General features: G+C 40.3%; 2 protein-coding genes across 6 annotated transcripts; one reads left to right on the top strand and one right to left on the bottom strand.

The window, feature by feature from the left end:
• Positions 1 to 10,563: 10,563 nt before the first annotated feature.
• zfand6 (zinc finger, AN1-type domain 6) lies at positions 10,564 to 78,767 on the bottom strand. 5 transcript variants are annotated; one of them, XM_073032961.1, is made up of 9 exons: positions 78,659 to 78,767; positions 54,067 to 54,228; positions 48,363 to 48,398; positions 47,201 to 47,363; positions 41,107 to 41,215; positions 27,901 to 27,996; positions 17,741 to 17,850; positions 15,772 to 15,888; positions 10,564 to 11,442 (listed from the first exon to the last, which is right to left on the bottom strand). In XM_073032961.1, the coding sequence occupies exons 4-9, from the start codon at positions 47,346 to 47,348 to the stop codon at positions 11,294 to 11,296; spliced, it is 729 nt and encodes a 242-aa protein (XP_072889062.1). In that variant the 5' UTR covers positions 47,349 to 47,363; positions 48,363 to 48,398; positions 54,067 to 54,228; positions 78,659 to 78,767; the 3' UTR covers positions 10,564 to 11,293. The 5 variants fall into 5 exon arrangements, with proteins under 5 accessions (XP_072889062.1, XP_072889060.1, XP_072889059.1 ...); XM_073032959.1 differs by lacking the exon at positions 48,363 to 48,398 and adding an exon at positions 53,335 to 53,886; XM_073032958.1 differs by lacking the exon at positions 48,363 to 48,398.
• A 29,764-nt stretch (positions 78,768 to 108,531) lies between these two features.
• LOC140718726 (bcl-2-related protein A1-like) lies at positions 108,532 to 110,505 on the top strand. Its single transcript, XM_073032823.1, has 2 exons — positions 108,532 to 109,067; positions 110,223 to 110,505. Exons 1-2 carry the CDS (start codon positions 108,645 to 108,647, stop codon positions 110,334 to 110,336), a joined length of 537 nt encoding a protein of 178 aa, XP_072888924.1. The 5' UTR covers positions 108,532 to 108,644; the 3' UTR covers positions 110,337 to 110,505.
• The last annotated feature ends 10,141 nt before the right edge of the window (positions 110,506 to 120,646 follow it).

Genomic DNA, 120,646 nt, shown 5'->3' on the forward strand with positions numbered 1-120,646 from the left:
ACACCTCTATCAGGTCATCTTTCACCTTCTATCACTCCAAGGAGAAACGACCAAGTTCAGTCAACCTATTCTCATAAGGCATGTTCTCCAATCTAGGCAACATCCTTGCAAATCTCCTCTGCACTCTCTCTATAGTATCCACATCCTTCCTGTAGTGAGGTGACCAGAAATGAACACAGTACTGCAAGTGGGGTCTAACTAAGGCCTTATAGTTTTAACATTACCTCGCAACTCTTCAACACAACCCCATAGTTGATGAAGACCATCAGACCATGCCCCTTCTTAACAGCACTGTCAATCTATGAAGCGGCTTTGAGTGTCCTATGGACAAGGACCCCAAAATCTCACTGATTCTCCACACTGCCAAGAGTCTAACCAACAAATTTGATCTACTGAAATGAACTACAAACGTACTTCACACTCATCTGGGTTGAACTCCATATGCCACTTCTACATCCTATCAATGTCCCACTGTTAACTTCCGACAACCCTCCAGACTAATCATAACATTGCAACTTTTGTGTCATCAGCAAACTTACTAACTTACCCTTCTACTTCCTCATCCAGGTCATTTATAACAATCACAAAGAGGACAGGTCCCAAAACAAATCCCTGTGGAACACCATTGGTCACCGTCCTCCATGCAGAATATAAACCATCCACAACCACTCTTTGTCTTCTATGGACAAGCTAATTCTGGATCCAGAAAGCAAGGTCTCCTTGGATCCCATGCTTCCTTACTTTCTAAATGAGCCTTGCATGGGGAATCTTATCAAGTGCCTTACTGTAATCCACATACACTGCAACCACTGCTCTATCTTCATCAATGTGTTTTGTTAATGTATCACAGAAGGCTGCAGAGGGTTGAAAACTCAGTAACCTCCATCACAGGCACAAGCGTCCCCACCATAGAGGACATTTTCAAGAGGTGGCACCTCAAGAATGCGGCATCCTGAACATTCCCTCTTCTCATTACTACCATCAGGGAGGAAGTACTGGAGCCTGAAGATGTGGACTCAATAATTCAGAAACAGTTTCGGCCCATCAGCCATCACATTTCTGAATGTTCACTCACCCTAGAACACTACCTTGTTATTCTTTTTCTTTAAACTATTTATTTATTTTTTGTAATTTACAGTAAGTTTATGTCTTTGCACTGTATTGCTGCCACAAGATAACAGATTTCATGTTATATAAGTCAGTAATAATAATCCTGATACTGATTCTGAAATATTCAACAAGTTCGACGATACCTATGGAGAGAGAAGCTGGGTTAACATTTGAGGTGCCGCCTGAGCTCCTCCCGAAGGGTCTCGGCCCAAAACATTGACTGTACTTTTTTCCATAGATGCTGCTTGGCCTGTTGAGTTCCTCCAGCATTTTGTGTGTGTGTGTTACGTGAGTATTTCTAGCAGTTTTTGGTTTTGTTTCAGATTTCCAGCAGTTTGCTTTTCAAGTACTTTAGCCGATAAAATCTTTTGCATGATCTTTTAAATGGGTTCTTGACCACCTTCTCAATTAAATGTCTTCTTCCCTTAATTAAAATAAACTAACAGAGTAGCACATCAGTTACATCCACTGATGTTTTTGGAATTTATGGTCACAGTTAGGCTGAATATCTAATTACACAAAGTATTCATTGGACAGTTTGTGAAAGCCTGACGTTAATGCACTACTTAACAGGAAGTGCTAGAGACACACAACAGATTGGGCAGCAGGAGAAATCTTTAAAATTTCAAGTGACAACCTCAGCGACTACAATTTCTTCAATTCCCAAGGTCCTTTCTTTACCTTTATTTGGTGGCATCCGTTAGTCTCGAGAGACCATGGATCTGCATCTGGAATGGTTTCCAGGGCAGGGTTGTATGGAAGACCAGCAGTTGCCCATGCAGCAAGTCTCCCCTCTCCAAGACACCGATGTTGTCCAAGGGAGGGGCAAAGGCTGATACAGCTTGGCACCGGTGTCATCGCAGGAGTTGCCAGAATGAGGTTGAAGGCAACGTCGGACTGCCTTAGGGACTCCAGCTCCGGATTTGTCCTCAGGGTTTACTCCCGAAGCCTTTCCCATTATTTATTTAGTTTATTTAGTTATTTGTTAGTGGTACTTCCGGTAAGATGGCGACTGCTTAGCTGCTTCGAACTTTTGCTCCGTCATTCTTTCTATCTTTGCACTACATGTCTCCATTCTTAAACCTTAGTTAGGTATTTTATTGGGTTTCCTTTACTTGCCTGCGAACACATCTATCTTATAATGTCTAGCAAAAGTGCTAAAACCGGGAAAAAAGAAATTTCTTCGACTTTGCCGGTTGACATTCTCGCTGCGTTGGAACAGCATCGACAAGATATTTTAAAGGAATTTAGAACTTATTTTAACCAGCTGGATGCCAAATTGGATCGGATCAACGCTAGAGTGGACGAACATGCTGAACATTTATCTCGCATCGACTCAACTTCTGAAGATTTAAAACACCGTGTTCTTTATCTCGAGACTCTATGCTCCAGCCTAGAGGAGAAGAATTGTAAACTTTTTTCCAAAATGGTGGATCTTGAAAACCGTAGCAGACGTTGTAATCTACTAATTCTTGGTTTGCCAGAGGCCACCGAGCAGGGCTCTCCCGTGGAATTTTTTCCCGATTTTCTCTGTGAGATTTTTGGGAAAGAATTTCTTCCGACTCCACCTGAGCTTGAAAGGGCACACAGGATCTACGTTCCCCGTGCAAATCTGGGTTCCCACCCACGGCCGGTAATTTTGTGTTTTCATCAATACCAGGTGAAAAACCGTTTGATTATGGAGGCACGCCACAGAGGTACTTTTGCCTTTCAAAATACGGTCATTCGTTTTGTGGAGGATTTTGCCCCCCAGGTTCTGAAGATGCGTGCTGAGTTTAAAGGTGTAATGAAAGTGCTTTTTGATCGTGGTTTCAGACCCTCCCTTCGTAATCCAGCCGACCTGCGAATTACGCTTACTACTGGAGAATATAAGTGGTTTAAATCAGTGAAGGATGTTGAGGCATTTGTTGGTAGTCTTCTGGCCAGCCCGTCTCATTAGGAACCCGGTCTGACCTTCTAAAATGGTGGATAAGTACTTCTCGTAGTAAAGCTATTTTTTCCGGACTCAGACTTTTCTTGTTATTTATTGAAATTCTAAGGGCTGTAGACAATCTCTCCCTGGACTTGGTGCGTTTTTTCTAAATAGATAATCCGAGTTTAATGTTCCCCTGCGGACGTTTAGATTGTACTTGTGTAATCCATTTTATTCTTGTATAACTTTATCTATAGAGATCTACAAGCGACTTTAACTTGTTTTGGAGGTTTGGAGTTTTTATTGAAGGCCTCCCTGTTGGTTGATTCATAGTTTAAGTTTTGCTCCCTTTTTTTTTCTGTAAATGGTTGATAAGTTATTTGTTAGTTCCCCACATGGGGAGGAAGTGTTGCATCAAGTCCTGGTAAAACTGACACCATTGGTAACCAGAGAAAACCCCTGCAGTTGATGGATTCACACATGGATTAGTAGAGGATGCCTTTGATTGTTGGAGATCAATCACTTCAAGCCCAAGAGAACAGTGCAGGAAATACAAGAGAAAATAGCTTCAGTAAATGAGACTTAATGAAGAATGGAAAAACATTAACAAGTGTAAAGTGTCCATCAACAAAAGATTTAAAATGTTAATAAACCCCTTACAAGCTGAGGTAGGAGAAGTTATATCTGGGAGTACGATAATGGCTAAGCAACAAATAATTCAATCACAAACCAGAGAAAATCTGCAGATACTGGAAGTCCCAGCAGCACACTCAAAATGCTGGAGGAGCACCAGAGGGAGGTGATGGGCAAGTAAGGAGATAAGGTGAGAGAGGGAAAAGGAAATGGGGAATGGTGAACGGTGGTGGGGAGGCATTATCGGAAATTCCAGAAATCGATGTTCATGCCATCAGGTTGGAGGCTACCCAAACAGAAAGGCGTTGCTTTCCAACCTGAGTGTGGCCTCAACATGACAATGGAGGAGACCATGGACTAACATGTCGGAATGGGAAGTGGAACTAAAGTGGGTGGCCACTGGGAGATCCCGCTTCCTCTGGTAGATGGAGCGTAAGTGCTCGGTGAACTGGTCTCCCAATATATGTTGCATCTCACTGATGTACAGAAGGCCACACCGGGAGCACGGGATACAGCAACAATTAGTTTATGCCCAACTTTAAAAATGTTTAGGAGAAATTATGGGACTGAAAGTCAATAGATTTTTAGGGAAGATGGAGGCACTGAATGCATTGGTTATCATCTTCCAACGTTCCATAAATCTTACGACAGTTCTCACTGATTTGAAGATGGCTTGAGAGAAGGGAGAAGAAAATGACGAACCACAGATTTGTTAGGCTGACATCAGTAGTTTGGAAAATGTTGGAATCTATTATTAGTAAAGGAAAGGTAACAGGGCATTGCCAGAAGACAGAATGAGCAACAGGTCAGCATTCCATTAGTAATGCACTGGAGTATTGCCTAGATCAAGGCTGCTGTAGATGTGCATTGTGGTGAAGTTTTGGAGATGAACTTGAAGACGAATAAGATAATTTAAAATGTACTGACTTGGGTGTAACTGCCAGTGTGAATCAGTAATGACAGAGTGATGGCAAATGTAATTTCTAATGGGACCAAACACTCAGGTTCAAGCTAATTGTACCTTATGGAAGATGAGATTCTGGTATGATGACATGATCATTTTGCTCCACTACAATTGAACTGCTGTGATGCCCTGGTTCATATTTTTACTGTTATGCAGTTTGGTTTAGTAGGAAGAGTTCTGCTTTCAGCCTGTCTGGGTTTTTGTTGAAGATAAGGGATGATGAGGAAAGTGTGCCATCCAATTAGAATGGTAGAATTAGGGAGAAGTTTTCATGGCAAGGGACTTGGTCTTGGGTTTTTTTTTGGTTCAGCAGGAGATGAAGAGATAAGACGCTGGGGAGAACCGGTTGTAGGATACAACCCGGTGGGAGACCCACATCTCCGAGATGGATTGCAGAAGGTGGTGTGTGCTTTCACGCTGACCGTGGACCCAGCGTGTGAGTACAGAGAAGTTCAAGATGAGCTCCAACTTGTGCACATTCGACTGTTTTAGTTAAAATGGGCCCTTTTCTTTTTGTTTTTCTTTTCTTACCCTTTAGTTAAGATTCATAAATATAATTCCTTTAATCCTATGCAGCGTACTGTCTGTTATTTTGTGGCACTGAGTTGTAACAGGGTAGCAAATTACACAGCATCCACACAAACCGGGGTTTGGGGTGGGACAAGCTGTCTCAATCTCACGAGTTTGGCAGGACTTCTCTAGACTTGCACAGCCAAGGAAACGAAGGGGTTTCACTGTAAAAGAGCAGAATTCCTCAGTTTACAGGATCATGTGGTATACATGCAAAAAGAGAGTTCTATTTGGATATTGTCTTTGCAGAGTAGACGCTCTATCACAAGGAATCGGAAACCAAGAGTAACTGGAATATATAAGGTAAGAGATAGATTTTACAAATTAACTAAAGGCTTGGTTTAATGAGGAGATCAGACAAGTCTCTTGAGAGAGCTTAAATATATGATTAGAAAAACATATATGGTGGTTAATTTTGATAGCTGAAAACATTCCTTTTTACAGACTCGCAGTAAACTCAAACTCCTGGAGGGGGCATACCTATTTATTGAGCAACAGATCATGGCTATTGTTCCCTGTCTTGTTAAGGTAGGCCTCAAGGTCTTTTCCTTTTCTTACAGTCATTTATAGTTACATACAAGTTTTACATCAACACAATCTTCCAGTGCAAGAATATGTTCCAAAACCCAATAGATCTCTTCTGCCTACTTAGACAGACCCTTAGCTTGGTAAATAAATATTATTTAAAGCAGCAGATGAAGGAGCTATTTACATGGGTTAAAACATTCTAACAGGAGGACAGAAAAAACACTGCATTGTGTATTTACAGTACCAGATAATCTTCAAGACTGTTTCATGCATAGATACAATTGTTTGTTTTTAAATCTTTCTAATGAATACAGTGGATTCCAGATAACTGGGACAGATGAGAACAGTACATTTTGGTCCAATTAAGCAGCTGCAAAATTAGCCATAGTTTCATGTTAAAAATATAAATAAAAGATGAACTACTGTTTAACTGAGTAACAATATGTATTTAAGTGAAATACAGAACACAAACTCTATCAATATTACTAAAATACTGTAAAACTGTAGTTCCTAATAGCAATCAACAGAGGAATTTGCCCACAGTGTACACTGCTGTGTTCTTTGGATTGACTGTGAACACGTCAGTGCAACACCTTGTGCAGATAATGGACTGCCTTCATACAATGTGTTCAACGATTGTATCCTCTAAATTGTCATTTTCTTTGTAACATTCAAGATGATTGCTGAAACCCTCAAATTCTTCATAGGTCCTAACTTGTTGAAGTAGTGAAATTGTTTCACTTTCATTTTCATTCCCGGCCTTTTTGGCATCTCCAAGCCTAAATGTTCGAAACCACAGTGAGAAAGACAGTTTGGAATTGTCTTACTGCTTATTTCTTGCCAACTATCAGTGACAAAAATCGCTGTTCTTTTTAATGTAAACAGACGGAAATGACACTACAGTCTCCTGGCTAAATTAAGCAGCATGGTGCCTCAAATAAACAAAGGGAACCCCATCCATTTTTATCAATTCTTTAAGAATTGTCCCAAATGAGCAGCTGGCCCAATTAACCAATGACCCAATTAGCTGAAATCCACTGCATTTAACACTGAGTGAATGACAGATTGCTTGAGATTGCCAAATTCATGGATATAAAATGGGGTAAATTTATTAGGTTGATTGACCTAACTTTGTGATAGGCCCTACTTGTTCTATGTATGTTAGGGGCTTTTAGTCTGCTTGAGCTTCAGGAAAGGACAAAGCATGGATCAATCATGAGCTCTTTCACATAGGCAAAGTGCATACAACCAGTATTAGCAATTTACATACCAAAAATTTTATTTGAGTTAGTCACAGTTTCGGTGGTTTTAACTTCTTTCTAATACTCAGGTATAAAGGCAACATTTAGAGATGTCTTCTGAGTAAAATCTGGATAGTCTATGGCAAAAACATTTTGAATGGGCAATGAAACAAAAAAAGCAAATCTAAACTAAAAACAGGAAATGCTGGGAATACTTAGGGCAGGCTGCATCCGTGGAAACAGAAACAATAGGTTTCGGTCAAAGGCACTGTCAGAGCCGAAAAGAAACTTGTTAAGCTGCAGTAAGGTGGGGGCATAGATAGGTGTCTGATAGGATAAAATTCTGGGTTGATGTTGGAGATAGGCTGTAAACAAGGTTATCTAGTCAGTGAGAATACAGACAAAAGAATGTATGAGCATGAAATGCAGAGCAGGAATTCATGCCCAGCCAGACAACTGATATGGGCAAGAGGTAGCTCAATGTTGTTCTTGGGTACCAAACATTTTGCCAGTTCTTCATCTTGTTCTCTCACACCTCAGTCTGTGGCCTCCAATACGGGTACGACAAGGTCCAATGCAGGCTTGGGGAAACAACAATTCATCTTCCACCTGGGTACACTGCAGCCTTCTGGTCTCAAAACTGAGCTCTCCAGCAATCTTGACTTCTGTCTCTATCATAGTAGTATTAGCTCAGATCAATTTTTGTTTTCTTCCATTCTTTCTAGAGTGGAGTATATGCTGAAGCATGAAGTGTATGGGACATTGGAAAAAAAGTTGAATTTCCCCATGGGGATGAATAAAGTATCTATCTATCTATCCTCCTGCTCTCTACCTCACATTCCTAGACTCTTTTGTCTATGTTCTCACTCTCTAACTGCCCCTATTCATTCATGACCAGTTAAACTTGTTTACAGCTCATCACTATCAGAGACATTCTCCATCTCCTTACATGCTTTTTTTTCCTTCTGAGTTCTAATGATGTGTTCCTCTTCCCACATTATACCAGTCATTGATTGTTCCTCTTCCCGCAGATGCAGCCTCACCTGCTATTTCCTGTTTTTGTTATACAGATTGGCAGTTACTCCCTTGTGAGGACACTAAGGAATGAGTGTTACTGTCTGTTTTGATGGACAGTAGATTCATGTCAGGCCAATAATAAACCTAAAGCCAAGAAACAAATTTATTACATAAAACAAAACAAGGAACTAGTACAATATTTGATGCATACATCAAATGACGAGTATGTGAATTTACCGAATCAGTATATGGTTTAATATCACTGTTTTCAACCAGCAGTACAGTGTAAGTAAAAAAATACACACGCACATATATGTACACATACATTTCATATATTATATTATAAAATTAAATTTTAAATGTGCAAAAAGAGAGCAAAGTAGTGAGGTAGTTTTCATTGGTTGGTTCATTATCCATTCAGAATTCTGCTGGTGGATCATAAGGAGGAAACTAGTCAGCTGTTAACTTATTGGCAAATGGCCACGGTCCTTTATGGCAGCCACCAATTTGAATGGTTCCTCAAGTCAAGCTTCTAGAATTTGTAAATGGCAAGGTTCTGGTCTCCAGTCTGAAATACAAGACTGTGATCTTACTAGTAATTTAAAAAATACAATAACCCTGGCTATCTTCAGTTTACAATAATTCTGGCTACCTACAGGTATAGTAAAATAAAAATCATATCAGAATTACAATACTGGGAAGTGAAATGTTGCAAAATTCTTTCATGTTCAGATTCCAGACAAAATTAAATAAGTTATGACAAATAGTTTCACAAATATAGTTACTTCTGTTAAAACCTAATAATATACTGTATCAGAATGGAAATTTCAAAGAAATGTAATTATTCTTATTCGGAGATGTATGAAATGACACTGCGGGAAAATATATTAAAACAAATGTGCATTGAATTATTATTTAAGGCAGTTATATGTTTTTTAGTTGGCATCACAGAATTCAACATTCTAACAGTGACATTAACTTGAATCTGACTTGACCTTCTGCATCATTATCAGTGCTTCAAATTCAAATGTGAATTTTACGAACTCAATGTTTATGAATATGAATGTACATAAGGCCTACATAGATTAGATGTGGAGAGGATATTTCCAATAGAGGGGGAGGCTAGCATCAAAGGGCACAGCAGAATATAAGGATGTCCCTTATTCTTGCTGTTGTTATTATTATTATTATTGAGGAGGAATTTCTTTAGTTAGAGGGAGGTGAATCTGTGAAATTCATTGCCACTAATGGTTGTGGAGGCCAAATCATTAAGGATATTTAAAATGGAGGTTGATAGGATCTGGATTAGTAACTACATCAAAAATTACAGAAAGACAAGAGAATGGGGTTGAGAGGGAAAATAAATCTGCCATGATGGAATGACAGAGGACTTGATGGGCTGAATGGCCTAATTCTGCTCCACTACTTTAGGCCTTTTAGGGATTTGGAGCTTAGCTTATAACTAAGTACAGGGAACAAAAGAGATTAAATCAGACCTGATAACCTGTGATAATATGTTAGCTTGGTTAAGCAGTTTGGCTAAACAGAATATTTCACCAATAGAAAAGTTACTATGCTAATATACCTGCACTTTTGGTTAGAAGGGTTTTGTTTTGTTCAGAGATGGCACAGATTCAATAGCTATTTGCTTCCATCTCACCCTGTATCTGTTGAGGTGGTAGCATTAGATCAAGTAACTGGAGCTTAGTCAGAGGACTAGAGAATGCTGAGAATCCTGCTCATCAAACTCCAACTGGAGGTGCTCATGGATATGGGAAAGATCAGAACTGACTGTGATTCTGTTATTCCAGGCTTACAAAGGCAAGACCTAAATACCCAATTGTCAATTCTGACTCCTGAATCATGCTTAAATTTAAATGTGAATGAGCGTGTACTGGATCAGAGCCAAGAAAGAACGCACATGTCACTTTCACTTTGCAATCAAGTCTTCAGATTGCATTTCTGTTATGTAATCAATTGAATCACTTCTATAGCTCAAAACTACCCAAGAAAAAATTACACATTCACCATTTCTTCCTTACAACACTTGAGGCATATGGTTCATAATTAATTTTCACTTTTCTGTATATAAATACAGAGCCAGTGGGTCTCTTGCCCAATTTCAGATTTCAGTGAAGAATAAAAAAGGTGACACCAAACCTTTTACAGATTTTTTTTTCTGATCGGTTGAAGAATCAGTAGCACAAGTTAGTCTTAAGAGAGAAAAAAAAAGCACTTTGGTATATTACTTTATGAAAACAAAAAATATTGTTTTAAAGAAACATATGTTATGATTTTAAAATACACTTTAAATAACTATTCACATGAATCTCACAGTAACGCTAGTAGTGTTATTCAGTGGTTCAGATTTGAAGTCGTGACAAAATTGTGACCTGTGTCTGTATTTCCTATTGTGTATACAACTGACCTGTTCTACTATCAAGTAAGCAAACATGCAGAAATAATCAAAAATACACTGCTAAATCTAGAGGGTAGGGAGGGGTGTATGTAATCATAAAATAATTTAACCAAAATCTCATATTTAAGGCACATATAGTTTCCATGACAGATTAAAATAAACAACTCAGTAGTTTTCCTTTATAATTTTATTTAATCAAAGTTAAGACAGTGAATAAACTAACATAAATACAGCACAATTACCATCCTTGTTTCATGTATGCTCAGAGTTAAGCATCACTGGCATTTTTCTGATTATACTTGTAGTCAGCACTGAAGTGTGTATGAAGTCTTTTCAATCAGGATACATACTGTAAAATCAAACCACATACATTTGCTTGAAGTACATAAATAATGAAATGGAGCAGCAAACAAGCTAGGATGCCAATGCATGAGGGCCTTCTCATAAACAGAACAAAGCAGAGATTAGCATACATTCAGTTACTGGTAGGCCCATTTGTGCCCTGCTATGTTAGAAAATCGTGCTGCAGAGAAAGGCCACGTACACAAAAGAAGAAATGCAAACCTGAACCATGCATGTGATATTGGAAAAGCACAGCCCTCCAATACTTCTACTTTGCTTTAAAAATAAGATCAACACTTAACTAAGATTAATATGGCTGTAAAATGGATGCTTCTAAGTATGCAGTAATTTTCCAACCACAGAATATTCAAAGAAAAGTGAAAGAACTCTTCAGTCATTTCTCAGATTCTATTGTCCGTGCATGCATGATTTAAAGATCTATGCAAGTACAATGCTCCAAATTCCCAGAATGAACTACAAAGCTCAGCTTATCCTCTCCGCTGTTTAATTAGGTTCACGTGGTTTAAAAGAAAAAGAAATTTAATCTAAGTAGCAGTTCAAATCTTCTGGATCTTCTCTCCAACTACAACAGGATTTTCTTTCCTTATTTTTTCAGCAGCATCAGCTTTGTAATCATAAGGACAACTGTGTTTATCAGAATAACGATGTAATCCACAGAATAAATTTCCACATCTGCAATCAAATCCTGGAAACAGAAATACAAAGAAAGTAAGTATTCCCAACACGAGACACAGATAGAAATCACTCTACTCTAACTCACTGTTTTAATATCCCAGTTCTGATGCATCTGCACTTTGCCTCTTACCACATCTACATTCTTACTCAAAAGCATTAAAAAATTACAAACTAATTAGAAAATGCCCTCATGTTTTGTTATCCCAAATACTCCACAAGATCTGAAAGACTTTAAAGATTAGCTCTATTTGTCAAATGTACATTGAAACATACACTGAAATGCATTGTTTTGCGTCAAGAGCCAACACAGTCCGAGGTGCGCTGGGGGCAGCCCGCAAGTGTCACCATGCTTCCAGTGCCAACATTGCATGGTCATAACTTACTAACCCTAGCTCGTACGTTTTTGGAATGTAGGAGGAAACCCATGCGATGGACAAGGAAAATGTACAAACTTCTTACAGAGCACTGGGTGTTGAACCCCAATCTTCCAGTCTCTGGTGCTGTAAAGCCACTGCAGTAACCTCTACACTACCATGCTGCTTCTGCCGGAAGCTATTAGCACCTGTGATACCAAAGTTGTCCAATGAAATCATACGAAAAGGCAATGTTGGTCTAACTCAGCAGATCAGGCAGCATCTATAGAAGTAAAAGGACTTTCAATATTTTGGGACAAGACTTTTAATTTAACCAGATGAAGGGTCTCGACCCAAAACACTGACTGCCCACTTGCCTCTACAGATGCTGCATGACGTGCTGAATTCCTCCAGGAGTTTTTCCCCCTCCACCTACAGTCTCGCCTTTTCAACAAGTTGATTTGTTTGCTAATGGAGTTGAGGGAGGATTCAGTAGCTCGAGCTACTGAAAGTGTTTTTTTAATCTTAAGCAGCTAATAAATTGACATACTGTACAAGAAATTGCAACAAAGTGCAAACTCTCATTATCACATCGCTGATGGTTTCCAAGAAAAGATGTCTCCATCTGCCACAATTATGAATTCTGGAAATCCTGTCCTCTTTGGCAGCTCCTCAGGGCTCTGTTTCAGCATAAACATGAGAGATTCTGCAGATGCTGGATATCCAGAGAAATGCACAGAAAGAGGCTGTTTTGAATTCAACAAGTCAGGCAGCTTCTATTGAAATTAATAAGCAGTAGACATTGCAACCCAAGATCTCTGGCCTGATGAAGGTTCGTGGCCTGAAATATCATGTGTACTCATTTCTATGGATGCTGCCTGACCTGCTGATATCCTCCAGTATCTCGTGTGGGTTTCAAGGTGATTACTGAAGCCAATGTGGGATGAGCAGGAGCCACTATTGTAAACTAGCATTTTGGGAGGTGAAGGGTTCCCTCTGTTGTTTTGATGAGATTCCAGATGATGTTGTAGGGACGCGAAAATTCTCAACGTCATTTGGAAGGCTCCTTCTCCATTTCGAGAGGACTTGGGTCAGGGGTGCACTTATGTCAGTGAGCATGTTACATCACCTAAACCAAGCTTTGTTAATAACCTTTGTCCACCTGGTAATCCTCTCTTCCTCCTGTCACAACAAGAGTCTCCATTTCAGAAGTGAGTGTGAGGCCTAAATACAAGTAGTTTGCCAGCTAAGGGCAGTTAGAGTTGCAATGCTGCGAACATTGACCTGGAAAAACGCTGACACTGGTTAACATCCAGCAAGCTGGTTTGAATGATTTTCTAAAAACTGTTTCCAGTGCTCCAAGATGCCTCCAAGTTTCAAATGCATACAGGAGGTCAGTGGTACTATTACCTAGACCATCAGCTTTGTGCTAGAACTGAGGTTTTGATCTTCAAGCTCTTTCTCAGATCGCTAAAAGCTGAGCTGGCACACTGAAGTCAGTGGGGAATTTCATCACTAATATCTACTTCTGTTCAGAAATAGCTCCCAAGATAATGGGGAAAAAATGTTCTACAGTGTATTCATTGTCAGATTACTATGGATGTTGGTGTTGTCCAGCAGGGGCTTGTCAATAGAGAACCTTTGTATGTGGATGCTGACTCTAATGACGTCCCCCTTACAGATGACCATGACTGGAGCTCTGCATCAGCAGCAAATTGCAGCTGAGTGACCAGAGCTGGAGTGACCTTGGTTCTGACGTGGAGATGTAAAGTAAATTATCAAAGTACATACATGAAACCACAAACAACCCCGAGATCAATTTTCTTGTGGATATTTACAATAAATACACGAAACACAATAGAATCAATGAAAGAACCACCCCCTACACAACAAACAATATGCATTTTAGATTAAGCAACTTCCATTTGCCCTACAGCTGAGCTTCATTCAAGTAGGCAGCTTGTTGGAGGTGGGGTGTAGATATTGTGGCAAGGAAGATTAAGGGTTGGAATCATGACAGATTTTCCTGTCGCCCATCTGCACAAGGATTAAGTCAGCAGTTGATCAGTTAGTTATAAGGATAGCTACTTTGCCATCACATAGCAGAGAATGGAGATTTGAAGATTTTGAAGTTGAAGATACTCTAGTTTCTGACAAGAGAATCTCCAGACAGAACCAAAGGTTCTGTATATAGAGAAGGAACCTTGATATACCCAAACAATGATTACTATAATAATGGAAATAACCAGAACAAATTTAAGGTGACTGTTTCACACAGACCATTCTCTGTAAAGAACATACCTCTGACATTTCCCCTATACTTTCCTCCAATCACCTTAAAGTATACCCTCCTCATATCAGACATTTCTACCCTGAGGAAAAAGTCTCTAGCTGTCCACTCGATCTATGCCTCTTATCTTTTACACCTCTATCAAGTTACATCTCATCCTTATTTACCCCAAAGAGAAAAGCTTGCTTGCCCAACCTATCTACATAAGACATGTTCTCTAATCAAAGTACCATCCTGGCAAGTTTCCTCTGCACCCTCCCTAAAGCTACCATATCCTTCCTATAATGAGCAGGACTAAGCATAATATTCCAAGCGTGGTATAACCAGGGCTTTATAAGCAATATCCTTGTGGCTCCTAAACTTAATCCCCTGACTAATGAAGGTCAATACATCATATGACTTCTTAACAACCTAATCAACCTGCACAGCAACTTTGAGTGATCTATGGATGTGGACCCCAAGATCCCTCTGATCCTCCACTGTTAGGAATTCTGCCACTAATCCTGTATTCTGCCTTCAGGTTTGACATTCCAAAGTGAACCACTTCACACTTTTCTAGGCTGAACTCCATCTGCTACTTCTCAGCCCAGCTCAGCATCCTATCAATGACCTGTTGTAACCCTCAACAACCTACTAAACTACCCACACCACCACCAGCCTTTGTGTCACCTGCAAACTTATTAACCCACCATTCTACTTCCTTAACCAAGAACATTTTTTTTTCCCAACTTGTGAAGTAATATTCACCATTTTGGACTGTTTTTGTTATGAACTAAGTGACTGAAACAATGATAGGGTGGTGAAGCAGTGTATTAAAATTTCAACGTCCAAGATGGAAAAGCAGGAATCTATGAAATAACTAGCATATAAAAGGGCATCTGTTGTCAGAGCAAATGTTCACTGCAGTACAAAACATCACATTTGTAGCAGTAATACAAAAGAGGGTGCAGATGCTAGAAATTTGGAACACCACAGACAAAATGCTCATTCCTTACACCTTCCCTTTATTCCATGGTCTATCGCTTCTTACTTTTCCTAGCTTCTCACATCATTCCCTTTTTAATCCCGAACACTCAACTACCTTCCTCTGTCACCTGGATTCACCTAGCTTGTGTTCCTCCCCTTTTATTCAATAGGATTCAATAGGTACATTTAATGTCAGAGGAATGTATACAATATACATCCTGAAATGCTTTTTCTTCGCAAACATCCTTCTACCCTCTTACTTTCCAGTCCAGATGAAGGGTCTTAGCCAAAAATGTTAACCATTCATTTCCCTCCAGAGATGCTGCCTGACCTGCTGAGCTCCTCCAGCAATGTGTGTATTACACCACAGTTGTAAATCTGCCCTTTTTTATTTGTGTATTTTTTGGGATGCGAGCCATACTGGGAAAGCTCATATTCAATGCCCATCCTTGAGAAGATAGTGATGAAGCACGTTTACAAAGCACACCATCTTTCAGCTTTTGGGTCTAGTAATAATGAAAGTACACTGGAGCTACAGCAAGAGCTGGAGGAAATCAGTGCATCAGGTAGCATCTAGGGAGGGAAACGGACAATTGGCATTTCAGGTCGAGACCATGCATCTGTATTGGACAGATAGAAGACAGATTCCTACTTTTTCTCCCCCCAGTACAGAGAGCTAATCATTCAACACATTTGCCTAGTGTGTATTCTTTCCGTGGATCATACTGACCTGTAAGTCCCACTTTCTTGCGGCAGGTAAAACAACGATTCTTCTTCTGTTTGGGTTTTTCAGGGGACTTGTCCTGTCCATCAGAAGAAGTCTGTGCAATTTCTTTTGATGTAGAGGCTGTAACAGATAAATAGAAATTCAATAAAGACAGAATTGCACATTAATCTCACAATGACATCTCTACGGGAACGAGAGGCAAGAGACAGGGAAAGCAAGAACTGGTAAGCTTTATCACACAAAAGTACATGCCCCAAGGAGAAATTGTTTTACCTAGATCTGTGAATGACTCTTCTAATTTTCTCTTAGTCCTCCGTGAAACCTCTTCCAGCGGTATGTAGTCGTCTGCCTCACTCTCTGTGCTAGCATCATAGCTGTACCCTGTGTCTGTGTTCTTGGATGAACTGGAGTAATCTGAACTATCCATGGAAAAGTTTTCACCATTATTGTCCACTAATGATTTGTCACAACTGTCCAGCGTTGCTTTCTCTAACTGTTGCTTCCCACCCAAATCTGCCACAAGAATCAGACCATTTTCAATTTCAGGCACTTTTTTAAAAAAAATGAAAATCAGTTCCACTATACTACTTTAATCTTTGCTACAACCATTTCCACAAATGAATTTCTTGTTATCTGCAAAATATTTATATATTTTAGGTATGTGAATAGCTTAATTTTCAAAAGTTAAACTAAAATTTATTAACAATTTTTTTAAAAAAAGACTTCATTCCCTCTGGAAGTACCACCACTCTAGTTTCAGTTACCAACAGAGATTTATGCTCAAATGGTTACTCTAACTATGTAAGCTAAAACTTGATAGATCCAGGCTACTTCTGGCTTATATACAGGGGACAGGTTTCCACAAGGATAAAGTAAACATGGATTATTTTCCCCTCTAACATTCAACATGGATTCAGGTCAAATACCGTGTTAGCTCAGCTGTTGCAACAGAGAAACACAATGACGCAGAGAACATTCTGAATTAGCTAAAGGGGTAAATTGTTACATTGTTCAATAATGAACCAAAGGGAAATGTGATTTAATTCACAAATTTTGAAGGCTCCAAGTGTGGTCTGAGAAAAATAGCCAGTGAAGTTGCACTATAGGAATGTAAAATTCACTAAAAACAAGCAGGTCTTTGAAGAGATTTTCTGATATGCTGAGTGTTCCCAACGATTCACCATCTGCTCCCCAATTTCTAATGAAAACTAGACAAAATATTTGGTTAGAATCAGGATCAGTTAACGATATGGGCAGTGAATTTTCAAAGGAATTTGAAAAGAGATTCCTTCAAGCATAAAGTTAACCCAGCGAAGACACAAGAGAATGGAGATTTTGGAATCTGGAGAAACATACAAAAAATACTGGAGGAACTGAGTTGAGTTGAAGGATCTCAATCCAAAATGTTCACTGTCCATTTCTCTTTATCAATGATGCCTGACTACTGAGTTTCTTCAGCATTTAACATATAGGAGCAGGCAGGCCATTTGGCCCATCAACTCCACTCTCATTTTGTGCTCTATAAAGCTGAGCCAGGCGTGTCAAACTGCTGTAAACAACCAGAGAGAGCAGGTCTGTGGGGCTAAAGAGCAGAGAGGAATGGGGAATTAAACCATTAGGAGAAGGGAGTGAGCTAGGTAGAGTTGAAAAGCAGGGTGGACGTTAAAGAGAGGAAGAACAGGAGGCAAAAATGGAAGGGAAGTGGTGCAAACCATTAAGTTGAGATTTTGCCTGAATAGAAGTGACTGTACGGTGAGGCTTCACACAATACAACTGAGGAACTATTCTTGACAAAATTAAGGATATTATACAATTGTATTTACCCCTAATCTGCAAGTCTCAGGTTATATCAACTCTTATTTTTTTCATAGGACGGCTTGCTCTAACAAGCATCCTTGTGCATTCAAACTCATTTCAAAATATGCCTTTTGTTTTCAAAGGGTCTTTAAATGATATTTGGAAATAAAATTACCCTGTAATTCTTTTTTGGATATTTCTTGTTTATCTTCTGTACGGTCGCCATCGCTTTGGGGATTTGTTACAGATTCTTGAGATACTAGCAGCAACTGATTGGACACTGATCTGTAAAAGAAAACAGCAAGTTTGAACAAATAATAAATTTAATACAGTAGCTACACAGCATAACTAAATAGAATTTAATTCATAATTGGAAATAGAAGAACACCTTCCAATCCTTTAGATGTAGGAAACCATTAGGCCAGGGGTTCCCAAACTGGGGTCCATGGGCCCTTTGCTTAATGGTATTGATTCATGGCATAAAAAAAGGCTGGGAACCTCTGCATTAGGCTCTTTTTCTCTGTGCTAGATTTCATTTCTTCAACTATTTTAAACGAGCTCTTATTCTGCTTTCTCTTCGTAAATGCAATACTTAATTTCTTCACCACCTATTGAATGAATTATGAATTTGAATACCATCTTGAATTTATCATTAAGTCAGTGCAGTGCATGGGAAAATGTAGCAGAATTTTTCAATATTCACACTGCTCAATAAATTTCCAGGCCCAGCCCACTGGGAAAGTTGCTGAGATGTCTATTTTATCATACATCCTTCCCTAGGGCAACACTATTTCTGCGAGAAACAAAGACTTTTTCTCTGACAACCCCAGCCTCAGATTCTACATCAATAGAGTGCCCCCAGAGAGTTATCTGAATAAATAATTTGCAATCTCTGACAGATGTTTTGTATGTTTAGTGTAAATGGCTTGCAACAAAGGGAATCTATCATGGTGTTCTAATCTCCCATTTACTTTCGTTGACCTTAAGACCACAGCTCATTTAATCACCATAAGTAATTGCCATTTATCAACACCCACAAAATGCTGGTGGAACACAGCAGGCCAGGCAACATCTATAGGGAGAAGCGCTGCCCTGACGAAGGGTCTTGGCCCGAAACGTCGACAGCGCTTCTCCCTATAGATGCTACCTGGCCTGCTGTGTTCCACCAGCATTTTGTGTGCGTTGTGGTTTGAATTTCCAGCATCTGCAGATTTCCTCGTGTTTGCCATTTTTCAAGTTCTTTTATTTTGACGTGCATCTTTCCTCAGTCATTCTTTAGATTTATAAGGCCCCACAGGCTTCCTTTAGCAAACCAAAGACTCTACAATTTAAGAGTAACAGGCTTTGTATCAAATTGTGACTCCAGATGCTGGAATCTAGAACAACACACAAAGGAGCTGGAGGAACTTCAGCAGGTTATGTAGCATTTATGGAGGGAAAAAAGACCATAACAAATGAGGCTGTGATGTGAAACTGTCCTTTTCCCTCTACAGATGCTGCCTGATCCATTAAGTTTCTCCAGCACTTCTGCCTGTTCAATAAAAACAGGTTACTGTTGGAAGGGTCTTACATGGGTAGATTAAAAAAATAATAAAACAAATGTTTGACATGCAATTGTGCAGTTTTACACAAATATGCATTAACGCTCATGTTTATTTTTTGTTTATTTTGTCATGAAATTTCTGTACAATTTATGTTAATTCTAATTCATTCTAATTTATGTCTTTAAGGTTTGTAATATACTATGCTGCTGAAAAAGCTATTTCCCGAATTCAACATAAACCTGAATTTGGAATTATAGCAAAATATCCACAACTTCAGGTCAAACATTTGTTTTAAACCTATCCACATATTTTGTTACATATGCTGAACCCTGTAATACTTCAACCTGCATTCTTGTTCACATAGTTTGATATATTAAACCATATTAAAGTTATTCCTCATCCATAATCAAATTCAGACACTGATTTTAATATCCAATAAATCACAATTAGCCTGTTTACCTTTAAGATTTATACAAACATATGTAAATTATTGCACTTGCTATTCTATCAGGCCATGAAACATAGCCATCCATTCACAAAATCTTATTCACTATTTCTGTTCATCCATATAATTAATGTTGTTTTTCTCAAATCAAACCCTCTTTAAAATACATAATTAAACCATAGCTTCACTAGAAAAGCAAACACATTGATCTGCCACCATCACCTAATCTCATTCCAAATCTAGGGGAATATCTGAGCAGGCCTCAAAGCCAGTAACATTGCAGCTGTGTCACACAAATAATAGTTGAAAAAGGAATTTAGAACTGCTTAAATTTTGAAACACTGCAGCCCCCATTTCACCACAGAATTGAGTACCACATATAAAAATGTCTTCTGCCTTAAGTTCTATAGAAGCACGGTGGAGAGTATCCTGACTGGCTGCATCATGGCCTGGAATGGAAACACTAATGCCCAGCAATGGAAAAGTCTACAGATAATGGTGGATACAGCCTAGTCCAACAGAGGCAAAGCCCTCCTGACCACTGAGCATATTAACTAAGAGCACTGCCACAAGAAAGCAGCATGCATCAAAGATATACCATCATCTAGGCTCTTCTCGCTTCTACCATTGTCAGGAGGTACAGGAACCTTATGTCCCACACTACCAGGTTCAGCAGCAGTTATTACCCCTTGGCCTTCAGGCTCCTAAACTGATGTGAATCACTTCACTCACTTCAATTCGGAACTGATTCCAGAACCTACTGATTCACTTTCAGGGACTCTACAATTCATATTCTCAGTATTTTTTTTAAATATTTGCCCAATTTGTCTTCTTTGTCCATGTATAATTTAACATAAATTCTATAATTTTAAAAATTCTCCTGTCAATGCCTGCAAGAAAATGAATCTCAAGGTAGTATATGGTAACATACATGTACTTTGATAATTAATTTTATTTTGAAGTTCTTGTGTCCAATGGGTACATTTAGTAAAGCCGCTACCTCACTAGACCAGTAAACCCAGGCTCAAACCTCAATCTGTTCTGCCTGGGTAAACATACATGCCACGACTGCTTCTAGGTGTTCTAGTTTCCTCCCACCTCCCAGTACGTAGGTTGATTGGCCAAATAAATATGCCGCTCATGTGAAAGGTAATGGTGGAACCTCTGGGGAGTTGATGGGAAGATTAGGAAAGGTTTAGTGTCAAAGGACACAGACTCAATGGCTTGGAGAGTCTGCTTCCATGCTACATAACTTTCTCAAAAAACATCCAGGTTTTTGGCAGTTTTCTTTCCATTTTGGTTTTCAAATAAGATTTAAGCTTGAGATTTATTTATCACATGTCCATTGAAACTTAGTGAAATATATAGTTTTTGCTAACAACCAACACACCCAAAGAGGTTTATTGATTTTTTGAGATACAGTGCAGAGAACTTTCCAGCTATTCGAGCCGTGCTGACCAGCAATCCCCCATATTAATTCTGGCCTAATAATGGACAATTTACAATGTCCAACTAACCTACCAACCAGTACGTCTTTGAACTGCGGGAGGAAACCCTCGCGGTCATGAGGATAACGTACAAACTCCTTACAGGCAGCGGGAAATGAATCTGGGCTGCCTGTACTGTAAGCATTGCACTAACCATTATGCTACTGTGGCACCCACGTACTGGAGGCAGCATACACATGGCGCCACACATTCTGGCGCCAACACTGCATACCCACAATGTTCAGCAGAACACAAGCAGTAACAACAAAATCAGCAAAATGAGTCTCTTTCCCACCCTCTTCCCCCTACCTGTACATTTATACACACAGTCAGACCTCAAACCACAGGACAAGCTACCTCTGGGCTGACAGTCCTTGACCTTGGACTCAGACTTACTGACATCAGGCCTCCAACCTCCAGTCCCTGGCCTGGACTCACAACCTGAGCCAACCCAGGGGTTTTGATTTTTGGGCCTCTACCTCCAGACTTGGTAACTTTGTGCTTCTATTTCAGGACTCGATGAGCACTGGACATCACCTTTCAGCTTTGCTCTCCAGATTTTACCAACTTCTTTGCGTTAACCTTGGGACTCCCCGATCATACATTTGACCATTGGTGTCGACCCCAGAACTCTGATCGTGAGTTTGGGTCTCGACTTTCAGACTTGCATGGACCAAATCCGATGACCTGAGGTAGTCACCAGTACTTGAGACTCCTGCCCATACTCTGAAATCCTCCGAGCTAGCACTGAGGATGGCCAATCTGAGGATCGCTCAGAACCTGTGGCTTAACATCTGGGATCACTGACCTTTGACTATGGGCTGTAATGCTGACTCCTGCTGGAACTCTTCATTTACTGCCCTTGACCTCTAGCTCTCCCTCATTCCTGGTCCTAAACTCTAACCTGAATCGGGACTCCCCGCACTGACCCCCAAACCACCGTTACAGACCTAAAAAAACAACCAAGTCTGAGCCATGACATTGACAGTCATCTCAGCTCGACACCATCTTACACCAGCTCCTACATCTAACTCTTCATTTACTGCCCTTGAACTCAAACTCATCCTTGTCCCTAAACTCCAACCTAATCCACTCTCACACTGTCCCCGAAACTATCGCTACAGACCTGTAAAAACAATCAAGTTGGAGACATTGTGACTGGAACTGCAACCCATGTGACTGTTTAATTCACTAACTTTGCCTTTTTTTATACTTTAAGTCCTCATTTTTCATTTATTTCCCTAGAGATGGCCCTTCTCTTTATACATACTGGATTACTTCTAAAATACACACCACCAATTTATAAACTTTGTTTGCTCCTGTTTTCAGAACTTCTGTCTTTACATTAACATCTGTACTGTTAGCTACCATTGTTCTTTCTTCACAACTTCAATACTGAGTTACATCCTGACTCATATTTAGATTTCATTCTCCAAACCACTTTCCATTTACTTCTCAAGAAGTTGCTGTGAAGTTCTGAATTGTTATTTGTCAGTTTCTGGACACTTCCAAAAGCACCGATTGTGATCTATTGCAAATAAGTTTGTATTTATAAAGCCTTCATATTGTAGTAGATCTTACTGAAGTCATTGGTTCAAGCTAGGAACAACTTGGATTTTGCATTCGATATTATTTCTTCCATCTGTTGAAAATATCCTGCATGAAAAACATTGCTGCAATCCAATTCAGTCTGCACTTTGTGTCTATTAAATTGTGTTCCTATTTTGAGATCAGCATTGTTCTGAGGCATCACTTCAAATTGCAATTATTCTATTTTCCTTCTTACAGTCTTCCCACTGCCATTTGGACTGTATTACAAACACACATACAGTACATATACAGTGGATTCAGTTAATTGGCGCACACTGGGACCAATACATTTTGGTCCATTTAACCAGCTGCCCCAATTAGCCAAAGTTTCATAGAAATTATTTAAAAAAGGTATAAAAACAGCAAACTGAGTCACAAATTGTATCTAAAATACAGAACAAATTAAAACACTACCAATAGTATTCCAATGTAAACAATAAACAAAATCAGCGCAAACACCTAGTGCAGATAATGGGCTGCCTTCATACAAAGCTAGCAATGTTTGCATCCTCCAAGTCACCATTTTCATTGTAATATTCAAGATGATTGTCGATACCTTCAAATTCTTCATAATTCCTAACTTGAAGTAGTGAAATCATTTCATTTTCACTCCCAGGTGTTTCTGGCATTGCCACACCTAAATGCTTGAAACCATAGTGAGCAAAACAGTTCAAATTGTCTTACTGTTTATTTCTTGTCAGCTATCAAGTGATAAAAATCACTACTTTTTGAACACAAGCACACACAACTGACCATATTTGAAAAGTGTTTGCTCTAAGCATGGTGTAGTATCTAACAGCCACATTACAGCACACAAATGAAGCTAGTAAAAATGTGTTTGGCAACATTCTCCTGTCCCAATTAAGCAGCATAGTTTCCTAAATAAACAAAGGGAATCCCAGCAGTGGTCTCAATTAGCTTTTGTTCTGCAAGAGTTGTCTCATAAGCAGCTGCCCCAATCAACTGATGGCACAATTAACTGGAATCCATTGCATACACATACACACAGGGCTAGGGGATGGAGGTGAGGGGCTAGAGTGGAGAGGGGGCTGGAGGGTAGGGGTTAGGGTTAGGGGATGGAGCTGAGGGACCAGAGAGGACAAGTGTGTGTGCTGGGTTAGGTTAGGGGATGGAAGTGAGGGGCCCAGCAGAGAGGAGGGAATAGAGGAAAGAGGGATCTAGAGGGTTGGGGATAGGTCATCTCAAAAAACATACCTCAGATCTCAATGCAGTCCACTGTGAAAAATTGGAAAAGAATATGAAACCACAGCCACGCTACCTAGGTCAGGCAGCCCCTCTAAACATAGTCACCAGAAAAGAATGGCTTTTGTAAGAGGCTACTGTGATTGCAACAGTCACTCTGAGTGAGCTGCAGAACTCAGTGGCTGTAACTGAAGATGAAGTTCACGGCTCCAGAATCTCTAAGCCCTTGCACAAAAATGGCATTTATGGAAGAATGGCAAGGAAAAAGCCCTGGCTTTAAAAAAAAAAGCATATCCTTGCCCATAAAGACTTTGCAAAACTTCATTTAGAAGATACTGTAAAGATGTGGAACAAGGTCTTGTGGTTGGATGAGACTAAAGTGGAACTTCTTGGCTTCAACATTAAGCAGTATGTATGGCGCAAATCTAACATGGCACATCAGCCAGATAACATCATCCCTACTGTAAAGTATGGTGGAGGTAGCATCATGCAATGGGGATGGTTTTCAGCAGCAGGGGCTAGAAATATGGTCTGGATTGATGGGAAGATGAATACTGCTAAATACAGAGAGATCCTGGATAAAAACCTGCTTGCCTCTGTTAGAAAGCTCAAATAGGGGAGCATGTTCATCTTTCAGAAGGACAATGACCCAAACACACACTGCTGGAGCGACAATGGAGTGGCTTCAAATGAAGAAAATTGATGTCCTTGTGGCCCAGTCAGAGACCCGACCTTAACCCGATCAAACATCTCTGGCAAGACCTCCAGACTGCTGTGCACTGCCACTCCCTAATAACCTGGCACAGCTTGAGCAATTTTGCAAGGAGGAATGGCAAATCTTGCTCCATCACGTTGTGCAAACAAGAGACTTAATCAGAAAGATTACTGGCTGTAATAACTGGAGAGGTGATTCAACTAAGTACTGAGCAAAAGGGGATGAATAGCCTACAACTGCTGCAATGTTTTAGTTTTTGGTTTTTCCTGGTATACTATTCCTCCCTCCCTCCAGCATTTTGTGAGACTGTTGCTGAACAGTTTCTAACTACTCAATCACACGAACTTGTGTGGCCTTTAGACAGTACACCAAACAAATTTTAAATAGGTGATTTTTGTCACTGATAGTTGGTGAGAAATAAGTAGCATGACAATTTAGAATTGTTTGCTCACTGTGGTTTCAAGCATTCAGGATTGGAAATGCCAGAAGTAACCAGAACTGAAACTGAATTTCAATACTTCAACAAGTTAGGAACTATAAATAATTAAGGTATTGACAATAATCTTGAAAGCATTATATGAGGCAGTCCATTATCTGCTCTAGGCACTTGTGGTAATTTTATTTACAGTCAAAAGAACACAGCTGTGTGTTGGTTGTCCGTCATATCTGACGATGACAGTAAAACGTGTGCTGGAGAGTTTTAAAGTGGAAAAGCTGTTGCCATGGGACAGTTCCAAAGTCTCAACCTCAGAAGTCTGGGTCCAGTGGTACGAGTAGTCGTCACAAATGAGGGTCTACCTTGGTTGCACTGGATACCCATAACTTCTCTGCCTTATCGTGCCCTTCATTCTCTACGAACCATTTCAAAACCATCTGTGTAGTCGTTGGATCTCACCGTCGTCCCACTCAGTCCACCAGAGCTGATTCACACGCTAGGACAGGCACGTCCTCATTTCACTGGGGTACAAGGCCAGCTGGCTACTCTCACTTGGTTTTGCCTGCCTGTCAAAATAATGTACCTGGCCACTGTCACATGCAAACAGCTATTTGGAGCCACAGGCGAAAGCTGAGTGTCTACTGGGTACCAAAGGTCAGTGAGCTGCTCCAGAATGGTCATCACAAGCCCTTTCACTAGAGGTGCTAGACTCCTTGGATACCACATACTCGACAGCGTACGTCACATGAATTCCTTTGTAGACAACCATGGCAATCTAATGCAGTTTTATATCAACGTAGTAGCATTGGCAATGTTCTAATTTGTTCTGTATTTTATTGAAATATATAGTTTGTTACTCAGCTTGTCTTTTAAAAAAACATTTTTTAAAGTATCTTTTTAATTAGGTTCATGAAACTGGGTAAATGGGGCAGCCGCTTAATGGGCCAAAATGTACTAGTCCTGATGTGTCCCACTTAACTGCAACCTAGTGTGTGCATATTGTGTATTATATATAATACACTATACATGATTCTTTGTTCCGCATTGCCCCTTCTCAAGTCAGTTTCTTATATACAATTTCTTCCTCACCACATTCTTACTTGAAACCTCGTTTACAACCTCAGAGATTAAATATCTTTTTGGCCATTGTTGCCTTATATGATTTAGATCTTGCCTCAGGGCCCTAATTAATCTGCATTGATGAAATCTACAGTTTAGGGTCTTGTTCCACAAAGAAAATAAACAATGGACACCTCACTTCAATATGTGTGTGAAAATATTTTATGGTTTTCTCTCTAATGTTCACAAGAACAGCCAAAAGTATCATTTTGAATCAGAGGTAATCTTGGCCTCAATACTGCACTTCAATTCTCCAGGCAAATTCCCCTCTATTTGGCAAAATAGGCTCAGTGGTCAAACAAAATTCACTGTAATGGGTCAGGAGGGTAAAAAAATCAGGATGAATAAAGGAACAAACTTATAACATTAATATTCTAAAATTTACTTGATATTTGGGGAGGACTCAGTGGGCTTTAGGACTTGTCCAATAGCATGGAAACTTGTAAATGCTGCTCAATATTTTTAAAAGGAACCAAACAGCTTGGAAAATTCCATTTCAACTTGGAATTCATACTGTATTTCCCTTCTCCTCATCTTCAAAAATCCCTGATTTCTTGGTCTGAGCAAATTTAAATAAAAGAATCACTATTTTCAAATCAAAATTCACAAAAATAATAGATCACAGTTCTTTATTCTGAGTTCTTGTATTTCCAGAAATTTCCCTGAAGTAATTTTCATTAATGTCTCTTTATTACACGGTAAGGGCATATTACAAACAAAAACAATTCAATCAGACACATCAATTCCATACCCAAAATATTCCTAAACCTGAAGTATCTTTATAGCTGCTTAAGTTAGGAAAATAATCTATTATTTCTAGTTTTGTGGAATAAAATATTGGCCTTTATTCAGAGTTTGAATTCTAATGCCATTTCATACAGGTTACATCTTCAATTTAGTGGATATTGGGAATGCAAGAGGATTGGTAGAAGCTACTCCATACATTAATCACTTAGCGTTTTCAAGAGAAAAGCAAAAGTTTCCTTAATCAGAGATGTTGGAATTTTTCATTTTAGAATTAAATATAATCAAAGGAGACAATAGATATATTTCTTAATGCTAAGTAGATCAAGAGACATGAGGAGAAAGCATAAGGTACTGGAATGGATGTTCACATTGATGACCACGTTAAATGAAAATGCTAGGTCTAAAGAACTGAAAGGCCTACTCCCACTTCGATTTTCTCTGTTTCTTTGATTATAAGCCAAGATTGCATTAACATTGGAATAATTTTTTTTCACCATGCAGGGCTGTTGTGAGGAAACACAAGTAAAAGATTAATGCTAATTTGACCCAAAAAATGTGACACTACTGCAAATATCTTCACAAAAAGTTACATTAGTCTCACTAGCACAGTTCTGTTGAAAGCTAACAAATAACTAGCAACAAAATCAAAAAGAGCTGGAAGTACCGAGGGTCAAGCAGCATTTGCAGAGAGGGAAGCAGAATTAATGTGTCAGATCAACAACCCTTAATTTTTTGGTCTGATTGATCTCTAACTCAGCGCGTCTCTTCACAAGTGTTTCCTGACCTGCTTAGGATCTTCACAATTTTGTTTTCATTTCAGATTTCTAACACTGGCAACTTTTGTGCTTTGTTTCAAATATTTACTGAAGTTCTGTTAGTGGAGAGGATCACCATATACTTTTTTTTTTTTAAAAAGCACCAAAATACTCTTTCACTATACACATTGCCCATTTCATCAAATCATAAAATCTTAGTTTCTAACTTTTCCTACGTTTTCCTTAACCTTCATTTAATTTCACTTCGCTTCTAGCCCCTTTACTTTTTCTTACCTCTTCCTTCCCTTTCTTCCCTCTTTTTTAATAGATCTTCCCTTCTTCTCTTTTTGTTTTCTTCCCCTTTTCCCTCTTCCCATTACAGGTTGTGGACTGAAGGATGAGTAAACATACAACATTTCACACATCCTTTCTCCATTTATTACCTTACTATATGTTAAAATCAAATTAACAAAATTATAAAAGTAAAAAAACATACACCTTAACCTAAAATACAATTTACAATATAGTTATAATGATGAGTAGCTATTAGTTTGCTGAAAGGTGACCACTATTTGAGAATTTCCATGGGTGGGGGAGGTAATCCTTTAATTCGCATTACTTGCTGTATACTGGTTTTGATCAGTTTCTTCTTACAGATGGGTTGGTATGAGGAAGATATCTATATTAATCTTTAACAACTGCATTTGGTTAGATCAGTCTATCAGTGTGGCTGGAATCATGGCTTTTGGGATGCAGCAAAATGTTGATGCCTACAAAATAACACTCAGCTGCAATAACTTTGGACACTTGAGTGGGAAATTCTTTGCCATATCATTCCAAGCATTATCCAATGAAACAGTGAAAAACAGCGAACTCTGGAAAGCTGAAATATAAAATATTCAGCAAAGACTAAGCATTTGTGGAGAAAAAAATTAATATTTTAGGCTGATGAGCTGATAAGTTCTGTTGAAAGGCTGCTGATCTGAAATATTAGCTCTATTGTTCTCTATTGGTTCTGGTTGACCTGCTGACCTTAAAAAAAAACATTTTCATGTAAAATGCAAAGAATTTCCACAAACCCATTAAACATCAGTTTTCCAGTTAACTTATTAACTTTAGTATTATTGAGTCCTAAAGGCTAAGGATATAAATGCAGTAAAGTTAACAATTTAAAAATTCTCCAGCCAAATACCCCCCCCCCCAAATCACTCCTAAAAAAAGTTTGAATTTGAAAGCTGTGCAAGAGAGGAAAATTGAGCAAGTTCCATTAAAGCATTAATTAGCTACTACTTTTGAAATTCCAGCATCTAATGAAGATCGAGAACTTACTTAGGTGGTGCATTAACCCAGTGATGAGTATGTAGAAACTGAAGGTAAATCTCAAACCAAGTGTATTTTTTGTGAAGCAAAAGAAATATCAAAGATATTTAATCCTAACTTAGATGCAGGATGAAGCTGCAAAAAGCTTACAAAGAGGCTGCATAAATTTCAAAAATCAGAAATGTAATGAATTGTCAGTGTCTTGCCAATTTTGGTCATTACCAATCTTGAGAGGCTTAGCAAGAAAAAACATCGCCTACAATTTCATTTGCCATATAATTTCAGGAACCTAATCTTTATGAACTTCGTTGAGAAAAATCACAAAAATAGAGGACTGTTGTCTTAGTATTGTCCTCTGCCCAGTTCTTCCTCATAAAGCAATGTTGAATGTGTTCCTGAATTCTGGTTACATTTTTTTTTTGCTGTTTTTTCCCCCCAGTTTGATCAGGGTAATCGATGCTGACTGGGGTACTTTGGCGAAGATTGGCTCTGTGGCCTGCAGTTGGCTAGTAGCAGTGAACAGAAATAAACTGAATTCTGCTGGATTCCCGGTTTGATGTTGAATGACTGAAATATAGTTTTTGATTTTGTGTTTTACTTTTTGTATTTTTGCTCAATTTTGTTGTTGTTTGCATAATTTGTTATATGTTTTTGTGCCTGTGGGAGTTTGATGTTTTTTTCTTTGAACAGGTACCATGGTTCTTTGTTGCATGTCTGCCTGCAGGAAGAGTTGTATTCTATATACATACTTTTGATAAAAATTGTACTTTGAATCTTTGTTGAATTGGTTGAGAACTTTCTTTGAGACTGAATTGCTCATTTTTAATATTCTTGTATCTTATTCTCAAACCTCTGGCAGGTCTGTTCTGCATTACCTTCTCACATCCAAAGACACTACACCATGCTTTCATATATAAAGCATTTAACCAGTGGTAAATCCTGATAATTAAAAAATACAATTCTGATAGGAATATTGCTAACAAGGTCCGCATTTACTCTCAACCTAGTGGTAATTTTCTTAAGTCACACAGTCATTTAACCCATTAAAAACATTCCCCAAATTTATTTTCCCTGTAACCTATTCTCCCTTTCTCTGTAACCTGTTCTCCCTATATTCCCATCAATCTTACCAGTTACCTTTATAAAGGGGAAATTTTATAGCAGTCAATTAGGCCCACTAAATTAACCCACTCAGCTTTGGCATCTGGGAAGAAACCAAACCAATGGAAATCACAGACAGCATTGGAAGGCGGGATTGGCGTGATGGTAGGGATCACACCTTGTGGTTCTGCCCTAGAAGCACAGGTGAACGGATGACACAAGAGATTGCAGATTCAGGAATCTGGAGCAAAAGCAACACTGTTAGAGGAATTCCTGGAGTCAGGCAGCATTTGCCAAGATAAATTTTTATTGTCCATTTCCTGACCTGCAGAATTCCTCCAGCAGCTTGCTTTTTGTTTTAAATCCAGATGAACTGTATAGCATGCATTATGCAGCTGGTAGAAGCTACAAGAGTACAGTCGATTCTAGTTAATTGTGACACATCAGGCTGACCCAATTAGTCAAAGTTGCATGGAAATAGTTAAAGAGGTATATAAAAGAAACAGAGTAACAAATGATGTAATTAAATGAAATACAGAACAAATTAGAACACTACCAATAGTGCTACAGTACTATAATACCATATTAATTCCTAATAAGATACTGAAGGAATTCATCCAGTGTACACCATGAACAAAATCAGGCAGATACCTACTGCAAGTAATCGACTGCCTTCATACAATGCTACCCGATGACTGCCTCCTCTTAATCTTCATTTTCATTATAACATTTGTTATGTACCCGTGACACGTGACAGTGGTGTACTTGTCACGTGACTGGTGTTGAAGCTATACTGGACTTGAGGTAATGGTCTTGTGATGGTGGAGTGACGTCATTTTCCCGCCAGTAGAGGTCATGTGACAGGTTTTTTTTTAAACAGGGTATAAAAGGAGGACCCCTCCCTGTGAGGAGGGGCAGTTCGTGGCTGGATTTGCCATGTTGACTTCATGCCACTGCGTGATTTAATGTTATGACGCAGTTTAGTTGAAAGATGAAGTTTTATCTAATGCCTAAAGTTTAAAAGGTCATTGCCAGCAGTTTCTTTATAATACGGCTAGTTGAGAATCAGTGGAGAGTGAAGATCGGAGTTCGGGAGTTAAAAGATTGAAGAGAATCGATTTCGACGGTGAAACAGGTTCGACCTTGTTTAATCCTCATTCGGAAGGAATTCGTTGACTGTGCTCGTGTTAATCCCTGTGAATAGCAGAAAGGATTGAGTACAGTGTTGTAAAGGAAAGGTTAGTGCCTTTAAGCCGTTGCATTTCATCTTCGTAAAATTCTTCGTGGGAAAAGTAGTTCGACTGGGAATTGCAACAACACGACGTGAAAGAGAATTTAAATCGTCTTAAAAAGTCTCTCCCTTAAATGGACTGTAAGCATTTTGAACTTTTGCAATACCACTTTGAAGAACTGTTTTTGTAACATCGCTTTAAGAACTGTTTAAGCTTCATTGCTTTAAGAACTGTTTAAGCTGCCACACAGCAGCTGATTTCCAGTTACGTGAGTGGTTTGTTTACTTTTGGGGGTTTGTTTTTCAGTGTTTAATAAACGTGTTATTTGTTATAAAAACCCCTGCCTCACTCATATATTTATTGTTGCTTGAATCCGTAACACATTCATGATGATTGTTGATACCTTCAAATTCTTCATAGTTCCTAACTTATTGAAGCAGTGAAATAGTTTCATTTTCACTCTTGGCCATTTCTGGCATCTCTAAGCTTGAATGCTTGAAATCACAGTTAGCAAAATAGTTCAGAATGGTCTAACTGGTTATTTCTCGCCAACTATCAGTGACAAAAGTCACTGTTTTTTGAACACAAACACAGGCAACAAATCCTGTTTGAAAACCATTTGCTCTAAGCACGGCGCAGCATCTAAAAACCATGCAAATGTGCGTGACTGACGCTACTTAGAACCCATTCCGCAAGTCTTCTGCCCAATTAAGCGGCATAGTGTCCAAAATAAAGGGAATCCTTGCATTTTTCTTGATTAGTTTTTGTTCTGTAAGAGTTGCTCCAAATAAGTGGTTGCTCTGAATAATTGATGGCCAAATTAAATGGAATCCACTGTATTCAATCAGAAGTATCAGTACACCTACAGATCCTCTTGCCATTTAACAAGATCATGGTCGATTTGATTGCAACTTTAACACCTTGTCCCCAACTACTCACATATCCTCTTACCCTTTTCATTATCATGGGAAGTATGAGTAATAACTTTCTACCTCTGTACACAAAGCTCCAGACGTGACCTTTCAAAATCCTAAATAAATGAAGCATAAACTCTTATTTTTGTATTCATTGAAACAAACAGCAAGAATGTTACTTCTCTAGATCACTTGCAACACCTGACACTAGCCTTTAGTAAACCATGTACCAAATTAACCAAATCTCTACTTCACAGCTTTGCAATCTCTCATTTTGATAAGAACTCCTCTTTCCTGATGATTTCACGTCCTCTTATTATATTCCATTTACTAAATTTTTGCCCATGCACTTAACCTATTCTTTCTTTTGTAGCCTTTTATTCACAACTTATTTTCATGCCTATTTTAGCATCATCAGAAAATTTATCAACCATACAATCATTGCTTCCATTCAAATAATTTATACAAATACAAGTTGAGGCCTGGCCCCAATCAGTTCCCATTGTTCACCACTCAATTTTTTTTTAACTGGAAAATGGCCTAAAAAAAGCTATTCACTGTTTAGACAGCCAATCTACCAAAACTATTAAGGAAAATAGATAGGTTAGGTAGCAAGAAGCTTTTCTTCATAGCAGAGGCCTCTAAAACCAGAAGTGACAGGTTTCGGATAAGGGGTATGAGATTTAAGGTTGATCTAAAGAACTTTTTCCACCAGTAAGTTGCTAGAATCTGAAACGCACTGGCTAAATTTTAGTATTACCTAGAAAAGCATATGAATTGTCATGGCAAAGAAGGCCACAGATCAAGACTTGGTAAAAGAGATTAGTACAGAGAGCAGCCTTATGGCTGTGTGACTCTAATTACATGCCATACATTCTCCCTATGCTATGTGGCTTGATTTTCACAATGACATTACTGAATTATTTCAGGAAATCTGAGTATAACACCTTTTTAATCCACAGCATGTTACTTTTCAAAAGAGCTCCAATAATTTGATCCATCGCGATTTCCCTTTTACAGAACCATATTGTCTTTGCTTGAATTATTAAGCTTATAATTATTAAGCTACATTAAGCAAACTCAACCTTGGTTTCCAACTTTCCTCTCGCTTTTTTTGATTCAAGGAATTACATTTACTATTTTCCAATCATTTCCAACAATTTGTTCTGTATCTCTTACCGATTATAATTTTCCTAACATCCTTCTTCTCCAGTTCCCATTTCTAACTAGCTTTACAATGTCACTTGTACTTTGTGTCTCTGGGTGACGCTGACCTGGACAGACACTACTTCTGTATCCCGGCAAACGCTCCTGATGTTATGCTATTATGCTGTTGATGCCTGCCTTATCACTGATGGAGGCAATATGCAGAAGAAAACCGAGAATATTACTTGGTCAGGTAAATGAAAGCCACATAAATGACAAGATTCCAACCAACAGCTACCTCCGGGATGTTGGCGGTAGAGGAGACAACAATGGTAATATGACTGAGTGTCATGGAAAGAAGATAGTTCTCTTTTATTGGTAGTACTGGTAGGATTCCTGTAGGGTCCAACACTCGTGTGCCAATATTACATTAGTCACCGGAGCATGCCTGAATGTTGCACCTATGGATTACTTCACTACCTAAAGAACTCACCACACAATCAAATCACAGCTAAGTTCTATTCTTTACAAGAAAATATATCATTGATGAAACACTGAAAACAATGTAGGATCAGATTACTAATAAGAAAACTCCTGCTGCCCTATCCTGGAGCAGAGAGATGTTATATACTATTCAATATCAGTAACATCATAAATATACAATATTAAGCTCACCTTGAAATTTAACATGACAAGAGATGGAGTCAGAGACGAAAGAGCCAGTCTTATGACAGAGGCCAAGGGCAATAATTTTGATTCCTTCCATCACAAGGTCAGAAGAGTGAGCACTACCAATTATGATGTAAGCACTCAAAGTCTCTTCCTCCAATTTGTTGCTCAATTGCCCAGCAGCATTCATGACAAAACTGGGCACTGATCTGATCACTGATTGAGGGAATTGGCTGTATGTAAGTGGACACCAAAGGTATTTTCATATCTATAAAGAATAAAGGAAGGGCGAGAATGGACATTGGACTGCTGGAAAATAATGAAGAGCTAGCAATGGGGACGTCAAAGAAATGGGGAACAAACTTAAGTATTCTGCATCAGCTTTGTTATGAATATGGTGGGGATGCTTCCTATAGCAGTGGAGTCTAGGACCAGAGGGCACTGCCTCAGGGGATAAAAAAGGGCAGCTCTTTAGAACAGAGATGAGGAGAAATTTCTTTAGCCAAAAGGTGTGGATCTGTGCAGTTCATTGCCACAAAGGGAGAAGGCAGGAGAATGGGGTTGAGAGGGACTATAAAATCAGAGATGATGGAATGGCAGAGCAGACTCAATGAGCCCAAAGGCTTAATTCTACTCTCATGTCTAAGGCATTATGGAATTGATTGAATCTGTTGAATACATGTTGCCACTACTGAAATGACTGTAGAACAGTACAGGTTCAGTGAAGATTCCACATGGTCAAGTAGGCCAAGTGGACCCTCAAGTCTAAAGCTGCAGCCTGCTTGAGAAGTGGTTACCTGAATTTATACTTCATTTGTATTAAAACTCAGTGCTTTGCTGGGACATTTCATAGGGAACTCTGAATCAATCACATTTCTCTTCACGCAACACACAGGGTCTTGGCCCGAAATATCAGCTGTACTTTTCCACAGATGCTGCCTGGCCTGCTGAGTTCCTTCAGCATTTTGTGTATGTTGCTTGGATTTCCAAAATCTGCTGATTTTCTCTTGTTTAACATTTCTCTTCATATTAGTTCTTTGAAGTCAAGGACGACTTATTTCCATTGCAATTTTGAGCACTGGAAGATGCATGTGCATGAACACTTTAAACATGGGTTGACATTTGCATAGGAGTTACAGGTCCAGGGGCCAAAGGGAATGAAATACAGTAAGACAGAAGACAAGGCTCAAGCAGAATTAGCATAGCCATTTACTGACTACACACGCATGCTCAGAGACAACCTTACCCATAGCCTCTTCCTCAAACTCCGCTGCAGCATCATCTGCTGCCCCATTCTGGCCCCTCACCTGTTTGTCTTACTGCCTCTTTTTCACCCTTGGTTCTCCTCAGTGTCATGCTCCTTCATTTCATCCCTTCCCCTCTCAACTTCTCAGCTTTATTCCCTGTTCCTTACAAACTGTCCTTATCCCATACTCCAACTGTTGTCCATCTGCTCTCTCCCAGAGGGCACACTGGACAGCTGTCACTAGCGTTCTTTAGAAACATCCCCTTTTGCTGACAGCGAACACCTCATAGCCCTTAGCCACATTGATTAAAGCCTGATTTCTCACATCTTAACCAGAAAATTTCAGGAGAACTACCTATATAGCACTTCCTCACAACATCACAGACTCCTACTGCTCTGCAGATAGCTTGGCGAGATCCTGTGGGAGTTGAGGCATTGCTACTCAGCATAGAAAATAACATCTAGCACCATATGTACATTAGACTGACCAAGTTCATTAAGCATTAAGAACATTCATTAATAACATTAGCTAGATCACATTTTTCCCCTCCAATTTATTTTTCATTCTTATTCAAGAATTATCACATTAGGATTGGACTCTTATTATTCTAGTTTTCTAGTTTATTAACAATGTAAAGACTGCCCTATTGCAACAGATTTAGGAGAGTTCAAATATCTCAGGATTCATAACAGGGTATTTTGACTGTTCCCTTTCCTACTATTAGTTCAGTGGCAAAAAAACATCTTTGACCAATTAAATAGTAGAGAAATCTACAGAAGTACTATGTATGAAATAATCTAGCTGCTTAGTTATCGTAAAAACACACTACGAAATCTTCAATGCACATGAGTGAACAGCTGTGAATGTAGAACCCTGGTAAGCACTGGCAAACAGAAGGACCTTGGAATACACAAAGGATCTTTGAAGGCAGCAGCATAGGTAGTTAAGGCATTTGGGATATTTGCCTGGCTGGTGCACAGGAAAGGAAGAACAGGACGTTATGATATAACAATACAAAACATTAATTAAGTCACAGCTGGAGTACAGTACAGAAAAAGCATGAGTGCACAGGTGAAGGTGCAGAGGAGATTGACCAGGACATCACATGTGATGGAACTTGGAGACTGGTCAGGCACTGGTGAAGGTGCAGAGGAGATTGACCAGGACATCACATGTGATGGAACTTACACTGGTCAGGCACAGGTGAAGGTGCAGAGGAGATTGACCAGGACATCACATGTGATGGAACTTACACTGGTCAGGCACAGGTGAAGGTGCAGAGGAGATTGATCAGGACATCACATGTGATGGAGACTGGTCAGGCACTGGTGAAGGTGCAGAGGAGATTGACCAGGACATCACATGTGATGGAACTTACACTGGTCAGGCACAGGTGAAGGTGCAGAGGAGATTGACCAGGACATCACATGTGATGGAACTTACACTGGTCAGGCACAGGTGAAGGTGCAGAGGAGATTGATCAGGACATCACATGTGATGGAACTTGGAGACTGGTCAGGCACAGGTGAAGGTGCAGAGGAGATTGACCAGGACATCACATGTGATGGAACTTACACTGGTCAGGCACAGGTGAAGGTGCAGAGGAGATTGACCAGGACATCACATGTGATGGAACTTAAGAGACTGGTCAGGCACAGGTGAAGGCGCAGAGGATATTGACCAGGACATCACATGTGATGGAACTTGGAGACTGGTCAGGCACAGGTGAAGGTGCAGAGGAGATTGATCAGGACATCACATGTGATGGAACTTGGAGACTGGTCAGGCACAGGTGAAGGTGCAGAGGAGATTGACCAGGACATCACATGTGATGGAACTTAAGAGACTGGTCAGGCACAGGTGAAGGTGCAGAGGAGATTGACCAGGACTTCACATGTAATGGAACTTATACTGGTCAGGCACAGGTGAAGGTGCAGAGGAGATTGACCAGGACATCACATGTGATGGAACTTACACTGGTCAGGCACAGGTGAAGGTGCAGAGGAGATTGACCAGGACTTCACATGTAATGGAACTTATACTGGTCAGGCACAGGTGAAGGTGCGCATGCCAAAGGAAGTGGTACAGAGAGGTACAACTAAAACACTTACATTTTTTGATAAGTACGTTTAAAGGTTTAGACTCTAAACCGGTTCCTTTCTTATGCCATTCACCAACACCAGTAAGCAAGGGCTCCATGGACCCCAGGTTGGGAACATCGGGTTTAGTGGGATGCGAGTCAAACATATGCAAATGGGACTGATTTAGATAATCATCTTAGTTGGTATGGGTGAATTGGGCCAAAGAGCTTGTTTCTGCGATGTATCTATACTTACATAATGTATGTGTAGAATCTATAGAACAGTATGGATATTGTGTCGCTTCGTTTTCTACTGAGGGCAACTGTTGCTTTAGAGCAAGTTAGTTAACCAAAAAAAATCATTTATCTCAGTACCCAGCTCAATGACTATAGCCTTGTCCTTCAAATGCTCGTCTATCTACAATGTTATAAAATGTGGCAAGTGTCTTCCACCAGCCTTTCATGTACTGCATTCCAGATTCCCACTATTCTTAGGTTTCCCCACCCAATGTTCCCTAGTCATGAAGATCTTTAACAACAAAATCTGTGTCAACAGCTAAGAGTTTCATAAGTCACAAAGCACAGAAATAGGAACTTCGTCCCACCACATCCAGGACAACCATCAATTATTCATCTACAAAATCACATTTGTCAGCAGCTGAGTTCTGGCAACTCAAGAGCGCATTTATATACTGGTATGTGGCGCTTGATGTCCATGATATGTTCTGTGAAATCGGATGTTATGTGATTTTGACGTTGTGCAAACACCATATTATATACTTTGCCTTTTGCTGCTACTATCACTAGGAGTGGTTTTGCTGCGTTTGGAAGCCATGATGCACTTTATGGTAATATTTTCAAAAGAAAATTAAATAGAGAGAATACACTACTACACTCAAAAGATGCTTGATACACGGGATTGGTTACGTCCGCTACGTCACGTTCTCCGATTGGGACAACGGACGTATATGCAATCGGACATTGTCCACATGGACTTAAATGTTACAAGTGTATCTGCTTCCACTACCAACTCAAGTAGCGCTTTCCAGATTCCAATCAACTTATGGGTAAATAAAGTTATCTGATTGCTTTATAGAATTTATGAGAATTAAGTACAGTGACAAGGGGAGTTGAGACAAAAGATAAACTATGACCATGTCAAGTGCAGATTAGTAGAACAATAAGGCCCACACCGACTCATCTCTTTCAAGTTCAATGTTATTCAACCAAACAGCTAAATGAAACATTGCTCCTCTAGGACCTAGGTATGAAACACAGTACATATAGTCACACACAGCACAGTTATGATCTGGCACATGGAGTCACAAAACAATATCAGCACAAATTCCTGAGTGGCATGGCCTGGCATAAAGTGTGAGGTGTATGCTCATGTTAGACGGTGTAATGTCACTGGCATTATTATAATAGAATAGCTGTAGTACAAATATGTGCAACAGCAGCAATAAAAGGTGAAAAGTGACCAGTGCAGGATGATAGTGTGCTTGTGTAGAGGAGTGGGGGGAGGGGAAGATCAGAGAATTCAGACAGGGTGTTCTGTGTGTGTGTGGGGGGGGGGGGGGGGGCAGCAGGGTGTTAAGTAGTCTAACAGCCTGAGGGAGGTGAACTGTTACCCAGCTTGAGTTTTGGTTCTTATGCTGTGGTGCCTTCTGCCTGCTGGCAGGTCAAAGAGATTGTGAGAAGGATAGGGGTCACTGACAATGCTGGAGGCACTGCATATGCAGCATTTCTGATACACGTCCTGAATTTGGAGTGGCGGGGAGAAAGAGACCCCAGTGATGTTTTCAGCAGTCCTCACAATCCATTGCAGGGTCTCGTGATCTGATGCATTGCGATTTCCATACCAGAGGGTGATGCAGCTGGTGAAGACACTCTTGATGCTGCTCCAGTAGAATGCAGTAAGAATGGGAGGTGTGGAGTTGTACTTGCCTCAGTCTCTCCAGGAAGTGGTGCTTCCTGTAGCCTCTTGGCTAAAAAGGGTGTGTTCAGGGACCGGGTGAGATGGTCAGTAATGTGAACGCCAAGAAATTTGGTGCTCCTGCCTCTGTCCACTTAGAAGCCATTGATGTGCAGTAAGGAGTGGTCAGCCTGCACCTTCCTGAAGTCCACAATCATCTCTTTAGTTTTATCCATAATGAGACTCAGGTAATTGTGTTTACACAAATCCATAAGTTCCTCTACCACCTCCCCCTATACTGTTCCGCTGTTGTTGATGAGGCCAAGCAGTGTTGCATCATCAGCAAACTTAATGATGTAGTTAAAACTGGACTTGGCAGTACAGTAGCGCATTAACAATGTGATCAACAGCAGGCTTGGCATGCAGCTCCATGGGATACCGGTGCTCAACGTATTGAAGCCAAAGACGCTGCTGTGAAGACGGACTGTGGTCTCTTTGTCAGGAAGTCCAAGATCTAGTTACAGAGGGAAATATTGAGACCCAACATGGACAGTTTTCCCACCAGCTTCTTGGGAATGATTGTAATGAGTTCACATGATTTTCACACTCAGATTCTACTGAGCAATTTATCTGGATCTTGTTTTAACATGAAACTTATTTTGAGCTTACTGCAGTATGCCACACAGTTAAAGAAAATTCATTTAAAGAGGCATTAAAGAGGTATGTTGGGATGGAAGAGATAAATTTGAATTTGACTTTCAGATAAACTGCTCCCCCCCAAAGATTTATGAATACTCTTTGAGCCTTATTATGATTAAGGCAATAGCTCTTGAAACAGAAACCCAAAAGCACATAGTGCCAATGTACACTTTAAATAACATCCTTAACTTAATAAAAATGACTGAAGCCACATTAATAAGAGAATAGACACACAGCAGTAATGGAAGAATTGGTATAAATGAGCACTGAGGAGAGGAGAACAAGAATATCTAATCATTAAGTAGAAACCAGTCATCTTGCTTAAAGAACACACCTAAAGTATTGTGCATAGTTTTGATCCTTTTAGCTTAAAGAAATATTGTCACAGAAGGAGCAGAGTGAAGAGACACTAAACTGGCTCCAAGCTGGAACATTTTGTTATTCAAGGAGAAATTAAGTAAACAAATGAGACCTTAAAACTTACTGTCCCCCCATGAGGTAATTCAATAAATGAAGGAGGATTCCCCTGGCAGAGAAGCCTAGGCTTTTTTGGACTAATAAGTTTTACCACACAATGTTTTGTAATTCTCTGCCTTCAGAACAGGCTGGGGAGGCTCTCCAACTTCAATCAAAACACAGCGACAAATAGCTGGATGTTAAGAGAGTGAAGGGATATGGGAAAAGTACTGGAAAATGGTAATAGAGGTGACATTCTGCTTTGATGAATGACTCAAAGGGCTGGCTGGCCTACTCCTATCTGCTCCAATTTCTGAAGTACTTAATTTTTTGTAAAACACAGCTAAAAAGAGTAATAGTTTCAATAATGCAGAAAGTATTTATGCTAAGAGATAAAATATTCTGCCATGTTGAATAAAAGGCATGGAGACATTGCTCTCCATAACTGAATAGAGAACTATTGATGTTTGTTTTGTTCAAGATTACAAGAAATTAACTGAATCATCAGAAACCGAAGTAAACATACCCCACTTTGTGACATGTTGATTATTTCTCTGCTAACATTCAGACAAACTGATTTCATAAAATTGATAAAGCATTTGCTAATTATGAATATTTATTAATTACTAAATAATCAGTTTTTACATTTTTGATTTGCTCTTGACCAAAACAGTGGCTAAAATTACACATTCACTCCCCACTACTAAATTATCTTTATTACCTAGAATGGCCAGATGTAGAAGAAGAGAATGATGATGATAATTCTGAGGGGTTTCCTTCTGTGCATTGAACAGGATACACATCTGTTAAACTGCTCAAGTTGGCAGATCCTATAAGAGAACAGTTGCGAATAAATTATACATGGAATTGTGAAAGATGGTTAATATAGTGTTTCTAGCATCTAATTAGTTATGGTCAAAAGATTTCAATGTCAGTGAGCAGTGAAGTCAGAAGGTGTAAGATCCTCAATACTTTTAGAGAAGCTAAGGCAGACTTCAGGTCAATAACTCTCATTAGATGAAGTGTTAAATTACAATTGTTGGATTTTCACATTGATTCCAAGGCTCTATCCATATTGAGAAGGCAAACACTAATGAAGAGCCTTGGATCTGGAATGGTTACTGGGTTTTTTTCTCTCTCTCTCTCCCCACAGATGCTGCCTGATTTATTGAGCATTTCCAGTATTTTCTGGCTTTACACAAGAATTCTCCTGAGTTTACTGGCAACAATCATTTATCTCTCAGTTAACATCACTAAACAAAGACATCTGGCTAGTGGCAAGATACTGTAAATGCAGAAACCAGAAACTGCTATAAATACTCATGAGTCAGACGGCATCTGCAGAAAAAAGCATTTCTGGTTGATAATCTTTCATCAACCTAACCGCCTTCACCTATAAAGTACCTTTTGAATATGGTGACTAAAACAGTAGTACTCTTGGTGTAGTTTCACTAGTGTGTGGCCAATTGCCACAAGCGTTCTATTATAAATTGCTGCAACTGTACACTAGATGTCTACTTCACGTACTAGTCATCCTAAATTACTTTGTACTGCAGCTATTGGTAGTCTCTCTCCGTTTAAATAACATTTTTTAATCAATCTTCCATCCAAATTGACCATGACATATCCAGCATTTTCCTCCAGTTGCCCATTCATTTAACCTTTCTGTAAGCTTTTTGTATAACCCTCTTGCTGTCCCACCTACTTCTGTACAATCCACACATTTGGCTGTAGCCAGCTGGTGGCGCAGCGGCATCAGCACCAGACTTCAGAAGCGAAGGCTCCCAAGTTCAAGCCCAGCAGGCCCCCCCACGCCCCACAAGACACGCTTTCCATCCGTGCCAGGTTGAGCACCAAGCTAGTTACTCGGCGTCATAAAAAACAAGGGTTGAGTCAGGAACGTTCATACCGTGTCCCGATTAATCTGAAAAGAAGACCAATCCTGACACTATGTGCCAGGCAAGAATGGCTGACTGTCTGGTGCAACAAGCTATGAATGAACACATTTGGCTACGATATTTGTTCACTGCTTTCAATCATTGAGGTTAATTATAATAATACCGATCCCTTTGTAATCTAATGGTCACAGGTTGTCAACCTGAAAACGGCCTTTATATCTCTACTCCTTGTTACCCACTAGTCAACTAATCTTCCATCCATACTATCATTTAGCACTGCGGGCTCATTTCTTGCAAAGTTTGGTGTCTTGTTGAACACTGTATTACATCCAGATGAATTATATCTATTGTTTCCCTTTTATCTGCTCCCTTAAGAGTTTTTTTCCTAGTTGAGATATGTTTTAAGCAATTATTAGCCTAGTTAAAAGGATTTTGTAAGCCAACAAGTGAGGACTAGTCTCTAAAACTATGTATTTTAAAATCAGTTGCTATAAATCTACGATGACTGGATCACACAGATTAAGATTAATCTGCTCCATCTTTTATTCCAGTGAAAGTCAAATGGAACTTGGTGGAATTGGTCACAAATTCTTTCCTTAGAAAGTAAAAGAGGGGGAAATAGGGAACCAAAGTTATTTTCATAAACTAATTCCTCAATAGTGGTTAAATCAATACGTCAAGATTTGCATGTTGGTCAGCTGTTGCTCTGGCAAGAAGCCCAAAATGTTGTATCCAATAAATCTTCAAACTGGATGGATCCCCAGCCAATATAATTTTTACCATTTTAATGTCTTTAAATGATAATATTTTGCCAATTAAAATTAAAAGGGTTATAAATATTAATATGTACAGGGTAGGTTTCAAAATAAATTGACATGCGTGAAAAGCTAGAAATAAGAGTGGAAGGAAGATGGAAATTCAATCATTATCTCAATCATTTTACATACTTGGGATCACATCACTGCCCCATTAATGAGCAGAGTTTCCAAGGTATTCTAACTTGATGAAGACTTTTGCCAATAAAAATGCTGGACATTGATGTTAAAGATAAGTTATCTACAGCGAGTCAAAAGGAAATCGATATTTTGCTGAATTTATTCATTTAACTATTGCATATTTTAGGCACTAGTACACAATATTATCTTTTAATTTCTATGTTAAAGCTTAATCTTCTGGGTGCTCTCCTCTGGGCAATGATGAAACTCAAGCTTCTCTGCTTTTCTGGTGCATGTAATTCAAGTTAGAGGGAGAAGTCGTCTGATTATCCACATCTATTGTAATGTGTGCTATCCTTTCATCTCTACCCTTCTCACCATCCAGGAACCAGAACAGTACTTCCATCTGAAATGTCAATTCATTTTCATTTATTCCAATCTAGTGTATTTTATTTAGTGTTCAGAATGATAGCACTATACTACAGAATCCAAATGCAGATAAGGCGATTGCTTTGAGAGCACCCGAGTTCAGTTGGCAAGACCAAGCCTAAGTCTGAATTTCTGGTCGTCTGCCATCTTAATTCCCCATCCCACTCATACTCAGACATGTCTCTCTGTAGCCTGCAGGACTGCTACAAAAAGACCTAATGAAAGCTTAAGAACAATCTCTCATCTTTTATCTTGGTATGTTGCAACTTTTGCTAGTCAAATTCTTGAAATTTAGGTAGCACACTCTTTCTAAATCAGAACTAGCCCTTCATGCCTATATTATGTTTTTTTCTCTATTGATGTAGTCTGGCCTGTTGGACATGTTCACAGCCTTGTTATTAAGAAACGCATTACAGAGAAAAGAAAGCTTAATGAGTGTGTAGCTGCCATACTAAGTCATCGGGTGTCACCCTATGAGATGTTCCCAGAAGATGAAATGATATGTCATGTCATCAAAAACTGACAAACTTCTACAAATGCACGGCGGGGTGAGTATACTGACTGGTTGCATCGTGGCCTGGTATGGAAACACCAATGCCTTAGAATAGAAAAGCCAACAAAATGTAATGGATACAGCCCAGCCCATCACTAGTAAAGCCCTCCGCACCACTGATAAGCAGCACTGTCGCAGGAAAGCAACATCTGTCAGGGACCCTTCATGTTCTCTTCTTGCTTCTGCCTTCAGGAAGAAGGCAAAGGAGCCTTAAGTGCCACACCACCAGGTTCAGGAACAATTATTACCCCTCAACAATCATGCTCCTGAACCTCTGTGGATTACCTCACTCACCCCAACAATGAACTGATTCTACAACCTATGGACTCACTTTCAAGATTCTATGACTCATGCTCTCAATATTATTTTTTTTGTATCCATTTCCACAATGTCATCTTTTGCACATTAGTCATTTGTCTGTCTTTGATTGTTTCTTTGTTTTGCAATAAAATGAATCTCTGGGTAGTAAATAGTGACACATTTACTTTGAAAATAAATTTACTATCAACTTTGATAATTCTACAAACCCTTTCCATATCTTCCTTGCTATAAAAACTATTTGCACCTTTCCTTTTGCAATTCTGACTATACGTCATGGACTGAAGTGATTATGGGTTTCCTCCCAGATTCTGTCTGAAAGCTGAGCATTTATATCATAGTTTTTCTTTCAGATTTCCAGCAACTGTAGTTTCCGTTTACATTTTCATTAATTGTGCACCATATTGATTTCCTTTTTCAATAAATGTATTTCAAAAGCTTATGACTAGACCGATACTTTGAATGTGTGGGAGATGATTAGTTGAATGTGCTGGGGTTTAAGAATACAGAGAGGTGACTTAATTTGAACATTAAAGATTTGACGGGTATTGAATTGAAGATGTGGAGAATATGCTTCCTGCTCTGGTACAACCGAGGGGTCACCGATTTTGGATAGAAAATAGGAAACTTTTTTTCTTCTTAGAGGATCATGTACACATCTTTGGAACTATTTTACTCAAAAAACAGTAAAAGTAGCCTTTGATTATTTTTATGACAGAGACAGACAGCTTCTTGATAGGCAAAGAATTAGAAGGTTATTTGGGTGTAGGGAACAACACAATCTTGAAGTTATAAGCATCTTAGCTGTAGCCTTATTGAATGGGGGGAAAATATCAGGCTCAAGAGCCAGCTTCTATTTTCAATTTGTGTTCATTCAGATTTGGGGTCCAGAGACAGAATGGGCTCAGGGTATCCAAAAAGATGCTGCAATAAACAAAAATAATAACAACACTGCTTCCGCAACTCAGGAAATGAAGACAACGGAAATGGACAGTGTACCTTATTCTTCAAGGAGAAACAGAAATAAACCACCAGAACAATAGCCACTCTCAGTGGAACCCTGCAGATTAATTTTACTAACTGAAGATTTGTAGAAGATGAGAGTTACTTGCATTCACATTCAATAGTGAAAAAATTGATATGGTAATACTTATCCATTCTTTCTGCCCTTTAGCCAAAATTGAAACATGAAGAACTTGTCATAAATGACATTAAACAATCATTTGAAGGCAGTGCAGTCACTAGCTATTTACATTACTATGTGCTGATGAAATCCTTTCCCATTTCTGCGAATAATACCTTATTTTCATGGAGGCAACTATAGAGTGTTACCCCACTAACAGTTGAGCTAGGGTAATACTGTTCACATCAGGAACCTTAGCTGAATTCCTTAAGAAATGGGGTTACTCAATTTCCTGAGGATGTAATTTCCTGCACTGTTAACTGTTATCCTGACTGCTGCCAGTGAACTTCAGTTACAAAGCTTTGGAATAAACTTAATCTGATATTCAAAGATTAAGCAGCAGCTACAATATACAAGCAACACACACAAAATGCTGGTGGAATGCAGGAGGCCTGGCAGCATCTATAGGAAGAAGTACAGTCGACATTTCCGGCCGAGACCCTTCATCAGGACTAACTGAAAGAAGAGACGGTCTCTCTTACTATCTCTTCTTTCAGTTAGTCCTGATGAAGGGTCTCGGCCCGAAACATCGACTGTACTTCTTCCTATAGATGCTGCCTGGCCTGCTGTGTTCCACCAGCATTTTGTGTTTGTTGCTTGAATTTCCAGCATCTGCAGATTTCCTCGTGACTGCAATATACAAGTATAGTTTTACAATGTATCTGCAATCTTTGTGTTTAAAATATCTCAAAAGTAGGTATACAATTAAATAGAGTTAGTGCAAAAGTCTGATTCACAATCTACCACCTCTTTGAGTGACTAAATGCTCTATGATGGACAGTTCTTTTCCATGCCCAACTCTGACCTTCCCAGAACTTATATTCAGCAACATGGAACAAAACTACAAGAATGATTAAGATTAACATCAAAACATTATAGGACTTTATATTAAAAGAGAGTGCCTTAATGCTAATGCGAACTCATAACTATGATAGCTGGTAGCTATCACAATATCTTGTGGAAAATGATATTTGGTGATTTGGGATAATGTAGCATTGGAATAACTGCACATAGACGAATCTATGTTAAAGCACTGCAAACTATATGGATATACAAAAGTTTTGGCAAGGTTTGTACTGAACTTATATTCTATAAAAGCAAAACTAAATGCTTATCAGCAGAATCCAGTTATAGCGAGAAAACAGTAATTTCTTTAAAGATGCAAATAAAAATATGCAAAATTAAAATACTTGATTTAAAAAACCAAATTGAAAAAATACTAAGTAGAGGAAAAAAAATCAGATAAAAGCACATTGGGAGATATCTTGTGATTCAAATTTTAGGCAAACCTCTTGGTATTTGGAAATCAGAGCACCCATATGCCCGTTGATTTGTGGCAACACCTTAGGAGGTACTTTGTTCTATAAGATGAGAGGTACTTTTGAATCTTGAATGTACAGTAATGAAAATGATAACAGAAAACAACAAAGTAAAATAATTGGTGTAGATTGATTAGAAAATAGAATGAATTGTTTTTTTTAAAATAGCAAGGTATTTACCAGGACTGATTCTGCCATTATTATTTTGCCTCTGAAGAAAATCCTTATAGCAAACAGAACACATGCCATTCGTTCGTGGGTTCCCGTAAAATCCACAGCCAGTGGTGCACAGCATAGGCACTTGAGTCTGGTTGGTTTCTTGAGCCATGTTCCTCCAAAACACCTTTTAAAAAAAAGTTTTAAAAAATGTTAAGAATCATTGTCACTAAGATACAACAGTGAAAAAACTCACTGCTGTTGTAGGTTGTACTGACATCACAAATAGAAAAGTTTAAAAAAGAAAATTAAAAACAAGTTACAGAGCTCGTTGAATGTACCTTAGCAATATACAGGTACTATTTTCCACCCTTTCCCAAAGTCTTGACTGTACCAGAATAACATGCTGTCTACTGCGATCCTCTACAGCATATGGCTGCAAAGAATTCTTTGTGGAAAAACACTAGGGGCTAAAAGAAAGGGGAGGGGACATTGGAAGATATTAAAAGCAAACTATTCTGCACTTGACTACCTCAGGGAGTACCTGATGCCAGAGACAGCAATATTGATTTTATACATTAACTTACGACACAAAAGTCAACTGTAAAATTGGAAGCCATCAGCCAATTCAATGTTGCACACAAGCAGCTAATTGATGGGCTTTAGCAATTTATAATCAGCAAACTGAACAAAACTTCCAAATGCATCTGCAGAGTAATTTGACAGTGTCTTGTCTCAACTTCTACCGATTTTTAATCAATGCTCCATAGAGAGCAACCTATCTGGATGCATCACAACTTGGTATGATGACTGCAACATCCGCGACCACAAGAAACTACAGAGAACTGTGCTAATAGCACTTCACAGGAACCAGCCTTTCATCCATGGACTCTCTATACTTTTTGCTGCCTCTGTAAGGCCGCCAGCAATAATCAAAGACCTTACCTACCCCGAACATTCTCTCTTCTCCCTTCTTACATCAGGAAGTAGATAAAAACGTGAAAAGCAAATACCACCATACTTAAGGACCATTTCTACCTTGCTGTTATACAACTGTTGAATGGTTCACTAGGATGATAAGAGGGGCTCTTGATCTCATAACCCACCTTGTTATGGTCCTGCATCTTATTGTTTACCACTTTCTCCATAGCTGTTACACTTTATTCTGCATCTGTATTTGCCTTACCTTGCACTACTTCAATTCACTGTGTGATGAACTGATCTATAGAAACAATATGCAAGACAAGCCTCAGCACATATTACAATAAAAAAAATCAAATCAACATAACAGAACAAGCAAAGTGAAGCCTAGGGGTACATAACAATTGACTGCTTTACTTCCTTCACAATTACCGTACTTAATTTTTTGTAAATGTATATGCAACATACATTTAGCTGTATTGAAAGAATGTAGGCAAGACATCTCTCCTAAGATTATAGAAACAATATTTTGACTTGACCATAGGTATACAAATGGATAGTTAATTATTTCTGTTAATTCTAGTAAACAGACCCGCTCCATCAGAGATAGAGAACCATTGACCTTTTCTTGCCATCAGCTTAAGATATTCTAAGCAAATGGGCTCAAATAAAATGACACTGAAATTGAATTCTTGCATTTTAAACTTTTACTACTTCTTTAAAACATACACTTACTAGTACTTTGCAATATAACACAATGCAAGATTGTACAGAAAACAAACTTCAAGAGAGTTCGCTGGGAATGTTATTTACAAAGCTCAGATATCCAGAAGTATGAAAGCTTCGTGGAGCCAAAGACCTTGTGGAATGATATACACTGTCAGATAGTTTACTCTACCTGCATTTCAAGTTTTGGTTTGCCCTCATTTGCTGAACTGCAAGTTATTAATAGTGCCATGAGAGCACAGAACTTGTTTATTACTAGACAGACTACTGAACCCAGCATTTCAATGTTCACTCTTAGCAGAATAATTCCAGTGTGATGTCTCTCCCTACTCATCTCCCTTGTAGTTTTAAAATATTCTTAGTCGCCCATCAAGCTTCCCTTACTGTTTTGATACTCCATTACATTAAAAGGCAACTTATAGCAGCCAATACACCCAACTTTGAGAGGTGAAAGAAAATTAGAAAATATTGAAAACGTAGAAAACCTACAGCACAATACAGGCCCTTCGGCCCACAAAGCTGTGCCGAACATGTCTTTACCTTAGAACTACCTTGGCTCACCCATAGCCCTCTATTTTTGAAGGTGAATTACTGAGGTGCAAAAGTGAAAGAAAGACCAAGCAGAAGAATGACCAGATTTAAACGGTTTGCTTTCTGGCTTAGGGAGTTTGAATAGTATTACATTAACAATTACTAACATTGTATTAACAATTACATTAGCTCATGGTTTTGAATTAAATGTGTAAATTCAAAGTTTAGGCTGACCTACTGATCCCATGAAATTAACAATGCAGTGATGTTAATTAACCATCTTCAAATGAGTTGCTATTTACTGGGAATTCTTTCCTTGTCATAGCATACTGGCCGATTTATACATTAATTTAAAAAAGCCATCATTAAAATTTGTTATCATTTTGCTAGCAACATGTGACACTATTGATAAGTCATTACAGATAAAAAAATTTAAACAAAAAACTGATCAGCTTAAATATTAAATTTATCTGAATTTTGGGAATTTCAACCCAAAGTTGTTCAACAGTGAAATCAATTAAAATGTAACTACTTAGCTACTCATGGGAGAAATAGAGTCTACAGACACTATTTCATTTGTGAAACTCAAACTACTAAAATGGAGGTCTACAGCAATAAATAAATGCAACCAGTTTTATAGCCATTCTTATATTCAAACAGAATCATAAGGCAACTACGGGTTAATGTCTGAAGTCTTAACTGAAAGCATCAAATTAAAGCTATGTGTTTCTGGAACATTTATAGAATTTAAAAATTTCCTATTATATAGTTTAAAAGTCCAACATAAAACTAACAAAATTAAAAGTAGACATTTGGCCCAACTGTTCTGTTGTATACGAGGCAATTTTCCCAATTTGTTGACCATTACTCCTACTGATTAAGATATTTTTTCAGTTCCTTTCTCCTACATGTGCTTATTCTCTCGGTAAAGAAATTCTCCTGTGACCTGTATCAGTGAACCATTATATTTTTGGCCCCAGGTTTCCTCTACAGGTTTGTTTTATGCAGATTCCTCAACATACATTTCACTAAAGGGCATTCCCCAGATCATAGTGAATGCAGGATGAGTGCTGTTATCGTGGATGGTTTGGTACAACTGGACCTGTAATTTTAATTAAGTGATTTGCATATTGAAGCAGCACAGGAATCTGAAAGCTACATTTCTATTACAATTATTGCATTTTCAATTTTCTAATTATTGTTCACTGCTTTTTAAAATCTCAACAAATTGCCTAGTAAAAGATCAATGTCTGTATAATACAAAATGCTTATTATTTTCATGATCTGAAATCTAGCCCAATCAAACAATTAGATGGACAGCTGAGAAATCAGAAGCAAGTTTAATACCACTGGTATGTTGTAAATATGTTGTTTAGCAGTACACTGTAATATATAATAAAAGCTATAAATTAAAATATTATATAATTAAATTAAATCACTGCAAAGAGAGAACAAAAAAATTTGAGGTAGTGTACATGGGCTCATTGTCCATTTAGCAATCAGATGGTGGTGGGGGAAAAGCTGTTCCTAGAACGTTCAGTGTGTGTCTTCGGGCTCCTGTACCTCCTCTTGATTGCAACAGTGAGAAGAGGATGTGTCCTGGGTGATGGGGTTCCTTAATGATGGATGCCGCTTTTTTGAGGCATTGCCTTTTGAAGATGTCATCGATGCTGGGGAGGCAAATGCCCATGATGGAGCTGAGTTTGCAATTATCGGTAGCTTTTTCTGATCCTGTGCAGTGGCCCCTTCCATACCAGTTAGAATCTGCTCCATGGTACATCTGCAGAAATCTGTGAATCTTTGGTGGCATATAAAGTCTCCTCAATCTCCTAATGAAATATAGCCATTGTTGTGTCTTTTTTGTAATTACATCACTATGTCAGGCCCAAGATAGATCTTCAGAGATGTTGACACCCAGTAACATGAAACTGCTCATCTTTTCCACTGCTGATCCCTCAATGAGGACTGGTGTGTTCCTGAACTCCCCCTTCCTGAAGTCCACACTACTGATGTTGAGTGCAAGGTCACTGTTGTGTCACCACTCAAACAGCTGATCTATCTCTCTCCTGTTCACCTCCTCATTACCATCTGAAATTCTGCCGACAATGGTGTGTCACTGGCAACTTTACAGATGTCATTTGAGGTGTGCTTGGCCAGAGTCAGATTGTAAAGAGAGTAGAGCAGTGGGCTGAGCATGCATCCTTGAGGTACACCAGTATTGATAATCAGCAAGGAGATGTTATATCTCATCTGAACTGACTGTGATCTCCCAATGTGGAAGTCAAGGATCCTGTTGCAGACGGAGGTACAGAGGCTCAGGTTTCAGAGCTTGTTGATTCGTACAAGCTCAGGTTTCAGAGCTTGTTGAGGGTATGATGGTGTTGAACGCTGATCTGTAATCAATAAACAGCAGTCTTATGTAGGTCAGTTAGTTATTACTACAATGTTAAGTGCATTCGCATCACATGAACTGAGAAAAATAGCTGAATCTCTTGTACTTATTTCAGCATAAGGAACATCCTTGGCAAAACTCATCCAATGTATCAGTGAATAAAAGGGTGAACTTGTGTTGAGTTGCAAACATTCTATTATTCAAAACACAAGCAAATTTCACTCAAACCACCAAGTACATTCAATCAGAGTGGTAGCCGTGGAATCTGGAGGGATGGGAGAGTGTAGGTGGCTTGCAGGGAAGGGAAGTCACATTTACACTAATTAGCTGTACTTCAAATTTGCCCTGCTTTTCTATTGTTAAAACAAAATTAAAAAATACTTTGCTCACCACTCTTAACTATGCAGAGAAATTTAAATTTTTTTTTAGACAGCTGAGTAGCCCGGTCACATTAGCTAGTCTGGTCGTTTTGATAGATTTAGTTTCAAACTAAGAATAGCTGATGTGAAGGCCTTTCTTAACTCTCATGCTGCCATCTAGGTTGCCAGAAAAGCATCTCATTCAAAAGGAACAAAGATAAAGTTTACAGTTAAAATTCCTTAGATCAAATATATACTCAGTAGCTACTTTATTATGTACACTTGTTCGCTAATGCAAATATCTAATCTATCAATCATGTGGCAGAAACTCAATGCATAAAAGCATGCAAACATGGTCAAGAGATTCAGTTGTTGCACAGACCAAACTTCAGAACGGGGAAGAAATGTGATCCAAGTGCCTTTGACCAATTACAAGTGCCAGATGGGGTGACCTGAGTATCTCAGAAACTGCTTATCTCCTGGGATCAGAGGAGAATGGCCAGGCTGAATCAAGTTGACAGGAAGGTGACAGTAACTTATTTAACCATGCAATACTACAGTGGCATGCAGAAGAGCATCTCTGAATGCACAACACCTTGATCCTTGAAGTGAATGGGCTACAGCAGCAGAAGACCATACTGGGTTTCACTCCTGTACCTTATAAAGTAGCCAATGAGTGTATATACTGCAGTTATTTGCAAAATATTAATTTTTCCTTCGAATCCAGTTTAACTATAACATTACAAAATTACCTTTAGTTTAAAATAGCTTAAAAGAACATCAGTGCATCTTATTTCATGTAAAAATAAGCCTGGATAAGTTACTGAGAACAATTCAGCAATGCCACAAATTTCAAACTCAAGATTATTACCTCTTAAAAATACATTGTTCCCTAATTAAAGATGATAGTAAAAGAGACTTCAAACAAAATAGTTGGATATAATGCCCATGGAAAAAAGTTAATGTGCCTCGATTGCCATTTTAAACTTCCAGTTTAAGATGACACTTCTGAAGAAGTGTGACAGCTTACCGGTAATTTGAAAGCTAAGGAATTTGATTTAAAACATTATGAATAAATTCTTAAGGTGAATTGCAGGTGTATTTGAGAGATGTGGCCTTCTGGTGTGCTGCGAATTGGACACACAATGTGTTGAAGCTGTGCTGTTTGGAGTGTACGATTCGGAGGGGAGCAGACGGGACAGAGGAGTTCTGATGCTTGTCCAACTAACCCAGGTGAGAAGTAAATCGCTTTGAATGACGAGCCCATTCGGAGAGGTCGAAAACTGCTTCTTTAATAGCAAAAATCCAGGTCCAAAGTGAATTGCTGGCCGGCGTTTTCTAGACCTGGAGCAATTTGCCACAAGGTACAGGTCCTAATGCGAAGTATGATCTGCTGTTTCGGCAATCTAAATGCTGGTCCATACAGACTGGAAGGGCAGGGTGAGATTGCGACACTTTGGGTGCCGAACCAATTTGGACAGGTTGAGAACAATTTCTTCTGCAGTGAAATCTAGGCCCAGATTGATTCGCCACAGTGAGACTTGGGTCCTAGTGCGAGGTACAATCTGCTGTTTGAATAATTTAAATGCTGGCCCAGATACACTGGAGGCTCCTCTCTCCACGAAGCTAAGGCTCAATTTGGCTCAGAATGCTGTTGCTGGCGTTTGCTTCTGTTGTTTGCATGATTTGTTTGTTTTTCTTCTCCACTTCTCTGTGTGCATTGGGGATGGGTCTTTATTTTTTTTAATTGAGTTCTTTTGGGTTCCTTGCTTTGTGACTGCCTGTAAGCAAACAAATCTCAAGGTTGTATAATTTATATATTTTTGATAATATATGCACATTGAATACTTCATACCTTCCAAGCTACAATATACAAACTGATCTTAAAATGATAATTTACAAATAAAAAATAGGCCTATCCAAATTACCTACATTAAAGATAAGGTGCTATTTGAACTTACTGTGGGCAGCTCTGGAGTAAGGTAGGAGGCTGAAGACAGATTGGGAGTAGATCTTGGGACTAAAGTGGCAGAAGAATGGATGCTCAGATTTTCTCAGGAACAAGCAGAAGTGTTCTGCGAAGTCACCCAGTCTTTGGCTTCTCCAGTGTAGAGGGGAGCACACTGAAAGTACAGAATATAAGACATTAAATGAGAAGAGCAAATAAATTGGTACCTTCCCTGGAATGGTGCGTAGATTGTGGAAAGGAAGAGGTAAAAGAGCAGGTGTTATGTCTCCTGTATCTGCTTGGGAAAATGCCCCAAGAAGGGGAATAGCTGATGGAGATGGAAAAGCTGACCAGGAAATTAAAGAGGAGACAATTCCATTTGAATGTTCAGAGTGGAAGGAAGGAGAGGAAGTGTCTGACGATGGAATCCTACTTAAAGTATCTAAAACTATGGAGGATGATCCTTTGAACATGGATGCTGGAGGGGTAGGTGAGGATGGGGGGGTAGGAGACCCTTTCTTTGTTCTGCCTCCAAGGAGGAGTTAAGAGTGGAAGTAATGTCAGTCTGTTTGATTACAACTTAAGATTACATTTCAGTCAAGTATCTAACATCACAAAGTACTCACATACAATTAAGCGTGTTTGTAATGTGATATTTACTGCTGGTATAATTAATTCATTTAACGTCAGCCATTAAATACTACACTAAAGAAACCTATTCAAATCAAGCTTGTCACCAGCTAAAAACAAAGCAATAGCATATTGTTAAATATATACAAAGAAATAAGAGAAAGTTAGTTTACTGAAGGTAATTCAGAACAGACTTTAAAATAACTTGGGGCTCTAGAAATTCATTCTCAAACTGCAAACCCGCTCATCTTCTACCAATCAACTCTGAGTTTTAAAAAAACCAAATTGCAGCATATACCTCAATTTCTTGATTTTTGCATTATCTGCACTCCTGACTGGATGTAGTTATCACCCTCCCCCAGGTTTAATACTTTATTGTTTAGTAAGCATAACCAGCTGTCAATGTGATGTCATTTCTGCAAGCCCCACCCACTGTTACATATTAGCCAAATATGGATTTTTTTTAAAAACTGGAAGTTAGAGATATGCTGCTAAACTTAAAACAATGGATCTAATTTTCTGCAGGTTGGTCTAGAGAGGATTATTACAGTCACAGAACTGTTCCAAAAGATAGGAATATTACATCCGCTCACATATACACCGATTGTTTACAAGTGATATCAAAGCAATGATCTATCTCAAGCTGTGAATATTCCCATAAAGAAAGCAACTCAAAGGATTTAATTTCCTGAGGAAATAAAACTTTAAGGCAAGGTGACCAAAACTCTATGGTGAGTTTTCTGTCAATGGACAGAAGTGAAAAAGCAGAAACCAACAGAAGCATTTATTAAATCTAATGGAACAAACTAGAACAACTAATTATAGAGACTTGTGTCACTTTTTTTCCCTGGACCCATGTAAGAAACAAAATACACAAGTTTTTCTTTAAAACCTTTTCATCCCTGTGTCACTTTATGCCATCACTGGAATAGAGATAAGGCCACCACCAATCACTCCTTTGGAATTCTCTTCACATTTACCAACTCATTTTTCCAACCACACTCACTGCCAAATATTCCTGACAGAAGAAAATCTTCTTCAATCCATTTATCAACATTCACGCACATAATTGGCTTGGCCATTATGCCAGATGAGTCACAACTACATCTTGCTTCACACTCCAGTGCCCTAGCTCATCATTTCAGGACTATCCTATTGGCAAAAGGCTATTCGCAAGGTGCTTTCTGTACAGCAAACTAACTCCTGAAATTCTCACCCCACTTTTGTTTCCTTGAAACATCATACACAGCTTAATACAAGGCCATATATATTTTTGCCACATGACAGTGACGAACTGAACAGATGCTTCACTTTTCTCAAAATGTCAAGTCCTCTGTAGTCCTAATCCCACATCCTTCTCTAGTTTCCCTCATCCCTTATGCCCAGATCATCTTGCCCACAAATCTCACAACCTGTTCCCCTGAACTTAATTTCTTCTGAAACTCTAGGCCATCACCAATCACCATCTACACATTTTCTTACAGAACTCTAAATTACATTTTATTAAATTACTTCATTTTCCAGGACGAGGACACTGTTTGAGAAGGTAATGGCAAACCATAGTCTTGAAAGCTACATTAGGAGAAAGTTGTTAGGATTTGACCCAGAGATAACCACATGCACAAGTATGTGTATGTACAAGTGCAATGAAAATTGCTTACAGGGAATCACTGGCACAGACCCACAGAAATGCAGCATCAAGAAAAACAAGATAAATTGTACATAATTTTAACAAGAAAGAAGCTGCAAGTGGAGATGTTTGCACGAGTCTGAATCCTTTGTCTTTCTTGGTGGTAGAGGTCATGGGTTTGGGAGGTGCTGTTAGTGCAAATGTAGTGCACTTTGAGGCTATTGAGTCCATTTGGACTTGCACTCATCCAAGTGTGTGAAAAGCATTCCATCATACATCTAATTTGTGCCTTGGAGATAATAATGTCTTGACATTTCACTTGTCACAAGATACCCAGTCTGACCTGTTCTCATGATGACCATTCAGTAAGGAACATACTTAACCGAGTTTTTAGTTACGCCATATCAAAACCATTAGCAGAAGCTGCTTCCTTTAAATAAAACTGCAACTCCCTTTGCCCCTTCAACCTTCCTTCCCTCCCCCAAATGCTTAAGTTTTTCGCTTCCTAAATCCATGCCCATCTATTCCATAGATATGCTGAGAAATGGACCACATGCTGGAAAGTGGGACTTGTTCAATAGGTACTTAATATTCAAAAGGACACAGTGGGCCAAAGGATCAGTCTTTATGCTCTACAACAAAACCATATTATGCTTATCAGAAACACAAGAAATTCTGCAGATGCTAGAAATCTTGAGGAAACATACACAAAGTGCTAGAGAAACTCGGCTCAGGCAGCATGCAGAGGAGTAAACATTCGACATTTCGGGTGAAACTGTATTTGTTTACATGGAGCTAAGCAACCACAGGTGGCAGAAAACATTGTTTCTAGCTTTCAAATAGTGGTTGTAATGTAGGTTACAATATAAAGTAAATAGAGGTGTGTGCAACAGGATGAAACAGTTACTATGAAGGATTTTAAACAACATATACACAAGTTAGTAAAATAAATTGGTACTAAAATTTCTGTAATATTTTCAGATTGGTAAGTAAAAACTGTAAGGAACAGATCATTGTAGATCTAGCACTATACAGTTTGCGTAGTCCTTGCCTTCTACCTGACCCCACAGCCTCCACATTCAACAGATCATTCTCCACAATTTTAGGCAGCTCCAAAAAAAAAAATTGAAGACCAGTCACATATTCCCCTTCACCCCTTTCAGCATTTTGCAAGAATTGGTTCACATAGCTGTCTTGCTCTTCCATCCACATGTACCCCACATCCTCTGGCACTTTCCCAGCCACCACAGTAAATGCTACACCAGTCCTTTTACCCCACCTTTTTCCATTATTCAGGGATCTAAACAGTCCTAGGTGAAGCAGCAACTCACTTCTTCCAATCTAGTGTAGTATATTCAATATTTGTAATCTGCCCTGCTCTTTATTGAGTGATCACAGTAGAGGAGTGATCTGAAGAGATGTCTCCTACTTTAATACACTGACCCACTCTGACCTCTTTGACTTCCTGCATTGTTAGTGAGACCCAATGCAAGCGTGGGGAACTAAATTACTTCTACATAGGCACACTGCTGCCTGCAGAACTCAGTATCAACTTCATGTAGCTCACTGTACAAAAGCTGGTGTTTCATCCTGTCATCATGCTGACACAGTCTGTTATATCGTCTACTAGAAATTTCCCATAGTTTCACCACTTAAACCACATCACAGAAACAAAGCTTAATATGCTTGCAGCTTGTCCCCAATAAGCACTCGGACCCAACCTATCAGGGATATTCCCTTTTACACATTAACTATTTATTCTTCCAACAGAATTCTGCCTGAATTGCTGAGTGTTTGCAGCATTTTCTGTTTTCATTTCAGAATTTTACATTATGTCTGAGGACGATATGGTTCAAATCTGAAATCAGGGTATTCAATCTAAACAAAAGAAAATGAACATAAAAGGGAAAAGTTGCCTATGGTAGATTGGGAAACAATACTAAAAGAGACAAATAATGAGTAGTATTTAAATAATAATGCATGAATTGCAACAAATATACACAAATACTGAAAGATGACAGGAAAAGTGATTAAACTGGAGGCAATATTAAATCTAAGGAAAACCGTAAATTTGCTAGAAAAAACAATAAGCCAAAGACAAAGCACTTTAAACTCCGAAAAAAAAACATGGTTAAGAAATCACTTAAAAATAGAAAATCAAATACAAAAGTAAACCAATAAGGAAAAAATACTGGAAAATCTGTAACAGGGAAAAGTCTAGTGAGGGGAAATGTGAATAAATTACCGACAAGAACATTTATAATGAAGAAGTGACAAATATCTTTCTCATCTGACTTTAGGAAAGACACAATTTCAAAAAAAATGTTCAAATAGGGGGCTGATACTAATAAGGAATTAGCATTAGTTAAAAAAAATTAATCAGAGAAGTTAACAAGCCTAAAAACTATATGTAATCTCAAAAATCTGATGGCTTAAGTTTTTAAAAGTGCTGGTCGTAGAGAAGTCTATTATCATCTTTCAATATTCTGTAGATTTTTGAATAAGTCCTGCAGATTGGAAAGTCTGATGTGACCTTATTTTACATAAAGATGAAGGGAGAGAAAACAACTGCAGATGTGCTAGTCTGGCAATGGAAGAGATAAAAATGCTGGAACCTACAATGAAAAATGTGGCACCACAACAGTTACAAAAAAAAAATCATTGATCAGAGTGAATGTGTCTGTGACAGAGAAGCCAGGTTTGATTAATTAACCAATTCTTTGGGGGGGGGGGGAATGTAATCAACAGAAGATATGGGTATAGTCAAGCTTTTTTCAATGTGGCTTTTGATAACATCAAAAAAAGGTTGGCAAAGTTAAAACACGGAGTTAGTGGTAATATACTGAGTTCATAAATAAGAAAATACGAGTTGGAATATACACATACTTGGGTTTGCTGTTTGTGACTCGTGGGTATCTACGATCAGTGCTTAGACTAAAAATATTCCAAATTTATTAGAGAACACAATGTAATATTTTCATGTTGCTCATGACATAAAACTATGGACATGTGAATACTGAGGATGCAAAAACACTTCAAGGGATATAGGCAGAATAAGTAAGTGGGAAATGAGAGATGGTGAACAATGTGTGATAATGAAAGGTTATCCACCTTGTTAAATGCTGAATTGTTTTAAAATGCCTAGAGAAAGAAATATTGATGTCCAAAGGGACAAGGATGTCATTGTGTACAAGTCACTGAAATATAACATCCAGATGGCATTGGCAACTAGAAAAAATTCAAAGTAAATGTATTATCAAAGCCTCTATTGCAAGAGGATTTGAGTACAAGAGTAAAGACATCTTATAGAATTATTTAGGCTAACAGTGAGACCATGCCTGATGTATATTTACTGGTAGAATCATGGCCCGTCATAGTATGAAAACACTAAGCCCTTGAATGGAAAATCCTACAAAAAAGTAGTGGATGTGGTCCAGTCCACAGGCAAAGCCCTCTCCATCATTGAGAACATCTACATGAAATGCTGTTGTGGGGAAGCAGCTTCCATCATCTAGGACCCTCACCACCAAGCCATGCTCTCTTCCATCAGGAAGATGCAGGAGCCTCAGGACAAACACCACCAGGCTCAGGAACAGTTATTACCCTTAAACCATCAAGCTCTTGAACCAGAAGGGTTAACTTCACTCAACTTTACTCACCCCATTACTGAACAATTCCCATAAAATATGGACGCTTTCAAGGACTCCAGCTCATGTTCTCAATGTTTATTGCTTATATATTTATTTATTTTTCCTCTCATTTGTATTTGCACAGTTTGTCCCATGCACATTGGTTGTTTGCTCATCTATTGAGTGTGGTCTTTCATTGATTCTCTTGTGTATGCCCACAAGAAAACAAATTCCAGGTTTGTATCTGTTGACATATACAGTATGCACTTTGATAATAAATTTACTTTGAACTTTCTGGGATAGTAGAACTCTCACATAATGGAGTATCAATGAGACTTATGTGGCACGGAAACTGGCTCTTTGGCCTACTGGCTTTACTGACCAATCTGCTTAATCCAAGGTAGCCCCATTGCCAGCACTTGATCCATGGCCTTACAACTGTCTGATTATCTTTTAAAAGCTGTTACTGTACCCGACTCAATCACTTCATCTGACAGTTCATTCCAGATACCACCCTATAATGGGGAAAGAAATTGCCCCTTGAGTTTTTATTAAATCTTTCTCCTCTCATCTTAAACCTCTGCCCTCTGGTTCTTGATTCATGAATCCTTAAAAAAAAAGAATGCATTCAACTTTTCTAAATCATTCATGACTTTATGCACCTTCATAAGATCACTTCACTCCAAGGAATAAAATCTATCTAACCCCTCCCGGTAGCACAAATCCTCAAGTCATGCAAAATCCTTGTAAATCTTTTCTGCACTCTTTCCAGTGTAATAACATTTTTCATATAGCAGGGAATTCAAATCTAAATATTGAGGACATTGAGTAGACTTGGTCTCTATTCTTTATAGAGCTTAGAAGAGCAAGAGGTGACCTCATTGAAGCACACAGAATTCTCAAATGACTTTTTGGAATAGTTGCAGAGAGGATGCTTCACCTGCCTAAAGAATTAAAAACAGAGGTCACACTTTCAGAATCAGAAGAGCTAGGCAATTTAGAACCAATAGTAGTATTTTTTCTCTCTTGGAACATGGATAAATATTTGGGATTCTCTTATTTGAAGGGTTGTGGAGATTGAGTCATTGATTGCAATCAAAAGAGATGAATGAACCGTGCATGAAAGGAATCAAAGGTTATGGAGGCTCAGCAGGAGGTAGAGGATTAGGCTTCATTTTGTTGAATGGCAGAGCAGTCTTGAAGGGCTGAATTCTGTACTCCTACTTCTATTTTGTATGTCCCCATTAACTGAAGTGTCTGATTTATCCTGCTGCAACGTGAATGCATTGTTAAATAATTACTCCCAACAAAATAAGCCCCTTTCTGCTGCTGTGGCCAACCACTTTGCATTGCAGCTGTAGACAAGATGTTATGTTTTTAAATGATATAAATTAAGCCTGGGTGTGAATAGTATCATATTATTGAAAATTGAAATCCATGCCTGCTAATCTGAATCGGAGAACATCAATATTCTTTATGAAGACACATGGGTTAAAATCCCATGAAAACATAATGCTGTTGGTTTTCAACTTATCAAATACATGTATCATTATTTTATCTACCAAAATGGATAATCTCAGATCTTCCTACACTGTGCAAACTCCTTTATAGACTCTGCCCTTACAATTCATTTTCCCACTCAGTGTTGTGCCACATCTGTAGAAGCCATTCTTATAGTATGATGTTCTGAAATGTATAGTAACTGTCATATTATAACAAGCTTATTTAAAACAGAGGTTTAAATAGGGATTTATAAATATTTATACCTGTACATGTTCAACATTCTATCAAATGAGGTACATAAAACACAATGGGTTTTAAATTTATTCCAATAATCATTCAGTCTTGTTTCAAGATTTCTCTATAAACTACTCTAACTTGAGTTTGGAACATTTTAACAGGTGCAGTGAACAGTGAAATTTTAGGCCAAATTCTAAAGTAGTTTTCATTTTATCAAAATTGTTCTCTGATAATTACTCAGGGACAAAAATACTTCCATTAATTAATCTAGGCCATCATATCATAGAATTAAAATATAGCTCTGGAATATAGTTCTCATCAGGCTAGAAAGCATTATTAGTTCTACCACTAATGGCTGTACATACAGAAAGAAAATACCTTTGCAAGATGGTGTGGTTGACACCATTCTAATCTGAGCTCAGAAAGTCAGAAACAGATCAAGTTATACATGTTTGCCTCCTGCTTTAATAACTAGTTATTTGCATATACCCTTGTGTGAGTGCATAAGGGGTCACGTGCACACACATTGTAAATTCAATGTTACAGTAGCTTATTTATAGAGAAATCTTTGAACAAGATGGTAGGATTATTGGAATAAATTTAAAACCCATTGTGTTTTATGTACCTCATTTGATAGAAGGTTGAACATGTGCAGGTATAAATATTCATAAATCCCTATTTACACTTCATTGCTTTAACCAAGCTTGTTATAGTATGACAATTACTATATATTTCACAACATTATTCCACAAGAATGGCTTCTACAGAGGTAGCACATTTGATAAAAGCAGAAGCTGGCAATTGTTTAGCTAATCAGACAACATCTGGGGGAAGAGAACATGTTGCTGATTGTGAATGGCCAATTCAGATACAAAATAACAAAGCTCGCTCTCTGGAATTATTCATCAACATTTGAGATAATGAGAGTGGTGCCCAGTATCTGTAAATGAATAAGATCCTCGTACATACAAAAAAAATGGTAAAAAAAAGTTTGGAATTCCCTTCTATAAATGGAATTGGTGTTAGGTCAATAGAGGGGCAATGGCAGTTTCAAAAGTTTAGGTCACTAATTAGCTGTGGTTTTATTTATTTGTCATTTAGTCTTAAGGAGTTGACTAACTTACATCCCATCATGTCTTCCTTTGAAGATATTCATCATTTCAACCCACTGTTCACACAATCTATTTCTTCTCTTGACTAATTCTGCCTTTGTCTCATCTATTCCATTTACATGCTCTTTCAATACTTGCAGCCAGTTTTGCCCTGAAGCACTGTTATTCTATTAACAGAAACTAGGTATACTGCACCTCTACTTTCAACTGGGATAGCCAAAGGGATCTCTAACTTCAATGAAAAAAAGTCAACTAAACTCTACTGAAAATAGAAAGTAAGTATCTGAAATAAAAGCAGAAAATGTTGTAAATATTTAGCAGGTTAGGTAGCATCTGTGGAAAGATCAAGAGTTAACGTTTCAGGTTGAAGGCTCTCAATCAGAACTCTAAAAAGGGTCTTTGACCTAAAAATCCAACTCTATTCCTACTGCCACAGATGCATTCTGATCCCTCAAGTGTTATCAGCAGTCTCAGATTTTATTCAGACCTCCTCTGCCTAGGCTAGTCCTGGCATTGAACAATTTTTTCATTCACCTTTCGCCATGGGGACATATACAATTTTCACTGTCACAATATAGTTCAACACTCCATCTAATCTTTGCTTAAACTTTATGCCTCAGCATCCACATTTCCTAAGATTTAAAACCCTCACAAAAAAATTCTTATCTAAACGCCCAATGGATGACTCTTTACCCTATGACATTTCCTAGTCTTAACCATCCCTAAAGGAAAAATACCCTCAACATTTAACTGTTAAATGTTCTCAAAAGCTTGCATTTCAATAAGATCACTTCCCAGTCTGCCAACTTCCAGCAAGCACAGGAACCGCTTAGCACAGAAGGTCATGATGCTGCCTCACTGCTCCAGCAACCAGACTTCAATTCTGATCTCCAGTGCCATCTGTGTGCAGCTGGCATGGTCTCCTTGTGAATCCAGAGTTTCCTTTGAAATTCGAGTTTCCTCCGAATTCCCAAAGGTTCATTGGAAAGTGCTTGTACTGGAAAATCTAAAGTGGGGTTGAATGGGGAAAGATGCTGTGGTGATAATAGGCATGTGAGAGAGAATACACTAAGTGAGGAACTGACAGATTCAGTGGGCTGAATGACATTCCATGGCATAAGGAAATACAACTTTATTTTCAGTCAGCCTTCTTAATATAACCCCATCACTTCTGAAATAAATTTAGCAAATTTTCTCTGCATAATGCCAAGCCATGTCCATCCTTCCTCAAACAGGCCTTCACATTCAATACTCCTATCAGTTCCACCAAATTGTGTGACTGCTTTCCTTTGTTCTCCTCAAATGTGACCTTTAACTTCTAGTTGCTTGTCATTCCTTGCTCAACTTTTTAAAAAAGCAAAAGATTAGTAACTGTTAGTGTACAAACGGACCTGGATGTCCTTGTGTACAAGTCATTGATTGTGTAAATAGTCAGAGGCTTTTTCCCAGGGCTGACATGGTTGCCACAAGAGGACACAGGTTTAAGGTGCTGGAGAGTAGGGGGCTCTGGATAGAGGTAGTACCTTTGATGTCTGGTATGCTGCTCCCTACCAGACACGGTGGATGGGCATCACTGGTCCTCATCCATCTCCTAAATCTCTCACGTGTTGGCTCCAAGCACCATATCCTGGTAAACCGCTTCAGTTGGCAGGTTAAACCACGTGAGGGAGTGGTGTTAACACGGCACCACTGGGCGAAGGACTTCCATTATGAAGTCACCAACTGGGGCAGAAAGGTTCTCAGATGAACTATAATGGTCACATGTTCACGACCAAGGCGAGCCACCTAGTTAGAGGAAATCGGCTGTGGTGAAACCTGGAGATGGATGGGCTCTGCCAGGTTTTAGATGCCCAAGACACACCGCATGATGAGCAAACCAAAAAGCAACTTCACACTGGATTGGTTGCAGCCCGGGTTACCAATGACCGCGCTATCCATCTTACACCAGGGCGTACATGATAAATGTACTATTCGTGATTCAATACAGAAGATCCGTGGCAGAGAGAACATCACGATCACCACATGGAATGTAAGAACGCTGAACCAAGCAGAAAAACTCAAAGAACTCATGCATGAGATGGAAAGATACAACTGGCACCTCCTCGATTTTTGTGAAGCCAGATGGAAGAATGCTGGAGAAGTGCATACTGAGGAAGGACATGTACTCTATTATAGCGGCGAAGAGAACAGACATGAAAATGGCGTAGGGTTCCAAGTCAACAAATCCATTAAGAATGCTGTCCTAGAATGCCAACCAGTATCAAGCAGGCTCATGACCATCTGCCTGCGAGTAAAGCCATTCAACATCACAGTGGCACAAGTCTATGCCCCAACAAAAGATTACGACGATGAACACATTCAAGAATTCTATAAGAAACTACAAGATGTCATCGACAAGGTGGACAAAAAAGATACTTTGATCATTCAGGGTGACTGGAATGCCAAAACGGGCAGAGACGCACAAGATGATTGGGGGCGGGGATCTCATCAGCCCTTCATGCAATGACACCTCCAATGAGAGGGGACTACGCCTGCTGGAATTTGCCAGTTATAACATGGTGCTGTCGAACACACTTGGAGAGCACAAAACATCCCGAAGATGGACCTGGTATGTTCCCAGTGGTCAACATCACCAGACTAACTACATCCTGGTGCAAAGATTGCACAAATCTGGTGTGAACAGACTGAAAACCAGAAGCAAATGTGGGCAGCAACCATGACCTCCTCATGATGAACATCAGATTGTGCTTGAGGAGGATCAACAAGCCAAAAATACAGCCGGCTAAGCTTCGACCTTGAAAAACTGGAAGACCCCGCCATCTCTGAAGAGTTTCAGGCAGCAATGCGGGGGGGTGGAGTTTGCACCAATACTCCTCCTTGATGAAGACCTAGAGTCCACCACAAATAACTTTAAAACAATGATAATGGAAACAGCAAGCAAGATTCTGGGGAAAAGCCGCTGTAAGTCTAAACCATGGGTCACTAACAAGATACTGGATATGTGTGACACAAGGAGGAAATTAAAGAAAGATAAAAACACAGCAGAGGGAAGAACAGAATACAGGAAAATCAACAAGGAAATCAGGAGGGAAATGAAGGAAGCAAAGCAAAGATGGTTAGCCGAACAATGTGCGGACATTGAAGACAGATTCTTCAACAACAACTCAAAGAAGGCATTCCAACCGGTGAAAGACCTTACCAAAGAAAAACAAGCCAAAGTGAACACCATCCAAGACAAAAATGGCAAAAGTCTCACAGAAGAAAAGGAAATAATGGAAAGGTGGATAGAGTACTGTTCAGAACTGCACAATCACCAGAGCAAACGGGATCCAATCATGCTGAATGTACAGGAATCTTCCAATGAGGATGACTATCCAATCATGCGTGAATATGTTGAAGCTGCAATACAATCGGGAAGTCAGCAGGAATTAACAACATCCCTACTGAACTGCTGATGGAAGAGAGGCCACGATTGACATGCCTACCACCATTTGCACTAAAATCTGGCAGACAGGTGAATGGCTGACACCTTGGACTCAGTCACTGATAATTGTGCTTCCCAAGAAAGACAATCTCCAACTTTGCCAGAATTACCGTACCATCAGTTTGATCAGCCATGTAAGCAAGGTAACGCTCAGAATCACCTTGAACAGACTGAGACCTCAGGCAGAAGACACCATTGCTGAGGAACAAGCAGGCTTCCGCAAGGGCAGAAGCACCACTGAGCAGATTTTCAATCTGTGAGAAACACCTTCAGCACCAGAGAGTTCTACCACGTCTTTATAGACTTCAAGAATGCGTTTGACAGAGTCTGGAATGATGCCTTTATGGGGCACCATGAAGAAATTCAACATGGGGCAGAAGCTGATTCATACAATCCATCACCTTTTTGCCAAGGCAACCAGTACAGAACTCACTCAGGGCACCACTGGGGGGTGGTTCCATACCTCTGTATGAGTCTATCAGGGCTGCCTCCTCTCCCCCACTCTCTTCAACATCTTCCTGGAATGGATTATGAGTGTTGCCCTTGAAGATCATATGGGCACAGTCAGCATCAGAGGGAGGAACATCACAAACCTAAGATTTGCTGATGACATTGATTGACTTGCAGGAAAAGACCAACTGGCCAACCTGGTTAGCCACAAAGTTTGGAATGGAAATAAATGCCGAGAAACCCAAGCTCATAGCAAATGCCAACTGTGCCATCACAACAGACATCTCAGTCCATGGTCAGAAACTTGAGACTGTGCTGCAGTTCAAATACCTGGGGCAATCATCAGTGAAGGATCAAAACCACAAGTCCTGGCAAGAACCGCACAGACAATGACTGCACTATCCAAACTCAAGACAATATGGAGGGACAGCAACATCACCATGAAGTACAAGATCAGAATCCTGCATGCATTGGTATTCTCCATCTTCCTGTACGCATGTGAGACAGAGACCCTCACAGCAGAGCTACAGAGGAAGATACAGGCATTGGAAATGAGATGCTATTGCAACACCTTGGGCATCTCATACTTGGACCACATCATAAACCAGCAGGTCCGCAAGACCATCCAGCACCACATTGGCCCCCATGAAGACCTTCTCACAACGGTGAAGAAAAGAAAGCTGAGATGGTACGGCCACGTAACAAGATCCAGTGGCCTTGCAAAGACCATTCTACAAGGAACTGTGGAGGGGAAAAGAAGGAGAGGCAGACAGAGGAAAAGATGGACGGACAACATTAAAGAATGGACAGGGAAACATTTGTGGTGACCCAGGCTCTGGCACACAACCCTGACAGTTGGAACAGACTGGTGCAAAGCTTGTTATGACAGTGTCCCGACGACTCCACCGGGGTTAAGGGCGCAAGGCAAGGAGTAGGTACAGAGGAGATGTCAGGGGTAATTATTTTTTTTTAAACACAGAGAGTGGTGAGTGCGTGGAATGGGCTGTTAGCAACAGTGGTGGAGACAGATATGATAAGGTCTTTTAAGAGACTTTTGGTTAGGTACATAGAGCTTAGAAAAATAGAGAGCTATGGGTAAGCCTAGTAATTTCTAAGGTAGGGACATGTTCCACACAACTTTGTGGGCCGAAGAGCCTGTATTGTGCTGTAGGTTTTCTATGTTTCTATGTTTCATTGAAATCTAATCTGCAGGTGCAGTAAGCTGTTCAGAAGGCAAATTATACGTTGGTCTTTTTTAATGACAGAATTTGGGGAGAGTAAAGATAATGTACTTCAGTGATATAGGACCAACACAAGATCTCACTTACAGTATTGTGCATAGCTGTGGTCTCCTTAACTGAAAGATGTGCTTGCCACTGGACTGGCTGCAGGGTGACAGGTTTGCTGTGCAAGGAGAGAATTAGTAGGCCTACATTCTCTAGTTTTAAATGAGACAATCTTATTGAAACCTACGCAGCATATAGGGATAGACCCGATGAGGAATAGACCCGAGAACTAAATTGAGAACTTGGCTCAGAGGGTAGTGAATCTGTCGAATTCTCCATCCTAGAGGATTAGATGTTGTGTTTATTTAAAATATAAAGATCTTAGATATAAAGCAAACCAAGGGATATAGGAATAATACAGGAAAATGGTGCCAAGGTATAATTGGGTTACTCCTCTCCCATTTAATATACTTCAAGTTAATTCTCACCCCACTGCCCTCACCTGCTGACACATTTTCAATCAAATGCAACACAACAATGCTTAGTCTATTAGTAAGTCATTTTAGAAGCTTCTGGAATGAATAAGCAGAATATTTTCAGATCATAACCACCACTCCACTTGTTCCACAGGTGTCAATCCGTATTTGACAGTTCACAATCACTCCTCTCAATACATCAAGCTAATCACCCCCATTATCTTCAACTGCAACACTTTCCAGTGGAGAAAAGTTAATGCCTTCTGCACAAATAGTCCCAGGTGCTGTCATTTCTAGAATTTACAACATTATAGCTTTTATATCACATAACTCAAAAAACTCCCCAAGTAACCTTCTTCTGGTAATAATCTAATGCAGTAATGATACTGGAGTTTGGGAATGGTAAGTACAAGCTTTGCAGACGAGTGCAAGCAGCTGTCTGGGCTACCAAGGACACTCAGGAAGAACTGAAAACATTTAATTATTAAATCTAGGCTTCTTGGTGACTTAACCTAAGGAGGTGAAAGGGAATTTCAAAAAACATTTGATATAGTTCTACGCAAAAGTGTATAAATGAAAGTTAGAAGCTGTGGTTATATCTTAGCCTGGGCAGAGGAATGGTTAAAGACAGAAAAAAGAAAAACATTCCTTTTTTGATTGTAGGTTTGTTATTAGAGTTACAGGGACCATTACTGGGTCTTTTACTTTAACACTTTGCGTATGAAGGTATTCAAGTATATTCAAGTTCGTTGATGAAGGAAAACTATGAAGCAGAGTTAGCTATGAGCCCAAATAGTTATAGACAAGTCAAATGAATAGCAAGGAGATGGCTGATGAGAGTACAATAATGGAAAAACAATCTGGTAAATGCTGATTCATGATAAGCAGAAAATAATTGTGCTAATATAGCTACCAATTATGAAAAGAACAAGTATATTGTTCTTTACTGCCAACGAATTTAGTACAAATCTAAATAATTCTTGCTGTGCTGTCACTGTAATGGGTAGTTTTGTCCTGCATACCCAATAAAGGATCTACTTGTCTAGGGGGTTATGCACCAAGACTTACTATACTGAATCCTCAGGTGAGGGCCTAACTTACATTGGTTAGATGGAATAAGGCTAACCTATATTCTTGGAGTTTTAGAAGAATAAACAATAGTTTTACTGAAAAGTGAATGATTCCAAAACCTATTCACAGGGTAGATACCAAGTCACATGGTTCCTTAGAGAGTCAAGGACTGTATGACAATCTCAACGCAAGGAGTCAGTGCTGAGATACAGTAAAATTCCTTTACTCAGTCATGTTAATAAACCCTTGGTTTCAAAAAAAGTGGTTGACAGATCTTGGGAAACAATGTGAAATCAAGAGTCATATCACATCTATACTGAACTTTTTGCCCATCTATATCAATCCCATGTTCCCACACCAGGACTATACCTGTATATCTGCTTGTTACCTGTACCATGGGACACGTACTGAAGAAAGAACCTCAAACATCTTGCAGAGACAGGAAAAACTGATGGAAGAAAAAGTTGCGGTCAACAGCATGTGGCATTCATGAGTTATGTCAAGGGATGGACAGGCAAAAGCTTTGAAGAGCTCATTAGAACACCTCAGATTAAAGATAGATGAAAGACCTAGGAATGTCCACATCATACAACACGGCACATGATGATGATGATGGCCACAGGGAAAAAGATTTAATCAACCCAACTCTACCTATCTCTATTAGGTCATTCCTCAGTCTCCTTTTCTCCAGGGAAAATAAGCCACCCCAACTAATCTCTCCCCATAAAGTCCTTCAATCCAAGCTGTTTCCTGATTAGTCTCTTCTATGCTCTCTCCAGCACAATGACATGCTTTCTATAGTGCAGCAATCAAAAATGCACACATTCAAGTACAGTCTAACCAGTGTTTTGTGAAGTTGCAACACAACACCCCAACTTTTATATTCTGTGCCCTGACTGAGAAACGCAAGCATTCCATATGTCTTCTTCACTACCTTATTAACCCTGCGTTGCACTTTCAGGGAACTTTTATCCTGGATACCTAGATTTATCTGTTCATAAATATTCCTTAGGGCCTCAATAACACTTTGCATTTATTGTGATTAAAGATCAACTTTGTATCTGATCCACACCCTGTTGCTGCCTTTGACAATGTGCTTTGTGATCCACAACACTAATTTTCATGACATTTGCAAAACTGTACCTCTTGCATTCACATACAACAAAGAACAGTACAGCACAGGAATAACCCTTCAGCCCACAATGTTGTGCCGAACCAGTTAAATTAATAATCAAATGGCTAACTAAGCTAATCTGTCTACACAATGCCCATATCCTTCCATTTTCTTCATATTTATGTGCCTATATAAAGGTCTTTTCTAAGTCTCTAATGTTTCTACCTCTACCACACTGCAGCCAGCACATTCTGGGCACCCAATACCATCTGTGTAAAAAAAAACTTACCCCTATAGCATTTCCTTTGAAATTACCCTCTGTGATATTAAATGCGTGCTCTCTGATTTTAGACATTTTAACACTTGGGAAAGATACTGTGTCCACTCTATCCATGCCTCAATCTTTTAAACCTCTAACAGATCTCCCCTTAGCCTCTACCTCTTCAACAAAAACCCAAGTTCGTACAATCTCTCATTATAGCACATGCCCTCTAATGCTTGTAAACCTCTGCAGCACCCTCTTCAAAGCCTCGACATTACTCCTCTAACAGGGTGACCAGAACTGAGTTTTATGAAGCTGCAACACAACTTCCTGATTTTGAACTCAATGCCTTGACTAATAAAGGCAAGCATGCTATATGCTTTCTTATCACCCTATCAACCTATGCAGCCACTTTCAGGGAACTATGAACTTGGATCCAAGAGTCCTCTGCACATTAACACTTACGTAACTTGCTCTTGACAGTGAACTATCTCTTTACATTTGAGTTACCAAGGAACAAAACTTCACATTTGTCCAGGTTAAACTCCTTTCAGTTCTCTGCCCATATCCGCAACAGATCTATATCCTATTGTATTCTTTGCCTGTCTTCTATGCTATCCACACCACCACCAATCTTTGCATCATTTACAAATTTACTAACCCACCCATCTATATTTTCATCCAGGTCATTTATATACATCACAAACAGCAAAAGTTCCAGTACAGATCCCTGCAAAACACCTCTAATGACAGACCTCCAGCTAGAATTAAGTTCCTTTGACCATTACCCTTTGTCTTCTATGAGAAAGCCTGTTTTGAATCCAAACAGCCAATTCACCATGGATCCCATGCATCTTAATCTTCTGGATGAATCTCTCATGAGGGACCTTGTCAAATGCTTTATTAAAACCCATGTAGACAACATTAACTTCAATCACCCTTGTCACCTTGTCAAAAAAACTCAGTCAAGTTAGTAAAACATCACTTGCCACCCACAAAGCCATGCTGGCTCTCCCTAATTAAATCATGGTTTTCCAAATGCTCATAAATCCTATCCCTAAGAAATCTCTCCAGTAACTTTCCTGCCACTGATGTGACACTCACTGGTCTATAGTTTCTAGGATTATCTTGTTTCATTCTTGAATAATGGAACATTGGCTATTTGCCAATCCTCCGGGACCTCGCCTGTGACTCGAGACGACACAAAGATATTCGTCAAGGCCCCAGCAATCTCTTCTCTGCCTCTCTCAATAACCTATGGTATATCCCATCAAACCCAGGGGACTTAGTCACATTAATGCTCCTTAAAGAGACCCAACACTACCTCTTCCTTCACCTCAAAAAGCCCTAGCATATCAAAAACACTCACTGATCTCCCCATTCTTCACATTGGTAAATACCGATATGAAGTATTCATTAAGTACCTCACACACATTCTCCGCATCCAAGGAAATGTTCCTCCTTTTAATTCTTGTGGTCCTACCCTCTCCCCAATTATCCTTTTGCTCTTCATACATGTGTATAACGCCTTGGAATTCTCCGTAATCCTGCTTGTCAATGCACGATTGATCTTAAAACACTCTCCACGTCAGATGTGGACTTCTCCAAAAAGAGCTATTCCCAATTAATACTCCTTAGTTCCTGACTAATGCTTTCATAATTTCCCCTGCTCCAATTTAATACTCTTCCACAAAGTCCATACTTACCCTTATTGATAACCATCTTAAAGCGTGAGTTGTGATCATTGTTCCCTAACTTTCCACCCACTGAAAGGTCAGTCATCCGACCAGGTTCATTACCAGGTTAAATACAGTGCCTCCTCTTGTTGGACTCTACATATTGACTTAATAAACCCTCCTGGATGTACCTTACAAACTCTGCCCCATCGAAACCTTTTGCACTGAGAAGGTCCTAGCCTATACTAGGGAAGTTGAAGTTCCTCTAACAACAACCCTATTAATCTGCCTGCATATCTGTTCCTCAATGTCCCAGTGGCTTTTGGAGGGTCTGTAGCACAATCCTAAAGCAAGTGCACTCTTGCAATTTTTGATTCTAGCCATATTGACTCAGTGGACCAGCCCTCCATTATGTCCCCTCTGGGTGCAGCTATGATATTGTTCCTGATTAGTATACTTCCCCATCTTTTCTCAAACAATTAATCTCTGGGATTTTAAGCACCCACTTCCATCCCTCTCTCAACCATGACTCTAATGGTCACAACATCAGAGTTCCAAGTACTAATCTACGCTCTAAGTTCATCGCTTTTACCCATAATACGCCTAGCATTAAAAACACACTTCAAACTACCATCCCATCATATCTATTAATTTGCTCCTATCTGATTTTACTGGTCTTGATATCAACCTTCCTCTTCATCCCTCCACTTTCTGATCTGGAGCTCTAGTTCCCAACCCCCGCCAAACTAGTTTAAACCCTCCCGAGTAATACAAGCGAACCTTCTAGCCAGGATACTGGTTCCCCTCCAGTTTATGTACAACCTATCCATCTTGTACGGGTCACCGCTGCCCCAGAAAAGGTTCTAACTATCAAAGAACCTGAAACTCAGTTCCCTGCATCAGTTCCTCAGCCACTCATTCATGTGTACTATCATCCTATTCCTGCCCTGACTAGCATGTGGCACTGGAAGTAATCCAGAGATGACTACATTAGAGGTCCTGCTCTTCAGCTTCTTTCCCAACTCTCAATACTCTCTGTGCAGGACCTCTTCCATCTTCCTACGTATGTTATTAGTGTCAATGTGCTCCACAACCTCTGGCTGCTCAACCTCCTTCTTCTGAACATTCTACAGCTGCTCTGAGACATCCTTGACCCTAGCACATGGGAGGTAACACACCATTCTGGTATCTCTTTTGCGGTCACAGAATCTCCTGTGCATTCACCCAACTATTGAGTCTATCACTATCGCTCTACTTGACTTTACCATTCTCTGCTGAGTCTCTCAGCCAGCCACAGCGCCATTCACATCCAAGTTGCTAATACGTATTATAAACAGCTAAGGCGTCAGCACCAATCTCCGTGTACACCATTTGTCTCAGACTTCCAATCAGACAAACCTCCTTCAATCACTGCTTTCTGCCTCCAATTACCAAGACAATTCTGAATCAATTTAGCCCACTCACATTGGATCTCATGTGCCTCAAGTAATCATATGAGAACTTGTCAAATGCCTTAATAAAGTCCACATAGAAAAAATCTCCACAAAAAGTAATGAAATTAGTGAGATTAGATTTCCCTGCCAAAAAAACAACCCTCAATCGCTCTGGCTTTCCAAATTCTGGAAACCCCATGCCTTAGAATTTTCTGCAATGGTTTTCCTACCACTGACAAGACTCACTGGTTTATCCTTGCTGCCCTTCCTAAAAAAAAATTAGCTATCCTCCAGTCAATGTATCTTGCCTATGGTAAACAAGGATGCAAAAGGCTCTATCAGAACCCCAAAAACCACTTACTTTGCTTAACATTCTGGAATAGATCTCATTGGACCCAGATTTAATCTGATACATTCCAAGACATCGAACAGCTGCACTTTCTTAATATTGACAAACTTTGTACTATCAATGCACCCCTCCCTGAACTCACTATCCTCCACATCCTTCTCATTGGTGAATACAGACAATAATGATACATTTAAGATAGTATGGGAATCAAACAGCAAACTGGTCTAAGCAAAAAACAAAATAATAATTGCCAGGTCAAACTCAAAGGTCTCTTCACCTAATAGACTGGGACATAAAGAATAGTCTTCATTAGTCAGGACAGGTTCACAAGGTTGTCATAGCCAGGGATGGTAGTGGGGATAAGGTCCCATTACCTATGGTGTGCATCACTAACAGCCTCTGACAACCAAGTCCAACTCTTGGCCTTCTCTTGTGGCTTAGCTACTAGGTTCGGCAGGACTGTTTCTACCAACAAGAGGCAAATGCGGACCACAAGCGCCTCAAAACCAATTGCTTCGGGCAGGTGGGGCTCGTCAGCCTTGGACGGCAGCCCACCTTGGAAAAGGAAAACTCTGATTTTAAACCTCTGCTGCCTCGCGGCCATACCCACCCATGGGAAAGGCTTCGGGAGTAAACCCCGAGGAAGAAATCCGGAACTGGGGTCCCTAAGACAGCTTGATGTCGTTTACAACTTCAGTCTGGCAACCCCTGCGACGACACTGGTGCCAAGCTGTATTGATACTTGCCCTTCCCTTGGACCACATCAGTGACATGGAGAGGGGGAACCTACTGCATGGGTAACAGCAGGTTCTTCAAATCTTCCCGCCCAGGCTTGCCCCTGGAGAGGACACAGTCCAGCAGAACCGCAAACCCATGATCCCCTGGGATTAACGGTTGCCTACTACTAGTCAGGACATCAAACACAGAAAAAGGAACGTTATGACTGAACTTTTTAGAATCTTGGTCACACCTCAGATGGTGTACTGTGTGCATTTCTGATCAGCATGCCAGAGGAAGGATGTGTTTGTACTGGAGAAGGTGCAAAGATGATTCTCCAGGACGTTGCCCTAGGGTGGAGCAGCTTAATTATTAAGTGAAACTGGAGAAGCTAGGGGATGTTAAGAGGGGACATGAGTGAGGCATGTAAAATTATGAGGGATATATACAGAGTAGACTACAGGAAGCCTTTCCCATTCCAAAGGTAGGTAAAACCAGAGGACACACATTTATAGGGCATACAAGGAGGATCTTTAAAATTGGATTGCACTGCACTGCCTGAGTACAGTCGAAGCTGGTTTAGGACAGCTTTGATAAACTGTCTCGATGAATACTTGAATTGTCTAGGTGTTGAAGGCTACAGTCCAAATTCTGGGAGATGGGATTAACACAGAAGAGCACCCATTGGTCAACACCAACATCCAGTAATAAGGAACTTTCAGAATTAAAAAAAATTCAGAGTGACAAGATTGAATCTACACTTGCTTCAAAGGAAAAGGATTAACGAAAAATAGCATGGGGTGATCTTGACTGACCACTGACTATATTTCTTGAAAAGGTAACTAAGTATTGATAAAGGCAGTATGGTTGATATAGTTTGCAGGGACTTTGGTGAAACTTTGACACTAACATGGGCAAATTGTTCAGAAAGTCAAGAGTCCATGGGACATTTTGGCAAAATGGATCCAAAATTTGCCTTATCAGGGCAATTTGGCAGAATTATTTTGAGAAAAGGAACCAGTGATGTATGACAGGGATCGGTGCTGGGACCCTTCCTGTTTGTTATATATACAATTTAATAAATGTAGAAGATGTATCGTGCTAGAATGACCAAAAGAAAATTGCTAGTGTTATTGATATTGATAGTCAAGGGCTACAAGACGATATTGATTAGAAGATTGGCAGTGTAATGGCAAATGGAAATTAATACCAATAAGTGAGGTGATACAAGGGTAAGGCATACACTATGACTGTCACTGGCCTAGAATATTGATGAAACCAATCTCTGCCACCTTCAGATATACTTGCACTTATAAGAATAGGTTCCAATGCTTATAACACCCCTACACTTACAAGTAGAAAAGGTGAAAAAGCCACATGATACTTAGTTTCAATTGACAAAGAACAGAACAAAAGAGCAAGGACATTATGGGACAACTTTATAAAACATTAGTTAAGCTTCAGCTGGAGTATTGTGTACAGTTCTGGTCATCATTACGAGGAGAATGTGATTCCACTGAGATGCAGGAGATTCCAGGATTCACGAGAATGATTCAAGGAATGCAAGTGTTAATGTATGAGTAGTGTTTGATGACTCACTGGAATTTAGAAGAATGACTGGTGCATCTCACTAAAACCTACTGAATACTGAAAGGCCTAGACAGACTGGATGTGGAGAGGACATTTTCTATAGTGGATGTTTATAGGACCAGAAGCTTAGCCTCAGAATAGAGGGACATCCATCTAGAACAGATGAGAATTCCTTTAGACAGAGTGTAGTGTATCTGTGGAACTCGTTGCCAGACAGTTGTGGAGGCCGGGAAACATGGTATTTTTAAAGCTGAAGTTGACAGGTTCTTGATTAGCAAAGGCATCAAAGGCTACGGGGAGAAGCCAAGACAATGGGGTTAGGAGGTTTAATAAATCAGCCATGATGGAATGGTGGAACAAACTCAATGGGCCGATTGGCCTAATTCTACTCATAGTTTTATTCACATTACCTGGGATGGAGCATTTCAGCAGTGAGGAGATGCTGGAGAGGCTGATTTGTTTTACTTGGAGCAGTGGAGACAAGGAGGTGTAGTTTGATTCAAGTATACAATTTTATGAGCTTAGATCACAAAGGTTTAGGATAAGGGCAAGCGATTCAGTGGCGACCCAAGGAAGAACCACCATTTGGTGGACCAAATGGCTGAGTTCTGCTCTTATGTTTTAGGTCTTATGTAAAACATACAAAATTCTGGAAGAACTCAGTAGGTCAGTCAGCATCTATGGAGAGGAATAAAGCACCAATGTTTCAGGACAAGAACCTTCATGACTGGAAAGGGGGAAGGAGCCAGATAAGCTAGGGGGAGGGGAAAATATACAAAGTATAAGGTTTTATAGTCTTATTGGGGTTGGAATATGGAATACACTGCCAAAGTAGAGCAAGCAGAGACCCTCAAAACTATTTTATGCAGTTTTTAGACAAGCACTTCAGTCAGCTAGAAAGTTACAGACTATGAATTGGGAAGTTTAGACAGCTACTTATTAGTTGGCAGGGACAGAGTAGGCAGATTCTATTCTTAAGAAGCAAATTGTACAGCGATTATAGCAGAAAACTTATTGGTTCTGCAGACTACAGAGTTCACACATTCAATACAGCACCCTAATGAAACAAAGGCTCCCGCTTTTCCCAGCATTAGCCCAACCTTGTGATATTGTTAAATGAAAGTCCATTCAATTATCTTTAATCTAATAACAAAACTATGCGGTTCTACTTTTGGTGCTATGACACCACTTCATAAGCTTTGGAACTCAAAGGAAACAGCCTTGAAGACAGTTGGAAACCACCCTCCCCCTTGTATCTTAAACCGAAAAGTGAGACCCCACACACACCACAGAAGGCAGGTGCAGACCAGGCCCCGCCCCTGCCCCGGGCGCGGCCTTGCTCCGAAGGCATTAGATGCTTTCTGATGCCAAGCTGGATGGAGCTCGAATCTCCAACAGATCGGATCGACCCCCCCACCCCATCGGGGGGGCGCCTCCACAAAGGGCAAGACCAACTCTGCCCAGCTGGCATTATATGGACAGGACGTTCGCTCTGGCAAAGGGGTGGGGGGAGAGGATGCTCAAACAGGAGCCAAACAGCGGGTCAAGCTCCGCTCGCCAGACCACTCCACTATTGCCGACCCGGGGCCTCGCTCTGCCCCCGCCCGGGCACGTCAACACCCCGAACGAGTCACGGCCCAGCTTCTCCACAACCTAACCCACTAGCAGGAAAGCCCGCCTCCGTCGTCACCAGCTCCACATTGATCACAATCGTACCACAGCGCTGCCAATCTTCACATCGCGCCATGTCTAATGGCTCACAGCCCGTCAATCAGATCGCTAACTCCCGCCCCACACGATCAGACCCGCCCCCTATTGGCTCTTCCGGCAGCGAGTTGGGTTGAGTGGGGAGTGCCAGGCCCGCAGCGGCCGGCTGACGGTACCCGAGAATAATGAGAAAGGTATGAAGCCAAGTCAGTCGCATCGGCAACAGGGGCCGGCACGTCTCAACGTCCCTCTTGCAGGAAAACTGACCGGGAGCAATCCCGCCTGAATTCCGCGGTGACAGCGACCTACCTCTGAAACAAAATAACAGACAAAGAAAAGGAGCGAGCGGCCTGTGTCCGCCCGCCCGGCCCTGTTTACACGGACAAAGCAGCCCGTTTAGTTGCCCTTGACGTCACACGGCAGCGCAGCTCCGATTGGCTGCCGGCGCAGGTGGTGCATTGCCCCCGCACGAGCGCCTGGCAATGACACGGGCTGTCAATCACGGAACCGGCCGCAACCTGGGTTTTCCAAACAGGGCTCTCGTACTGAAACTTTGAAGTTTCCGGAAACATTTTATATATATATATCTATTTTCAGCGGTGAGCCCTTTATTTAATGATGTAAGCCGAAAAAGTTTTATTGTTCCCCCTTCTGCTCTACACTAGCCGCCCCAATACCAATACATTAATTAGGTGGCCACCCTTCAGGTGTGGAACGCACTCCACAGAAAATCTACCGGTTACTTTCAGGCGAAGCGTCAAGGCGTTCTGAAAGTAACATTTTGTTTTATTAATCTGTTTGAAAAGAGCTGACTTATTGTTAGCTGTTTAAAACAAAAGCATTTGCTTGACTGGTCAAAGTGTTTGGAGGAGTCGTTTGATGAAGTCAGGTTGACCTAGAACTGAAATTTTACCAGAGAAAAGAACTTTATTGAAGTGGACTTAAGAAATGTAAATTGGTCCTCATTTCAAGGGACAAATTTTGTTTTAAATTGGGAAACTTACGCCATCTCCAATGGGATCCTACTACCAAGTACATCTTTCCCTCCCCTCCCCCCTTTCTGCTTTTCACAGGGATCGCTCCCTACACGACTCCCTTGTCCACTCGTTCCCCCCCCCCCCCCCATCCCTTCCCACGATCTCCCTCCTGGCACTTATCCTTGTAAGTGGAACAAGTGCTACACCTCCCTCACCACCATTCAGGTCCCCAGACAGTCCTTCCAAGTGAGGCAACACTTCACCTGTGAGTCGGCTGGTGTGGTATACTGCGTCTGGTGCTCCTGGTGTGGCCTTTTATATATTGGTGAGACCCGACGCAGACTGGGAGACCGTTTCGCTGAACACCTATACTCTGTCCGCCAGAGAAAACAGGATCTCCCAGTGGCTACACATTTTAATTCCACGTCCCATTCCCATTCTGATATGTCTATCCATGGCCTCCTCTACTGTCAAAATGAATCTAAACTCAGGTTGGAGGAACAACACCTTATATACCAGCTGGGTAGCCTCCAACCTGATGGCATGAACATTGACTTCTCTAACTTCCGTTAATGCCTGTCCTCCCCTTCTTACCCCATCCCTGACATATTTAGTTGTTTGCCTGTTCTCCATCTCCCTCTGGTGCTTCCCCCCACCCCCTCTTTCTCCCGAGGCCTCCCATCCCATGATCCTTTCCCTTCTCCAGCTCTGTATCACTTTCGCCAATCACCTTTCCAGCTCTTAGCTTCATCCCACCCCCTCCGGTCTGCTCCTATCATTTCGCATTTCCCCCTCCCCCCACTACTTTCAAATCTCTTACTATCTTTCCTTTCAGTTAGTCCTGACGAAGGGTCTCGGCCCGAAACGTCGACAATGCTTCTCCCTATAGATGCTGCCTGGCCTGCTGTGTTCCACCAGCATTTTGTGTGTGTTGTTTGCCTTATAAAATGGTTTGGGGGCTCCTATGATCAATTGCAAAGCTTGGTATAGACCAACATGGTTGACTTCAGTTACAATGAGACCTCAAATCCTCTCCCTTGATCTCAGTAATCTAAAGATAGAACTAATAAAAATTATGAAGAAAGTGACTTGCTGTGATGGCTGCAGCATTTCTATATGGGGAAGACACCAATTAAACCTTTGATCCTGCCAAGTTTGCTAAGGGTGAAGTTGACCCTGTCATTCAACTGTGTGAGGTCATGTTTAATTATGGTATTTTTCAAAAGAATGCTGCTGAAAAAGCAAAACATGACTGTGAATTTGTTAACTCAGTGGATTCAGAATAGACATAGCAACGCAAGACTGGAGGTCCATTGATTGCTGTGCATCACAAACTATCCTCATGGCTTTATGTATCCTCATTTGGCCACATCATTAATGACACAACCTTCAAAGAATGTTGAAGAGCATGCAAGAGATAGAATTAAAAATTTGATGACAACTAGACAAAACTACAAGTACTAAACGGTTACAGCATCATACTATATGCATATGCAAACAATCTCACAATCCACAGATGAGACCAAAGCTTAGACAAGCTTGGCACAACCTATTATGAATCACAGTGCATCATTAAACAACTAAAGTAAGGAGCAAGAAACAAACTGGTGGAAGAAGGGAGGTTGGTGATTAGTGGAATTCTGCAGGGATCTGTGCTGGGACCTCTGCTATTTGTGATATACATAAATGACCTGGATGAAATGTAGAAGGGTGGGTTAGTAAGTTTGTAGATTATCAGAAGATTGGTGGTGGTGTGGATAGCATAGAAGATTGGCAAAGAATACCACGCGATATAGATCAGTTGCAGGTATGGGCGGAGAAATGGCAGATGGAGTTTAACCCATACAAATGTACAGTGGCAGGTCAAATGTAAAAAGACAATACGCTGTTAAGGGCAAAACTCTTTACAGTGTTGATGAGCAGAGGGACCTTGACAAACAAGTTCATAGCCCCCTGAAAGTGGCTACTCATGTTGACATGGCATGCCTGCCTTCGTTAGTTGAGGAATTTAGTTCAAAAGTCATAAAGTTATGTTGCAGCTTTATAAAACTCTAGTCAAGCTGCATCTGGAGTTTTGCAAACAGTTCTGGTCGCCCCAATATAGGAAGGATGTTGAGGCTTTAGAGAGGGTGCAGAAGAGGTTTACTAGGATACTGGCTAGATTGGAGGGTATGTGATATAATGAGAATTTGGACAAACTTGGGTTGTTTTCTCTGTAGTGGTGGAGGCTGAGGGGAAATTTGATAAAGGTTTATAAAACTATGAGAGGTGTAGATAGAGTAGGCAGACAATGTCTTTTTCCTGATGTTGAAATGTCTAGTACCAGAGGGCATGCATTTAAGGTGAGAAGAGATAAGTTCAAAGAAGATGTGAGAGTTATTTTTTACAGAGAGAGAGGTGGGTGCCTGGAATGGTGGTAGAGGCAGATAGTGTACATCAGACACTTTAAGAGATGTTCATGTAGGCACATGAATGTGAAAGATTGAAGGGATTAGTTTAGTTGGCCATTTGATTACTTGTTTAATTGGTTCCGTTCCGAAGAGCTTGTTCCTCTATGATACTGTTCTTTGTTATATGATCTAGAAAGTTTGTAGATCAAAACAGCATCAGTAGAGGCAAGGTGATGTTTTGGATCAAGGCAGCTAAAGGAAGGAGACTTATTCATGAACATTCTCATTCTCATTAATGCTAGAGCCTAACACACAGGTGCATAAGCAAAGAAGAATTGTTTGCATCTTCTGACAGGAATTTACAATGAGTAAAGATGATTTTATGCTATGCGCATGTGTAAAACAGAAACCACCTTTGCAAAATAACGAGTTTATTGTCCCTTGTACAATTACATGTATGCACAGGTGCAACGAAACACTTGCTTGCAGCTGCATCAGAGCATATCGCCTTGTAAGTGTAGCAGTCTGTGCTCTACAATGTTTAGGAGAATGAGAGGAATTTCATTTACAGGGCTTGTTGCAGGGTGGATGTTCCCTGGCTGAGGAGTTTAAGCTGAGGGTACAATTTCAGAATAGGGAGGTTACTTGGACCATGATGAGGAGAAATTTCTTCCCTTAAAAGATAGTGAATTTTTAGAGTTTAGGCAAAGTAACACTTTAGACATTAGGGAAATAGAGGGACTTGAAGAAAGATAGTAGAACAGCTATATCTTGAATGGGAGAGCAGTCCTGAATGGCAGGGTGGCCTACTCCAGTTCCGAATTCTTATATTCATAAGAGCACACATCTGCCAGGTAATAACAATCTAACAAGAAAGCCTGACCACTTACCTTTACCATGCACTGATATTACCATCATTGAATGCTGCACCATCAACATCCTGGTGTCACTGTGAACAGAGATTTAGTGTGACTACAAGAGCATGCCAGAGGCTGGTTATCCTGCGGTGAGTAATGTGGCATCTCACTTTCACAAAGTCTTTCCATCATCTGAAAGTTCTGACACAAATGTGGATTGAAACACTCTCCACTTGCATTGTTGAGTTCAACTCCAGGTTTCAAAAATCTCAATTCCATCTTGGACATAATGAACCAATGTTTTGCTCATTAACGTCCTCCAGAATGAATGTATCCTGGCTAAAGTGTCAATTTGTACTGACATGTTAATAGTACAGTACACAATATCAGCTTGTCAATTCTTTTTTAGCCATACGTCCCAAAATTGTGATCTCTAGCATCTTGAAGGACAAGGACAGCAGGTGCACAGAAATACCACTTTCAGTGTTCTTCCCAAGTTGTGCCTTGTTTTTTTAACTTTGTTGCCAATTTTTCATCACCATTGCAGCAATGTTCCAGTATTCCCTACCTTGCAGTAGTTTCAAAATTCCAGCATCAGATGGACACCAATTATTCGAGGCCACTCATCAACAGCCTCGAAAAGGCAATAGGCATGGACATTACATCCTATTGTTGTCACAAGTAAATTAAACAAAAGGTTGTCATTGTGTCCAGTAAGCCATTGCCTTCAATCTTCATTTTGGTTGTGGGCCAAAACTCTGGAATCAGAAAGTAGCTATATATTCTCAATCTCTGGAGGAAGACAAATAATGACTAATTATCTAGTTGTTTTTATCATTGTATGTAGTTAGTAAGGTTAACATTTCTATAGTCTGGAATTAAGTCTGGATTTGTCTACTGCAATTACCTTGAACAGGATTGCAGCAATGTTCACCACATCCTGGCTTTTGTAGTTAATGTGAACACAGGAGATCTGATTTTTTACTCAATTCATCACACAAACTTTGTGATTACCAGATGATCTTCCAAAATCTGCTAGATTATATGTATTTTAAAGGGATCTTTTGTCAAGTGAACAACAGATGCAAGCTAGGGATTTTCCCTCCTTTTAACCTTGTTGTCAACTATGATCCAGTAGGAGTGAGTAGGCTCAAGACCTCCTCAGACATCCATCCAAAGTTGTAAGCTGAGCCAATTGGTTAGTTCTGAGAATTCCACTGTCGTGGACTATTTGAAAAAGAACATTGGAATTCAAATGGTTCAATAGAATATTACAGAATATATGCAGTATACAGTCTGAAATTCTTATTCTTCATAGACATACACGAAACAAGAAACCCAAATAATGAACAATAGAAACATCAAAACTCCAAACCCTTGCCTCCCCTCCCTCATATTGCAACAGAAGTATCGACCCTTCCCCCACTTACGCCAGCAGAAGCACTGGCCTCCCCCAACCCCCACCATGCAAGAAACAGCAAAAAGCCCCCCCTCTCTCTGTCTATCTCTCTGCCCCCTCCCTCTCCCTCTCCCCATCAGTGGAGAGAGAGGTCACTCCTACAACAACGAGAGTGGAGACCAGCAACTCACTGTTCTGATGTCACAATCTCCGTGTTGTTCCTCTAAGCACCGACTTGAGAACGTTCTCACTCACCATCAAAAGAGAGAGAGAGGGGGGAAATCACACGAGTACAGGAGTGTTTTTCTGACAGCAGCACACATTGTCTTCGGTTCCAATGTTTCAGTCTCCTAACATGCTTCAGTCGGCAAAATCAGCAAGGAACCAGGTTATCTGCAGGGCCATTCCCCAAAGGCGCACATCTTCCAGGCTGTTTCTGGAGACAGCGAAGCACCAGGCCGCACAGCCAGTCTGAAAAAACCATTGTTTGAGAAGAACTATCTGAACTGTAGATCACAGGCTCCAACAGAACCCCAATCAATTTGCAAAGAGAAGAGAAATAAGAGAAGAAGAAGCAGTTTCATGGACAAACTGGAAGAAGTCACCTGTGTCTGTGAAAACTGTTGGAACCATCTTTCTGAGCTGCTCCCTCCACAATTTCACATTTCCTGGTAATCCATTGTCTCTCAAGCAATACCACTAAATGACATTAATATTCAGATAACTAATGGGATCTTACATGCTGTAAGTGTAAGTCTATAAGTGTGAATGGGAAAATTTAAAATTTACTATGTTGTGGATGTCTATATAGTAGTTGTATTACATAGTGTACTGTATTTGTACAGTATATAAGCTGAGATTTGTTCTATATTGATTTGGAGTTTATAGCTAAGCAGGGAGGAGTGTTGTTTAATATTGTAAATTTATTGTTCAATTAAGCATTCTTTTTTAAATAATTCATTATGAATTATATGTAAAGTTACTTAACTGGCATACGTCATCATGGCACCACATCATAGATGAGTTAAACGTGCATTCCAGACTCCCTTTTTTTTCATTTAGTTTCATTTTTGAGTTACAAAACATAACATGACTGGCATACTTTTGTCCCATACATTGTGCAGGTGACTGTGTGTCTTTCATGACCTGTAGACTACTTTGGGGTGCTCTAAGGATGTGAAAATTATGTACATATTTAATTTATGTTTTTCTTTTGAATGCTGCTTATCTGATACAATGCACCTGTGATGCTGCTGCAATTCAGTTTCTAATTGCACCTGGCCATACATGTACTTGTGCCTATGCACCTTTGACTACTATGGATGTGCCATTATTTTCTAAATTCAGCCAAACATAAATTAACCTAAACATAAAATTTTTCTTTTGATTGCGACTGTTACAACACATTTAGTTGTGTGTGGATACAGAGAAAAGGAAGAGGTTTTGCATTGAATTACGTATAGTTGAGGGAAATGAATTCTATCCCTCAACCAACATCCTTGTACTCCTTCCTCACTTGTGGGCTTAATAACTTTCCACTTAACTTCGATGTCATTCACTTCAACTTCCTGTGATAGTGTGTTCTACATTCTCATCATTTTTTGTGTGATTTTACATGCATTAGGAATTTGCTAAGATGCTTATTTAATCTAGGTGCTATCTTGGCAGATCTCCTTTGCACCCTGTATAAAGCTTCCACATAAAATCTATAAAAGGTGTCAATTTTTTCCAGCTAACACTAGATTAGGACTTAATTCCCCAGATTGTAGGAGAATGAAGGAAGATTTGATAGAGGTATTTAAAATTATGAGGGGTATACTGTTGATAGGGTAAACTCAAACAAGCTTTTTCCACTGAAGTTAGATGAGACTAGAACTAGAGATCATAGGTTAAGGGTGAACAGTGAAATATTTAAGGGAAACAAGGGGAAACTTTTTTTCACTCAGAGTGTGGCACGAGCTGCCAGTGAAAATTGTGGATGTAGGTTCAGCTGCAACATTTACGGTGGTGCTAGAAAGTTTGTGAACCCTGTAGAATTCACTCTATTTCTGCATAAGTATGGCCAAAAATGTGATCAGATCTTCACGTAAGTCCTAAAACTAGATAAGGAGAACCCAATTAATGACATAAATAACGTAAAAACACTCTACTTGTTCATTTATTTATTGAGAAAAATGATCCAATATTACATGTATTTGTTGGAAAAAGTATGTGAACCTCTGGGGTAATGCCTTCTACAAAAGCTATTTGGAGTCAGGTGTTCCAGTCAATGAGGTGAGATTGGAGGTGTGCCCCAGCACAACCTTAGGATGTGTTGGTTGTTATATTATATTTTAACATAAATGTGATGAATAAAATAATCTGAATCTAAAAACAAAAGGCAGCCATTGTAAAACATTTCAGACTGAATAATGGTAGAATACAGAATGGGAGATCCTAATTTAAACTAATATACATCAGTAGCGATGGGTTGAGGAGGAGAACCTTTTTTTGTACAGTTCCTTCCATCCCAAAATGCTACACATTCAGTGAACCTCTGGAAATACATTGCCGTTCTGCTCGTTTAGAAAGAAGAAAACAATACACAATACGTGCAAAACCAGGTCCTATCTTAATTAACCCCATCCTATCAAGAGATATTAGACGGCTTGGAACTTTGTTCCTTGCATTCAGAAGACTGAAGGCTAAATTTACTTAAACCTGTAAGGTTCCAGTGAGGCTTGACAGGATAGATATTGGGATGTTTTCACTAGTGAGAGATAAGCCAAATAAGAAGACAGTCATTTAAAACAGAGGTGCAGAAAATGTTCTTCTCTACGAAGATAGTGAATCTCTGGAATTCTCTTTCCTAAAGACAGTGAGATAAATGAGTCACTCCTGACAGGAATCAGGAATAACCAACCTGACAGTGGTTGTTTCATTTGCTAAGGAGTTGCAAATGAAATTGAACCTTTTGTAATCTTCAACAAACATCACCATTTAGAATCTTATTGTAGGAGGAAGGTTACTGAAACAGCTGAAGATGATGGAGCCTCAGATGCTGGCCACAGGAATACCCCTATTGATGTCCTGAAGTTGAAATGTTTAACCTCCAACAAACACAACCATCTTCCTTTGTAGGTCCACACTGATTGCTTTGAAAATATGAGATTGTTGTTCAATACTATCTTCTATGGATATTACAAATAACGTCATCCTTGGTTTCATTGGGTTTCTCTAACATTTTCCTCTTTTCCCAAATATTCCTACTTTATTGGAAATAGTAGAATTTTTCATGCTTTGGACTTCATTGGTTTCTTTTACCCCTCAATAGACTTTGAATTCTTTTCTGAATTTCTCAGATACCAACAAGGTGTTTCCCCACCTCCTCCTTCCTGCAGAGTTTTTGAAACTGATTTCCCTTCCTTGTTTCACTTCTGTTTTTCAAACATATGCAAATTAGTTCAGGAGTGTGATGTAAATTCTTGTATTTTCCTGTGCCCACATTGTTCTTGCTGACACCATGTGATTAGTACTTTTTGTTAATTTTAAGTTAATCATTTCCTGATTTGTACCAGACTGCCTATTCAATGGAGTTGAATTCAAATTTATGTATTCTCCTATCTTCTGACCTTTTCAAATTGGAGTGTTAGCTTCCCTTTGTGTTACCCCCTCCCGACCTAGTCTACTCCACATGGCATTTCCCTCTTCTTGTGCGATCAACTTTTACTATTTCACTCCCGTCTATCTATCTATTCCCTTCTTCATTCTACCTTAATCACAATATTGCATATCCCATTTACTGGGGTAAACTACATTGCAGTGATCCCTACTAAACTTTAACTCATGCTCTACACCTATTTCTAATTTGTGTGTTCCATCTCGCTGCCCACTTGCTGTAATCGCCTTGCAGTCTTGATATCCAATTGTGACTAGAGATGGTACCACACTTCTGGAAATGAGCTTTGAATTCACCAACTGCTGATTTTCCTGCATCCAGTCTGTCAAACATTGTTGGAATTAAGTAAGATTCATTGAGATCTCTAAACTCTGGAGCATACAGGCCTAATCAGAATCAGAATCAAGTTTAATATCACTGACATATGATGTGATTTTTTTTTGGCAACAGTACAATGTAATACATAATAAATGCTATAAAGATATATAAAGAAAAGTAAGTAGTGCAAAAAGAGACCAAGAATATAGAGGTAGTTGTTATGCAACTCATTCTCTGCTTGTATGGCAATTCCGCCATCCCTGCATTCCCAAGGTAACTGCATTGACCAAAACTGCATACAATACTCTCTAGATGTAGTCTTAACCATTACAGTAAGCCCTCCATTTGTCTCACAATCAAAGCTAACAGCTATTTTCCTACCTGGCTGCATGATTCACCTGCAAGTAGGTGATAAGCAACAAGTGTACCTTGAATCTGCAATCTAACAGCGTAAGTCAGAAAGTGAATGGGTGGGTACAGAACCAACACACTCAAGAAAATCAGTGTAATTCAGTACCAAGCAGCGTGCTTGAGTGGAACTCCACCAAGTACTGTAAATGCTTATTTGCACAATGGCTATACAGTGGGTCATCCACAATGATTCCAGTCATTTGCCTAGTTTATGCTGACTTTCAGACCTGTGACCTCTACCAGCAAGGAAGACAAGGATAAAGCTCTTTAAGTCTTGCAAATTTCTGATTTGGATATATATCATAATTTCTTTATTGTCTTAAATACCATATTCCATTGTGTTCCCTGGTTCATATTTTTATTGTTATGCTGTATGTATTTAATTTAACAGTTCTATAAGAGCAGCCTATTATGTTTTCAGCTTGTTTGGGTTATTGTTGAAGATAAGAGTTGAGGAGAAATGTGTGCCATCCAATTAGGATGGTCGGATTAAGGGGAGGTTTCTCTGGTGAGGGACACTGAGATTGGGTTTTGGGCTTTTGTTTGAGAGGAGATGAAGAGGGAAGACACAGGAGACAAGAAGTCATAGGAATTGACATGGAGCGGGATCATGATTGGACGAAGACACGGGTGAGATTGATTGAGGATCGGTGACTATGGAGAGACTTTGAGCTCTAACGTACACATTTGACTGTTTCATTAAAATGGGCCTTTTTTTGTTCTTTTCTTTACTAACCCTTTAGTCAAATTAAGATTCATAAATATAGTCTTTTAATCATTTGTGGTGTACTGTCTGTTATTTCATGGCACTAATTTGTAACAGGGTACCAAATTACACAGCATCCACACAAACAGGGGTTTGGGGTGGGAGAGTGCCTCAGTCTCATGAGGTTATCTTCCCCTAGATTTATGCAGCCAAGGAAACCAGGGGGTTTCGATTGCACAGCTGCGATATCTCAACTGGAACGTGTTGATGAAGGTGGCTCTCTGCCATATCTTTAAAGGCAATCAGGTATGGCAAATACATCCTGGCATAGGCATGGATGCCCAGATGCTGTTAAAAAAGGTAATGTATGAATAAGTAATAAACTTATGAACTTATTGTAGATCCTAATCAAACTTAAAATGAACTAACATCCTCTTCTTAGAGTTTAGGAGATGATCCTAATAAAGAGTTGATCATTGGTGATTCCTTACATGTAGAAACAATATGGCAAAAGTGGTCCAATCCCATTACTTCCCCATTGCAAGGACAATCCATTTCCATTTCCATAATACTTTTCTCCTCCTGTATTAATGCAGTTATTGACAAAACCTAGACTGCGCTTATTTTCCTAACTTCAGGTGATTGTAATATTCTTCCCCTACTGAAACATGAAGTTTTGCACTTCCAAGCCTCTTACTTTGAGTTGGCTTTTTTATCTGCTGTTCTTTTTTAAACAATTCAGGTATTTAAATCTGAGTTAGTTTAGATTGCCAACTCAGATCAGAGTTCTTATCTTTGTGTTTGACAATGCCTTTATCTCTGGGACATTCACAAATGTAACCACTTCAGAGAACTCTGAACCTCATGACATCTTAATTGTACTTAGTAAATTTGTACTAGAAAATTTTTAATTATTTGCACTTTTAAGAAATTCCAGATCTTGCAACCTACTCAAAACAGTGCGTGTTCCTGCTATTTATCCAACAAATTCCAAGCCAATGGGCCCTTTGTTGCAGAGCATGGCTAGTTGCCAGTGCTGCAGTGGTACCAGAGGATTGGAGAACTGCCAGTAACCCCATTCAGAAAGGAAGGGAAGCAACAAGTGAGCAATTATAGGCCAATAAACTTAACATCTATTGTTTGAAAAATGTTAAATATGAAGGAAGGATTTGCAGCACATTTGGAAAATTGTGATTCAATTAAGCAGTATCAGCAGCTCTTCAGGAAGGGGAGATTGAGTCTGATAAAGTTACTGGAAGTTTTTGAGGAACCATTGGATTATTCAGGTAGGCAACCAGGTACCTGAAAGTTCTTGTTAGACCATTAAACCATAATCTATAGAAACAGAATTAGAATATTCAGCCTATCGAGCCTGCCCCATCATTCAATCAGGGCTGACATTTTTTCAACCCCATGTTCCCACCTTCTCCCTGTAACCATTAAATCCCTTACCAACTAAAAACCTATCAATCTCTGCTTTAACTGCTCCAAATGAGTTGGCCTCCACAGCCCTTGGTGGCAATGAATTCCATAGGTTCACTGTCCTCTGGCCGAAGGAATTCCTCCTCATCTCAGTTTTAAAGAGACATCCCTTTATTCCAAGTCCTCAGATCATTGATTCTCCTACTGAGGGAAACATCCTCTCCACATCCCAGTCTATATAAGCTTTTCAGTATTCATGTTTCAATGAGATACCCCCTTTTCCTTTTGAACCCTAATGAGTACATGCCCAAAGACATCAAATGCCCCTCACTGGTTAATTATTTCATTCACGGGATCATTCTCATGAACATCCACCTTCAGGCTCTTCAGGCCCTGAATATATTTCTTTAAATATGGGGCCCAATATTTCTCAAAATATTCAAGATGTGCTCTGACTAATACCTTGAGGAGCCTCAGCAGTACACCCATACTTTTATGTTGTAGTCCCCTGGAAACGAATGCTAACATTGCGCTTTTCTTCTGTACAATTGACTCAACCTGCATGTTAACCTTAAGATAATCCTGAACTAGGCCTCCCAATTCACTTTGTGCCTCTGATTCCTGAATTTTATCCCCATTTAAAAAATAATCTACACCTTTATTCTTCCAACCAATGTGCATAAGTCCTCAGTTCCCCACAGTATATTCCATCTGTCACTTCACTTTCTCTTCTGGCTACACAAACGAGCAAATCTGCAGATACTGGAAATCTGAGCAACACACACACAATGCTGGAGGAACTCAGCAGGTCAGGCAGCATCTATGGGACTCATGTGAGTGCCCATGGCTACATAGCTCCATATCTCTCCATTTCTTTCACATTCATGTGTCCGTCTGAGAGCCTCTAAAATGCCTCTATTGTACTTGCCTCCACCACCATTACTGGCAGCACGTTCGAGGCACCTACCACTCACTGTGTTAATAAAAAACATGGCCTGTGCATCTCCTTTGAATTTACCCTTCTCACCATAAATGCATGTACTTTAGTATGAGACACTTCAACTCTGGGGGGAAGAACTCTATCTATGCCTCTCATAATCTTACAAACTTCCATCAGATCTTCCATCAGCCTTTGCTGTGCCAGAGAAACCTTTGCTCAGGACACAAGCCTTCTAGTCTAGGCAGTCTCCTAGCAAATCTCTGCTCCACCTTCTCCAAAGCCTCCACATGCTCTGTATAACAGATGACCAGAATTGAATGCAATGCTCCAGATGCAGCCTAACCAGAATTTTATAAATTTGTAACATAACTTCCTGACTGTTTGACACTTGTTAACGCACACTTCCTTTTGTTAAACCTCTGATAGTTTTCTTGCGGACTGGCAATCAGCTCCTTTGTCACTCTTACCAGGCTGTATTCAGTCAAACATTTGGCACCATTCACTTGATGGTAACAACTCCTATTACCTACACTGACTTTCCCCAGTCTATTCTTTGCAAATTTGTACCCAAGAGCTGTCAAGGCTAAAGATTTCTCATTAGAATTTTTGGGGTAATTGCTTTTGACGTACTGAAAGTTCAGTGAACAGACAGTCCTCAGGACTCTTATTCAACCCGGAGAAACCTTGTATTGCTTAAACAAAAAAAAAGACTGCAGTAATCTGTAACACAGAGGGATTTGGAGGCCCTTGTACACAAAACACAGGAAGTTGGCATGCAAGTACAATGCAGAGTAGAATCCGAATCAGGTTTAATATCATTGGCATATGTCATGAAATTTGTTGTTTTGCAGCAATACATTGCAGTACATAATAATCAAAGCTATGAATTACAATAAGAAGTATATATAAAAAAGAAAATTAAATTAAATAAGTAGTGTAGGAAGAGACAGAATAACCACTGAGGTAGTGTTCAAAAGTTCATTGCCTTCAGAAATCTGATGGCAGAGGGGAAGAAGCTGCTCTGTAAATATTAAGTGTGTGGCTTCAAGCTCCTGTACCTCCTGTTTGTTGGTAGCAATGAGAAGAGGGCATGTCCTGGGCGATGGGGTCCTTAATGATGGTCCTTTTTGAGACATTGTCTTTTGGAGGTGTCCTGTGTGCTGGAAAGGCTAGTGCCCATGATGGAGCTGACTAAGCTTACAACTTTCCGCAGCTTTTTCCAGTCCTGTGCAGTGACCCCTCCATACCAGACGGTGATGAAATGAGTTAGAATGCTCTCCATGGTACATCTGTTGAAATTTGTGGCATACCAAATTCTCCTCAAACTTCTAATGAAATATAGCCTCTGTTGTGCCTTCATTGTAATTGCATCAATATGTTGGCCAGCATAGATCCTCAGAGATCTTGACACCCAGGAACTTAAAACTGCTCAACCTTTTGTCTGCTGATCCCTCGATTAGGGCTGGTGTGTGTTCCCTAGACTCCCCCTTCCTAAAGTCCACAATCAATTCTTTGGTCTTAAAGGCATTTTTGGAGCTTGTTGATGAGAACTGAGGGTCTGATGGTGTAGAAAACTGAGCTGTATCAATAAGCAGAAGCATGACGTAGGTATTGCTGTTGTCCAGGTGATCAAGGACGAGTGGAGAGCCAGTGGGGTTGCATCTGCTGTAGACCTGTTGTGGTGACAGGCAAATGGCAGCGGGCGGGGGACTTCCGGTAAGATGGCGATTGTTTAGTCGCTTCAAACTTTTGCTCCGTTATACTTCCTATTTTCGCACTATGTGTCTCCCTTTTTAAACCTTAGTTCGTTATTTTATTTGCTTTCTTTTATCTGCCTGCAAATACGTCTATCTTATAATGGCTACAAAAAGTACTAAACTCGGGAAAAAAGAAACTCCCACGGCTCTGTCGGCCGAGATTCTCTCTATCCTGGAACAGCATCGACAAGATACTCTAACGGATATCAAGACTGAATTTACAGCTTCTATCAGTCAGCTGGAGTCAAAATTGGATCAGATTAACGCCAGAGTAGATGACCATGCTGAACATCTATCTCGCATCGAACTAACCTCTGAAGGTTTAGAATGCCGAGTTCAACATCCAGAAACTCTCTGCTCCAACCTAACGGAGAAAAACAGTAAACTTACTTCCAAAATGGCGGATCTCAAAAATCGAAGCGGATGCTGCAATCTGCGAATTCTCGGTTTGCTGGAGGCCACTGAAAAGGGCTCTTCCGTTGAATATTTCTCTTCTCTTCTCTGTGAGATTTTCGGGAAAGAATTTATCCCAACTCCACCTGAGCTAGAAAGGGCTCACAGGATTTATGTTCCTCGTGCTACTTTGGGTTCTAGACCACAGCCAATTATCCTGTGTTCCCATCGATATCAGGTGAAAAACCGTTTGATTATAGAGGCACGCCGAAGAGGTACTCTGACTTTCCAAAATACCACCATTTGTTTCGTGGAAGATTTTGCCCCCCAGGTTCTGAAGATGCGTGCTGAGTTCAAAGGCGTAATGAAAGAGCTTTTTAATCGTGGATTCAAACCTTCTCTTCGTAACCCTGCCGATCTTCGAATTATGCTTACTACTGGAGAATATAAGTGGTTTAAATCAGTGAAGGAGTCTGAGTTGTTTGTTGGAAATCTTCCAGCCATCTTGACTTCTTCGGACCCAATTTGATTTTCTAAAATGGCTGAAAAGTACTTCTTGCATTAAAGTCTTTTTTGCGAACTCAGACTCTACTTGAATAACTCAGACATTAACTACTGAGATTCTAAGGGTTCTAGTTAGTCTCTCCCTGGACTTGGTGCGATCTTCTTAAATAGATGATCTAAATTTAATGTTTCCCTGCAGACTTTAGATTTTACTTGTGTAATTTATTCTATTTCTGAATAACTTTAACTATAGAGAACTACAATTGGTCTTAATTTGTTTCGGAGGCTTGGAGTTTCTTATTGAAGGCCTCCCTGTTGATTTACGGTATAAGACTTGTCTTTTTTTAAAAAAAACGGCTGATATGTGCTCTCTTTAAATTTATAATTTCCCCCTTCCCACCCCCTTTTATCTTTTTCTTTCAATTTTTCATAGTTTCTCGCGGGTAGGTTAGGTTTTTTAAAATTTTTTTTGTATTAAGTTTTATATCTTTTCTGACGAAGTTGTTCCTATTTGTAATTTTGCTCTCTAGTGCATAAATTAGTTAGTATTTGCTATATTATCTATACGGAGCCTATGTCAATGATACGGAACTGGAAGTTATTTTGGGGGTAACATATTTTTTTGTAGAGCTAGCTGCTTTTTTGGGTAGCCATCTAGTTTTGGGTTGTGAGGGTGGGATGGGTTCTCCAGTTCCAACACTATTTATTGCTTTTACTGTTTTCCCTTGTTATTCAGGACATGTTTCGGTCCTGATTTTACTGATTTATGTTTATATTTTTGCTCCCAGACTGTTATTGCAATGTTTGATTTTATATATGCCTACTACCTTTTATGTATTAACCATTGATAATGGTTAATACACTGAAATTTGTGAGCTGGAATGTAAAGGGATTGAATCATCCTGTTAAAAGAAGGAAGGTCTTCTCCCATATTAAGCAACTTAAAGCTGACATTGCTTTCCTTCAAGAAACTCATATTCGTAGTTTTGATAATTCTCGGCTTTTGTCAAGGTGGGTGGGTCAGCATTTTCATTCATCCTTCCCGGCCAAAGCTAGGTGGGGGGGTTTCCATCCTTATTAACTCAAATATTCCTTTTGAACTCCATAGTAAGATATCTGATACAAATGGCCGTTTTATTATCGTTCCTGGTAAATTATATAATACTGAAGTTGTACTAGCAAACCTGTATGCTCCCAATTCTGACGATGTTAATTTTTTTGAATGTTTTTTCTCCTCATTACCAGATTTAAATTCATATTCTGTTATATTGGGTGGCGACTTTAATTGCTGGTTAGATCCAAATTTGGATCGATCGTCCCCTGTTACTAGATCACCTACTAAATCTGCTTTAGCTATTCACTCTTTTCTTTCTAACTATGGTATCTCTGATATATGGCATTTACTTTGTCCTACTGAGAGAGATTATTCCTTTTTTTCACATGTTCACCATACCTTTACTAGAATTGACTATTTTTAAATTGATAATCAACTTATTTCATTTGTCCATTCTTGTGACTATCAGAGTATACTGATTTCTGATCATGCTCCAATTACTTCGTCTCTAAATTTTCCTGGTCTCCCTCAGAGGAATAAACATTGGCGTTTTAACCTGACTTTATTATCGGATGATGATTTTCTAAAATTTATTAAGGATCAGATAACTTTTTATTTAAACACTAATACATCATCTGAAATGTCATCCCAGATTGTCTGGGATGCCATGAAAGCATATTTGAGGGGTCAAATAATCTCATATACAGCAAATCCTAATAGAAAGTCCCGTATAGATCGATTAGACCTAATTAATCAGATTAAAGAATTAGATCAATTATATGCTCAAGCTAATAACCCGGAATTATATAAGAAGCGTGTAGAACTTCAAACTAAATTTGACCTTCTCTCTACTCAACTTGTTGAACGTCAACTTCTTGAAAGTAAGAGTCGCTTTTATATTCACGGTGACAAATCTGGTAAATTTCTAGTTAATCAGTTGAGGCGTTCTAAAGCTAAACAACATATCACAAAGATCCGGAAAGAGAACGGGGATATTACATCGAATCACTCAGAAATCAATGACGTATTTAAAAATTTTTACTCTCGGCTTTATTCCTCTGAATCTCTGAATGAGAATATTTCTGTTGATCTTTTTTTAAATACTCTGAATATTCCTTCGCTTTCATCTGATTTTAAAGCAAAACTTAATGAGCCTATATCATTAGAAGAAATATCTTTTGCAATTTCTACACTGTCTTCAGGCAAATCTCCTGGACCTGATGGGTTCCCCGTAGAATTTTATAAATCATTCTCTTCACTCCTTTCTCCTCAGTTACTCTCAGTACTATCTGACTCATTTAACTATGGTAAATTGCAACCCTCATTTAATGAGGCATGTATTATTCTTTTATTAAAAAAGGGTAAAGACCCAACAGAGTGTTCCTCGTACAGGCCGATCTCTTTGCTTAATGTTAATGCTAAAATCTTGGCCAAAGTCTTGGCTCATAGATTAGAAACTGTTATACCCTCTATTATTTCTGATGATCAAACTGGTTTTATTAAAAACCGTCTTCCTTTTTTTAATATACGGCGTTTATTTAATATTTTATATTCACCTTCAGCTGGGATTCCTGAAAGCGTTATTTCTCTCAAAGCGGAGAAAGCATTTAATTGTATAGAGTGGAACTATCTCTTTGCGGTTTTAGAAAAATTTGACCTTGGTCAAAGTTTTATCTCTTGGATCAAATTGCTGTATCTATGTCCTACCACCTCTGTTTTGACTAATTCTCAGCAATCCCAGTTATTTAACCTTAAACATGGCACCCATCAAGGATGTCCTTTAAGTCCCTTTCTTTTTGATTTGGCTGTAGAACCTTTGGCGATAGCATTCCGAAGCTGTCCTGAATTGACCGGGATTTGGGGGGGGGGGGGGTGTTGAGCATAAAGTTTCTCTTTATGCTGATGATCTATTACTTTTTCTTTCAAATCCATCCACATCCTTACCTCCAATGTTTTCACTTCTTGATCAATTTAGCCAGTTTTCTGGCTATAAACTTAATTTACATAAGAGTGAACTTTTCCCAATTAATAAAGAAGCACAAGTATTAGCATTTCGTGACCTCTCCTTTAAAGTAGTTCATAATCAATTTACTTACCTTGGTATTACAGTTACAAGGAAGTTTAAAGATCTTTTTTGTGAAAATTTTGCCTATCTTTTATACACTACAAAACAGAGTCTGTCACAATGGTCACCTCTATCTATGTCCTTGGTAGGTTGGATTAATGTTATTAAAATGTACGTTCTCCCTAAATTTTTATATTTATTTCAATCTATTCCAATTTTTATTTCTAAAACCTTTTTTGATTCCTTAGACTCTATTATTTTGTCCTATCTGTGGAAGAGTAAGCGTTCTAGAATTAATAAAGTTTATCTTCAAAAATCTAAAAAAGAGGGTGGCATGGCCTTACCTAATTTTCGTTTATACTACTGGGCAGCTAACATTCGTTGCATTATCTTTTGGTCTTTTTTTCATAGCCAATCTGAGTGCCCTAATTGGGTAGCAATGGAGCTGAATTCCACTAAAGATCTATCTATTTCTGCACTTCTTGGTTCTGCATTCCCTAGTAGTTTGTCTAGACTAATTGTTAATCCTCTTGTTAGACATACTTTGTGAATATGGGCCCAGTTTAGGAAATTTTATGGTTTTTATGGTTTTTCCCTTTCTAGTCCTATCTTACATAAACATCTTTTTCTACCTACTATGTATGATTCAACATTCTATGATTAGTATAGAAAGGGCATTAGACATTTTGAAGATCTTTTTATAGATAATTGCTTCGCATCCTTTCAACAGCTCTCTGCTAAGTTCAATCTGCCTAATGCCCATTTCTTTAGATATCTCCAAATCAGACACTTTATCAATCCTTTAATTCTCAACTTCCCTGAAATGCCTGAGAAAAATGCTATGGATTTCTTTCTTTCTATTAATCCACCGGGTAAAGGCTTAATATCCTTTATCCATGATAAATTAGTATCCTTACGGCGTGCCCCTGTGGATAAACTTAGAATGGCTTGGGAACATGACTTAAATATCCCTCTATCTGATGAGATTTGGGACTCGATTCTCAAATCGGTTAATTCAACCTCTCTTTGTGCTCACCACTGTCTTTTACAGTTTAAGATTGTTCATAGAGCCCATATGTCCAAATCTAAATTATCTCGATTTTACCCTAATATTAGTCCTCTTTGTGATAAATGCAAAAGTGGCGAGGCTTCTCTTATTCATATGTACTGGACCTATCCTAGCTTAGAGAAATTTTGGAAAGATGCTTTTATAACTTTATCCTGTATTCTGAATCACCACTTAGAACCTAACCCTTTAATTGCTCTGTTTGGTTTCTTGGGTGAGACAGATATACGCTTGAGTTCGACTAAATGTTGAATATTATCTTTTGCTTCTCTCCTGGCTAGACGTCTAATCCTCCTTAGATGGAGAGATGTTGCCCCGCCCACGCATGCTCAATGGCTTAACGATATCATGTCCTGTTTAGACCTTGAAAAAATCCATTATTCAATTCTTAATTCGGATATAAAGTTTCATAAGGTCTGGGGACCTCGTATTGAGTATTTTCATAATTTTCCTCTTAATTAAGTTTTTTTTTCAGTCCCTTGCTTTCAGCTCTTTTTTTTTGGTGGTAGGCATTATTATCTTCTGTTTTCAAGTGTATTTACAGTTTTGGGGGTTTGAATGTTCTGATTTATATTTTCTACATTTTGTTTTGGTTGGTCTGGAGTTTTTTTTTGTTGTGGGGCTTGGGGAAGACACTAACTTTACATGACTTCAACTTGGATGCTTTCTCAATTATCTTATTTTGTATTATATTACTATTGTATGTTTATCTTGCACTGTACTAATTTTCTACTTTGTTTTTGGGTTTTTTAAAATTTGTAGTGTTGTAGAAAATGCATTAAAAAAATCAATTGAAAAAAAATGGCAGCGGGCCCATGTCCTTGCTTAGGCAGGAGTTTATTCTAGCCATGACCAAACTCTCAAAGCACTTCATCACAGTAGATGTGAGCGCTACTAGTCATTGAGACAGTTCACCCTGCTCTTTTTGAACACTGATATGACTGTCGCCCTTATGAAGCAGGTGAGAACCCCTGACTGCAGCAATGAGGGAATGTTGGCCCTTATCTCGGGGGGTGGGGGGAGGGGGGGGAGGGGGTTGCAGAGTGCTTAGCGCAATAAAATAGGGAGGTCTCATTACACATATTGAAGGCACTGGTGAGACAACATCTGTGGTACCGAGAACAACTTTGGTATCCCTTTTTAGAGAGGTGCCTTCAATGGAGATCATTCAAAGAAGTTGGACTTGGATTGGTTGTTGAAGGGTTATATAATGAAGAAACATTAAACAAGTCGGGACTCTACTCATTGGAGCTTAGAAGACGACAGGGTGAGTTTATTGAAATACATCATTTTCTTAGAAACTAGACAGGATAAGAGCTGCAGGGAAGTTTCCTTACATTGGAAAGTCCAGACCCAGTGGTCATGGTTTCAGAATAATAGGGTGAAATCTGTTTAAGATAAAAATGAGGGGTAGCCGGCAGGGCTGCCCTTTATCATCACTACTTTTCACACTAGTGATCGAGCCATTGGCTGAGGCTATTCGGTGAGACCCTAAAATATCTGCTCCAGGCATAGGACTAAAGTCACATAAAATTACATTGTATGCGGATAATGTTCTAATTTTCTTATCAAACCCTGCTATATCAGTGCACCACCTTATACAATGCATCAATTCATTTAGTGCCTTTTCAGGTTGGTTATAAAATCAACTTTACTAAATCAGAGGCTATGCCTCTGGGGAATCTGCAGCAGGAACCTGACAGTCAGGGTGTTTTCCCCTTTAAATGGTCGCAGACAGGTTTTGTTTACTTAGGCATATTTATCACACCTAAGTTTGATCAATTTAAAATCTTTTTTATTAATTATTATTGAAGATTAACAAAAAAGATACATTAAGTCAATATGTCATTATGTACAATAAATCATTAAATTAGCAAACAACTGATTAACAAAGCTAAGCAATATATCGATAATAAGAAAAAATAAAGTGTTAACACTTTGGAAAATGAAGGAAAAAAGAACCCTACTAACTAAAAAAAAGGCCTTGCACCTCCTCCAATCTGCACACAATTGAGCCATAGAGGTAGTTTATGACTGGTAGTTCTTTGCTGAGCTCTAAGTGATGGGCAATTTGTCCAAACTTTCAGTCCCTGGTTGGATTCTGTAATGAATCCAGTATAACACTACTTGCTCTAATGAATCACTGACAGCAGCTTTGTGATTTCTGCATTTGCACGCCGATGTAAAACCTGTTAAATCACTGTCAGTTTCATGACACAGTGGTGGGAAGTACAGATAGTTTCATCATCATCTGTGTTTATATTTCTGATATAGGACATCTGCATTTCACTGCACCTTCTTTAAGTTTTTAGACTCAGCTTTGTGGTATGAAAGCAGCAAGGTGCCTTCGCTGGTGGTAGGACGCTGAATCATTTCATGGGTTTTTTTTATTTTTAAAAGTAGCTGTTGCTATTTTAATCCAAACTACGGTGATCAGATCACATACTTCAATAAAAGGATGTGATACATTTGGTTTGGGTTTTGAATGTGGACTATGACCTTTATATTGATGTCATAAATGGTTAGGCATCAAAACACTGGAAGCAATTTACTTTCTTTAGATAAAAGATTTATTTTTGTTCCATCCCTCCCTGAGCCCTCCTCTTCTTCCCTCCCTACTTTCCCTGACCCCAGCTGTGTCGTCTCTATAAAACGTATAAAAATTCTAAATGTATAAAATTCTAAAGGGATTGGACAGGCTAGATGCAGGAAGATTGTTTCCGATGTTGGGGAAGTCCAGAATGAGGGGTCACAGTTTAAGGATAAAGGGGAAGCCTTTTAGGACCGAGATGAAGAAAAACTTCTTCACACAGAGAGTGGTGAATCTGTGGAATTCTCTGCCACAGGAAACAGTTGAGGCCGGTTCATTGGCTATATTTAAGAGGAAGTTAGATATGGCCCTTGTGGCTAAAGGGATCAGGGGTTATGGAGAGAAAGCAGGTACAGGGTTCTGAGTTGGATGATCAGCCATGATCATACTGAATGGCGGTGCAGGCTCGAAGGGCCAAATGGTCTACTTCTGCACCTATTTTCTATGTTTCTATTCCTTCCCACTTCCCCTTCCCAGAGGCAGAATGTTCTGTCTTCAGTAGAGGCCTTACCTCATCTCTTTGTGACCACACCTCAACAAGATCCCTGACAATGAGATCTTCTCCTGTTGCCTCTGCTTCCATGCCTACTTTTTCGGCAAGGATTTCTCCCCCCCCCCCCCCCCACTGATGAGCCCTTTTCCTGTCTCCCTGTCTCAAGCCTTTTCCTGTTCCTGTTGGACACCCCCTCTCCGTCCTTCTAACATCTCTGGATCTTTTCATTCCTAGCTGCTGATGAGACATTAACTGTCTTCACTTCATTTTTTTTCCCTCACCTGCATCTCTCCTATTTCCTATGTACATCTGCCCTTGCTTCATCCTCTTTCCCCAACCCCTCCATGATATAACGGGGATAGCATTCCTCCTGTCCTCACCTACTAGCCAATGAGCCTGGGCATCCAGCACATCATTCTCTGCAACTTCCGCTATCTCAGTGGGATCCCACCACCAGGCATGTCTTTCCCTGCAAGGTTTGGTTACTCAGTGACTCCCTCGTCCACACATCGCTTCCCATCTTCTACACTTCCTTCCTCACCACAACTCAGGGCCCGAAACAGTTCTTCCAGGTGAGGCATTTCTTCACATGTGGAATCCATTGGTGTCACTTACTGCATCTGGTGCTCCCGGTGTGACCTCTACTACATTACTGAGCCCCATTGCAGACTGGGGGCTTGCTTTGTTCAGCATCTTCACTCCACCTGCTGCACCAGCCAGGATCTCCTGGAGGCCAGCCATTTTAATTCCTCTTCCCATTTCCACACCACTGTGTCTGTCCACCGTCTCCTTTACTACCAAGCTGATGCTACACACATCACCACCTCGTACTCCTGATGACATGAACATCAATTTCTCTCACTTCTGGTAACCACGCCCCTATGTCCCTCCTGGATTTTCTTTATCCCACTGACCACATCTATTTCCCCTTCCCATCATCCACTCCTTCCTTTCACAAATGTCCCTCCCTACCTCCTTCCTTTTATTCCATGGTACATTTTCTTCAGCCCATTTCTACTTCATGTGGATCTATCTATCAGCTGCCTGCTTTTGCTCCAACTCTCCCCTCCATCTCTTCATGTTGGCTATCTCCCCTTTTTCTTATGGAAGGTCCCAACCTGAAACATCGCCTGTCCATTTCCCTCTGTAGATACTGCCTGACCAACAGAATTCCTTCAGTACTTTACTTCAGATTTCCAGTATCTGCAGAATCTTCTATCTCTGTTTTCTCCATAAAATATTTTCTTAAGAATTGTACATCCTTTCTACTTGAACCAATAAAGAAACTGAAAGTGCCCAACCCAAGTGGAATTAAAATGAAACCTTCCTTTTTATGCCTTTCACATCCTTGGAATATCTCAGAGCAGTTCACACCAGTGACTGTTGTATGTTCTCAGATGAGACAGTCCCAGAAGCAATCGTAACACAAATAACCAGAGAATGTTCTGCCAACATTGGTTCTGGGAAAACTCGACTCTCAGTAAATGCTAAACCAGAGGCTGGGGAGGTTCTAGGGAGAAAGAATGGAAAAGTGATGTTGAGGCTGAATCTGCTATGGTACCACTGGGAATAGTTTGAGGAGCAAACTGATGTATTCAAACTGTTCTTGTATAGGTTCTTATGGAACTGATTGTGTGATAAATCTGTAACCCATTCAGCTTGTAGTAAAGTATCAGCCTCGATTTCTTATCCAAATATTCCTTAGTTCAGTTTTTTTTTCAATATTTCATGGCAGAAAAATAAAAGTTTATTTATCTATTTATTTATATACTTATTTATTTGTTTGTTTGTTATTTTAGGTTTTTTTCTATATTATGTATTGCAATGAACTGCTGCTGCTGCTAAGTTAACAAATTTCATGTCACATGCTGGTGATAATAAACCTGATTCTAATTCATATTTTTCTTCATCAACTATTTTTACTTTGCTTGCCACATAGTATCTTAATAAGTTGAAGAAACACACCTTAGAATTAAGACCAAGTTTTGTTGATCATGGATGAGAAAAAAACACAAGAAGTTTGATAAATGTTGTCACATTAAAAACAAACCAGCTTAGGTGGTACAGAAACTATTCACTGGAGCTTTATTACATCATGTCCCTGAGGTATACCTTTTGCCATTTCTGTACACCAAAGTTCTAAGTACATTTATTATCGGAGTATGTATATGTTATATATACATACAGACCGCCACAAAAAAACAAGAAACCCAAAAGAACCCAATAAACACCCAATGTGCAGAGAGAGAGCATAAAAACAAATCATGCAAACAATAAAAGTAAGTGATAGCATTCAGAATGAAAGTGAGTCCTCAGACATGAAGCAAAGAGAAGCTGGAGCAGGCCCACAGCCTCAGCGCAGCCAAAAGCAGAGTCAACATCGCAGAACAGTGAGCAGAACTGACCTTGCCCTTGCCCCGGTCCTGGTGCACTGCCTTTTCAACCCATTTGTTCCAGCATTTAAATCGCCATGTCCTGGAGGCATCTACCTTACCAATTCTGTACACCATCTCCCTGAGTTATCCATGGTGTCAGTTCTACACACCATCTCCCTGAGTTATCCATGGTGTCAGTTCCACGCACCATCTCCCTGAGTTATCCATGGTGTCAGTTCTACACACCATCTCCCTGAGTTATCCATGGTGTCAGTTCCATGCACCATCTCCCTGAGTTATCCATGGTGTCAGTTCCATGCATCATCTCCCTGAGTTATCCATGGTGTCAGTTCCATGCATCATCTCCCTGAGTTATCCATGGTGTCAGTTCCACGCATCATCTCCCTGAGTTATCCATGGTGTCTGTCCTATGCACCATCTCCCTGAGTTATCCATGGTGTCAGTTCTGTACATCATCTCCCTGAGTTATCCATTGTGTCAGTTCTGTACACCATCTCCCTGAGTTATCCATGGTGTCAGTTCTGTACACCATCTCCCTGAGTTATCCATGGTGTCAGTTCTACACACCATCTCCCTGAGTTATCCATGGTGTCAGTTCTGTACACCATCTCCCTGAGTTATCCATGGTGTCAGTTCTATACACCATCTCCCTGAGTTATCCATGGTGTCCGTCCTATGCACCATCTCCCTGAGTTATCCATGGTGTCAGTTCTACACACCATCTCCCTGAGTTATCCATGGTGTCAGTTCTGTACACCATCTCCCTGAGTTATCCATGGTGTCAGTACTACACACTATCTCCCTGAGTTATCCATGGTGTCAGTTCCAAGCACCATCTCCCTGAGTTATCCATGGTGTCCGTTCTACACACCATCTCCCTGAGTTATCCATGGTGTCAGTTCTACACACCATCTCCCTGATTTATCCATGGTGTCAGTTCTGTACACCATCTCCCTGAGTTATCCATGGTGTCAGTTCTGTACACCATCTCTCTGAGTTATCCATGGTGTCAGTTCTGTACACCATCTCCCTGAGTTATCCATGGTGTCAGTTCTACACACCATCTCCCTGAGTTATCCATGGTGTCAGTTCTACACACCATCTCCCTGAGTTATCCATGGTGTCAGTTCTGTACACCATCTCCCTGAGTTATCCATGGTGTCAGTTCCACGCACCATCTCCCTGAGTTATCCATGGTGTCCGTTCTACACACCATCTCCCTGAGTTATCCATGGTGTCCGTTCTGTACACCATCTCCCTGAGTTATCCATGGTGTCAGTTCTACACACTATCTCCCTGAGTTATCCATGGTGTCAGTTCCATGCACCATCTCCCTGAGTTATCCATGGTGTCCGTTCTACACACCATCTCCCTGAGTTATCCATGGTGTCAGTTCTACACACCATCTCCCTGAGTTATCCATGGTGTCAGTTCTATGCACCATCTCCCTGAGTTATCCATGGTGTCAGTTCTGTACACCATCTCCCTGAGTTATCCATGGTGTCCGTCCTATGCACCATCTCCCTGAGTTATCCATGGTGTAAAAGCGCAAGAAAGATCAGAATCTCACCTCTCCCAGAATTTCTAGGAGTCTCCCGTATATTGATAGCGGCTCCCTGATGCCCACAAATTATATACAATATCCCGGAAATTGATTTTTTTGAGTGAGAGAGAGAGAGACAGAAAGAGTGAGTGACAGACGTAGCGAGAGAGTGACAGTGAGAGCATCCTGATTGGTCTCTCTCTGTGCTAGGTAGACCTATCAGTTTTCTCTGTGGGCGGGCTTTACAGTCGACCTCTCTCTCTCTTCATTGTCCATGTTCAGTTTAGTGTCCTGCAGCGCCATGGCAGAGGGTTCCAAAAACAGAAAATATAAAACGTACTTCACCCCAGACTACACTGAGGTGTACCCCTGCCTAATAGGGGTCAAAAATAATGACAGTGTTGCTCCAGACGGAAAAAAGGCCATGCAGTATTTTAGTTGATGAAAGCAACGTTATCATGTGTGAGAAGGAATGTGCCAATTTAGCCAGGTACAGTAATGAAACAGTGGATAAGGTAACAGTTAGATTTGTAGACACGCCAGTGTGCAGTGATGCCAAAGCTGAAAACGTATTTAACTGCATTGCTCAAATCTGCCAAGCAAGTCACATCACAGTACAAGGAAAGTCCACGAAAGAAATAGAAAAGCTCCTTGCGTTCGCAATATTAATACGCAGCAGCGTACTGGGGATTGCCAAATGTTAAGTGGATTTTCTAGTGTAGTCTGTTTTGTCGTGTGCGTTTGTGATATCATTCTGGAGGAACATTGTCTCATTTTTTAACTGCATTGCAGCTGTGGTTTTGAAATGGCAATAAACCGAAATTCAATTCAATTCAATTAGCATTGAGACTGCCAACAAAATACTCAACAAGGAATATATATGTATGTGGGTATTAATGTGATCAAATAAATTGTTGCAACACTCACAAAATGCTGGTGGAACGCAGCAGGCCAGGCAGCGTCTATAGGGAGAAGCGCTGTCGACGTTTCGGGCCGAGACCCTTTGTCAGGACTAACTGAAAGGAAAGATAGTAAGAGATTTGAAAGTAGGAAGGAGAGGGGAAAATGCGAAATGATAGAAGACCGGAGGGGGTGGGGTGAAGCTGAGAACCAGACAGGTGACCTTGCACCTGGACTAATCCTCTTTCCACCCTGTCTCTTGCAAAAATGCCATCCCCTTCTCACAATTCCTCCATCTCCGCCACGTCTGCTCTCAGGATGAGACTTTTCATTCCAGGACGAAGGAGATGTCTTCCTTTTTTAAACAAAGGGGCTTCCCTTCTTCCACCATCAACTCTGCTCTCAAACGTATCTCTCCCATTGCCCACACATCTGCCCACCACCCCACTTGAAGTAGGGTTCCCCTTGTCCTCACCTACCACCCCACCAGCCTCCGGATCCAACGTATAATTCTCTGTAACTTCCGCCACCTCCAATGGGATCCCACTACCAAGCACATCTTCCCCCCCCCCTTTCTGCTTTTCGCAGGGATTGCTCCCTACGCGACTCCCTTGTCCACTCGTCCCCCCCATCCCTTCCCACTGATCTCCCTCCTGGCACTTATCCTTGTAAACGGAACAAGTGCTACACCTGCCCTTACACTTCCTCCCTCACCACCATTCAGGGCCCCAGATAGTCCTTCCAGGTGAGGCGACACTTCACCTGTGAGTCGGCTGGTGTGGTATACTGTGTCCAGTGCTCCCAGTGTGGCCTTTTATATATTGGTGAGATCCGACGCAGACTGGGAGACCGTTTCGCTGAACACCTACGCTCTGTCCCCAGAGAAAGCAGGATCTCCCAGTGGCCACACATTTTAATTCCACGTCCCATTCCCATTCTGATATGTCTATCCATGGCCTCCTCTACTGTCAAGATGAAGCCACACTCAGGTTGGAGGAACAACACCTTATATACCGGCTGGGTAGCCTCCAACCTGATGGCATGAACATTGACTTCTCTAACTTCTGTTAATGCCCCTCCTCCCCTTCTTCCCCCATCCCTGACATATTTAATTGTTTGTTTTTTTTTCTCTCTCTCTCTGCCCATCACTCTGCCTGTTCTCCATCTCCCTCTGGTGCTCCCCTCCCCCTTTCTTTCTCTCTAGGCCTCCCGTCCCATGATCCTTTCCCTTCTCCAGCTCTGTATCACTTTCGCCAATCACCTTTCCAGCTCTTAGCTTCATCCCACCCCCTCCGGTCTTCTCCTATCATTTCGCATTTCCCCCTCCCCCTCCTACTTTCAAATCTCTTATGAAGAAGAGGGACGCCTCACGTCTTAATAAGCTGGTAAGGAAGGCGGGCTCTGTCGTGGGCAAAGAACTGGAGAGTTTAACATCGGTAGCTGAGCGAAGGGCGCTGAGTGGGCTACGGTCAATTATGGATAACTCTGAACATCCTCTACATAGCACCATCCAGAGACAGAGAAGCAGTTTCAGCGACAGGTTACTATCGATGCAATGTTCCTCAGACAGGATGAAGAGGTCAATACTCCCCAATGCCATTAGGCTTTACAATTCTACCGCCAGGACTTAAGAACTTTTTAAAGCTATTATTAATGCTTTTTGAGATGGTGATTTAGATGCATATCATATTTTTTTTACTGAGTTAAGTATTGTATGTAATTAGTTTTGCTACAACAAGTGTATGGGACATTGGAAAAAAGTTGAATTTCCCCATGGGGATGAATAAAGTATCTATCTATCTATCTATCTATCTTTCCTTTCAGTTAGTCCTGACAAAGGGTCTCGGCCCGAAACGTTGACAGCGCTTCTCCCTATAGATGCTGCCTGGCCTGCTGTGTTCCACCAGCATTTTGTGTGTGTTGTTTGAATTTCCAGCATCTGCAGATTTCCTCGTGTTCGCCAAATAAATTGTTGTGTTTTTTAATCAAATGTCCTGCATACATACACCTTTGGAGGTCGACAGGTGAGTGGGATATGTGGTTGCGGGGGGCGGTGGTGCTACCTCCCTGAAATGAGTTTTTGCAGGGTGGGATGTCTGATAGATTATCATTGTGTACCACAGGCTCTTAATTTTCCTTCCAAACTATTTAATAGCTCATATTTAGAACAGCACGGAAATTAAATAAAGGTAGGAGGAAGTACTCAGATACTAACTTTTAAATAACTTTCTCTGAAAAATACGCGTCGTTCCGTAAAGGGTAACGTGAATCGCGTTGTTATTTCCACTTTCCACTTGAGGTCAGCGTGGGGCGCCTTTAAACAAATTGGTTCCAGCCAATTTCATACGTCAGCTGATGGGAAGTCCCACTAGTGTTCCGGCCAGTCGCTATAATAGACCTAGGATGTCAGGCTTTCTTTACTGTTAGTCGTTGAGAGGCAAGCACCTGTGAATATTATGGGTTTCCAGCAACCAAACTCCGCAGGATTCTGCTACTTTTTGGCAAACGATTATTTTCGCTTTGTGTTACATGGTTCACAGTCCCCGCCAGCGGCCAACAGGGTGGTAGAAACCCTGCGCAGGTCGGGTTCCGCGTTAGATGCATCCGGCCAGGAGTTGAAGCGTTGTATAGACAGTCTCAACTTAAGCTCTGTTGAGGAGGCACAGCGAGTGCTCCCCACCCTGATGAGAGAAGTTTACTCGGACGGCATTGATAACTGGGGAAGGATTGTGACCCTGTTCGCTTTCTGTGGAATCCTAGTCAGACACCTGAAGGAGAAAGGCGTCCCGGAGCGAGAGCTGGTCGAGGGCGTAGCCCAGTGGGTAGCTCAGTACACCTGGACGCACAAAGGCGCCTGGATCAAGAACAACGGTGGCTGGGTAAGAGAAAACTTTTGTCGCAGTCTGAACTAGCGTGTCTGTTCACGTAATCACCTCATCATCATTTGTATTTAAATTGGAGATGGATTGTCCTTTAAATATTGTGTAACTTTATGGTGGCATTTGCCACACCAGAGTACTGGCTAAGTTCCTTGTGACCTGGTATGGGTCAGCTGGTTCATATTGCTGGTTTAGTACCTATCAGTAAAATGGATTACCTAGACAATTCACCTCATTCTCCCCAAAACCCTGCCTCCGTTATATCTTTGAACTGAAGGAGGTGTGGTGTGACATCTCTGAAAAGGGTTTCCAGAATTCCTAGATTCAGGGATAAATCTTTTAGATTAGAAAGGGGTAACCAGATTTTCTCTCCCAAAAAGGAAGGCAAAGGGGAAACAAAAGCTAAACTGTATGCCAGTGAGTGTGAATTTCACTGTTGGGAAATGCTCAAATCTAGTACGATAGACTCCACGACAACACACAACATGATTAGGCAGGGCTAACATGGTTTAGTAAATTGTAAAAACTGATGGGAGTTTTTGAGGTTGAAATTATCAGGGCTGACGAGAAGGAACACAACATGTTTTTGGTATGACAAACAGCGATTAGTATCAGGGATTGTAAAACTGGCCCTGTGTATGAAGAAATATGTGAGAAATGGTTTGCTACATTCATTGGTATATACACTCCATGGCCACTCTATTAGGTATCTCCTGTACCTAATAAAGTGACTACTGAGTGTACGTTCTTGGTCTTCCGCTGTAGCCCATCCACTCTGAGGTTCAATGTGTTGTGCATTCTCAGATGCTCTTCTACACACCGCTGTTGTAACCTTCCTGTCTGTGCGTCTGCTCACTGGATGTTTTGTTTCCTACACCATTCTGAAACTCTAGATACTCATGTTTTAAATTCCTAGGAGATGAGCAGTTTCTGAGATACTCAATCCACCTCATCTGGCACCAACAATCATTCCAGAGTCACTTGGATTGTATTTCTTTCCCTTTTAAGTTTGGCTGAATAATAAGTGGCCCTCTTGACCATATCTGCATGTTTTTGTGCATTAATTTGCTGTCACATGATTGGCTGATTAGTATTTGCATTAACAAACAGATGTACCTAAAATAGCCACTGAGTGTATATACTTTTTTTAAACAGGAGAAGGGCTTTGTGGAACACTTCCAGGAGAAAAAGAAGCCGCACCTCTATACCAAGATAGCTGCTGTAACGGGGATTGTTGCTGCTTTTTCCTTTGCGATCTACCAGCAGTGAAGATGTGGGAGTAGATTTTGCAGATTAGAAACTTGTGCAGCTTGTGAACTTTCTGCCTTGTATTGAGAACCTGGTACAGGACTTGGACTATAAACTTTTGTGAAGCTTGTTGAATCCAAGCAAAGATGAAATGTTTAAGTGCAATAAAATCAGATATATTTTGTAGCAATTGGAATTTGAGTTGCTTTATTTAAGTATGTAAGGAGCAAGCAATATTTGTTTGTATATTCTCTTTCACGAGCTCAGGATGTCTCAATACAGTTTTTGATCCATTTCAGTACTCCTCGTATGCAATTCATCACTTCTGTTCATAGCCCATAACTTTCCTAGATTTTGAACCATCTGCATATTTCCAATTCCGGGTCATTAAGAGAACAAAATGGGGAATGATCCTAACACCATCCCTAAGGAATGTAACTTCACTTCCAGTTGAGTGGTGGTGGACAATCAAACTCACTGGAGGAAGAGGCTCCCCAAATATCCCCATCCTCAAAGACACACCTGTGCAAAAGGTGAGGCTGAGGCATTTGCAACAATCTTCAGTCAGAAGTGCCGAGTAGATGATCCAGCTCTGCCTCCTCCAGAAGTCCCCGGCATCCCAGATGTCAGTACGCAGCCAATCCGATTCACTCCACGTGATATTAAGAAACTGCTGAAAGCACTGGATACTGCGAAGGCTATGGGCCCAGACAAAATCCCGGCAATAGTCCTGAAGACTTGTGCTCCAGAACTCGCTGTGCCACTAGCCAAGCTGTTCCAGTACAGCTCCAACACCGGCAATGTGGGAAATTGCCCAGGAATGTCCTGTACATAAACAGGACAAGTCTATCAGCCTACTCTCAATCATCTGCAAAGTATTGGAAGGGGTCATCAACAGTTCTATCATGCAGCACCTTCTCGGCAATAACCTGCTTATGGATGCCCTGTCTGGGTTCTATCAAGGCCACTCACTCCTGACCTCATCACCTCCTTGGTCCAAACACAGACCATAGAGCTAAATACCAGAGGTGAGAGTGCTAGCTCTCAACATCAAGGCAGCATTTGACAGTATGGCATCAAGGTGCCCTAGCAAAAATGGAGTCAATGGGAATGGGGTGGGGGGGGGGGGGGGTGTGGAAACCTCCACTGGCTGGAATCACACCTTACACAAAGGAAAATGGTTGTGGTGGTTGGAGGTCAATCCTTGGACATCACTGCAGGAGTTCCTCAGAGAAGTGTCCTAGGGCCAACCATCTTCAGCTACTTCATCAATGAACTTCCTTCTGTCATAAGGTCAGAAGTGGGGTTGTTCACAGATGATTGTACATTGTTCTGCACTATTTGTGACTCAGATAGTGAAGCAGTTTATACCCAAATGCAGCAGGACATGGGCAATATCCAGGCTTTAACTGTCAAGTGGCAAGTAACATTTGAGCCACACGAGTGCCAGGCACTGACAATCTCCAACAAGAGAAGCTCTAACCATCATCCCTTGACGTTCAGTGGCTTCACCATCACCGAATCCCCTACTACCAACATCCTGGGGATTACCATTGACGGGAAACTGAACAGGTCTAGCCATATAAACACCGTGGTTACCAGAGCAGATCAAAGGCTACCCTGCAGTGTGTATCTCACTTGCTGATTCCAAAGCCTGTTCACCATCTACAAGGCTCAGATCAGGAGTGTAATGGAATCTCGCCACTCACCTGGATGAGTGCAGCTCCATCAACACTCGGGAAGCTTGACATGATCCAGTACAAGGCAGCCAACTTGATTGGTACCCCTTCCACAAGCATGCAATCCCTCTACCATCGATAGACCGTTGCAGCAGTGTGTACTATCTACAAGATGCACTAAACAACACAGCAAAGTTCCTAAGGTAGCACCTTCCAGACCTACGAAAACTACCGTCTAGAAGGATGAGAATGGCAGATACCTGGGAACACCACTATCTGGAAATCCCTCTCAAAGTCACTCACCATCTTGACTTAGAAACATATCATCATTCCTTCATTGTTGCTAGGTCAAAATCATGGAATTCCCTCCCTAACAGAAACATAGAAAACCTACAGCACAATACAGGCCCTTTGGCCCACAAAGTTGTCCCAACCTTAGAAATTATTATGCTTACCCATAGCCCTCTGTTTTTCTAAGCTCCATGTACCTATCCAAAAGTCTCTTAAAAGACCCTATCGTATCTGCCTCCACCACTATTGCCAGCAGCCCATTTCACACACTCACCACTCTCTGCATTTTTTAAAAAAAAAAACAACTTACCCCTGACTTCTCTGTGCCTGTGTCATCTTGTGGCAACCATTTCAGCCCTGGGAAAAAGCCTCTGACCATCCAAACGATCAATGTCTCTCATCTTATACACCTCTTACAGGTCACCCCTGATCCTCCGTTGCTCCAAGGAGAAAAGGCTGAGTTCACTCAACCTATTCTCATAAGGCATACTCCAATCCAGGCATCATCCTTGTAAATCTCCTCTGCACCCTCTCTATGGCTTCCACATCCTTCCTGTAGTGAGGTGACCAGGACTGAACATAGTACTCCAAGTGGGGTCTGATCAGGGTCCTATATAGCTGCAACATTACCACTGTGGGTGTACCTACACCTCAGGGACTGCAGTGGTTCAAGAAGGCAGCTCATCACCACCTTCTCAAGGGCAACTAGGGATAGGCAATAAATGCTGGCTTAGTTGGTGATGCCCACATCCCATAAATTAAAAAAAAAAATTCCTGCTGTGAAAAACAACTATTCACCACAATGGTCTGTTACTTAGCTAGCTTCATACATGTGCTATCAATGCCCATTTTATGCCATGTGTTTTAACCTTAATAATAAGCTCTAACTGGCATCTTATCAGAAGCCTGCTGGAAGTCTGTCTGCCTTTTTTATGTGGCCCTTTGGAATTGAGGACCTGCCTTCACTCTGGCTTTGGGTTCTGAGGTGGTTAATGAGTGGGAATTGCACAGTCTATACGGGAGGTGGCTGATGGGGTGGGCAGGTGGATAGTTTGAGATAATGGGACTAGCTGGGTGGGTGCCATAGTTGGCATGAACAAGTTGGGAAGAGGGGTCTGTTTCCAAGTTGTATTACTCTGCACAGGGCCTCTGTGCGCTCCTAAAGCGTAGCCCAGAGGGTCTCCACATCAACAGACATGCCCCTCCTCCACTTTGAATGAACATTGGCCAGAGATACGCAGGAGCCGGTGGGAATGTGCAAGGCATCTTTGAATCTTTCAGATCACAATGAAGGGTCTTGACCCAAAAAGTCGACTGTCTCTTTCCTTCACTAGACGCTACCTGATCTGAGTTCCTTCAATAGTGTGTTTTACTGCTCTAACTTAAGCATCTACAATCCCTTTAGTCTCCTGACCTTAAATTTTCCCTTCTGTTTGGTAACATACATCAAGTCCACTGCATTATCCTCATCAGCTCTTTCACCTCATCAAACAGTTCTATGTTATTAGTTTACAAATTGCCCTTAACACATTAATTGTGGCTGACTAGCCTCCAGGTGATTACATATCCTGTCTCAGAGTAATGTTTCTAAAAGCTTTCCCATCACTGAGGTTAAACTGACTAGTCTGTAATTTCATGGCTTATCCTCACTCCATCCCTTGCAGCAGGGAATAACGTGTGTTACTTGCTAATTCTCAACCATCACCAGCACTCCTGAAGAACAGTGAGATATTGCGGTCAATTCTCTATGATTTGCTCAGAATCCCCAATGTACCCTTCTGGTCTGGTTACTTACCCACTCCAGGTTCAATCTAGTTTTCAATACCTCCTTGTGATCATCTTTTAAGGCAAGGGTTCTCAACCTTTTTTTATGCCATGGATGAATGCCATTAAGCAAGGGGTCTGTGAACCCCATTAGGAACCCCTGTTTTAATATATCTTGTATCACAACTACCTTATCCTTCACCATTACTGTAGAAGCACCATCTTCCCTGGTGAAGACAGATAGAAAATACTCACATCTGTGTGCAAGTTCCCATTTTTGTCCTCTGTAGTCCAGCTGCTCCGTGCACCAATTCTTGAATACTACTTGCTTATTATGCCCACAGAACACTCTTGCATTGGCAGGTAATATTTCTTCATTTGTACCTTGCTTATTTTAATTTTCAGAGATCGTGATAACACCAGGTTAGCTATAGAAAACGGAAACAGAGAGATAAAAACAATCTACTTGGTAGGCCAATTTTCAGTGAGTTGAGAATGAATTGGTAATTTGAAACTAGAAGTTGACAGGCAGCACATTATCAGAAGAAATGCTGACTTTAAGGAATAGATAGTTTAAAGACACATTTCCATGAAAGATAAAGGTAGTGGGGAAGTCCTCAATGATGAGAGAGATACTGGGGAAGATAAAAACAAAAAAGGTCCTTTGATTTCTTTTATATCTATAATCAGCCTTGTTTTTTGTTTTGCTTTGTAGTCGCACCCAAGCGCATAGCTTGTTCTTATTTCCTTCTGCTGTTGTTTAGCTTTAACCAAATTCTCTCTTTGAGCCCTCAGTTACATTCTCCCTACCACCCTCTCGTTCCTTCCCTATCTTCCAGAACACTTTGCCTCCATGAATATATAACGTCCATTTCTGCTCCTTTCTCAGCCAAATTTCTATAATTGCATTCACATTATCGCCCCAAATGACCATCGGTGCCCGTTGTTCACCAACATTATTTACCACACTCTGTGGTACATACATGTAAAATCCAGTTTAGTTTTGGCATTTCTATTATCAGGGACCTCAATAAAATACTTAGGCTAACATCTAACATGAATTGTCTTCCACTATGTGCTTTATTCTCTTTAATCTTACCCTGTCTTCTTAGTCAGATTCAGCTTGTACACGCTTATGCTTGTACACTTTGGTAGCTCCAGTTGATGTACCAGAAGACTACAGGACAGCAAATGTTATTCCGTCATTCAAAAAGGGCAGTAGAATAAGTCAGTAAAATTCAGACCTGGTTGAGAATTAGCAACTTATATTGGAATATAAGTTCCAATATTTCCAACTTATTGGAAATATTTCTTGGGTGCAGTTTTATCGCTTTGAAAGCCAGGGAGTCTGTAGAGGAAGTCAGCATGTTTTTATGCAGGGGAACTCCTATCTCAGAAATCTGATAATTGCTTCCTCCAAAAAATTTCAAGAAAATTAATGAAGGGTGTGTGGTATACGTGGACTTTACCAAGAATTTTGGTGTAATTTCATATGCTGTGCCAGATAAACCACATAGAATCCAAAGTATGTGGGCAGAAGAATTGTCTTTGGTGACTGGAGGGAGATGATGGTAACGGACGTTTGCTTTTCTGACTGGAAGTCTGTAATCTGTGATGTACCATAGGGAAAGGCGCTGAGACCTTTTTCTGACATTTCTAAATGACTTGGCTGAGAATGTTGGTGGTCTGATTAGTGAGTTTGCTGGCAAAACGAAAAAATTGTGTAGGCAACGATAACAAATAAGGCTATCTAAGCTTACTTAAGCCCTGAAGTCAAATGGAAGGTTGGGTGGAGTGCAGAAATTCAGACCAGATAAGTATGAAGTAATAAATTTTGGGATGTCAAATGATGGCAGGACAGTAAATGAAAGGGGCCGTAGGGTTTTAGATATACAGAGAAACTTTGTCATTCAAGTTGGGTGTATAAGGTAGTGAAAAAAAGTATTTTGGCATTCTTGCCTTCATACACTAAGACGCTATGTGTAAGTGGGGACATCATGTTGCAACTGTACAAAATGTTGGTTAAGTTGCACTTGAATTACAATTGCAAGAAAAAGTTTGTGAACCCTTTGCAATGTCCTGGTTTTCTTCATTCATTACTCATAAAAATTGGTTTGATCTTCATCTAAGTCACAATAATAGACAAACACAATCTGCCTCAACTATTTGTCCATTTATTTTTGTCTGCCTGATACGTTCTTTGTATGTGTCCTACTTTGTTGCATTTTCTGCAGATTTAGCCTTTAAACCTGCATTGGTATGGTGTATGTGAGCCCTTGCTCAACGGTGAAACAATTTGTTCAGCCAGGCAAGTTTCTGGTTAAGATGTTGCAATTTTGTTTGTGCTCACTTTCATTCTTCCCTCACCACCATCCTAGGCTTCAGACAGTCCTTTCAGGCTGAAACCCTTCATCGGGAGTGAAGTAACATGGGATTGTCGAGGGGGGATAAGAAGTGGGGGAGGGATAAAGTAGACAGCTGGGAAGTGATAGGCTGGAGGGAAATGGGCTGGGGGAAGGTGGAGAATTATGGGAAATAAAAGAGAAAGAAAGGTAGGGCTGGGGGGAGCTTATAGTGAGGGGGAAAAAGCGAGAGAAAGAGAACCAGACTAAAATAATAGATAGGGATGGGGGTAAGGGTGGGGGGCAGGGGTATCAACGGAGGTCAGTGAGTTGGACCACTTCACCTGCGAGTCACCTGGGGTGATATACTGTATCCAGTGCTCCCGATGTGGCCATTTATACATTGGGGAGACCTGCTGCAGACTGGGAGACCGTTTCGCCGAACACCGGCGCTCAGTCCTCCAGCAGTGGCGGGATCTCCCTGTGGCCACACACTTCAATTCCACAGACCACTCCCACTCCGATATGTCTGTCCATGGCCTCCTCTACCATCAAGATGAGCCCACACACAGGTCAAAGGAGCAATACCTTATCTCCGCCTGGGTAGCCTCCTACCCGCCGGCATGAACATCCAACTCACAGACCTCCGTTGATACCCCTGCCCCCCCCTTACCCCCATCCCTATCTATTTATTTCAGTCTGGTTCTCTTTCTCTCTCTTTTCCTCCCTCACTATAATCTCCCCCCAGCCCTACCTTTCTTTCTCATTTATTTACCATAATTCTCCACCTTCCCCCTAGCCCATTTCCCTCCAGCCTATCACTTCTCAGCTCTCTACTTCATCCCTTCCCCAACTTCTTATCCCCCCCTCCACCATCCCATGTTACTTCACTCCTGATGAAGGGTTTCAGCCCGAAACGTCATCACTACCTCCTCCCATAGATGCTGTCTGGCCTGCTGAGTTCTGCCAGCATTTTGTGTTTTTATTTATTTCCAGCATCTGCAGATTCACTTGTGTTGCCTGCCTGTTTGACTGATGTAGCCAGCCTTTTCTGCTTTTTAAAAAATTTATTATTACAATCAACTAGTGCTCACTGTTTATGAACCCACGGCCATACTCACTGCTTGTTAATTTCATCTGTTTCCGGCTTTTTAAAAAAAATACTTGAATGTCTCTTTCCCCTTTCAAAGAAAAATGTGCTGTGCTTCAACAGGTAGGTAGTTATCTTGGGTTGATTTTAAAACTTCCTCGTTGCCGCTGTTATGTTTTGTATCTCCAGAAACTATCTGTACGAAAAACTCAGGAGCCGGTATACTTGCCTACTTTCCCTTTTTGATTTAGTGAGTTGCACACGTGACGCGATGGTGTAATGACATATCTATTCACGTACTTCTCACATACAACCCAGAATGAATTATGTAAACAAACACTATTTGCAACATTACTCAAATGTTGTTGAAATATGAAATACACTGCATCAACCTCGCAGGAGCAGCCTCTCCTCCACCACTAGATTTCGGAACAGACAATGAACCTCTTGTTCTATCTCATTATTTTTTACTCTCGTTTTGCACTACTGTTTTAATTTAATCCTCGTATTCCTTATTGTGATTTAAATTTTTTATTATTGTGCATCGCAATGTACTGCTGCTGCAAAACGGGAAGTGACATGGCATACTGTATGCCAGTGATATGAAACACGATTAATTCAAATTTAGAAGGTTTAGGTTTAATGTGAGAGGGGAGAAATTTAAAGGGGGTCTGAGGTGCAAGATTTTTTGCAGAGCGGCTGGTGGTTATATGGAAGGGGCTGCCCGATGAAGTGGTTGAGGGGAAACAACGAGCATTTGGATGGGTACTTGATTACGAAAGGAGTAGAGAGAGAGAGCGAGATGGGCCTACTGGAGACAAATGGGGTTACTGTAGATGGGCATCATGGTGGGTATGGACAAGATGAGCCTCTGTAGCTCAATGGCACTGTGACTCTACCCCCTTCCTGATTCATTCTATCCGTACCTGGCACTCAATTTTGTCTGAATACCCTTCAACAAAATCCTTGCTTAGCTCTTTACCTCTTCTAATTCTGCTCTCGAGCTCCAACTCTGTACTCTCGGGGACACATTTGGTACTTTGCAGGTTGTTATTACAGAAATAAAGAGAAATGCCATTTGTAGCAAAATCAGATGGTCCCATTTTGCTTGCTTTTTCAGCTTTTGAGCTTTTGTTTCCAAAGCTTGGAATGGTAGTTTTTTTTTTAAAAAAAAAAGAGTTTTGAGAGATGTCAAAGAAATAGTGAACAGCACACACGAAGTGCTAGAGAAATTCAGCAAGTTAGGTAACATTTCAGGCCGAGATCTTTCATCGGGTCTAGAAAGGAAGAGGGCAGAAGCCAGAATAAGAGGGTGGGGTTAGGGGAAGCAGCACGTGCTGACAGGTGATAGGTGAGACCAGCTGAGGGAGAAGGTGAGTGGGTGGGGGAAGGAAATGAAGTAAGAAGCTGGGGGGGATAGGTGGGAGAGGTAATGAGCTGAAGGAGGAGGAATCCAGTAGGAGGGGATAGTGGATCATAGAAGGAAGGGAAGGAGGAGGCGATCCAGAGGGAGGTTCCTCACAGACAGGCTGTAAAAATAGGGGACAAGCTCTCCTCTACAATCACTCTGAGCACTGGTGCCCGACAAGGTTGTGTACTCGGCCCCCCGTTGTACTCACTGTACACCCATGATTGTGTAGCCAAGTTTCCATCGAACTGAATACATAAGTTTGCTGATGATACCACAATTGTAGGCTGTATCTTGGGTAATGATGAGTCTGAGTACCGAAAGGAAATTAAGAACCTGGTGGCATGGTGCAAAGACAATAACCTATCCCTCAACTTCAGCAAGACGTAGGAATTGGTTGTTGACTTCAGAAGGAGTAGCGGTCCGCATGACCCCATCTACATCGGTGGTGCGCAGGTGGAATAGGTCAAAAGCTTTAAGTTCCTCGGGGTGAATATCACAAATGACCTGACTTGGTGTAACCAAGCAGAGTCCACTGCCAAGAAGGCCCACCAGCGCCTTTACTTCTTGAGAAAGCTGAAGAAATTTGGCCTGTCCCCTAAAACCCTCACTAATTTTTATAGATGCACCATAGAAAGCATTCTTCTAGGGTGCATCACAACCTGGTATGGAAGTTGTCCTGTCCAAGACCGGAAGAAGCTGCAGAAGATCGTGAACACAGCCCAGCACATCACACAAACCAATCTTCCATCCTTGGACTCACTTTACACCGCACGCTGTCGGAGCAGTGCTGCCAGGATAATCAAGGACACAACCCACCCAGCCAACACACTTTTTGTCCCTCTTCCCTCCGGGAGAAGGTTCAGGAGCTTGAAGATTTGGGAACAGCTTCTTTCCAACTGTGATAAGACTGCTGAACAGATCCTAACCCGGATCTGGGCCGTACCTTCCAAATATCTGGACCTGACTTGCCCTACCTTACTTTCCCTTTTCTATTTTCTAATTATGATTTATAATTTAAATTTTTATTATATTTAATTCGACTTGTACTTCAGGGAGCGCGAAGCGCAGAATCAAATATCGCTGTGATGATTGTACGCTCTAGTATCAATTGTTTGGTGACAATAAAGTACAGTAAGTAAGGTGATAGGTAGGTGAGGAGAAGAGATGGAGTGAGAGGGTCACAGGATGGTAGTGGAGGAAGGAGATAGGACTCGGAAGTGAGTCTGAGTGAGCAATGAACAGTGAATTTGGAACTTGTTGAATTGTGTGAGTGTGACTGGAATGTGAATGACAATTGCTCATCGATATCCCAAAGCTGGTTGTGTCTGCTGTTATTTGCAACCATCTTTTCAACACCCAACATTGATGTGATTGAATGTTTAGCTCCTGGCCTGTACTTTGCTTAGCAGAACCTACCTACATAAAACAAGCCTCATATATGTTGGATCTGAGAAAGAGTTACCCAGTACTTTGCAGTCTCGGTCTGTCCCCGCAAACATTCAATAATCTCTCTCTACCTTCAGCATGCAGTGTAAAAAAAATCCCATACCCTTGATACCTGTGTTGATTATTTGAATCTCTGGTTATTGACCTTTCTGCCAATCTTTTTTCAATTACTCCAAGTACTCTATAATTTTGAAAACATATTAAGTAATGCTTTAACTTTTCACAGTCAGTGCAGACAACCCCAGACTTCATAGCCTCTGCACATTACCATTTTGTTAAATCTTGGGTGTGTTTGTTTTTGTTAAATC

This window comes from Hemitrygon akajei, chromosome 30 (assembly GCF_048418815.1).
Source record: "Hemitrygon akajei chromosome 30, sHemAka1.3, whole genome shotgun sequence".
Lineage (NCBI taxonomy): Eukaryota > Metazoa > Chordata > Chondrichthyes > Myliobatiformes > Dasyatidae > Hemitrygon > Hemitrygon akajei.

What these genes read in the sequence shown, in the direction of transcription:
- zfand6 (XM_073032958.1), bottom strand. Translation starts at nt 47,348, where the DNA reads ATGGCTCAAGAAACCAACCAGACTCAAGTGCCTATGCTGTGCACCACT. An exon ending in TCTACATCTGGCCATTCTAG is followed by an intron (nt 27,997 to 41,106) that starts GTAATAAAGATA and finishes CTCATCCTTCAG; the next exon opens with TCCACAACCTGTAATGGGAA. An exon ending in ATCCAAAAAAGAATTACAGG is followed by an intron (nt 15,889 to 17,740) that starts GTAATTTTATTT and finishes TATCTGTTACAG; the next exon opens with CCTCTACATCAAAAGAAATT.
- LOC140718726 (XM_073032823.1), top strand. Translation starts at nt 108,645, where the DNA reads ATGGGTTTCCAGCAACCAAACTCCGCAGGATTCTGCTACTTTTTGGCA. An exon ending in TCAAGAACAACGGTGGCTGG is followed by an intron (nt 109,068 to 110,222) that starts GTAAGAGAAAAC and finishes TTTTTTAAACAG; the next exon opens with GAGAAGGGCTTTGTGGAACA.